The sequence below is a fragment of the Populus trichocarpa genome, chromosome 2 (assembly GCF_000002775.5).
Source record: "Populus trichocarpa isolate Nisqually-1 chromosome 2, P.trichocarpa_v4.1, whole genome shotgun sequence".
NCBI classification, from domain to species: domain Eukaryota; kingdom Viridiplantae; phylum Streptophyta; class Magnoliopsida; order Malpighiales; family Salicaceae; genus Populus; species Populus trichocarpa.
In genome coordinates this window covers 10,494,198-10,604,591 of record NC_037286.2, presented here as the reverse complement: position 1 = coordinate 10,604,591, position 110,394 = coordinate 10,494,198, and the positions used below count along the sequence as shown (strand labels likewise).

At 34.8% G+C, this 110,394-nt stretch overlaps 14 protein-coding genes across 18 annotated transcripts; 6 read left to right on the top strand and 8 right to left on the bottom strand.

Moving 5' to 3' along the window:
* Positions 1 to 5,946: 5,946 nt before the first annotated feature.
* LOC7453934 (ethylene-responsive transcription factor ERF038) lies at positions 5,947 to 7,235 on the bottom strand. Its single transcript, XM_002301213.4, has one exon. The coding sequence runs from the start codon at positions 7,122 to 7,124 to the stop codon at positions 6,306 to 6,308; it is 819 nt and encodes a 272-aa protein (XP_002301249.4). The 5' UTR covers positions 7,125 to 7,235; the 3' UTR covers positions 5,947 to 6,305.
* Positions 7,236 to 12,866: 5,631 nt separating this feature from the next.
* Positions 12,867 to 17,080, bottom strand: LOC7483814 (dnaJ protein homolog 2). 2 transcript variants are annotated; one of them, XM_006386492.3, is made up of 8 exons: positions 16,868 to 17,080; positions 15,977 to 16,147; positions 15,178 to 15,349; positions 14,945 to 15,086; positions 14,376 to 14,509; positions 14,156 to 14,298; positions 13,469 to 13,667; positions 12,867 to 13,389 (listed from the first exon to the last, which is right to left on the bottom strand). In XM_006386492.3, exons 2-8 carry the CDS (start codon positions 16,124 to 16,126, stop codon positions 13,055 to 13,057), a joined length of 1,275 nt encoding a protein of 424 aa, XP_006386554.3. In that variant the 5' UTR covers positions 16,127 to 16,147; positions 16,868 to 17,080; the 3' UTR covers positions 12,867 to 13,054. The 2 variants fall into 2 exon arrangements, with proteins under 2 accessions (XP_006386554.3, XP_024451873.2); XM_024596105.2 differs by lacking the exon at positions 16,868 to 17,080 and adding an exon at positions 15,781 to 15,887 and having other exon boundaries at positions 15,977 to 16,124.
* A 6,331-nt stretch (positions 17,081 to 23,411) lies between these two features.
* Positions 23,412 to 25,490, top strand: LOC7453933 (uncharacterized). The gene is made up of 4 exons (XM_002302473.4): positions 23,412 to 23,892; positions 24,443 to 24,601; positions 24,686 to 24,794; positions 24,978 to 25,490. The coding sequence occupies exons 1-4, from the start codon at positions 23,545 to 23,547 to the stop codon at positions 25,181 to 25,183; spliced, it is 822 nt and encodes a 273-aa protein (XP_002302509.1). The 5' UTR covers positions 23,412 to 23,544; the 3' UTR covers positions 25,184 to 25,490.
* Positions 25,491 to 25,755: 265 nt separating this feature from the next.
* On the bottom strand, positions 25,756 to 27,611 carry LOC7453932 (transcription factor DUO1). The gene is made up of 3 exons (XM_002301211.3): positions 27,321 to 27,611; positions 26,831 to 27,080; positions 25,756 to 26,619 (listed from the first exon to the last, which is right to left on the bottom strand). The coding sequence occupies exons 1-3, from the start codon at positions 27,527 to 27,529 to the stop codon at positions 26,152 to 26,154; spliced, it is 927 nt and encodes a 308-aa protein (XP_002301247.3). The 5' UTR covers positions 27,530 to 27,611; the 3' UTR covers positions 25,756 to 26,151.
* A 1,762-nt stretch (positions 27,612 to 29,373) lies between these two features.
* On the bottom strand, positions 29,374 to 34,360 carry LOC7483813 (uncharacterized). Its single transcript, XM_024594141.2, has 7 exons — positions 33,825 to 34,360; positions 33,455 to 33,726; positions 32,724 to 33,375; positions 32,407 to 32,606; positions 31,710 to 31,954; positions 31,035 to 31,445; positions 29,374 to 30,829 (listed from the first exon to the last, which is right to left on the bottom strand). Exons 2-7 carry the CDS (start codon positions 33,724 to 33,726, stop codon positions 30,606 to 30,608), a joined length of 2,004 nt encoding a protein of 667 aa, XP_024449909.1. The 5' UTR covers positions 33,825 to 34,360; the 3' UTR covers positions 29,374 to 30,605.
* A 25-nt stretch (positions 34,361 to 34,385) lies between these two features.
* On the top strand, positions 34,386 to 39,299 carry LOC7453931 (probable mitochondrial import inner membrane translocase subunit TIM21). Of its 2 annotated transcripts, XM_024594142.2 has the most exons (9): positions 34,386 to 34,887; positions 35,733 to 35,789; positions 35,876 to 35,894; positions 36,392 to 36,555; positions 37,019 to 37,197; positions 37,310 to 37,358; positions 37,908 to 38,027; positions 38,254 to 38,437; positions 39,030 to 39,299. In XM_024594142.2, the coding sequence occupies exons 1-8, from the start codon at positions 34,726 to 34,728 to the stop codon at positions 38,422 to 38,424; spliced, it is 921 nt and encodes a 306-aa protein (XP_024449910.1). In that variant the 5' UTR covers positions 34,386 to 34,725; the 3' UTR covers positions 38,425 to 38,437; positions 39,030 to 39,299. The 2 variants fall into 2 exon arrangements, with proteins under 2 accessions (XP_024449910.1, XP_052306839.1); XM_052450879.1 differs by lacking the exon at positions 39,030 to 39,299 and having other exon boundaries at positions 34,814 to 34,887; positions 35,876 to 36,064; positions 38,254 to 38,671.
* A 2,814-nt stretch (positions 39,300 to 42,113) lies between these two features.
* On the bottom strand, positions 42,114 to 43,923 carry LOC7453930 (E3 ubiquitin-protein ligase ATL4). Its single transcript, XM_002301209.4, has one exon. The coding sequence runs from the start codon at positions 43,411 to 43,413 to the stop codon at positions 42,358 to 42,360; it is 1,056 nt and encodes a 351-aa protein (XP_002301245.4). The 5' UTR covers positions 43,414 to 43,923; the 3' UTR covers positions 42,114 to 42,357.
* A 2,080-nt stretch (positions 43,924 to 46,003) lies between these two features.
* On the bottom strand, positions 46,004 to 49,675 carry LOC18096325 (uncharacterized RING finger protein P4H10.07). 2 transcript variants are annotated; one of them, XR_002980586.2, is made up of 7 exons: positions 49,462 to 49,675; positions 48,294 to 49,088; positions 47,872 to 48,042; positions 47,336 to 47,481; positions 46,403 to 46,513; positions 46,158 to 46,316; positions 46,004 to 46,051 (listed from the first exon to the last, which is right to left on the bottom strand). XR_002980586.2 is itself a non-coding variant. In XM_024596160.2 (6 exons), the coding sequence occupies exons 1-6, from the start codon at positions 49,582 to 49,584 to the stop codon at positions 46,235 to 46,237; spliced, it is 1,428 nt and encodes a 475-aa protein (XP_024451928.1). In that variant the 5' UTR covers positions 49,585 to 49,675; the 3' UTR covers positions 46,004 to 46,234. The 2 variants fall into 2 exon arrangements, 1 of the variants encoding a protein (XP_024451928.1); XM_024596160.2 differs by having other exon boundaries at positions 46,004 to 46,316.
* A 3,840-nt stretch (positions 49,676 to 53,515) lies between these two features.
* LOC7483812 (40S ribosomal protein S11) lies at positions 53,516 to 55,640 on the bottom strand. The gene is made up of 6 exons (XM_002301207.4): positions 55,515 to 55,640; positions 55,377 to 55,417; positions 55,204 to 55,304; positions 54,171 to 54,315; positions 53,937 to 54,026; positions 53,516 to 53,826 (listed from the first exon to the last, which is right to left on the bottom strand). The coding sequence occupies exons 1-6, from the start codon at positions 55,524 to 55,526 to the stop codon at positions 53,736 to 53,738; spliced, it is 480 nt and encodes a 159-aa protein (XP_002301243.1). The 5' UTR covers positions 55,527 to 55,640; the 3' UTR covers positions 53,516 to 53,735.
* Positions 55,641 to 58,351: 2,711 nt separating this feature from the next.
* On the top strand, positions 58,352 to 61,528 carry LOC127904945 (uncharacterized). Its single transcript, XM_052450157.1, has 3 exons — positions 58,352 to 59,011; positions 59,476 to 59,856; positions 61,457 to 61,528. Exons 1-3 carry the CDS (start codon positions 58,352 to 58,354, stop codon positions 61,526 to 61,528), a joined length of 1,113 nt encoding a protein of 370 aa, XP_052306117.1.
* Positions 61,529 to 66,830: 5,302 nt separating this feature from the next.
* LOC7483810 (FCS-Like Zinc finger 3) lies at positions 66,831 to 67,962 on the top strand. Its single transcript, XM_002302471.4, has 2 exons — positions 66,831 to 67,197; positions 67,438 to 67,962. The coding sequence occupies exons 1-2, from the start codon at positions 67,091 to 67,093 to the stop codon at positions 67,613 to 67,615; spliced, it is 285 nt and encodes a 94-aa protein (XP_002302507.1). The 5' UTR covers positions 66,831 to 67,090; the 3' UTR covers positions 67,616 to 67,962.
* Positions 67,963 to 72,928: 4,966 nt separating this feature from the next.
* On the top strand, positions 72,929 to 81,467 carry LOC7483809 (eukaryotic translation initiation factor 4G). Its single transcript, XM_002302470.4, has 10 exons — positions 72,929 to 73,105; positions 73,225 to 73,418; positions 73,531 to 73,685; positions 73,848 to 73,988; positions 74,159 to 74,232; positions 74,315 to 74,371; positions 74,688 to 76,076; positions 76,190 to 79,368; positions 80,467 to 80,661; positions 80,770 to 81,467. Exons 2-10 carry the CDS (start codon positions 73,249 to 73,251, stop codon positions 81,098 to 81,100), a joined length of 5,691 nt encoding a protein of 1,896 aa, XP_002302506.3. The 5' UTR covers positions 72,929 to 73,105; positions 73,225 to 73,248; the 3' UTR covers positions 81,101 to 81,467.
* Positions 81,468 to 90,554: 9,087 nt separating this feature from the next.
* Positions 90,555 to 92,192, top strand: LOC7453928 (60S ribosomal protein L37a). Its single transcript, XM_002302468.4, has 5 exons — positions 90,555 to 90,682; positions 91,179 to 91,218; positions 91,588 to 91,676; positions 91,812 to 91,894; positions 91,985 to 92,192. The coding sequence occupies exons 1-5, from the start codon at positions 90,680 to 90,682 to the stop codon at positions 92,046 to 92,048; spliced, it is 279 nt and encodes a 92-aa protein (XP_002302504.1). The 5' UTR covers positions 90,555 to 90,679; the 3' UTR covers positions 92,049 to 92,192.
* A 3,277-nt stretch (positions 92,193 to 95,469) lies between these two features.
* On the bottom strand, positions 95,470 to 100,195 carry LOC7453927 (uncharacterized). Of its 2 annotated transcripts, XR_008058510.1 has the most exons (4): positions 98,984 to 100,195; positions 96,439 to 96,700; positions 95,600 to 96,143; positions 95,470 to 95,510 (listed from the first exon to the last, which is right to left on the bottom strand). XR_008058510.1 is itself a non-coding variant. In XM_002301206.4 (3 exons), exons 1-3 carry the CDS (start codon positions 99,991 to 99,993, stop codon positions 95,964 to 95,966), a joined length of 1,452 nt encoding a protein of 483 aa, XP_002301242.3. In that variant the 5' UTR covers positions 99,994 to 100,195; the 3' UTR covers positions 95,541 to 95,963. The 2 variants fall into 2 exon arrangements, 1 of the variants encoding a protein (XP_002301242.3); XM_002301206.4 differs by lacking the exon at positions 95,470 to 95,510 and having other exon boundaries at positions 95,541 to 96,143.
* Positions 100,196 to 110,394: the final 10,199 nt, after the last annotated feature.

Below are 110,394 nucleotides of genomic sequence, written 5' to 3'. Positions count from 1 at the left end.
TGTTGTTGGGTTTTAGTCTGGAGTAAACTGAGAACTATGTTGTGTGGTCTCCAGGAACTTTTTGAATCTATATTTAATTATATAATAATAAAAATAGATATTCACGGTAAAAGATAATAAATTAATTATAGAGGAAAAACATTTTCTTTTTTTGTCAAAATTGTCTCTTCTAATTTATATAATTCTTTTTTTTAAAAAAATGATTCTTTTACAGCAGCATAAATCATTAAATAAAAATTAAAGGTAATCAAGAAAGTATTTGTAAAAACTTTAAACTAAAATTGAGAATATATATTTTTAGTTAAAAACTCAGTTTTTTATTCATAAATTTCTTTTTATTTTGACAAAAATATGCATTTTTTATGTGAGATGTATTGTTTTTTAAGTAAAAATTTATTATGATCATTAAAGCAAGTTTTAATTTAAAAACTTGAAAATAATATTTCGATATTTTATATGAAATTAAAGGAAAAATAAATTAATCTAAGAAAGTTTAAAAATTAAAAAAATTAAAAAATTATTTTCATCAAAAATTTATTATCACATTTTTTTTAAAAAAAATATTAGGTTTGTATATAAAAAAAACAACAAAATGGTTGCTAATATTACTAGAAAAAAATATTTTTATTTGAAAACTATGGAAAAAAAAACATTTTATCAAATAGTATTTTAAATATAATTTTTATTATTTTATTTAAAATCTAAGGGGAAAAATTACAAAAACTAAAGAGCAATACAAAGATCTAACTGGTTAAGATTTCAGTCATTAGAGATGGCCAGTAAATTGGGATATGAGTTTTAAGAATTCAAAAACCTATTTTTAACATTTTCACTACGCTATCAAACCCATTTTCAGCATCAAAACATCCTTTATACAGAAAAAGAAAAGAAAAGAAATTAAATTGAATAAAAAGAATCCCGATCTATATTCTTCGTGCTAGTTGCTAATGTATTACTGGTCTCCCAGGAAAGGAATTCCAAGCAAAGCAATGATGAACCCTTGTTGGGTACATCGAAATGGTCCCATTACCCTGTACTATATTTTATCTTATCGATTACGACAACCCTGTAATTAAAACTGTGAATTGATCACACGCGCACCCTGTTAAATAAGTCACCTGTCAATTTTCGGCTCGCTCAAGTAAACATTCACTTCTAACGACATTGGATCCCCCAATTTCTTGTTTCTTTACTGACAGAACAGTGTCTGTGTGTAGCTCCCTTGTTTGTTGAACATGCTGTCATGTCCAGGCATCTTTGAATGCGAGCAACACAGACATGCAGATAGTTTTGGAAACTTACAAGCATGTTTCCCCTCTTCCTCGTAAATTTCATTTTTGAACTGCAAAGAAAATACAAACCGTTGCCTCTATGTTCCAGCCTGTGCCCTCAGTCTAGGCACATGCAGTTCATTCGGGGTCCCTCTCTCTCCCTCCCTTGTTTTTCAAGGAAAAAAATAAAACAGTTTAACTCTCTCTTTTTATACCGCTTAAAGCCACGCGTATGCTATATATATGCGTTCTGTACCAAACAACCAGGCCCAGATAATTAAGGATGCATGGCAGCCAGTAATTACTGAGATCTGTTAAATAGCTAATTAGCTAGTAGTTCTCTCAAATTACCTCACTTGACATGAAGTTAATTAGCTAACATAGTAAGCCTATTGAGTTTCCATGATCTCAATAATTAGTTCTTCATATAAAACTGTCTTCCCCAGGTTTGTGAAAAGAAGTATTTTGCTACGAAATAGCACTGGGAATTCATTCATAATACCATATATAGTGGGTGATATTGTTTGATATTAGTTGGCTGTTTCCTTTCCTAAGATAGAATCTACATTAATTAATTTAGAGCAACATGGCCAATGAGATGTTGCAAGATCTTGAAATCGATCGATTGATTTTCAAATAATACCAGGAAAAACATTAGCACGAAGAGTTTATCAGAGAGTACAGTGATCATGGAGTATTATTGTTTCAAATTTCTCTTAATTAAGCTTGAATATACAAACAACACAAGAACAGCTCCAGTAACAGTTCCTTACTGTCCCATGAGCTTAAATGCTGACACCAATCGTGTTGCATGCGCGTATGAAGTTATTTACAAAGAGAATATATGTAGGTGACAAATAAATAGCACAATTAATTATGATGGTGATTTTTCCAAGTCAATTATTAAAAGAGTTTTTCCTGGTATTATTTGAAAATCAATCGATCGATTTCAAGATCTTGCAACATCTTATTGGCCTTGTTGCTCTAAATTAATGTAGATTCTACCTTAGGATATTAAGGAAACAACCACCTAATATTTATCAAACAATAATATCACCCACTAATGGCTCAGGCTGCGAATGCATATATCAGACAGAATTCTGGCTTATATTATAACTTAATTAAGTTTGCATGTGACTTGTTCCATAGATAGATGTCACAGATTTTCATGTTAAGCAGCATAATTTGTTCTTCAATGGCAATGATTTAAAGCTCACCTCTCTCTCTTAAATAGGGGAGAAAAAGAAGAGGAAAGATGTATCAAAAGCATACAAGTATCTTATGGTTTAGGCCAAAGCATTTGACGCTCCTCTTTCCAACCTGAAAGAACAAACAAGGTTTGGATTCTTCTCTCTTTTTTCTCTCACTAGTAACTCGGCCGTGGGTCATATTCATGGGCTTTGCTACTACAATAATCATGATTCATGACCACCGTCTACACTCCGTTAGATTCTTGCTAGTTTTTAATATTATTCACAGAAATAATATTGTTGGTAAATTACAATGATATTTATTGATATAATATTATCTTATCATTTTTTATAATATTTACTAATTAAAAATTTTTTCCGATAACTACTGAGAGAATTACAATTAAAAATAAAAAAATAAAAAAATAAAAAATAACATATCATTATTGCAAACAGAATTACCGAGAAAATATATATGTCACTAATAAAGATATATTTATATGTTCTACTCATATGATGGTTCTGCAATAGTAGAATCAATCAATCAATAGGACTAGCTACAAAAATGCTCTCCCAACATGTCAAGTATGGTCTCAACCGTGTTGAAGGACTCCCTATAATTGAACCTGAAGTATCACCTCTTGTACATGGCATCGTCTCAAAACAAACTTGTAAGATGTAAATATGTCCCAACTAATTGTCAATATTTCTAACAATATAATATAATATAGTAAGAAATAACATTAATATAAAATAATAACAAATAACATTAATGTACACCAGTAATAATGTTCACATATGTTATGTAATTCGGCAAGTTTTTTTATTTTTCCCTCTCTCACCACATATGTTACATTTGTTTTGGGAATGCTTCTCTTTTGCATTCATCTTGTTTTGCAACCAAGTGGATCTCTTTCAAACCCAACTACTTCTTCATCTTAAGGCTTTTGGTTTTATCTAAGACCTAGTATATTCATTCCATAATGGTTCGTAAAGTAAGATATGGAGAAGCATATGAGTTTTCATACATGTTAACATTGTATAATGGGTCAACAAATTGAGCATAGTTGGGTGGTTGAGGGAGAAAAGTGAAGCAAGGGAGAAATAGGGAAAAACATAGGGGACATTTTAAATAAAAAGTTTATATACTATTCAAAACAGCGTAAACCATATAGATTGCGTTGTTGAACAATACAATATATAGGTTGCGTTGTTTCAAACAAAGTAACCTTTATATTTAAAAAGAAAAAAAATTGAGCCATGTTATTGAAAACAATGTAACATATAAATTGTGCTTTCAAGAACAATGCAACCTATAGATTGTGCAATCTTATGAATTGCATTGTTCTTAATAGTACAACTAAGAAGTTATGCTAATGTTGTTAAAATCACAAGTTGATGTGTAAAATCATATAATTTTACCTGCAAACATATACTTATTGTGTAAAATCATGTAAAAAATAAAAATAATAAAATCAAACCGAAATCATGAAAACTCGATAAAATCATGATTTTACAATAATCCCAAATTCCAAGTTCTTATCTTCCTCATTGCACACTCTTGTGTTTACTCACCAATACATGAGCCCCGCAAGCACTTGTATCCAAGGATTCTTTCTTCAATCAATAGTGTAAGGAAGAAGGAAACATAATCATGCTTGAACCATTCCTAGCAAATAAAAAATTTTCTATTATGGGATAGGACTTTGAAAAATTGTTGAAATCCATGGTGTGTAACGTCAAACAATATCCGAAACTTATGAAAGAAAGTGATGTGTTATTCATAAGGGGAAAAAGCATAAGATAAGCTAAAACTAGTTATTACTATAGATGATCATGTATTTAGAGGGAGCATTTGAACTAGTGTTAGCCAACAAGGAAGCATAATTGTGAAGACATGATTACTTTCGATGTTTTTTCTAATTAGATGCAGAGTCTTACAAACCACTTCCAATTTTTTTTCTTGGACCTTGCATTGTAGGATTTTATCAAGCAAGAACAAGCACATCACATCTTTGTTGATGAAATTGCTTATTGTTTGTATGAATCATGTACGAAAAAATACTTACGCTCTTACGTTCTGAGTTTAGATTTTATTTTTTGTGTCGTGTCAAAAAAATATTTTTAACAACCTTGAATTGTGCTATTTCTTAAAATATTTTTTAGACCATACTAGTCTTAAAAAGTCCTAAAATCATCTGTACCATTTTTGGACTTGTTAGAAGAAGTAAGGTTCAAGTGAACCAAAACTGCTCTTAATTAGCTTTTATAATGTGACTGGACTAGTCAATATATATAGATCAGAAAAGGTCTCTGCATATAAACTAATTACGTACACTAGAGTGTCACAAACATTTAACATATATAGCTTGTTTCCATTTTCAAACACCATAATTTATCCACCGAGTTGTTATCCATAACTAGTTTTCAAAATCAAAATAATTAGGCCAGTGATTAGGTACGCAGGATTAGTTGTTAATTATATGTTCAAGATTTGTGAATGGAGGCAAGATATCATGTTTTTGTCCGTTCTGATTTTTAAGCCAGTGGCTAGATGGAGCGTAGCGAAAAAAGAATGGAGAGAATACGAAAGAAGAGAGGTATTCATGGGGGTGAGGTCAGTTATCACTAATACATAGATAGTGGATTCAATACATTTAATGGAATACATGGGGGCCCTTCGCTTTTTCTAAATAGAATATGACTCCTTCACTAACTTCAAAAAAAAAAAAAAAAAAGCCTTCAGATAGATGGTGTTGTCACCTTGTTCGGGTACCTATATGTATGTCCATACAGGTTGGGAATCTAAATGTAGAGGTTCTCTGGCATAATCATGGTAGGAAAGGAAGAAGAAAAAAAGACCTAGCGGCAAAAAACTATATATATATTCCTCCAGACCCCATTGATTATCCTAAGATGTATGGCACAATGTTTTCTTTTCTTTTCTTTTCTTTATATTGTCTTTTATTTTGAAAAGACAGTAAAGAAAAAGATAAAGGGCCGGGTTCTAAAGTCATCATTGCCTTGTATATGATGCGATTCAACCTATGAATCGTCTCCTAAGAAGAAAATATCAGTACGTAGATTTGTCATGGTGCATACCGTATATGTCAAAATGTTTGAAGTTTCACTATCAAGATACGGTATCAAATCTAGCAAAGGTTATTTTCATCCTCGTCAATTAATTGCACTGGTGACTAAGCCCATCACAGCACCGCCCCCGACAATTATGATAGTAGCGGTGACATCAATAATAATAGACAGGTAAATGATTTATAGTTACAGCCCCTGCTTAATCTAAGGATTAAATTCTCTCTGTGTAAAGATATGAACCGCGTGCATGTCTCTTCTCTTGGGAGAAGAAGGGAAAAAAAAAAAACGGGGCTGCAAGTTCATGTTGCAAAGAGAAAGAAGTACTGTAGAAACGAAGATGGATGGGATAAAAGTAAAACAAAATGTGAATAACATATACTGAAGAACAGAGCAGATTAAAAATAATTTTTATTGGGCTCTCATGTATTACAGTGCGGTCATGTTCAAGTCCCTTCTGTCAAGGGCCATTTAATCAATCAATCTACTTAGCAAGCAAGAAAGAAAGAGAAAGAAAGAAAACCTAACTTCTTTTCGTTCTGTGCTACTCCGTGGATGTGAACCCAATCTGGATGGCAGCAAATTAATTGCGAGCCTGTATATATCTCCTCGGACATATTTTGGGTTCGAGTCTCTTTTTGTGAGAATTTTGACAAATGGCCGGGCTTCTGCTCTCAGAGACTCCAATGAGTTTGGTCATGACAAGCGTGTTCAATTTTTGGGGTTTATTTACTTGTTGCCAAGAAAATACCTTCTAGTACTCCCATAAAAATGGCTCTCCAAGCCGGAAGCCAGTATCGGCTGCACATAATTGCCATGATGAAGAATAATAGCAAAATCCATCACTGTGATGAACGCCATCGATGAAGAGATCAGGAAGGTCAAATAACGTGTCATCAGAATCAGTAGAAGGAGAACTGCTTGATTCTTGTGTATTGTCCATGGCCAAACTATCTGATAAATTCGAAACGTTAAGCTCGGCTTCGCCCCCACCTTCACCTTCACAGTATCTTGTTTCAGTGAACGAAGCAGCCGCTGCCTTGGCGGCTGCAGCTTGAATGTCCTTAGGGGACTTGCTGAGTGGGGGAGGGAGTTCATGAGCGAATTCAGGAAAATTGAGATAAGCTGAGCCGCCTTTGATGGCTAACGCGGCTACATCATGTGCTCGAGCTGCCATTTCAGCTGTAGGGTATGTTCCAAGCCATATTCTCGACTTCTTCCTTGGCTCTCTGATTTCGGACACCCATTTGCCCCAACTTCTCATCCTCACTCCTCTATATGTCGGATGCTTCCCATTTTTCTCATTCTCGGCGGTCTTTCGCCTTTTACCACCCTCGTTGCCACTACTCTGTAATTCTTGAGCTTTTCTTGATACTCTTGGAGCAATAGAATTCTCTTCTTTCTTTGAGCCTTGGTGCTTTATGCATGAAATGGGCGTGGAGGAGGAAGAGATGTTCCCCTTGGTGGTGGAGGTGGTGGTGGAAGATGAGGCAAGGGGATTGTCTTGAGCATCAATCTCAAGGTTGATATGTTTTTCCATGATTGGGAGGTCTCTAGCTAGAGCAAGTGGCATAGTTGTGTGGAGCTAAAGAGAAATGTTGAGTGATTGTCACATAAAATAGGAAGCGTTTGTACCTTTTTATGACAATTCTTTCTTTCGTTGATTTATATTAAAATCAAGGAATTGAGTAGATTTATATATATATATGGGTGCATGTACATAGAAAAAAAATAAAAAAGGATATAAAGAAGCTTATGGGTACATGACACCGAGGGACTCCACTACAGTTCATCTAATTTGTTGCCCATGTGTGGCAATTCAAATAATAATAATGCATGCGTTAAGCCCTTCTTTTAATATATCCAGATTTTTTGTTACTTGCTCTGGCTTATTCGATCTCCATGTCAGTTTCTACCCTATACAGAATACAGATCGATCGTTCTTCAATTTCCATAGAAACGTGCACCACCACAGTACCACACTATGCCTCTTATTTATTTATTAATCTTCCCTTCTTTTTTCCTTGAGAGATCAACGGTAGGTCATATTGTGCGCTCATCCACAGCGTGAATTCAGCATAAATATTTGCCGATGGACCCATGGATGTTTTTCGCCCTAATTCTGGCTCGTAAGAATTTTTATTTGTTTTGCAAGAGTGTGTAGCAGAGAAATATGAATATCAGACTCGGATCTTGTGCTTTGTTGACATGTCTTCTTCAACTTGACCCAATAATGTCTGATCAACATGGTTGGCGTACGTCTGCTACGTACAACACTTGCCACACTGCTTCAATTTAATATACAGATTTCTTCTAGTTGCTGAAAACCATACGTTAATCACGTAAGGAATAGCCTCATGACTTGCAAAATACAGGGAGGAAGGTGCTGGAGAGTTGAAATAAAGTAATTTATTTTTATAAGCAATAATAGAGTGTCAAGATTGATTGATCGAGGAGTACCTTCAAGTGGGTTCTGTTAGAAGGGGATGGGGACAACTGATGCAACACACGAACACATGAATCAATAGTAACAAATTGGCATTTCCTGTGTATATTTTCTTTTTTTAAAAAAGAAATTAATTAATCTCCCCGTGCAAGCATAACCCACAAATAACAATTTATTGGGATTTTTTCGATTCGAAATTACTTAAAGAAACACACATCACAATCTTACACACGATGGCTCACATGGTAGTGGGTCCAATGCCAGGTTTTCGAGCCAATGATATATATAAATTGTGTGAGGAATTAATTGTTCCTCCCTTACCTTCTTTCAAGGGTTTAATCCTGAACACAGTTCACAACCTGTATATATTATGAGGGTGGTTGGAAGTCTGAAAATCATTCATTTTTCTTCTTCTTTTTCCCCACCATTTCACAGAACTGATGGTTTGTCTTAGCTCAAGAAATTAAGTATAACCCGTTTCCTTGTCATCGATATCTTTTGCTTTCGTTGCCATTTCTAATCTTATCCTTGTTACTTGTTTAATTACACGGATTTTGCAGAGAAATGCATCAAACTATTTTATAATTAATTAAAATTAACGAATGAATTATTAACATAATTAGAATATTTATTATTTTAACTAGATAAACGAACGTCGAGCATCATGTTATTGCAATATAAATGACAAGATGGAGAGATCATGTTAAGAAGATTATTTGAGTTAGAGAGAACATGGTCAATTCAAAAAAGTACTTGATTAGTTGATTGGAACACTAATAATTAATTTCTACTTCTGTTTTGATCCTCCAAAACTTGCCTTGTCAGTGCCTTCGTCCCTGCTTCCTATATATGTTTATATTGATTGCTATAATATGCCAGTTCGGATTTGTATTGGCGTCAGACAAAACAAATTAGAAAAATAAAACCAAAATGTTACGTTGGAAATTAAAAGGTTATTAAGATCATGTTCACACTCCGTTAAAATTGAAAAAAAAAAATTAAAAAGCATTCATGTTTCATTATAAGTTTTTTTTATTTTGGTTCCTTGATTTTTTTATCTAGTCCTTTAATATTGTATTGACTTGGGCTTGGTATTGGTAATTTTTATTTTATGTTGCTTGTGTATGGGGACCTCGCAGCGTAGGGGGGATATTTTATCGCTCGATTGATGCTCGGTTTATAAAAATAAAATTTAATTTCATTGGTTTGAAAGAATGAGAGCTTCGGGGACTGAATTTGAAGCTTAAACAAATGTTTAGTCCCTTTTGTTTGCTAATATAAGGGACTGGTTTGCACAGTCAATGGAAGATTTGTTTTCTCGGCCATTCAACTTTTTTTTTCTAATTTGATCATTTTACATTGATTTTATTTTGAATTTGACTTGTAATTTGTTTTGGTTGCATGGGGTTCTCATAATGTAGAGGGAAAATTATGACGCTTGGTTAATCCTTGGTTTGGCAAAATAAAATAAACTAATTTATATTGATATAAAACAATTAAGTGTTAAGGGATTAAAATTGAAAATTAGACAAATATGGTTGGCTAGGGTAAACAGGCAAAGAAACTTACTAGCGTGTGTGGTACACATACCAGCGTGTAAAGGATAGTTGTCGTGTTCTAGAGACGCGTGTGGCTGCTTTGGTAGTGGAGCGACGGAATATTCCCAATGTTGTAATGCATGTCACAGTTGAAGGCGCGTTAAGGCCCTCTTTTTTTTCTTCTCCTTTTTCTTTTCTCTCTCCTCTCATTGGGATTCATGCTATTTTGCCATTAAAAAAAGGCGTCCTGCCATTTTATTTTTGTTTTAAATTTTATCATTCATTGGGATTCATGTTATTTATTACTTTGCCATTAAACGTTGTATTTGTTGAAAATTAAACTTTGTGATTTTTTTTATTTTTATTTCCAAGGGGTTATCTCGATTTCATGATCTAGAGTGACTCGGGTCTTTTTACGGGTTGTTTTTTAAAGATTTAATATTTTTTAGTTTTTTCCTTTAGCATTAGATTAGTTTGATAAATGGGCTTCATAGTTTTTCTTGTTTTACCTTCTATTAGGTTATCTTGTTTGCATGATCCGACTCGCAGGGTTTAGCGTCCTTCCTCAGGTTTGCTGGATGTTTTTTGCTCCTTTTTATTAATTGATTTTTTTTTCAATTTTATCCTTCTACATCTAGATTCTTAGGAATTGAGCGTCGTAATCTTTTTAGATTTTTTTTTCTATAGGGTTATCCTAATCTCGCAACTCGGATTGTGGGTTTATGATGCTAACTCGAGTTAACTCTAGTCACTTTTTTTTTCTTTTTTTAATTTTCATCTTTCAGTGTTGGTGTTGGGTTTTCTAAAAATTAAACTTCATAAAAAATTTTCTATTCGACAAACATTCTTTTTGAGTAGGTTATGTTGTTCCCTTTTTATTTTTTAATTCAATCCATTTTATATTTTTTTTATCATATAATTAGATAAAATTATCTAATTAGATCCAGTCAGGCTTATTATTGACGTCATAATTTTTTTAAAAAAAAATTATATTAAAAGAATTGGTCTTACTCCATATGTATTACAGGCCATCTATCATTCAAATTATTGCTAGGAAGATCATGAAATCTAAACTAGATTTGAATCCGAGAGATAAACAGAAACGATGAACAAGCTCCATCGTATTATAATTCTTTACATACACAGTCACAGATAACTTGAACCCACGTTATTGAATATATTTTTTGTCCCTCTTTACCAAAATGACACTAAGAGCGCTATTTGGATAACTTAAACTTTTAGAAACACTTCCTGGAAACTGCCGCCGGAAGATTGCTGACAATAATGCAATGCACTTATCTTCAACAAAATCATATATATATATATATATATATATATAGAGAGAGAGAGAGAGAGAGAGAGAGAGACACACACACCCCTTCAGCTAGTACGATCCAAAACTAACTTGAAGGCTTTGCACTATTTTGAAAGGCGTTTTACAACAAGTATAAGAGAATTTACATAATTTATTTGGGAAACGTGGTCAAGTAGGTGAGATTCTGAAGTTCAACCTATCAAAAAGCTCTATATTTTGTGGGATTATTCTAATCTGATGTGCATTGCTTTAATATATTAGTGTTAGTGTACGTTGTATGGTTTATTACAGCAAATGTGTTTTTATATGTGGTTTCTATAATGTAACAAATGCATCTTATTTGATGTATTATTGATTTCAATAAATTTGTGTTTTTTTATGATATCATCACCTTTTATTCAAAATCAGTAAAAATATTCTTGTCGAGGCCCCAATAAAAACTACGTGCACATAACATATTCAATCTTGATTGAAATTTAATGTATAAAACTAGTATATAAAAGAAATAACACCATCGCCATGCCACCATATCAAGATCTCATTTTTGCGGCTTCTTGGTCAACGGTCAAATCAGCTCTATTGCTTAATTAGTCAATGCGCGTTAATTTAGTGATAATTGCTTGTAAAGTTTGTGCCTAAACTCAGCTAAAGTAATTACTGAGAAGTTATTCCTTAATTTAGTCATTGAGAGTTAATTAAGTAATGATTGCATGTAAAGTATTTGTCTAAGATGAACTACCCGGTTTAATTAGCTTAAGTATCGCACCTGCTTGGAGTCTAATAGAATATTTAAAGGCCCAATGGAAGGAATATTTCATTGTATAATCCAAGATTCAAAAAAAAAAAAACAGTAATTAAAGCAACAGGCAAAAGTGAAGGCCTGATAGCGGGAAAAAATAACAAAAAATGATCTCCTCATGGCACAATTATATCGTCAATTTTAACAAATTGCCACCCATGACATGACATGACATGACATGAGGCCGTCAAGATTCAATACATTGCGTGGTGCAAATCCTATCGTCTTTCCACTTGATTTTTGTTGAATGCGCACATGAACAAGAATCAGTCAAAGACTAGAATTTAGCTCAATATAATAATATACACATGCATCGTGAAATTTGCCACTTGCCAAACGAGGTGTGGGCAAGTTTCCCTAGTTTTTTCTACACCGTTTTCATGCTAATACTATGGTTTTTCACCTTGGATTTTAAATAAGTTATTTATATCGATCTAAATTGATGAATTCATTTAAGAAAAAAGATACACCGGCAAAAAGAATATCGACTTCTGTTGATTTTCTCTCACTCGTTAGCCAGACTTCAGCATTCATTGAACCGTTTTTTTTTAACTAGCCAGACTTCAACATACATACAACCTCGTCAACTTCCAACATCGGAAAAATCCCAGATCTTGTAGTATATTTTATAATTAATTGTGTACACATTGATTTGAAAAATATTTTTCAATTTTTCCATGTAAATATAAAAATTGGACACATCCTACTGCTTAAAACTAGTCATAGGAACTCCAGTTTTTATAGAAAAAATATTTTAGAAAATTTAATGCATTTATTAACTGACTTTTGAAATTTGTTTTTTTTAGAAATGTGTGTCGTCTAATTCTTCAATTTTCTAGGAAACGGGAAAATTTTCAGAAGAGTTTGTGCCCCTGAAGCACACGAATATCATGAACAATTTAATGAGCAGACATGCCATGGGAGGATGACATTTCCCTTAGAGGCAGGCTTTAGGCCATTTCAATGAACAGTGAAGATTAGTGACAAAAATCTATTTAAGCGACATTCGAATCAGGAAACGAGGACTACGTAAATCTGAAAAGAGCAGCTTGGACTACTTCCCTCTCTGCAAGCAAGCAAGCACATGATAAGCTTGGAAAACGAAATTTTCCGACAAGACCCCACCAGTTTTTAGCTAAAGGGCCTCCCAATTTCATTTATAGACACGAAAACATGTTATGATCGAGTGGCGAATGAATGATGATGATGGGAGAAAATTTTTGAGATGGTATATGGAATACAATATTATAGAATCCATGTGTATATATCAGCACATCTTAATTCAACTGTCAAAAAATTGACTAATCGGGGATAAATAACACAAACCATAGATCATCGCCATAAAGCAAGAGTATAGAATCCAGCTGGAAAAGATGTAAATTATAATAGAACTGTAATATCTGGCTTACTGCTGGGCACACTGCACTCGGGGCATAGGTGATTCTTCATCATCATCATCCTCATCATATGCCTCCTGCTGCTGGCGCTGCTGCTGTTTGCGCCTTTTCTCCTCCTCAATATTGACATCATGCATAATTGTCTCTTCGCAATTATCCAACTCCATCTCTGACAAGTTTTTGCTTTGCCTTGGGGGTAATATAGTCTCTAAAGTACGGCACTGCTCAGGGGATAGAGTCCCCGACTCGGGGAACTCCACATTAAAATGGATATAGAGCTTGCCCTTCATGAAGGGCCTATGATGATGTGGCATTCCTTCATCATTAATTGCTTTGTATTGACCTGAATTCAGAAAAATTACTAGTGATTAATAACGAGGAACTCCGAATGATATTCAAGGAAAAAAACTTACAAGCAATACCAGGTTTTACAATCTCCCCAGGATTTGATTTAATAAGAAGCTGCCGACCATCGAGATGGGTAAGGGCAAACTGATACCCGCAAAGAGCCTCTGTTAAACTGACAGAGTGTTCCACAAAGAGATCATCCATTTTCCGTTCAAACTTGGAGTGCTCTTTCAGTTGCAATACAAAAACAATATCCCCTGTAATTGTGTCAGGCTGCAAATGACATGACAAAAAATAAGATTTTGTTTAATGTAATTGCACAAGAGAATGTCTCAAGTCCTGTCAAACGATCAGTGTTCAACTGAAAATTATATTAACGTCCAACAGCAGGAAATAAATTGAAGAACAACCCACTCTCTTCATATGCATTTGTAAAATTGATAGTAAAGTGTTGCAACATATCAAAGTGGGCATTTCGAAAAATGATCATAAAAAGTGCCCATTCTTGCACTGGGTAGCAAGAACTGAAAACAAAACCTAAAACACACCGCTTCTTGGAAATTTTTCGAACTAAAATCTTGTCCAAGTACTACCTATTATTAAAAAAAATATATATATCCAAAAACCAGCCTATCTTTTGTTCCCATCTTTCATACTTTAAAATCAAATGTTGCCTTTCTGTTCAGTGAGAAGTTAGAAGTTCAAGACTAGATCAAGCTAATAAATGAAGCACTTCAAAAATGCAATTTGATTTTACTTACAGCTTCATCAGCTTGACCTTCAAAAACTATCTTCTGGCCATGTCGCATTCCCCTTTCAACATGCACTTCCAGCACCCTCTTTTCCTGCGTTACCTTATTCCCTCTGCAATGAGGGCATTTATCCTTCTCACTAATTAGCTCACCTGCACCAGTTATGAACGCATTTCAGAATGACAGTTAAGGCAAAAACAAAGGGAAAGAATCTGTTTCAGTTAACGACCTGAGCCTCTGCATTCAGGACACACATGTTGCATTTGTTGGACCATGCCCAATCCAATTTGTCGGATTGAAACTTTCATTCCAGTACCTTGGCAGCCACGACATGTCCCAGAGGCTCCACTCTTTGAGCCTTTCCTGAAAATGGCAGAAAATGGGGGGGATGAGGTGTGAAGAAAAATGCAGGCAATTTCATCAATGAAACTGCAACTGAAACTATTAAAGAGAACTGGTTCAAAAGACTAAATAAAAAATGATCCATAACACCCTGCAAATAATATAGGAGATGAGGTGAGAAGAAAACACAGCCAATCTCATCGATGAAAATGCAAAACTAGTGAGTTCAACAGACAAAATTCAAAATAAAAGATAATACAGAATAATATAGGGTGCGAAGAAAACACAGCCAATTTCATCGATGAAACTGCAAAACTAGTGAGTTCAACAGACTAAATTCAAAGTAAAAGATAATACAGACCCTCCAACATGCACACACACTACAAAAAAAAAGTGGCCATAGATGCACAAACACATTTTAAGAAAACTAATAAGTTATATGATAAAAGGACACACCCTTTACATTTGGCACACAAAATGTTTCTAGAAAGAGAGAGTTTCTTGGAAGTTCCATTGTACAAATCCTCCAAGGAAACCTTCAGAGGGTGCACTACATCTTCACCTTGCTTCTGCCTTCTTCCTCTTGAGCTGCCACCACCTGCAAAGTACAGATACTTGAGAACTTTTATCTAAGATAATTAGTCAATATTAATAATAGCAAGATGCATCAAGGAGTCTCTCTGTCTCACCACCAAAACCACCTCCACCAAAAAATGATTCAAATATATCATATGGATTATGACCACCACCACCACCACCAGGTCCCATCCCCTCCTTAAGTGCATCTTCCCCATATTGATCATAAATATCTCTTTTATCTGGATCACTAAGGACTTCATAAGCTTGAGACAACTCCTTGAACTGGTAAAAAAGACCAATAGACGAGTGTCAGAAGGCACACATAAACAGACTAGATCAATAACTCTGCTAGTGAACACCTTGACTTTCAAATTCTGCAATGATAACACTAGAAGTTGATATACAGGCTATCATAACAAAAAATAAATCATTGTCACTGTCGTGCTTTTATCTTGATGATGAAGGAAGTTCAACACCCAGATCTCTGCACGGTCTCCAACCAAATTTTTAATCTTTACATGTCAAGTGCATTTCTTGTGTACCGATCTTAAACGTTCAGACTCCAAAAATTAAACCAATATTTTTGCAACTTAGTTTGGTGTAATACAAAAATAAAAGTTCTCAGGACATCCTAGAGGTGTATAACATCAGCCACCATAGCAAACAAGCACCCATAAGATTAAAACGAAAGGAAATATAAACCATTGCAGCACCTATTCATTTAACCACCATGACGTAATTGACATGTCATGCCTCCAACACACCCATGCCTTGGCCAGTCAAATGCCCAGATGCAGATGTTAGAGCTTCTAGTATTTGGCTACCAAGCACAAATTGGATATGGTTCAGAGCTGAATAGGCATCAGATATACCTTACGCAACTAATATAAAGCAGTTTTGAGAAACTACCTTTTCAGGATCTCCACCTTTATCAGGATGATTCTTTATGGCAGCTTTCCTATAAGCCTTCTTCAGTTCATCTTGACTTGCACCCTTTGACACACCCAGAACCTCATAATACTTGGTGTTGTCACTCCTCCTTGGAGCACGCCCAAACATTATTACAACACTTCAACAAGGCTGCTCAAAGACCAGGTCAAGTCAATAAATCAAAAAACAATCATCTACACATAAGCTTGTCCAACTCTAACCTAACATCATAAACTCTTGTTTCAAAGAAAGTAAAAAAAAAAGGCCACCCCCTCAAAACATAAATAATTGGCAGTAGTTACTCATGCACACAGAAAATACACACATGCTGCCAAAAAAAAAATATTCCAGATCGGATAACAGTAACGGAATAACTATCCAGAAATTTTGTCAATTGACATAATAGAGTATCTCAGAATCAAGCGATAAGAAATTAGCGATAAAATTCCATCAAAATTCAACACATTCCAAAGACTTGCATTGCCAATATCCTCATCGCATTACAGCCAACAAATAATTTCAAATTAGCGATAAGACTTTGCTCATGCTTTAGCTATCTTGATTCAAATTTCTCTAACTAATAAACAAAACTAACCAAAATTGTTTTTAAAAAATCCCCCTTTTAGCTCAGTTTACACTGTACTGCATTCAAAATACCAATTTGTCACTGAATACAAACAATCTAACCTAAAATCAGCCAAACATAACCTCTACCAAAAAAATAACAGCTTTACAGCACCATTAATCCGAAATTTAGCCACAAAACGACATCAAAAGAATCGATTATCTGAAAAGAAGAAAAAAAAAACAAACAAACAAAGATCCAACTAGGACAGATCCAAATGATCAAAAAAGATAAAAATAAATTACCTGCTAAACGCGCGAACACGCTGTCGATTTGTCTTCTTTACAGAGAGAGGGAGGGAGGGATTTTATAAGGTCCCTCGCTCGGTCTTTTTTCTTCTTCTTATAGCCCTGACAAGCGCAGAGCTTCTTTTTATTTAACTCCTCTCTCTCCCTGACGATAAGGAAAAATATGGTTGTTGCCAGATTTTTTTTTCTTATAATAATTACACACGTGTACTGTCAACTGACAGCCTTAAGGGAAAGGAGTGGGGGAAGTAGTGATAAATTAATTGGAGATAGTGTTTCCTTCCTAGGATGGGAATGTTGGCACGTGAGAATATAATTTTTTGATGGTGGGTTCGGGTTTGTTTGGTCACGTGCGAGGAGGCACGCGGCTCGAGAGTGCGTTATGAGATTGTGTTAGATCGTATCCGTTGGTTGGTAAATATCGGACGGCTTCTGTTGAGTGCTTGGATTGGAAGGTTGCTTGCTTGTACTATGGGACAAGTTTTGTGTTTGTTGATCGTGGTTGACGGCTGGGAAGCAGCGGCGTCGTTTTGGTTTCATATTCGAGTCCTTCTTGGCTGCTGCTAGTCCATACATGGTGCATGTTTGTTTTTGCCGGCACAAACGGGGTTTTCTTAAAAACATTATTTTTTTATTTGAATTTTTTTTTATTTTTTTGATGTGTGATATTAAAAATAAATTTAAAAAATAAACAAAATATTACTTTAAAATATTTTTAAACAAAAAATATTTTAAAAAATAACTGCTATCATAATATCAAGCATGCAAATACTCTACTTTTCTTGCAAAGAAAGACTTGTATCATTACCAAATAAACTAAAACGCCTAGGAATTCACTATATCAATAGCATAAAAAACTATCATTTTGATCCTCAAATTCAATTAAAAATATTATAAATCCTTTAACCACAAGTTTGTTTAGAGAGTTTGTGTATAATTTATCGATGAGAATGGATTTAAAGTCTTAAAAGATGAAAGAGTATAATGATGATAATCATATCTAATTGATTGAAGATCCCAAGATTTAGGTTAAAATAAAAAAATTAAGTCATGTAACATTCTCAGTAACATTAGAAAAAAAAATCATTTCTTGCTTATTTATATGATGAAATAAGTGTTAACTACAGCGTGATAAAAATATGAGTTGTGCTCTTAATGATTTTCATATTTTGGTACACCAAGTGAAGTATAACATAATACTTTTAATGAAAGATCACACACACACACACACACACACATATATATATATGAGTTAAAAATGTAGGTGTTTTTTTTAGAATTTTGATAAAAGATTGAATTCTCTAAAGCATCCATGAATCTAAGAGTTGTTAAAGACAAAAAAAAACACAGCAGTGAGAACCAAAAGAAATCTCTTTGTATAGAACTATGAGAGTACTATTATATTGATTTACACAAAGACTAAATTGTTCAAGACATCGCGTTCACTATTTAGCAAGTAAATCCGATAGTATTTTACTAAGAAAGGTTCAAAGTCAAAAGCTACATATTCTGATTTAGTAATTTACCATATTAGTATTTCTCAACAAATCATCAAGTCATTTTCAAACTGATTAAAAGATTTTCATTCATGTGGGGGTGGTTGTTAAAAGAAGTTGTTAAGAACATGGTTGAAAAATTCTAGCCCTCAACAATATGTTTCATGTGATTGATATTAAGATGTATTTAATATCTATATCATTGTTGAGCTATAATGTTTTTAAATTAGTCTTTAAAGTGATAAATTTATACTCTCTAAAATTGAAATGTTCATAGGAGAGGTACTTAGTGATGGTCAATGGTTGTTTTAAAATATTAAGAATATTTTTGTAGTGTTACCTTTTAAATTTTTAGTGTTATATGGTACTTCGTGTCTATATGTGATTTTTCTTCAATAGTAATAACAGTTTTTTAAAATTTATTAATGATGATAATTATAATAATAGTAATTTTTAGTGTTACCTTTAAAATCAAATTTATGGTTGTTTTTCAATATTAAGAATATTTTTTTTCTAATTTAGTAATTATTTGATTAATAATAATAATTACAATAAAAATAATAATATTTATAACACAAAAGATAATATTTTTAATATTAATACTTTTGATTATAGTAAAAATAATAATATTTATAACACAAATAATAATATATTTTTATATTAAAAATTTGAATTCTTATAAAAATAATAATATTATAACACAAATAATAATATCTTTGATATGAATATGTTGAATTATAAGAAAAATAATAATATTTTGATATGAATGCTTTGAATAATAAGAAAAATAATAATATTTTTTATATGAATACTTTCTGTTACAAGAAAAATAATAATATTTACAACGCAAATTATAATATGTTTTATATTAATACCTGGAATTATTGAATATTTTAATAATACTACGCCACGGGCTCACTTTTTATTTATAGAAAAAATATCATAAAAATTTATAATATAAATAATAATATGTTTTCAATATTAATAATAATATTTTCTTTGAAATTTATTAATTTTTTATTATTAATAATAATATTTTTAAAACAAATAATAATATTTAAAATCCTAAAACCCATGAACCTTGGGTCTTGATGGAGGACCCAATAATAATTGGGTCCTGACGTGAGACCCATTGATCTTGGGTCCTGAAGCCACACCAATTTCTCTTGGGTCAGGTTGCACTACCCAAGCGTCAGGTGTCTCCAAGTGGGGCACGGGCATGAGTCACGCAAGCACAATGTGTGCGCTGCGTTGTGCCCAGCCCCAAGCAAATAGCCCAAACACCACGTGGGCGTAGTGGTATGGCCAGCACCGAGGCAGGACCCAAGCACCACGTGGCGCAGGGGTGTGTCCAGCACAGAAGCAGGACCCAAGCGCCACGTGTGCGCAGGAGTGTGGTCAGCACAGAGGCAAGACCCAAGCGCCACGTGGGCGCAAGGCGTGAGCACAGCCCTCAAGTATCAACCCAAGTGCCACGTGTCCATATGTGGTTTTTCTTCAATAGTAATAATAGTTTTTTAAAATTTATTAATGATGATAATAATAATAGTAATTTTTAGTATTACCTTCCAAATCAAATCTATGGTTGTTTTTCAATATTAAGAATATTTTTTTTCTAATTTAGTAACTATTTGATTAATAATATTAATTATTATAAAAATAATAATATTTATAACACAAAAGATAATATTTTTAGTATCAATACTTTTAATTATAGTAAAAATAATAATATTTATAACACAATTAATAATATATTTTTATATTAAAAATTTGAATTCTTATAAAAATAATAATATTATAACACAAATAATAATATCTTTGATATGAATATGTTGAATTATAAGAAAAATAATAATATTTTGAGATGAATACTTTGAATAATAAGAAAAATAATAATATGTTTTATATGAATACTTTCTGTTATAAGAAAAAAAATAATATTTACAACACAAATTATAATATTTTTTATATTAATACCTCGAATTGTTGAATATTTGTAATAATACTGCAGGCTCACTTTTTATTTTTATAAAAAATACTATACAAATTTATAATATAAATAATAATATGTTTTCAATATTAATACTAATATTTTCTTTGAAATTAATTAATTATTTTAATAATAATAATAATAATAATAATAATAATAATAATAATAATATTTTTAAAACAAATAATAATATTTAGAATCCTAAAATCCAATAATAATTGGGTCCTGATGCTAGACCCATTCATCGTGGGTCCTGACGCCAGACCCATTCCCCTTGGGTCCAGCATCATGACCCAAGCGTCAGGTGTCCCCAAGTGGGGCGCGGGCATGGGTCACGTCCAGAGCAGCCTAAGCACCACATGTGCGCAGGGGTGTGCCAAGCACTGAGGCAGGAGCCGAAGCGCCATATGTACGCTGGGGCGTCCCAGCACACAAGCAGGCAGCTGAAGCGCCCAAGGCTAGGCAGACCGAGCATTAGGTGGTTGCAGCCCGAGGTGCGGGCAGCAGGCGTGGCCTGTCTAGCTCCCGGGCCTAGCAGCCACGCATCAGGTGTCTGCAGCCCCCCTGGGCGCTCCTCCAATCTAACTCTTGGGTTCTGCAGGTTGCAACCTCCCCACATGCCCCCATCAACAGTCTAGTCCACGGTGCAAGCACTCACAACCTACAGTACCCGCGCTACAGTGCAAAACATTGCTATCCACAGTTAACAGTATTTCACGTTACAGTGAAACACTAATCAGTTTTAGTTATAGTTAGTTAGAACACATCAGAAAAATTCTCATAATATCTTAACTATCAAAACAAAAAAAAAATATTTTTAAAACCTAATATAATAGTTTATACTTTTAAAAATAGATTTTGATATAATATAAAATAATTCTTTAATTAAGTGGTTCAATAATCTTACCTTATATCAACCATTCTTTAAACTTGTATAATAAAAAAATTATTAACAAAACAAGACAAATTAGGGAAAAGAACAATCATTTCTAATTGTAATTATGTAGGCCAAAATTTCTCTGATTAAATAAATAAAAATTAACTACTATATTAGAAAAGTTAGGTTTCCTTATCTCTTAGACTATTCATACGAAGAAGATGATCTTGTACTCTCTTTTTTTTTTCTCTTTTTGTGAATGATATCTTTCAATTTTTTCTTCTATTGAATGATTTTTTTAAAAAAATTCATTTAATATTTTGTTGATTTTGAATTGTCATAATTTATTTTAATTTTCTTTTTATAAACTTATCACAATTCCAAACAAACATCCTGATATTTAATTAATGCTTAATTTTGCAAGCTTTTGTTTTTGTTATCATGTTATTGAATAAAAATAATTAATTTTTTTTTCAAACTCAATGAAATCCATGATCTGAGTTACGGGTTTGACGAGTCAAGTTATGAAGCCTAATTTGATCTAATATGTTATGGTCTTAATATTAAAGTAAAATATGTCATCTTTGATTTTTTAAAAAAGCCAAATCACTCTTTTACCTGTTACTCGGGTTGTTTTTAGACCCATGAAGTCGACTGGGTCATGCATAGGCATATTAATTTTAAACCCAAATTGGGTAAGGAGTCGAGTCAGGAAATTTCAAGGTTAACCTGTTAGATCTAGTTTAATAAAAATACCAAATACTTTATTATTTTAAAAATCCCATCTTCCAATTTTTTTATTTCTTTTGATTGAATCCCTTTTGACTTTTCTTCTTTCGATATTATCATTCAATATTTGATTAATTTTAAATTAATCTTCATAATTTATTTCAATTTGTTTTTTTTATCAAATAAACATCCTTGTATTTGGTTGACGCTTAATTTTACGAGCGTGTATTTTTGTTATCCTGTCATTAAATAAAAAATAACTTTAAAAAATAAAGTTATTAAACCTAGTGAAATCCATGATTTAGATTATGGATTTGACATATTAAATAGCGAAACCCAAGTCGATCTAATATGTCGTCATCTCAATTAAAAAAACATTATCTTGAAAATTTTAAAGCCAAACCATACCTTTTATGGGTCGTTTGGACTATCTTTAATATATCAAGTTGATTATATCACATTGAAATAACTCTCATAGTAGTTAATTTAAAACTCGTGCCAAGTAAAATGTCATATTAAAAGAATTCAAGATTGACATGTTGAGTAAGGTTTAATAACAATGCTAAATATTTTTTTTATTTAAATATATTTTTGATAGTAACACAAACCACTAACCAAGAAACTAGTTATATTTACATTAAAAGGAAATGGTCTTTTACAGTAGAAATAATACAATTAAATTTTTCTTTATTTAATTTTTACTGTAGCGATGATAAATATATAATTTTTAGGTTTTTTTAATATTTATAGAAAACAAGTTTTTCTTATATTTTTTTCTATTTATACTTGAAATTTTTATCATCATTTTTTTCTTATCTTTGTTTTTATAATATTTTTCTAGTTTTTCCTTTTTTTATTTACATTTTTTTGAAACAAAATATTATTTTTTATTTTTTACACCTTGAATATTTATCACTTGGTCTATTTATATAATTTATTTTATTCTTATCTTCATTATTTTGTAATTTTTTTTTATTTTTCTCTTTACACTTTCTTTTTTGAAAAAATATTATATAAAAACTAAGAAAATAATATTTTAATATAACAATTACAATATTATCTTATTTTTCTACTACATTCAAAATGAGCTTGGAATCTTACATATTTTTATCAATGCATACAATATTTATTATATTTTATTATATATAAACACTAACCGTTTAATTTACACTTTTATTTTTATCTTGCTATCAAAAAGCAAGTTAATAATCTACACATTAATTTATTTGTTTAAGAAAAAAATTATTGCAACTAGACGAGTCAAAGACATATTAATACTTTTTTTTGTATTTATTAATATAAATAATTATTGATTTATTTAATTAAATATATGTATAATTTTTTTTATAATTAAAATTTCTATTGAAAAAACACAATCTAATTTTTTTTTTTTATTAAAAAAACAATATTCTAGCCGCGGCAAAACACGGATCGTGAAAAGTAACAAGATGGGATCATGGAAGTGCTCTTCAGCTACTATATTCGTCAACGAAACACACCTGAAAAAACTCTCAAGTCCCTTCCTCTCCCTACATAATCACGGCACATTTCCTCTCAAAGCTGCACGTCCAAGCTCACAAACATGGACGCTCCCTTACCAGAAAATAACACCATCAACGATTCTATACACCTGCAAAACGTTGTCGTAATGAGACACGGTGACCGGATCGACAGCCTCGAACCGTTATGGGTCACAACAGCCACTAGACCGTGGGATCCACCACTCGTGGAAGCGGGTCGGATCAGAGCTTTTTGTACTGGTCGGAAACTTAAAACGGATCTTGGGTTCCCTATCCACCGGGTCTTTGTTTCTCCTTTCCTACGCTGTATCCAGACCGCCTCCGAGGTTGTCTCTGCCCTCTGCGCCGTCGACGATGGTCCTGACGTTGTTAGTAGTCTCGGTGTCACCATCGATTCCTCTAAACTCAAGGTGAGTGGTTTATTTTCCTTATTTCCTTTTCTATTTATAATAAGGCGTCGTTTTAAATTAGAGATTACAAAGTAATGATTGGGCATATAAGATTGATCTGCGGTGATCATGATTTTTAAGTATATTTGCTCAGATTTAATCGATATCAAGTATTTTTTATATATATAATTTTTAACGCGTTCAATTCGTATCCTCGGATCAGCTTTCTTGATTTGAAACTAATTCCGTGTCCAGTCGGGTTTTAGTTAAAATCAATGAAACAGTTACCAATGTATATGATACATACAATGAAACGAACTAAGATAAATTTATATAAAATGTTCATGGAATTGATGACGTCATGACGGCTTTGATTAAATTTTGTTGGGATTTTTATTTTTATTTTCTGGAAGTTCTTCTCAAATGAATATTTCCTCATTTGGAGTTCTATATCTTGTTAGTCAGTGTTATTGTATCATTGATTGTAGTTATTTTGGTGTTCTTGTTGTTTGAATGGATCTCTATTTGTTTGAAAGCTTTTTCGTTTTGACTGTTTATAGTGCATTTTCAGGTCTCTATTGAGTATGGTTTGTGTGAGATGTTGAATAGGGAAGCCATCAGAAGTGATTGTGCGCCCAAAGACGGCAACTTTGGGTTCAATATCTCTGAGCTTGAAGCTATGCTACCAACTGGGACAGTGGATCATGCTGTGAAACCAGTGTATGAAGAGGTTAGTATAGTGGAAGGGTTATAAGATCACGCCTACATGTCACTTCTAGTGTCTAATATTGGCTATTTTCTTGAGAAATTGTAGCTGCCGCAATGGGAAGAGACTGTGATGGGTGCAAGGACTCGATATGAACAAATCATTAAGGCGCTTACGGATAAATACCCTTCAGAAAACTTGCTGCTTGTCACACACGGTAAGATCAGTATTTGGTTGGACTAGTTTTAATTTTAATGCTCTTCTGATTTTATCAACTTAGTGTTTTGGATTATGATCATAACATGTCTCTGTATGGTAGGAAATGTATGAAATAAGGTTTTACACTCTCTATGTGCTTCATAAGCTGTTCTGATTTAAGTTTAACCGCTTGTAAATTCAGGGGAAGGAGTAGGAGTTTCAGTTTCTGCATTTTTGAAAGACATATCAGTTTATGAGGTAGATTACTGTGCATATTCACAACTAAGAAGATCTGTTGTCCACGAAAAGAAGTCATTTACTGCTGGAGAGTTTGAGGTGCTCACTCATAATGGTCAATCTGGCATCAGTTACTGTTCTGCGAACCCTATGGCCACTGGCGCCATGTAATTTTTTTTTTTAAATGCGAGAAACCATTTTAAACATTTCTTCTGTCAACTTTTGGGGGCTGCCTTAAGCGCACTTGCTTGTGTTTCTAGGAGAACTGCTATGATCAAAGGGATTCTTAAGTTAGGGCTAATTGATTGTAAAGGTCAATTAGATACCATTGTTCCATCAGAGAATTGAGCCGTTATTGCTTTCATTGCAAACAACATAAAAGAGGCAATTAGGGAAACTTTCTTTGGGTTTTGGTGTTGTTAAATGTTACCCTGAACGTTATAAATGAATCTTGATTGAACTCCCTTTCTGTAGAAAATGGTGAATTCCTTGTTTTGATGGTTTTCTTTTGTTTGAGAAATTACCATACGGTAGGATGGACTTGGACGTGTTCTTCTTCATGATATCTTTTAATGTACAGGTGATGTTAGGGGTTTATCCTGCGCAACTTTTCAAGAAAGATGGAGTTTGCATGGCTTGAAGCTGTTTAATCTCTTTGAAACCATTGCTTTCAATCGTCATAGGAAAAAAATGGGGTTATTCTACATGTCAAGATCAGCCCACAACACCACAAACTTGCCATCAGTCGGATGTTGATGCTGGTATAACTGAGTGAAAGCGAGTGAAAGAGACAAGGTGATGCTCTGCCCCGCGAGGCAACACCTGCACTTTACCTCAGGATCCGTGAATCAGTGAACAGCCAATAAATAAATAAAATAAATGAACAAGTAAAATGATCAAGATACTAAAACTAAGCACAGATGGGCTGGAATTTCATGATTAGCAGCCATTTTCATATCTGTATAAGTGTGTGTGTGTGAGAGAGAGAGATCACATGTATAGTTCTGAAGGTTAGTGCAAAGAATAGAAGTCAATTGAACAACAATCTCATGACAGACATGCCAAATTTTTCGCCCAGAGAAACTATTCAAGAGGTCATCCTTCTACACCCACATAAAAACAGCCTTGTGATCAATCCTTCACCACTCTGAAGGACTTGGAAGCGGTTCAATATGATCAAACATGTCTGATGGAAACTCATCGAAGAGGGTATCTGGGGTCACATGATTCTTCACATCCGTTGCACTATTCATACAACTTGATACTGGATCAAACAATGGAGGCCCAAGTGAAAATTGTGCTGCATCTCCAAGTTCAGGAGCATCTGCGGTTCCAAGCACATTGAGAAAGTAAGGGTCATCCAGCCTAGCCAGGAGCTCATGGCTTTCTGGTGAGAATAAAAGGCCTGGTTGGGGCTGTGGGATCTGAGGGAAGGGAATCGTTGACAGGGGCTCATACTGACCAAGATTTGCATAACCGTCTGGAAAATCAGTCTTAACCAGAGACGGTAATGGCATCATTCTTATATGTTCAGGGTTATCCAAGTAGGATGATGAACAAGCCTTCGAGGATGACTCTTCCTCCATTGAAGAACTGAACATTGGAGCCTTCACACAAGATAAACAAAGGGGAAACAGTAAATTATCCTTCCATAGCAGGTGAAAAACTTACAGACAAGACTCTTCGTAGAGTCAATCAATCAAATACTATCAAAAGTCCTCGACAAAGACCAGACAAGAACCTTTTTTTTTGTGCAGCAACTAAAAAATCCCAAAATTCTCTATGAAAGCAAGTGAGGACACAAAATTTTCCAATTACCTCCAAAGTGGGAACATCTTGAAAGACGGGAACTTCATATTTACTCTTCTGTGGCCTGGAATTAGAAGAGGAAGGTGTTCCTGAAGTCTGCAAAATCCTAGCCAGCCTCTTCTGTCTACTACTCCAGAAATTCTTCACGTCATTATCAGTCCTTCCAGGCAAATACGTGGCGATTCTAGCCCATTTGTTCCCAAATTCTGCCTGCAAATCTATCACCACCCTCTCTTCCTCGGCTGAAAACTTGCACCCGCTATAAAACCACACACACAGACACAAGACAGAAACACAAAAATCAAGGAAATAAAAATACCACCACTGCCCATTTCTGGACAATCAACCATTGCTACAATGTACTATCAACAAAGAGAATCTAAAACATCCCAGAATCAAAATCTTGATAATTCATCACTAACATGCATGTGATTAAAATTGCAAACAAGTTCAAAATGGAATTGATTAAAGTGTAGTTTAAAAAGTTGAAGTTACTTACTGTTTCAAGTTGGGTCTAAGCTTATTAACCCAACGAAGACGACAAGATTTGCCAGTTCGTTGTAAAAGGCCTTTGGACCGAATAGAGCTCCAATCTCTAGGACCATATTTTTTAACATGCATAATCAGCACTTCATCTTCTTCTGCTTTCCATGGCCCTTTTCTTATTTCTTCCTTCTTAAATCCTTCCATTTTCCGGATACTAGGCATTTGCTTCTCTTCTTCTTCCGTGTCTTTGTATTTTGATGTTGTTGTTGCTGCTTGTTCTCTGCGACAGAGAAGTTCTATGATGTTTATGAAGATGAGAAAGAAATGTTTTTTCTTTTCTTTATTTTTGTATGTTTTGGAGAAGTGGCAGTTAAGGCGGTTATGGCCACTACCCTCCAGGCCTCCACCAATACGCCCACATTCTCCAATTTTCTCTCTAGCTCAAATTGGTAATGAAGTTACCTTTATGTCCCTGCTTCTTTGTAACCTTTGGGTCCAGATTTAGTTTGGGTTTTAGGCCCTTTCTTGTAAACTGGGTTTTTTGCCCTTTTGTTCTGGGAATTTTGCAGCCTAATTAAAATTCCTTTTCATATATTAATTTAAATTGGGCAAATAAAGAGATTGGTAGAAACATGGCTCTTATATATATATATATATATATATATATATATATATATCAAACTTTTTAATCTTTTTAAGGTGATAGTTTAGATGGTAAATGGTTTTGCTCTCCACTTTATCATCTCAAATTCAAATGATGTTTGAAAGGAGATTTACGAGAGAGGTTCGCTGCAGGTGTAAATGGTTTCTTTAAAAACTTACCAGAAAGCATTAAATCTCAATTTGCTAAATGGGATTGACAAAACCCTGACCGATCGAATAGGTTTATCAGGTCAATTCATGTGTCGACACGTTAACTTGAGTTTATCTTAAAATAATATCATTTTAATTTAAAAAAATCACAAACAACATTACTTTGGACAAAATTAAAAAAATAAAATGAAATAACATCTTTTTATACTTTTTTTTTAAAAAATTTCTTTGAGTTAACCCGACCGAGTTTTATTTGGATTTGAATGGGTTAATTAGAACGTGGATTAATCACTGGGTCATCAAAATTTGACTGAATAAACTTTCAAAATGATTTAAATCTAAACTCAGTTGTGATCAAACACTAAGTCAACATGTCACTATGTTGATTTACTAAACCGGGTTAAATTTAATAGTCATCATCATCGTAACTTCAAAAGGTAGAAATAAGAAACTTTTTAAAGGACATGGAAAAGGAACAGACTCGAGTTCACTTGTCGACCAAAACTATACTGATGTTGGTAAAATTAAAGATATTTATATTATTTCATCATCTCTTCATCTAAATTTGATTTGGTTTATGATTTAATTAAAACTTAGGTTATAGATTGAGTGAGTTAATCTTTGATTAATTCATTTAAAATTTTTTAAAAGTAAAAAAAGAAATATTTTAAAGAAATTTTTTAAATCAAATTAAATTTTAACTAAATCAGTGATTAACATCATTATGTTAATTTCAAATTAATTTTTATTAAAACATAATCTAAACTAAGAAGACTGGATCTCAAGTCGACTAGTTAAGTGAGGTTTTATAATAATGCTATTCAAAAAGAAAGTGAAGGACCTCTCTGTATAACCTTTATCCATAGATCATCTCAATAAATCAAAGAATTATATATATATATATATATATATATATATATATATATAAAATTAAATTTATAATATAATATATTAAAACAATATAAAAATATATATATAAAAATTATCAAACACAATTCAATTCCAAACAACCCGAGACAAGGAAATTAAAGTTTCCAATATAACGAGGATAATAAGATTCTTGGATTTATACGGATGGAAAACTTACAGAAATTTTCACTTCTACTTGTTTTTCAAAAACATCACCTAGTGCACCATGTAAAGGCAGGCAACTAGTTGAGTTTCTTCTCACTTCCTCCTCATAAACTCTTTCAAGCATATACTCTACCTTCAGGTAATTGTTTGTTGCTAAAAACAAAATTTTACAATGACTATGAATCGAAGGTTGTTTCTCAAATTCTCTCACCAGGTAAATTATCATAATGTCACAAAGAATTGCCTTTCAGTATATGTACAAATACGAAGGAAAAAAATGCGAGAAAATTGATAACACAGACCAGCAAGTGCTTGCCATCACCAGCTGCAACACAAGCAGCTTCATGGCCTCCTTCATCAGAGACTGGACTTTCCACCAAGCCACCAGCAATCTGAGCCAGTTCCCTCAAAATTGATATCATTTACAGTAACCAACTGGCTGGTAGTGCCAATCTAATTATCACTTTTTCCATTTGCAACACACTTTTGATGTGTACGTCTAGTAAAAACCAATTTACCACTCAAGGATGGCTTCTTACAAGAACCAGCTCCTTCAATTTCGACCTTACCAGAAGGTTGTTCTTCAATGCGCACCCTGCTATTGATGAGGAACTCGGCAACAATTCTGAGTTCAAGCTGTCAACTGCTTTAGCATCATGACAAAGATTTGAATTACTTATTTTGTTGTCACAAACCCTATCTAATGGCTTGTCATCACAGAGGTGGCTCTCAGACCTGCTTAGTGCTTCCACCCTCACTTTTTGGTTTCATCACTTCATCATCTGTTGTTCCCGTCAAAGTTTGAATTCTATCAATCATTTGTGAGTCAGAAGCCTTGTCAGTACTTGCATCTGCTGTGTTACTAATTACTGACGGCTTAGGATCCTTGTTGCAAGCAATATTTTGGTTAGTCACTGCACATTGCTTCATGGACCCCTTCACTGATGGAGGGATATTGATGGATGATGGTTCCACATCCATTATACTATTGTGTTCATGTCTACCTTGATCAGTCAAAACATCAATTGAAGGTGGACTCTTACTCGTGCTAGAACCTGCATTATTTACAATCCTGTCTCCATTTTCTAAGCTTTCATCAGATGCAACTTCATTAGCACAACGTAATCCAGGTGGAGAGATACAGGCGGTTGGTAGGTCAATATCCATCTGAGCAAACCTGCTCTTCAATAGCATTGACGATATCACCTCTGTGACTGCCAGAAGCCTCATGTCTGCCCTGACAATCTTTCCTGTTGAGGGATGGCGCATTCATTAATTCTCTATCTTGATTTGACGAGTTTGTCACACTTATTTGCTGCTCAAGGGAGTTCAAAGCTTGTTTCTGAGTTGCATCATCAACAGATCGTATTCTGGGAAGAGAAGTGCAGTTGGACGATGGGTCAATATCCATCTAAGCATAAACCGATTCTTCTCTAACACCCTCAACAAAATCACCTGTAATACCACGAGAAAGCCCATGTCTGTCTCTTTCCTGATAATCATTCTCATTGGGAGATGACATATCTTTGTCAATATGATGATTCTCATTCACCAATTCTCTATCTTGATTTGAGGAATTGGTCCCCCGAACCACCAGCTGCTCAAGTGAGTTCACAGCTTTTCTCCAAGTGGTACCTGCATTTGTTTGGCAGCTATCTAAATTAACTAATCCATCTAATTTCCTCTGTACAGAAACTGCTAGGGAAACAGCTTGGTCACGGATCAAACAATCATAAGGTGGGCATATCGATCAGGGCCTGCTTATATTGAAATAGGCTAATAGATGACTTCCTACACCTTTTATCATGACACAATTTAATAACTTTAAAGACATGCTCACATAAGTTGCCCATTTCTGCCCATCTGCAGTCACAAATTGCAAATTGTGAACCAGGGTTCCAGACAACATAAACCCTATCTCGATAAAGCTGGTCAGTAACTTTTGCACATCTACCATCCATGACAACATCAGAGTCTGGAATCTTCAAAGCTTTGCGCCAAGATGTTAAACCACTGACCCACTCATCTTTCCAGTATCTTGCAAAATCATCCTTTTCTGAGTATTCATCAAGCCAGAAGTAAGAATGCACTTTTGTACCCAACTTATCAACCAACCAATCAGCACGCTGATAAACACCAGGTTTCTTCTCATTCAAAAGCCTGACTTTCAGTTGGTTGTGGTAAAATTCCATTGCTGCACATGTCCCTTGGCTTGCCAGTGGAAGAGTTTTTATTGCAGTAGTCCAACTCCCTGATACAAGGAAGTCTTATTTTTAGTTTTCTGAAATCAAGAGGTCCTGTGTGAAAAACCCAACCAACACCAAGATTCTAGGGCAATACTTCACATATTTTATAAAAATATGCAATCCCATGCAGCCCCGTCGATCTACATTCCAACTGAGATACCAAGCCCATTGCAAACCAACCAAGGAAAATTGAGAAGAAAAGAAAAAATGCGTGCAGTCTGTTTACACTATCTTAATTGCTATTGAAAAGAAAAGAAATTTTAACCAACGTATTCTAGGATACCAGGTTGCCTTGAAGTAATCCATAAAGCTAGAGCCATCAAGAAAATCTTCCATGAGAACTTCAAATAAACCTACAGTTGCTTGTCCTCTGCAAATATCATATACTGTCTGTCCAAGCCATTTCGATATCTGGACACGCAACTCTGTTTCCATGCACCGCTTTATTCGATTCTTAAGCCAAGCATGGCGAACTCGCCAAAAAGATGTCAAAACAGAGCACTGAAACACATCCCTGAGAACAACAAAGATAAACAAATAAGGTTTTTGTTTAGATATATTGTACAAAAAGGAGACAAGGAGGCTAAATTATTCTCTATTTGCCTGGACTGACACAACATGTCCGCCAAACACTCGATCTTAAAAACCAAGTCCCAGATCTTTACTCAAATTGAGAATCTGAAACTGCTCTCCAGATACCCCATCTTACAAATTCTTATGAGAAGTTCACCAAGTATTGCAGTTCAGCTATACAGACGTGTTAAAAAGCACATTATTAAAGTTTCTTTTAAGATCGCAATGGTAGACAAGAAGTGGTTCCTAGCACACAGAATTGCCAAATACCAAACCCATGCAAAACCTCATAGATATGGGATATCTGGTCCTTGGAATACCAAGTAAAACAAATAAAAATGACCAAGAGGTATATAATCACCAAATTCATATTAAAGAAAGTTGACTGCCTACCTAATTGTGAGGATGTCTGTCAAGGGATGATCCACTATAAACCCAGCCAACTTCCACGAAGGATCTTTAGTACGAACTCTGTTGTAAAGTGCCCTCATCCTTCTATGTGCATCAGCATTAGCGAATCTTGGTGTTATTATCCAAGCTACAGGGATGGCCTTATTGTCTGAGTTGAACACAACAAGACTGTGAACAGGATACTAAATAAAATCAAAGAAAAGAGCATAGTCAGTTTCTGAAACATAAAGAGCCATCCAGGCAGTGTAAATGATGTTTGGTTTCACAGGATTTTGACCATATAAACTGAAATGACAAACCTTCAATTTGTTTGTTCCAAACCTTGAATCAGAAGCCACAAGACTGCGATTGCCAAACCGAATCATTTGTTGCAACTGCCACTCTGTTTGTATTCCCAAAGTGAAAGGCTCAGAATCAGAAAAATCCTCAAAGAAAAATACCTGATTCAGATGGCTTTCAACCCACATGTTAATGCTAACTGCATCATCAGTGTCCAGTTCAAATGTAGAGCAGCGGATGCTTTTTTCCTGCCTCCGCACATACCTGTGAGTCAACAGGTCATCACGATTACATGGACCACCCTGCCTCTCTACTGATTCATTGTGTCTCTGCATTATGGTCTCCACAGAGACCCCAACATATAATAAAGATAAAACACGAAGCCGAAGATCCTCTGAGATATAAGGGGCAAACATAGCATGTGTTCCTTCAGCCTTCTTATCCTGAGGGCCATGGCACGGTAACCCTTTTTTATCCACGTGCTTGTCCTGATTATATATGATCAGTGCTACAGATGGTTCAGAAATTAAACGTTTCACAATAAAATGGCAGGTGTACCCCCTCTTGGTATTTGGTCTACCAGCATTTTTCTTTTTTGGAACATAAGTAGTTCTACTGGGCCGTACTATGCCACCTTTCCGGTGATCATCAGGGCCAAAAGAACACCAATATCTAAAATTCAAATGGATCACTTAAGTCACAGCATTAATTGCCGCTAAGTAGGAACTGCCAAAAGAAGGAAGAAACTTACAATATGTACTCAAGGATGCCATCAACCTTTTGCTTGTAAGATGTCTGAGGAGGCCGACGCCTTCTAGCTTCAACATGAAATCTTGTTGGACAGTCTTTATTAGCAGGCTCGCCTCTTACAAAATCATCGACTCTAGCAAAAGGGATAAGAGCAAGTCTATCTAAATTGTCGCGCCAGCCTCCAACCTTTGACCATACAATATCAGAAGCAGAAAATTCCAACGTTGGAGGATTCTGCACAGGAATGGACAGAATCTCATCCCATCTGGCCATCTAAAAATGCACATAACAGAAATTAGGTCAGTAAATAGTTGAAGGGTTATAACCTTCGTCAAAGTCATAGCTCATCAACCCAAGTTGGATGAACTTACCAAAATAAAGTTCCTTATTCTTTAGACTATTACCAAATCAGAACAAATCATAGCACCATCAGTATATTGCATCGTATCAAGTCCTTATCAGCATATCTTGGAATTATTGACTAGCAGTCTATCTTATCATATCAACTCCTATAATCAACTTATCTTGAAATTGTAAACACAGATAACAATCATAAAAAGTTTTGACTTTCTTGTAGAACGGTAATAGTTACTCATAAAATTGAAACATGTTGGCTAAGGAAACACGATTCATTCTTCAGATTTCCTGTCATAATCTTAGTTTCTAAACTTTTGGCAGACAACCCAGAATCTAAAAAATCCTCAAAAGTGCTTTGACACCTTGAAAAGTTCTCTTTGTACTAATCTTAATAAGACCAGCTGGTGCAAGGAAGTAGAGTTAAATAGACAAGGCAAGGAGCAAATTTTTTTCTTCTACAAATTCAAACTCTATCTTTCTTTCTTCTTTCTACCTCGCTGTCTCTGTGTTTTCCCTCTGGCAGCTGCTAGGTGGCACCTCCTCTCTGATTTTTGAGGGAACGAAAAAGAAAGGAAAACAATCCATTTGGTTCAAATTTGGGCTTTTTATATATGGGCCACGTTTTTGAAGAATGAGCCCAAAGAAAAATGGTTTCATGCCTTCTTAGGTTTCTTGCACGTGTCTGCAACAAAACCCCAATTTGCTTGCCATTGGGTTTTTGGGTTTCTCTCAGTATATCTCTAATACAGTGCTGTACTTGATGATATCTGGGTCTCAACTCTTATTTTCTCAAGTTCGTTTTTAGGCGAAGTAAGTCCTGTTTATACAAGGAGAAGATTGAGTTGTTTTTGTAATAAAGTTTTCATCTTTTTGTTGCCAAGAGAAGAAAAACAGAGATTTTTATAGTGTTAGAAAATGCAGCATATCAGGAGATGCAGTGGTCCTTTGAGATCTCAAAAAGGGTTGTCGTTATTTTTGGGGAGAAAAATTCTTAAGGAAGTATCTGATGTGGGTTTGGCGGCCTTTTCAACACCCATGGTTGCACAAAGAGGTGCACTTGGTAATTCAGTCACTAGGGTAAATATTTGTGTTTTTCCTTTTTTTCTTCTTTAGTTTCAGTTTTGTACCTTTGAGACACCGCGACTTGCCCTCGGAGTTGTAGTTGGTTATCTTACAGCTTTTCCTGTGGTTTTAATTCAAATTTAGCTTGTATATAATTATGGTTGTTTGAAGAAATTTGCTGTGGTTAAATATTGAATACAATAGGACTTGAATATGACTGTAGTGGTAATGTATGTTTCCTCCTTTGTATTATGACTTTGAGGTATGGAATGAGACCTGAATCCTATTGAAGTCCTTGTTATAAAGCATCGCCGTGAATGGATTAACCTCCTGGACAAAAAAATTATCATAGCTTCTTTTTCAGATATGCCGAACTCTTGGCCTAAATAATATAATGCAAAATGACATCCTGGAGTTGTAGATTTTTCCAGGTTCTGGCCTTTTAAAATGAATCGGTGATATTAGAAATATTCAGCTGGCACAAATGAGAGAGAAGCCACACAAATGCTCTTTCTGGTTATAATTTTCCTTTTCCCTTTGTGTTTTATTATAAAACTCACTCCTCCTCCTTCTTCCCCTCTCCCCATATGTGCGCTTTATATGGATCTACGAAGTCAACCAATTATTCATTTCTTGTCACAGCTGCCCTTTTTCTAATTGTTGGCTCCTTTTCTCAACTTGGTTATTCAATTACTTCTGGAAATGTCTTATCAATAAACCAAATGGTTAACAGTTGTTATGATAAACTTATATTTCCTAAGTCCAATTTGATATATATATATATATATATATATATAAGCCTATTAGTTAAATGTGATGTATTGGTATTTGATTGAAGTTATGTTTTGATGTTGACAAAGTCGCCAAAGTCAGATTACGTGAGACATTTTAGTGCCAATGCCAACCATTTGACTAAGGTGAGGTAGTTGGTTTTTTCCACTTTCATTTTCCCTCAGCTTGTAACTGCAGACTGATTTTTTTTCTACCTCTTTCTAATCTGCAGGACATACTTCGGCATAATGGTCAGTGAATGTTATGCTCCATGTTATTGAATCATTTTGTTTGTGTAATTCTTATACACCCAATCTGGCATACTCTTCTCTCTTGTTGGTGAGAATTGTCCCTCTGCCTCTTAGGTTGAAGTTTTAGTAAAACGCCATGCGCTGTTTTGAGATTTCTGCCTTGGTCTATGGTAATCATGGGAGTTTTTATTTTGCTAACTGCATTGCTAATCCTAGAGCTCATTTTTTATTTGCTTGGAAGAGAATTTATACAAGGACCAAAGATCTTCTAATACTGAACAGTTTTTATATTGTGTAACCAACTTAAAGGCAGGAAAAGACTTGTAGGCATACAAGTCATATAATACAGTGTTTGGTGCCATAATTTTTTTTTTCGCAAACAAAGTGCTACAACTTTACTGACATTTTAGTGTTCAACTTGTATATCCACCAGTTGTTGTTTTGCTTATTGATTATCTTCTTTGTGCAAATTAATTCTTGACAATAAGATTTGGCAGGTATCCCTGCTATCTATGGAGGTCAGCCTAATAGAGAATACTTGGTTAGCCTTAGGTCATCCTTTCAAATCATGGAAACCCATGGGGAAAGCACCATTAATATTTGCTTTGCTAGATCTTTCGCATCGAAAGCTTCAAAGAAAGAGACGCATAAACAATCTGAGGTTTGAATTCAAATCAAAGTTCAAGAGCTTTCATGTTTATGTTCTATCCACATCCTATTGGGTTGCCTGATTACCGTTGAATACCTGAATGAATATTGTGTTTGACAATGCTGTCAACCATTTATCTATAAAATATTAAACTGAAATATAGACTTATTTTTATGTGGATCCTATCGCTATCTGAGTGGTTCTAGATTTTCTTGTAGGAAATAAATATTTGTTTATACTTTACTTTTGAAACAAACTGTTTCTTTCCAGACAGAGTTTCTGAATTTATTTTGTTTGACTACTAGATTATGTACTCCAACTTAGCAGCATATGAACCAACTTGACTTCATAATTTTTTAGTTTTTCCCTTCTACTTTATATAATGGTGTCACTTTGTGTTCTTTTCAAAGAGTATGATGCTATTCTGGAAACTCGTGTTTTGACTCTATTAATTGTGTTCCGCCACTCCGGACAGACCAAAAAAGACGTATCTACTGTTGAGGATCCTTTTGATGCTCCAACATACAATATCCCAGAGAAGCCTGTGACGTTTACAGAAGGTGCTTCCTACAGCATTATAATTCTTGCAGGACTTGCTGTTGCAGCTGCTGCGGCTTATGCTGTTTTTAAGGAGCTGATATTTGAACCAAAAGAGTAAGAGTTGACTTTTGTAATTAAATTATATGAATATGGTTAGAAATAAACTATTCGAGTTTTGTCTCCTTTTCCCTTATTCCACTCTGATTTGCACCATGGTCTGTAATAGGTACAAGATCTTTAACAAGGCTCTGAAAAGGATTCAAGATGACAGTCAGGTTTGTGAAAATTAATGCATCTTTTTCTTGGGCTTGCAATTTTGAAGCACTTGTTCCTCTTCTATTTATGATGGTTGGTGGACCTGAAAATGAAACATTATGTTACAATGGGACAGTCAGTTGAGGTTGCCTGTTGTGGAAAACCCCCAAGTATGTAACAGGAAGTCCCAAAGCAGGAAGGTCAAGCCTAATATGAATAAACCATGATAAACAAATAACTTGAGTGACTGATTATGCATTTATTGCTATTATCAATAGTCATTTGAAAATAAGAAAGGCAGTGGATGCTTTGGTTCAAGCAGTCAGGCACAGTTTATTGGCAAAACTAATATAGCGAAATCAAATTCTTAAGTCGATAAAACTTGAAGGCAAGATGCGAAGTCACAAAACTGTGAAGGAGGTTGTGAATGTTATAGACAGAATCCAGAAGGATCTGGTGATAAATGTTCATAATGGTTCTCTCTGGCTACTAAGCTTTGCTGTTTTTCTGTGTTGATATCCTTATTGCAATTTTGTTGTTCACTTCAGATTATATTTGCTTTGAATCAGGTCAGAGTGAGAATTGGATCTCCTATTACGGGTTATGGTCAGGAAAGTAGAAATCGTGCTGCTCGCCAACGTATTCCCAATAGGATCTTTACTGATGAAGATGGTGTGGAGCATGTCCAGGTAAACTGTGAAGCATCGTAGTATCCAAGTGAAATTTTGTCTTTGTATCCAAGAAAATGCAAAAGGTTCAAGGAATGTGTATAACATGTGTGAATTATCCCCTCAGTCTCCTTCTCTTTTAAAGAAGAAATAAAGTGAAAAATCTACAAGAACAAATAAAATTAAGGATGATTTTGATTTTTTGTGTAATTTCATATCTGCTTACATGTTGCCATATTGAATGTAGATCAATTTCTATATTCGTGGGCCGCATGGTGCTGGGAAGGTTTCTGCTGAAATGTTCAAAGACAAAGTGGACAAGCAGTGGAAGTATACATATCTAATTGTGGAGGTCATGCAACCTTCGCGATCCCAATTGATTCTGGAGTCATATATGCCAGCGCCAGTGGCCACGTAAAACATGTACACAAGTATGTCATAGCTTAGATAAGGTTTCTTTTGTACCAATTTGATCTGGAGTGGAGTCCCTAACTCGTGTCAATAGATATGAATAATTTCTAGACATTCTGGCGAGATTGATTCTTAGTTTTCTTTAGAGTTCAAGTTGTCCTTCCTAGCTGATAAATTTTTTTGTTCACTGAGAAAGCGAAGATCTCTAAAATCTGATTGGTTGATCACCTGAACTGAAATGGTTTGTTTGGCTGCGTACGTTGTGTGTGTGTGTGTGTTTCACTTGTTTAGCTCTATTGCATTATTGTAGACGCTAGTGTGAATTATGCATGTGACCTTTAGCCCAGGTGACCGATTATTATCTGTTCGTTCACTAGTTGCAATATGTAATAAAAAAACTTTGGCAGGATATGATGTTCATATTATGAACAGAATGAAGAATTAACAAGATGAAATATCTCTCTCTCTCTCTCTCTCTGTCTTTCCTTCCTTCTCTTTTCTCTTTCACCATTGATGCTGCAACCCTCCTGTTGATTTCTGGAACTGGTTCAGAACCATTCCATCGCATTCCATTCCCCTTGATATATTGCTTGTTGGTGTTGTTCCCATCAGATTTGCACCAAAAACTTTCGGGTTTGAGGCAAAGGAGAAAAAAGAGTTAGCGAGACAGGAAAAGTAGAGACGCGGATAGCATTTAAATAGAGACAGCTAGAATTTGTCCGATAGTATTCTGGAAAAATAAATAAGAGATGGAAGCAGAGACGGTGGAGAGGACAAAAAAAGAGGAAGAGTCAACGCTTTTGTAGTGTATTGCAAAGCGCAAACCATAAAACAATTTTTCATTTATCTTAATTGAATATTTCTAGTCTCAGAAGCTCTCAATTAAGTTTAGTTTTTCCATTCGTTTTTTTATCAATATATTTTTTTCTTCTATTTTTATGAAACAATACCTTTTTTAGGAAACTTATTGTTTTATATTAAATTAAGTTGATATCCTTAAATAAGTTATCAATTCTTGTTTTTAGAACCTTTTAAGATATTTATTTGAATTCCAAATGTAATTCTTGAAATTCAAATCAACAAGCAAATCAAGGGAGATTCTCAAATTTGCTACAATAATATCAAATCAAAAATACTATTTCAAAAATACCCTCTTTTTTCTCTCTCAAAAACCCTACACCACTTCTCTTCCCTGTTTCTTTCTTTTCTTCAAGAATGAGACGTGGGGTTTATGTATTATGGTTGATTGAATCCAAATCTAGAATTTTATGGGTTACTAGTTATAGAAATTAGATTAAGTTTAGAAGATTTGTGTCGGCTTTGCTTGGTTTTTTTATTTTTCTTTGTTTAGAATATTTTTTTTATTTTTTTTATCCTTCAATATTTATTTAATTATAGATTAGGTTTTGTTTTTTTTTTTATTTCCTTTATGTAGAATTTTTTTGTTGTTCTTGAAAATAACTCTAGTTATTTCGAGTTTTTTTATTTGTTGTTCTTTCTTGAGTTTTTTTAACTAATTTTTTAAATTGATATTTTTTCTAACTCCATCCTTTAATATTTAGAGTAAAATTTTTAAAACAATGTATAAAATTATAATTTTTTTTAATTTTATAAATTTTATTTTTTTAATCTTTTAAATTTAGTCCTCATTTCTCGTAGATGCTAGGTCGTTTGGTTGAAGATTTTTTTTTATTTTTTTTATGATGTGTAGCCACTTAAAATTTGCACCACCCCTTGTGCAAGAAATGTTTTTTATGATGCACCCATGAATTATCTGGCTATGGATATTTCAGCCACAAACGAACCTCTCAACTCCCAATCAAATTAAGACTAATCTGAAGGTCCATATGACCTCATGTGAATGTGATGAATTTGAGCCCGAGAAGTATATAGTATTATGCTATGCAGATAAAATATATATATATGATTGTTCTCTATCTGCCACCAACCAATTAACATCAACATTGAATTCAACATCACAAAATTCAAATAATGACAACCCCCATTAAGTATTACATGTGGGGTTTTTTTACTATACAAGGCTACATTATTCATCATCACATACATTATTATATACATTATTATGGATGGGCCATAAAATTTTACATTTTTTTTTATTTGATTCTCAACTATTTTTTTTTTACTACCTAGGTGTAATTAAAAATCAATTAATTTTGATTTCTTATAAAAATATGAGATTGAAAGAAGAGGGACTGAAATGAAAAAGGTGTCAAACATGGATGACATACTATAAGTTCCGTAAAAGATACACTTTGTTCCTTTAACTTTAAAAATCACGCAAATCATACAATTCCATTACCTCAATATTTTTCCAATTCAATTTTGGTATAAAAATTTTATTTTTGTTATTTTTTTAGTTCCTAGTTGAGAGAGGAGAGAGAGAGGTCGCTGAATTCTAACGGTAAAGAGAAAAAAGTATCGTTAACACCGATTTAGACCACCAAAATGAACAATATTATGGTTCCACTTGATGAGGAGAGTTCATATTAGGTGTTTTTTTACCTTTAAAGTTCGTGAAAAAATAGATATAAGCCCGGGTTGATTTTTGAATGCGGGTTGGTTTTAGTTTATAGGACGGTTTTTTGAGGTCATTAATAGATTTATAACGATTCTTACAGTGTTTTTGGTCAAAATAGGTTGAAAAACAGGCTTTTGGATAAAAAAAAACTAGAGCCTTGATTTTTTAGCCACCATAGTGATCGGAATCTGAGCAAATAAGATAATGTGTCGTCTGCTTTTTTTTTCAAAAAAAATAGGGCAGAAGACAATTGCAAACAAAAAAAATTAAGGGCCTAATTACACGGGCCCTAACAAAAGCGAAGCCTAGTTGTGCCTAGCCATTGTTTTTTTTCTAATTTTTTAAAAAATAATGATTCTTTTTTCAGTTTTTTCTCTAAGTTTTATTAATTTAGATTTAAATTAATACCCCTTCTCTCTTTTATTTTTTTAGAGAGCCCTTTTTAAATGACAATTAATTTTTTAGTTATGCATTTGAATTTGAAGAGTTTTTATTATTCATCTATAATTTTTTTTTTTATCTTTGGTATGGATGAATTTTATTTTTGAAAATAAAAAAATATTTTCATATAATATTTTTAATATGTGCAGTTTTGCATAGTTTTTTTTTCTTATTTGATCAATTTAATTTGTGTCTCTATTTCTATTATCGTTTGCTTAAATAAAAAGGTTACTTTGATAAATAAATTTAGCAAACACAATTGGATAAATATCCCGTCTTTCAACATTAAATATCTTAATCTACATTTGTCTCTTGATTTTTCAAGTTCTATTTTTAGGTATTATTAATAATTTGTTTATTTATTCACATATATTATTCTTAATTTATTTGATTACATGTATGTATAAAAAAAATTATTTGAATTTAATTTTTTTAAAACTAAAAATATACATGAAAAAACCTGTATTGTTTTTTTTTTTTTGTAGAAAATAAAAATATTTCACTTGTGTCGAAGCGTGAGTTATATACATGGTATGTAATAAACTAAAATCTCATATTACTGTTTCATGATTTTTCTCCCTGGAATTTCTAATCGCACCCACATTTAAGGAAACAAAAAAAAACATCAAATTATTTCTAAAACGCAGCAAATCATCTATCAAAATGTATGTATGTAAGTCTTAGTGGGCCATCCATGAATCATCTATCAAAACTAATGCCTCCAAGACTGTCATTTTCTTAATACTTTAGTCTTTATCTGCAAGAAAAGGTTTGAAGACAAGAGGAAGGTACCGTTGATTCTACAGTTTCCACCCTCTCTTTTTCTTTATCCATCTCTCAGCCTTTCGTGTCACTTGGCACCTTATAGTGTGAACATGGCAAATCAACGGACCGGGCCAGGAAAAGTGCACGAACTTTTGAATTCCATAACTGCCCATGAACAGCTTATCTATTCACGAATCATACCCCTGAAAACCAACGAAACAGCTCACTAATTTCTTCTCCAGCACGACTCGCCCCCAAACCATAATCTCCGCCACCGGCAATCTCGCTCCGGCCACTGCTACCGGTAAATAACCTTCCAGAACCTCTAAAAGATGTCGTACGTGAAGAGAGAGAAGCAGACAGCCTATCAACATATTCTCTTAACAAACTTCCTCTCGCCGAAGCCACTTCTGCTGCCAGAATCGGCTCCTCGGACAATGTCAGACCACCCCCGCGACCACTCTCCTTCGACATACTCCTTCTGTGCGATTGACTGATAGTAACCTCCGATTCCTCCTCCACGACATAATCAAACGAACCAACCGAGTACGAGCTCCGATCCTCGTCTGCACCGGCGGAGGCTGTGGCTGTAGAGAGAGAGGACGCGGGGTTAGGAGCAGTATGTTCTCGACGGCTAATAGAGCCAATCTCAAGGCGGAAGCTATCACCACCACGAGCGTCACCTTCAAAGAGAGCTTTGGCGAGCTCTGATTCCGAAAAATGAATACGAGACCGGCAAAGAGGACACGATTGGTTAGAATTGAGCCATGTTTCAATGCAATGTGCATGGAAAGCATGACAGCAGAGCGGAAGCAATCGCAGGATATCCTCTGGTTCGAACGTCGATAAACAAACCGCGCAATCGCCGCTGGAGATTTCAGGGGAAGAGGATGGTCTGTGTTTGATGGAGGAGAAAGAGAAGAGAGGGAGTGAGTCAGAAACGGAAGACTCTAAATCTTCCGGTGAAACACGATGGTTGTTGTTACTGGAGAGGCGGTTAGAGGATAAGGTTGTTATTGTGGTAGCTATGGCGGTGGTTCTAGAGGGAGAAAGGTGGCGGAGGGAACGGCGGCTTAAGATACGGAGAAGGAAACAAAGAGAAACAGAGACTAACAGAGTTACGGAGAGGATTAAAATGATGATCAAAATGCTTGAGTTTAGGTTCTGAAAGGGCGACTTGGTGCCTCCGCTTGTATCGCTGGCCTCGTCGGTGTTGTTTAGAGGGATAAACGAATATGGAGGAGCGGACATTTTATAGTTTTTAGAGAGATATGAGGCTGATAAAATGGGCGGGTTTGGTTTTTACAAGTGCGGGTGTGTATAAGATAGTAATATGCACGCGAGATGGTAGGTGGTGGTGGTGGATAGGAACAAAAACAATAAAAAGAGCTAGGGGAGTGGAGTGGTGGTGGTGGTGGTGGTGGTGGTTTATGGCATGGGTTTCCCCTGCCGAGTCATTGAATGGAAATCTCTTGAGTAAATAAATGCTCGCAGTTCTTAAAGAGGAGGCGGGGGGGCTGTGTCGTCCAGCTCTGCCCTCCGTGATAAATGTAAGAAAAAAGAGGGCTCTATCCATTACAAAACTCCTACTTCCAAGTAAGTAAGTGATGAGTATTAAATAAGATAATGTTCTTTCCCAACTTAGAAATCTGACCATATAATATTATAAATAGTATTGTTTTTATAAGAAAAGAAAAGAAAAGAAGAAGCATGCAAATTAAGGTTTGTTGAGTGGGCAATCAGATTCCAATCCGATCAAACAGGATTTAGTCATCATCCTGTGTTGGAATGTAAGAGTAATCATCCTAAGAAAGTATTTATTTTTGTTTCCCCTTGCAAATGCAAGAGACTAGGTTAGGAGGAGTTGCTGAATGCATTAATTTACTTGGACATTGGAGATTAATGATGCAGGAGATGAGAGTGCATCATTCTATTGTATAGAATAATAGATGAATGTGTAAGTAAAAGTAGCCTGACTAAACCATCTTCTGTTTTCAATAATATAAAAAAAGAAAAGAAAAGGAGATTTATTTATTTATTTATTTATTGGGTGGGGGGGGGGGGGGGGGGATCTTTCTCTTTGTGCACGCCGCGTTGCTTCATTCACACTCTTGGCATGCTTCTGATAACAAAAACAAACTGAGCAGTGCTCCATCTGACAAAACATTCCCTCCCACCTTGTTGGTTGCAGACTTGCAGGTGTGGTCTTGTTACCATCAAATATAAATTAGTTCCACAAATCTGTTATGAAATGTTTTGTTTTTTTTGTCCCTTCGTCTCCCAGCCTAAAAACACGGAAGAAGACAAACCACATTAGGGTGCTTGAAGAAAAGGATCTGCATGTCAAACAAACTAGAGCTTTTGATTCAATTAGTTCACTATTAATGCTAAAATGATGGGTTCTAGCTCCTAACTAACTGGATTGATGGCCAGAGTTACGCCACGAACGAACTGGACCAATTTTTTTAATGAAAAAACTCGATATATTCAAGCATTACAAGCGTATTTTATAAAAGTAAGAAAATGTTTGTGTGTTTCTATCCATTAGGAATATGGATGTCGATTGGATAGTGTATCCTATCTAATAATTAATGGATAAATAAATTGTATTATTTAATATAAAATAAAATAGTAATTTACATAATTAAGATGTATGTATATATATTAAATAATAAAATTATAAATGTAATACGTGTATATGTGATATGTGAATAGGAATATATATATATATATATATATATATATATATATATATATATATATATATATAGTCTGACCAGATGTAAGGCTGTAACTTTTAAGTATCTGGGCGTTGTGCATTTACAGGCATACGCCATCAAGTTTCCACAGACCATTTTCTTGCATATCGACCATTTTAATCAACTCGAAGTCATTCAGAACCTCGGTGTCTTGCTGGTATTGACAATAAAGAACAAATTTTTTTCTTGCTAAAATAACATTCGATTACTATCTCATGGTTAAAAACAACAAAAATAACTAAAATAAATGGGATGAGACGGGTAAAAATAAAAAACAGGATTGTGGTTGGTAATAATATATAAAATAAAATTAATATCTCTGTATTTTATTTGATTAATGAAGAACGAGACATAACAAAATGCAGAAAAATTTGTTCAATTCTTGATATATATTATCATCAAACTTGCAATCTTTAAAACATCAATAAGGATCATTATTTTCACTTTAGTTTATAATAAGAATAATTTTTTTAAACTTAAAATGGTAATTTCTCCACACATTAAAATTAAGTTAAAAATATTTTGTAATCATCATTAAAAAAAATCATTACTATAAATAATATAATTAAATCATAATTTTCTTAAGTATTAAATCATTTCTCTAAATAAATTTTATAATAAAATAATTAATCAAACCAATCATTTATCAAGTGAAATATTTTCACCGACACAAAGTCGAAATATAACATAGTTTAAAATAAAAAATAATAATTTTATCCCAAATCCACATTTTTTTATCATCTAATTCTCACTCTTTCATTATTAAATCTAATTTCTTTGAGAAGATCAATTTTCATTTCACTATATCATGTATGTTCTAGTCTTTATATTGATTTTTTTTAATAATAATATTCATTAATCTTTATAATGTTAAACAACTCACTCGATGAGTAATAAATTTTTTTTTTATATAAATCACTCTTAGAATTAATTTCATTCAATTCATAAAAAAAAATCTAACCTAATTAATTTTTTTTTTATTGTTACAAACTATTAAATTGTAAGAATAGAGATTGAAATTACTAGGAAAAACAAAACTTAGGGGCTCAGACATACCAAAAATCCTATTGCATGCACCAAACTTTCCATAACCTTATTCAAGGCCCTTTGATAATATTAGATTTCCAGAACTGTTGACAGCATATGATTACACAGCAGGCTAAACTTTAGGTGAAAAGCATAAAGAGTAGGATATCAAAAAGAACAAAAAAGAAAATTCCTAACATATAAACTTGCCTTGTGTTCTTGAGGAAAGACTACAGAGCATTTCAGGAAAAAACCTTGCTTTATTTACAAGTCTTTATACACATGCATCAAAGTGATGTGATCTCTGGGTTTGAGGCTGGACTTTCAACATTTCCCTTGCAAACACCGTCTCTGCAGAGAGGGCATACACTGAAAGCCGACAAAAGAACAATGAGAACTCAACTTATAATCAGCCCAGGTCAACTAAAACAAGAAGGATGTTAGTGATAGCTTACCCATGTATTTCCTTGAGCCATTTGTCAACACATGACATGTGATATTCATGAGAACATGGGAGAACTCGAATTTTATCTCCTTCCTCGTAGTCAACCAAGCAAATGTGACACCTTCAAACAAAAGTAGAACATTGATGTAAGCAGTAGCATGCATGTTGATTATTCAGAATCATGACCGGTAGATAAATGATCTAAGTTCTTGATTTATGCATAAAATTTCATATAATTGATCTGCATAAAAAAAAAAAGTAAATAGAAGTATATTTACTACTAAGGGCTCCTGTGTAGATTCACACTCCTCTAGTCCTATTGAATGAAGTGCCGATCAAGAGAATGGAAGGGTTGACGAATTCAGAGATAAGAGAAGTGAAAATCAACCTAGAGGCACCAAATGCGATCCCAGAAGCGCAGTGATGTAGAGAGATATTGCAACAAAAGTTATGTGTAATAATTCTCCACAAAGCTCAAGTGTTATTCCATTCAGGAAAATTCGAGTTTGAAGGACAGCTGTTCAAACTGTAGCTTACTTGGCAACCATCAATATATATTTTTCTGTTCCATTTCCTTTTTATCTATACATTTTTTGCTCTCACATTTTGATCAAGTTCAAAAAAAATTAATTGTTAGCATGATCCTCGTAGCAGGAAGTGAGGGGTGCCAGAAAGGAGGAGAGTGAGAGAAGCTAGGAAATTAGTGTTAATGCAAGTAAGTCTTGGATTATTTCCTCGAACTCTTACTTTTTCTGCAGTGTGTCAGAGCTACAAACACCAATATTATTTAAATCCATGAATTGTTTTAGTTATGAAATCCTCTTAACTCAACGTCCTTGTTACAATACCCAAGCTACCTTTTTTCTCCATAAATCAAATCAAAGTACGATGGCAACACAAGTACATGCATATTCAAATGAAGAAAAAAAAAACTAGCACTTACTGTTGTTCATGCTGTGCCACATTTTCAGTTCCCTGGAACTTTTTATAATTCTTCAGAGGAAATGAATTTACAACAGCTTCCGGAGCAGGAAGTGAGAGCATGGAAGGTGATAGGGACAGGCGATGGTGATGGATTTCCTCTAAAACCTAGAAAATAAACGTAATAAGAAACTATGAAAAAGTATGAGTATAGGACGACTCTGCATAGGTGATGATATGAACATGCTTCGCATTAGACAAATGTTACAAGCCCATATCCATTCCATTTCACAAGTCTTTACATAATGTACCTGATAATTTAGTACAGCCAAAAAGGTTTATAGACAGTAGTTGCCATGGAGGAACCATTTGAGTTTATGTGTATCAATGCTTTCAGTAAAGGAAGACATGCAAGTTAAAAGATGTGATTTGCACTAAACATTCTCCTATGGAGAAAGAGAAGCTAATAAAGTCACACAATGCAAGCTGTTGACACTTCTCAAGGCATAGAACTAGCAGAGTACCTCAAAAATAGTAACCTTAAAAGAATGCATTTACCTCAAAAAGTGCATCTGCCAGCAGAATTATTTGTGAAATACTTGCATGGCTGCTGGACTCGACAGCCACAGAAGAGGATTCACATGAGCATGTACCATTAGGATGAAGCCCAGCTGGACACAAGGAAGTTTCCCAACCTAGCTCATCACGTACATCATGAAATGTTTCTCTCTGAAATAATTAATGGAAATGTAAAAAAAATAAAAATAAACAGGAAGTAGCAATCTATGAAGCATAGGCTGGTAAAAGTAATGATAGGAATTCTAAATCAAATGAATTGCATGCGTCAAAGAACCTCTAGTTTGATAAATTATTGATCATATGATCCAATGAGTTTTCTGTAGACAGAAAACTTTCAAGGGTCTATTGCCAATTTCGCCCATAAATAGCTTAAATAAGAAGGAAATGTATAAACAAATTACCCTTGATTGCCATCGTCGTTCACTCCTGTGATGACTTCTAGTGCCAGGATATCTAGATTCACGACCAACTCCATCCAAATGTAGATCGCCACCAAAATCAAGGAGCCATCTGTCGTGAGATCCTAGATCATCAGCATGACTAGATGTAAAAACTATGGTTGGGGAATCCCTATTCCTTCTCAAATTGCTTCTTGAGAAAGCATCCCAAAACATCCTTCTACTATTTCTTCTTGCCTCACGGTTACTAATTTCTTCAAAGCTAATTGACAAAATGTTGGAATGTATGTTCACCACATCAACAAGAAGCACTCTTGCAGCTCTTGCTTCTCGTTCCCTGTCAGATGAGAGAAATTCTGGACATGGTTGTGGAGATAAGGAAGCAGGAATAACAGAATTTGTATTAGACAAATCCATATTTGCATCTGAAATGGACTCCCCATTTGAATCCAGGTTCCCAGAATCCTGACCCACAACGCCTGCCACTGCTGTATCATCAGAGGCAGATGCTGTTGGTGTCTGTTCTTTTACAGAAGCATTCACTGCATGGGCTTCCATAGTACTGCCACTGATATTCACCTGCTGAGATTGTGACTCGCTATTTTTAAAAGCAGAAGTATCCTCAACATTACCATTACTACTTCCAGATAAGTCCCCACTTTCAGCACTGGAACTACTTAACCCAGTTTCCAAACCAAAGTTAGAAGATGAGGCCTGCTTGGAGCTTGCTGACACATCATGAAAAGTAGCTAAATTTTCAAGAGATCCTGCCAACGATTCATCCATATGATCACCCATCTGAAAGTCAAAATCAATCTCAGAATTACTCCATTACAAGATAGTTCAGTCAACTTTCGATTTCCAAGGTAGTAATTTTTTTTTAATTCAATATGAAAGAAAGAAAGGAAAAAGGAAAATATAACATCAGAGACCCACTTCAAGATTCTATATTTTGCTTCCGTTCATTTTTATATACTTTATTCTAACATTATTATTTTTTTGAGCAACCACTGAAAAATAGATAACTAAAGAGAACCATCAATACTAAATTATATTCATCAGTCAGAAACGAGAGAATCCTTTAGCACTAAACTTCAATTAAAGAACTTCAAATAGATTAAAAAAAAAAGGGAGAGCTAATGGAAAAGGAGAGAAATGATTGTTAAAGAACCTCAATAGGAGACTGAGAAGCAGAACCACCACAAAAGACAGAAGCAAGGGCTCTGCGCTTGAAACTGTTAGTCCCTGACCCAGATGGGGTTGACCCATTTAACCTGCTGCTGCTTGAACCCATATATATTTTATTATTATTATTATTTGAGCTGAAGAGAGAAAACACAAGCAAAGAGCGAGAGAAAGACTGAATATACAGAGACAGTGGAAGGAAATAACAGAGAAGAAAGCACAAGACTTTACCAAGAACCACATGTAAGCAACCGGGCCCGCTGATGTTGATATCAGACGGTCCAGTTCTACGAAGAGACATTTGAGAAAAACTTTAAGTGGGACCCATCATAGCTTGGATTTCTACGAAGCTTACTCTGGCTTGAATTTGAAGCGGCAAAGAATAAATTAAAGTGCCAGTACTTTAATGACTCGCTTTCGCTGTCATATTATCAACTACTGAGAAAATAACATGGAGATTTACAGCAAAATATTGTATCCTTGGAATGGTTTTCAGCAATTAAGTTTTATAATCCTACGAAGTTTTTAACGATGTTTTTATTTGTTGTATTTGCTTAGTTTTTTTTCACAAGAACAAGAGAATCATTTAACAACTTTTGTAAATTAAAATTGAGGTATTTTTAGTAGAAATTGAGAGAGACAGAGTCAACACTTTGTACGGCTAAACATTATTTTTTTTATGATGCTTTTATACAAATTATAACCTTGAGCCCTGTCATAAAGCTTGATATTGTTCTTCTTCCTTCCTGTGAGTGTTAAACAAATCAAATATAACTTCTTCTTCTTCTTTTTGACACAAAAAAAAATAGCGTTGAACTCCAATTGATCATTAACAAAGAAATGCTTAACAGTCAAATAGTTCTCTCAAACATTAATCAAGCTCTTATAGAAGAAGTATACTTCTTCTTGGTGATCTACTTAGACTTGTATAACCAGATAGTTTTCTGTTTGTTAATGAACTGTTATCCATAAGAATCTTTCTTGATTTTCTTCTTCTTTGATTTAGTCTCATTTTCCTCATCAACTTTCTCAACATCAGCCTCTATTTTTTTCTTCGATCCATCATCCATATCATTCTCAATTTTCTACACGTTCACGCTATAACTCCTAATCTTTTCATCAAACTCTCCATTTTTAGAAAATCCAGAAACCAATTCATAATAAACAACATTCTTTTTATTTAAAGAATCAAACTTTACTTTATTTTCTTCAAAACTCACTCCATATTTCTCTCCGAAACTAATCTCGTATTTAGCTAAAAAATTAGCATTTTACTTCCTTGAAAGTATTTTGATACATTATAGTAGGTTATTGATGTGATGAGAATTGAACAGACATTTTTTTTTTTTATGGTTAGCTGAATGTTTGTATGGTATTGGAGAACATTGATAACTGAATGAATATCTTACATTTGAAGAGAAAAGTCTAATTTTCAGCACGAAACATAACAAGTTTCATTATAATCCTGAATGGACGGAACAACTAAAACATGTCATTTTCAAAAATTTCATACCCCAAAATTATGAACATGGATAACTTTGGAAAGTTTAATCATTTTCAAGCAACCGTCCTTGAAAGAAGTTGTACTTGGATTGTCTTCACAATGGGCTTTTGCTTGGATTGCTTTTGTTTTTCAAAACACAACATTAATTTCTTGAAGTTCTTGACAAATGTTTCACATTGGTTTTCCAAATATTCTTCAATTATCTTGTTGTATTCTTTCAAAGCATTCGCCATGTTGTTTCCCACCTAGATCTGGTGATTTGTGCCAGGGATTTTTTACAAGGAGAATCATTTTTGAATGCTTTGATCATCCCAGGAATCGCTAAGAGGATGGTTTAGGATTGTTGGCTCTTATACCAATTGTTAAGGCTCTTGATTAACAAACAGCGAGTTTTAAGAAAATTTGAGGGAGAGAGTTGAAGAAATTGCGAGAGAGATAGAGCTAACAGTTTGTACCGCTAAATTGATCGATCTTATTGCCTAATGAGCATGTTATTCTTTACGATGCTTTTATGCAATTCATTCCAGTTGCAAACTGTTTCTAACTGCTTCTAGCTAACTACAATCACTAACTAAATCTGCCATGTGTTCAAGACTACTAACTAATTGTAACGAGCTTCAACTATCATCATTGCTACTGATTTGCAAGCTTCGACTACTGTGATACATCTCTGCCGCTCCAGCTTGTTTACTTGCTTGTTCTCTTAGTCCAGTAGTTTGAGCATTCGTAACAAAACCATCGACGTTGGCCATGTCAGAAGATTAATGTCTTCCTACAAATTGATGTTTATGTATTTATTCTGTCAAATATTACTGTAGATGCAGCCTTCATATGTTTTCGCTTACAAGTAGTATCAGTTCGGGTTTTACCACAACTCTAATGTCTCAAGGCTTGTATGATTGACAACAACCTAAAACAAGCGTACAAGGCAACGGCGGTGCGACACCAACTCTAATATCAGGGCATCGTGCTCATGTCAAGGCGTCAGTCATAATACCCCAAGTCAAGTCTTGCCATTTATGCTAGCCTTACGTAGCTTTGCTATGTGTTTGGTATGCGGTAGCTGTTGTGGTTATGGTTTGAAAAAAGTTGTTTTATAAAATATATTTTTAATTGAGATTGGTTTGAAAAAATAGATGTTTGGTTAAAACTGTGGTTGAAATTGAGGTTGAACAAAAAGTAGTTTAATGTGTTTGGTTAAAAATGCTTTTGAAATTGAGGTTATAAAATAATTTTAAAAAATATATGTTAATATTGATGATTTTTAATTTAAATATTGTAGATTTAACTACTGCTATTACATCATGAAATAAATAATACTTTATATAAAATATTTTTTATTGTTCCATTAAACCATCTACAATTCCATAACGTACGAAATTTATTCGATAAAGACTACAGTTTCCATGGTTTATCGGGCGTGCAATAACATCAGGTAAAATATTATCAGGAATAAAATTAAAATTACGATCAAATTCTGTAAATACTACGTCATTATACGATATCCTTCTAATTTATATAGTGTTATTGAATAATGTTAAACATTAGTTTTTTTGAATAAAACACAATTAAAAATAAAAAATATATATTTTTTTTTACATTTAGGTTTGTACCAACCTGATCCGGCCGAAACAGTGCTACACCGTTCTCCGCACAGTGGAAAAGCTCCAGGAAGTCATCTTTTACATGCTCTCTAATGTCTGGGGAAGACAAGCTACATCATATAGAATTTGCAATTCCAGAGACAAAAGATAAATAGTTGAGTCGGCTTTTTTTTCTTATCACAGTGGATCTTGAAAAATGAGGTTAGTTGCTGTTGGAAAGCATAATTTTCCAGCTTCTTATCAGCCACAGGTGCAGCCACAATTACTGTGGATCCCACCAAAATAAAATCTATATTTTTGCATAACCAAACACATAGAAACTGAGGTTTATTTGAACCTCCGGTACAGCAGCATTACCAAACAGCACTAAAACATTCTACTACAGTACAGGCTTAATTTTCCCTTGCTTTTGGTTTTAGCAACCTCTTTTAACTTCTCTACTCTCGCTCATTGCTATGTGTGTAAGAACCGCGCTGCGCCCAGAATTTGTATTTGAGGTGGAGGTTGGGTGTGGGACCCACTAAAAAAACCACAAAAAACAAGAAAAATTAACTTTTGTGGTTGAGTTTTATGCATAAATAGGTTGTACCCTACCACAACCTCAACCACAAAAGCTAAACCAAACACACAGTTAACAAGTCTGAACTTTGAAGTACACCTCTTGCCTGATCAAGCATGAAGCAAGTACCATAACAAGTCCAGTTATCAAACGGTAAGCAAGAGCTTGTGGGGCCCTTTAATTTTCACCCTGCAATGATGATGAGCACAACAATCATCCGGAACAAACGATAGTTGATAGCAAATGGCTACAGAATTATCGGCGCAACGGCAACTAGGAAAAGAAGATCACTGATTTGGTGGTGCTCTGCGTGGGAGAGATTAGAGAAGGATGGATATTACAGACGAAAAACACAAATGATAAAACACCTATCAGAACGAAACAATAAATATCCTCAAAATTGCAAATCTGGATCTTCCATCGATAGTAACAGTAACAGAACAAAATCTAGGATATCATAAAGAAGAGAACAGTAAAGAAAAGAACAGCATCCATACATTCAATTAAATCTAAAGACTGATAAAACAGCGAAGGTCATCGCCTATAGGTCTATTAAATTCCGGCACCATCACATCATTAGAGAAGCCAGCTTCTTACATTGCTGTAAAAGCCTTCTTTGCACCACCAGAAGATCCTGCTGGGATGACCTTCAACACATTGAACCTCACTGTCTTGGACAATGGCCTGCAATACAAAGAACAGAAGTACATATATAATGATTCTGCAGTGACTTTTGACCACTGCCAAAGAAAATTAATTGGATTAGATAGAGAGGAATGATGACGGGCGCAGACCTGCATTGACCAATGGTAACATGATCTCCTTCTCTGATCCGGAAACAGGGGGAGATGTGAGCTGGGATGTTTGAGTGCCTCTTCTCATATCTAAACGATAATCAGCAAGACAAAAAATATCACTTAGTACACGGTGGGGGGAATCAAGTAGGTGGCATTTTATTTAAAGGAACCAGAAGAAAAGGTAGCAGGACTAGGACTAAAGTAGAAAACAAAAAAAGAGCAAGTCCTTGCCTCTGGTATTTTTTGACCCAGTGAAGGTAGTTCCTCCTAACAATAATGGTTCTGTTCATTTTTGCGCTGTGGCAAGTACCAGCCAAGATACGTCCTCTGACAGAAACAGTGCCAGTGAATGGGCATTTCTTATCAATGTATGTTCCTGTGAACAAAATATACAACCTAGGTGAAAAAAACACAACTTTCATGGGATTTTAAAACAGAAGCCAGCAACGTGAAAAAAGCACTGCGGTACAAGAGCATCATTTTCCTTCTCAGGAAGTAGAGCATTGACTAACAATTCCATAATGTCTATAATGATCAATCATCTGGTGAACTAACTAGCAATGACATCAAGAATGCAAGTTAAAAATTAAAAAAGATGCATAAATGCCCCTGAGCTGTTCAAGGCCAGGTTATCTCAAACCATATCGAAGGATGCAAAGGAATCATCCTGTTGTTACAAGATCTAATGAAGTTTGAGCATACAATACATGAACCTGCCGGCAATTAGCAAAAACTGCAGCTCCGGCACTCCATTAGATAGTAAACAATCTGAACTCTAATTAAAGCAAGTAGACCGACCCCACAAGTTCACAGATAATGCTCGAGATACATCCCTGAATTCAGGACAACTTTTCATACCAACATTGATTCAATGAGCAAAAGGCTACCAATGAGTAAAATCTCCAGGTGAATAAAACTAGGAAACTCCAAACAAGATGATTGACAGATAGAGATTCTGCCAGCCATATTGCCTCGCATCCATGGGCAACTTAACCAAAGAAACGAAGAAGTGAAAATCCATGGTCACATAAAGGCTCTGAGCAGCCCTGTATGGCAACAAGACCAGCAGGATTCTAGTTATAATTTTTAAAAAAAAAACTGACTGCAGCATTGAGTTTTTATTGAATTTAACAAATTCTCTTTCCAAAAATATTCAACCTAAAAAAATATATATAGTACAATCTTGCAAAAGCGAAGCACGCTTCTCCATTTTCAAACAAGGGTAAAAGAGCCAGGATGAGAGTAAAATAATGAAGAAGCAAACCTTCAATAGCATCTCTGGGTGTTTTGAATCCCAGTCCAATGCTTTTCCAGAACCTATTTCCTCCCTTTCCGGGCCTCTTCCCCTTTCCAGACTTCTTCGAGCTAAAAAATAAAAACATTAACGCAAACACAGTAAACAACATGAAAAAACATAAACATGGCAGAATGCGTTACCTCAGGAAAACCCTGGGCTGCTTCAAAAATGCCTTCTCCGTCTACAGACGATAACAAAAACAAATCAGATCGAAAGTAGATTCAAACGACACAGCGCATGATCTCATAAGTAAGGGAAGACAGGAGCAGAGGGGCTACCTGCTCAGCCATGGTTGTGGTTGTTGATGTGCTGCTGCTGCTTTGCTGAGAGAGGAGTACAAGTTGAAAAACCCTAGGCGGCTAAATGAGGATGAGTGGTGTGTGCGTTTTATACTTGCTATGGGCTTCCTACTGGGTTTTGATTATGGGTTCAGAGATATAATGCAAGTCCAGCCCAGTAAAGCGTGGGATTTTAATTTTATTTTTTCATCAAGGAGTTTTGGGAAAACCTCAAGTACACCCCAACCCAACTATTGGAGTGGTATAAATTTTACCCCCGTTTGATTTTTTGTATTGCTTTCGGCCTACAACAAATTGGATTTCTCGATTAGGTCCTTTGATTAGAATTCATTAACAAACAATGTTAGGTTACCAACAATACGGTGCCATTTCTTATATGAAATAAGTACAATCTGGACATCGATTAAAAAACGGCATTAATAATTATCTAGGTGGTGGCCCAGTGGTAAGAGCTTGGGACTAAGAGGTTTGCTCCCTCTGTGGTCTCAGGTTCAAGCCTTGTTGTTGCTCATATGATGGCCACTGGAGGCTTACATGGTCGTTAACTTCAGGGCCCGTGGGATTAGTCGAGGTGCGCGCAAGCTGGCCCGGACACCCACGTTAAACTAAAAAAAAAAAAACAGCATTAAGAATTTTTAAAACTTAAGTGGCAAAATTGACAAAAAAAAAAAAACAAATCTGGGTGCAATATTAGATGAGCATTTATTTTAATTTTAGCGACAATATTGTAGTCAGTAGGGGTGATTATTTTTGGTTCGGTTCAGTTTTTATATAAAAAAAAAATCAAACCGAAATTTAAAAAAAAAAAATCAAAACCGGTTCAAACCGACCAGTTGCGGTTTGTTTTTTATGACAAAAACCAGTTCAAACCGGTTTGGCATGGTTTTTTAGTTTGGCTTGGTTTTTCGGTTCTGCTCGGTTTTTTTCCGGTTTGGCTTGGTTTTTTTCGGTTTCGGTTCGGTTCGGTTCGGTTCGGTTTTTTCAGTTATTTTTTTCTAGTTTTCTCTGTTTTTCAGTTTTTTTACTTACCTATAGTAGCTAGCATCCAAGAAAATTCATTAAATTCATTTAAATGCATTGAGATGATAATAGGGATGCACCTTTAAAATCCTCTAATGATAAAACTTGCAAGTCAGTCCAATGATGCTCCTTGCTATTAAATGAAAAAAAACAAAAAGACTGGCATGTTATTTCTTCTTCTTTTTTTATTCAGAATAGGTTGGGTGGTAGAGGTAAATTAAGAATCGATAATTATGTAAGTATTTCTCAAATGCATTTTTGCAATTGAATCGAGTTTTTTTGTAAATGTTTTATTTATCAAAATTATTTTTTATTGATGTTTCCTTTCTAGAATGGATTTTGACTCTTCTAGTAAAGTTGGATTGGTCAAAATTTCATGATAGGATGGAGGATTTTAATTAAAAAAAAATGTTATCAGAAACATGTCCAATTTATTTATTTTTTAATACGAGAAATTTTTATGGTGCTTGAAAAATAATTAGTTAGATCTTATTAATTATTTTAAATTTGTGTGTGTGTGTGTGGGTGTGTAGGGGTGGAATGAAGGGAGGCAAGCAGGGGTCCGGGCCCTGCAAGACATTTTTTTTATTTTGTAATTAAATATGAGGTGCTGTAATATTTTTTAAAAAGGTGCCTATGTGGAAAGACTTAGCCTTGATTAAATGGTACCTACGTGCCAACGTGAAAAGAAAAAAATATAAAGTTATCAATGTGCTTTGCTGAAAGATAAAAAATATAAATGCTTGTAACGCAGCCAGTCAAAAACAAAAACAGGAATAAAGATACAAATCACAGACAAAACTTTTATGCGGAAAGATTGAAGCAGAGCACTGATTAATTTATCTTTCATTAAACAAAACAAGGTAATTGGGCATCGATAACTCAAATTTAAATTTTTTTTTTTTTTTGAGATATTTATTAAGAATTTGATGAGATTTTTTTTATAATTTTATTTTTTTTCTTTTTTCTTTTCAAATTTGCTAGTTCTAACCATTGTTGTTTGAATTCTTGTTGTAGTGATTGTTTTTCTAATTAATTAGATATATTTTATTGGTTTGTTTTGATTATGTTTGGATTTTTTTTATGTTTTGTTTTTAGTAGAGCTACCAAAATTATCAATTTTTTCTCATGATATGTTTTGATTTTAGGTTGAACCATGAACAAAATAAGAAGAATTGATTCTTTTTTTGAAAAAGAAAAGGAAAAATATTGATAACTCACTGCCTAGTGAACCAACTCCAATGTGTAATGTTGAAGTTATGGTTGAGCAACCTCAATGTGCTTCAGTTTACAAAGAACCTGTGTTGATTAGTGAGCAGCCTCTTACTAGAATCGATATTGCTCATTTAATTAGAGATCCAAGCAATCGTCCTCAAATTTGGGAATACTCGGTTAATCAACAAGATGAAATTCAAAGGGCATACATTAATTTGGGACCATATCAACCTTTGATGTCTAAATATCCGCTGACTGGTAAAAAACATCCTCGTCGATTTCAGTCTCATTGGTTCAAAAGTTATCCGTGGCTTGAATATTGAAAGAAAAATACTGCATTTTGTTTCCTTTGCTATTTATTTCCAAGTAAACCATATGGAAAGCCAGGATCAGACACCTTTACTATTAAAGGATTTAATTGTTGGAAGAAAGTTAATGATGGGGAACGGTGTGCTTTTTTGACTCATATGGAAAAAGGTTCAGATTCAGCTCATAGATTTGCTACCAGGTGCTTGGAAAATTTGAAAAATTAGTCATGTCATATTGAGAAGGTAGTTAAGAGGCAAACTACTCAAGAAATTATGAATAATCAATTACGTATTAAAGCTTCAATAGATATTGTTCGTTGGGTCACATTTCAAGCATGTGCTTTTAGAGGGCATAATGAACGTTCAGAATCAAAAAACCGAGGTAATTTTCTTAAAATGATGAAACTTTTAGTATCATACAATGAACAAGTATGTGCTCTTCTTTTGGGTAATGCTCCACAAAATGCTAAATACACCTCACATCAAATTCAAAAAGAAATTTTGCATGTCTTTGCTAGAAATGTTCAGTCTTCAATTCGTCATGAGATTGGTGATGCAAGATTTTGTTTAATTGTAGATGAAGCTCGAGATGAATCTAGAAGAGAGCAAATGTCCATTGTTATTAGGTTTGTTGATAGAAGTGGATTTATACGAGAACGATTTTTGGATATAGTTATTAACATTGTTAGTGCTTCTTGTAAGCGTAATGATGTTCACACTTTCTGTTATAATTTGATTTTTGTTATTAACATTGTTAGTACTTATTGTAAGCGTAATGATGAATTACAGGCTTTTCAATCAGTTACAATTGAACATTTAGTTGATATTGGTGAGATTGAAATGGGTAAAGGAGTTAATCAAGTAGGTGGTTTGCAACGACCTGGAGATAGCAGATGGAGTTCACACTTCAAATCAATTTGCAGTTTGATAAAAATATATGGGGCAACTTGCTTGGTTCTTGAAAACATTGCTTTAGATGGATCTACTTATTCTCAATATGGTGATGCGGCCTTTTCATTTAAGTTGCTAATGTCATTTGATTTTGCATTCATCTTACATATAATGAAGGATGTTATGAGAATTGCTGATGTGCTTTGCCAAGCCCTACAACAAAAATCTCAAGACACTTTAAATGATATGCATTTGGTGACTACCACACAGATTTTAATTCAGAAGTTAAGAGATGATGGTTGGAAAACTCTTTTACAAAAAATGACATCATTTTGTAAGCATCAAGACATTGAAGTTCTTGATATGGATGCTTGTTTTTCTAGTGTGGGATGATCTCGATGTAAACAAAAATCAGTAAAACAGTTGAACATCACTACCGAGTTGATATATTTACAGCTATCATTGATCAACAATTGTAAGAGCTAAATAATAGATTCAATGAGCAGGCGATCGAGCTTCTTAAGTTGAGCACAGCTTTAGATCCTAGAAATAGCTATAAATTATTCAACGTTGAAGATATATGCTTACTTGTTGACAAGTTCTATCCTCAAGATTTTTCTAACCAAGAAAAAATTCATTTGAGACTTCATTTGCAACATTATGAGCTTGATGTATCCAATCATCCAAAGTTAAAGAGCATGTTATCGATTGCTGATTTATGTCAAGGATTGGTTGAAACAGAAAAATCAACAATTTATACACTAGTTGACAGGTTGATTCGGCTTATTTTGACTCTTCCTGTTTCGATAGCAACTACTGGACGAGCTTTCTCAGCGATGAAGATTATTAAAATAAGACTTCGTAATCAGATGGAGGATGATTTTCTTGCAAATTATTTGATTATCTATGTAGAAAAAGAAATTGCTGAAAGATTCACAATTGATATAATAATCAATGATTTCTATTCTATGAAAGAACGACGAGCACAATTAAAATAAATATGTAAGAATCATTCTTTATTATTTTTTACTTTATTTCAAAGTTTATTAAACATAAATAATGCTTCGCTTTAGCTATGTTTCTTATATGTTTATATTTGATAGGTATAAAGACCAACAACATTAAAGTGATGGATACATCATGAAGATGAAATTAACTTTATTGTTTTGACTCAATTTGGTATGCTCCAAACCTTTTACCTTGTACAAAGGTCATTAAATGTTTGTAATAAGTTATTTCAATAAACCTAAACCGTACAGGTTTTTTTTTTACAACTCATGTACAATAAATTAAAACAAATATTATATCTTGTTATATTATTTTTGGCCACCCCTAACAAATAATCCTAGCTCCGCCTCTCTCTCTCTCTCTCTCTCTCTATATATATATATATATATATATATATATATATATATGAGAGAAAAATTCTAGGTGCAACTAATTTTTTAATTAATTATCATTTATGGTGATGTGTAATTTTTTTACTAAATTCTAAAATTAATAAATTAGTCATGCTAAGATTAAACTTTTAGTTGTCCTCTTGTGTAGCATTTGAATTGAACAAATTATCCCCTCACTTATAATAGGTGAAAATTGAAAGTCATCTTCACAACACTTATAATTAGTCAACATTCCTCTCACCACCTCTCACCAGTCAGTTACCACCTCTCACCATATCAGCTGCTAAAACTGGTTCGAGTAACTTAGGTAATAACCACTTTCAATGTAAGCTTGAGCATTGTTTCGTAGTCTGTCTAAAAATTATGAATTAGGCTAAAAATTATTATACATTCCTCGATGATCATCTTACAGAAAAAAGAATTCCTTCATTTACTAGTTCAAAATCATCCTCGTTATTAACCTCTCTCTACATATGGCTTTTGGTTTTGGACTGTTCATGAACTCTTATAATGTTTTAAAATCCAATATGTTTAGGTATAACCCCTGAACCTTATCATGTTGGTTGAATTGAGGGGTTTGGGATGTCATTTCTTTATAGCGGTATTAATATGGAATAAATAACCTTTACACAATATTAAAGATGAATAAATATCTCGTACACAATATTAACGAGAGACAAATATCATTTACACAATATTAATGTTAATGAGAATATGGCAAGCCCTTAAAAAGACTTTTATACACCTATGGGTGTAGGGATATGAGCATTCTTGACCTTAATATTTTATATTAAAAATCATAAAAATAAACAAACGAAGTCTCTTGGCAAAATGTTGGCTTAGTATTGTACCAAATTCAAGTAAGCATAGGTTTGATGATCATATTAGGCCTAGTGTGTAGCTCAACCCAAGGATGTTGGGTCTGGTATCTTTTCAGACCCAAGTCTACTGGCTCAATACGTAGTTGAACCTAATGACGCTGGGTCCGCAAGCTTGTCAGACTTATGTCAACTTTGGCTCGGCACGTAGTTGAACCCAAGAACACGACATCCAGTAGCTTAGCAGACTTGTGCTCACCTGGGCTCAGTGCAAAGTTGAATCTAAGGACGTTGAGTCTGACAGCTTGCTAGACCCATATCCACTTGGACTCAACACATAACTGAATCCAAGGACACTAGTCCTGAAAGCTTCCCATATCCATGTTTATCCAAGCTTAGCACGTAGTTGAATCCAATGATATTGGATATGGAAGTAAGTCAAACTCATATCATATGGGTTTATCATTCTATTAAGCTTAGGCATGCTAGGTTATCACTTTACTTTTTACCCTTTTATATATGACTTAGGCTAAAAATTAAATTTAAAAATACATTGATGCTTTAACTCGTGTACATGTAATATTTTGGGAGGAAAGAAATATAAAAAGAAAGAGAAGGTCTCTTAAAGTTATTCAATAAATGGAGATAATGAGTTGATAATTTCTTTCACTACATTCTCCATTGTCCGCAAAACTAATTGAATTAATGGACTATTAAGGCATTTCATAAATAAATAAATAAATAATCATTATTCTCTAAAAAGAATTGCCCATAAAAACATAAAAAAAAAACCCAAATTAACTAATGCCCGCATGAAAAAATCAGATTTTTCCGGCCCTTGAAAAAATGTGGTACCATGTTTATTCTTCTCTTATAAACACCATTGTTCCTAGGTACCATGTACATTAAACCCTAGGGAAAAGAAAATAGAAAATCCATGAATTATGTAGAAAAAGACCCATCTAACTTATAAGATTGATTCTAATTGCTAGAATCATATAATCACAAAAATAAATAAATAAATCAGTCTTTCCTACAAGAATGCATAAGCCCACAGCCAATAGATTCAAAATTAATAGGAACAAAAGATGGATAAAAAAACATGGCAGGTGAATTTTCCAGGAAAATAAATAAGTAGAAGAATGAGAAAAGCTACTATTACCCATCCAGATAAGAGTACTGTTAGGGCACCCAGTGGCCTTTTCCTTGTATTCGTTAAAAATGTCCTTTTAACGTTTAAAAAAAATGTTTGTAAAGGCAACCAATAAAATAATAGCACAAACGTGTAACTTCAAACTTTATAAGTTGAGTATCTATTCAAGAGTATGGTATAAATTATATTTTAAAATATTTTTTATCTTAACACATCAAAACAATCCAGAACATATTAATAAAAATTTAAGATAAAAAAATAAAATAAACTTAAAAATATAATTGGATCGCAATACCAGACATCATCTCATGATATATACTTGAGATTTCAAAATCATACATATACTAGATTTGTTACCCATGCTTCGCTGCAAGCAGACAAATTTGTTTTTGGTGTAAAGAGATACTAGGGTAAAAAAAATCCAAGTCCCAAGTGTTCAAATGGTAATCTAAACAATACAAAAAAATGCAAGAACAATAAATACTGTAAAAAAAAAGGATAAAACAATAGACTTGAGTTTATTTAGATTACCAAACAACTTAATGTTAACCTAAGAGAAGGCAAACCGTAAAAAATAACAGAACAGATCTCATAAAAAGAAGAAAACACCAGCTTAAAAAAAAACAAAGCAAACTCAAGTTAACCTTCTAAACCTAGTCTAATCTCTAAAACTTGCAACTCGTTAAATCATAAACCCAACTTCAATCAATAAACTTAATTCTCGACCAATTTAGTTTTGAACAATGAAATCGTTGAAAACATGAATAAAAAATTACAAAAGCAAACAAAACAAAGATAAAATTTGAGATAAAAAAAATACAAGAAGGATGGAACTTGAATAAAAAATGATTTCAAACAAAATAAATAGCAATTAAAAGAATGATGACAAAATTTGAAAGGTTAAAAAATCATAGGGTGTTAAATTAAAAAAACATTTGAAATTTGATATATTATTTATAGATTAAAAAATAAAAGGAGGAGAAATTTGATAAAAGCTTATTGAAGGCTAACCCAATAGAATCAAACCAAAAAACACGAAAAAAAAAATAAGAAAAGATCAGCTTAAAAAGAGGGGGGAAACCAAGCAAACTCGGACAATCCTTCTAAACATGGTCTAGTATCTAAAACTTACAACTTTTGAAATCTTAGACATGAGTCCAATCAAGAAGCTTAACTCTCAACATATTTAATTTTAAATGATAAAATCGTGAAAAAAATATCAATAAAAAAAAACTTCTGAAAGAAAAAAAAACAATAAAAACAATGGAGATAAATTTTGATAGAAAAAAAACCTAAGGAGAATGAATTTTGTATACAAAAACTCAAAAAATGACCCCAAATAAAATAAATAACAATTAAAAAAAGATCAAATTTAAAAGATAAAAAAAATCACAGGAGAGTGAAATTGTAAAAAATTGTAATTTGATAGTTAATTTATAGATTAAAAAATGGTAGGTAGTGAAATTGAAAAAAAAATTGTAATTTGATAGATTATTTATAGATTGAAAAATAGGAGGGTGACATTAAAAAATATTTGTAATTTTATAGATTACCCATATATTTAAAAATACCAGGGGCAAAATTAAAAAAAAATGTAATTTGATAAATTATGTATAGATTAAGAAATAGTAGGGAGTGAAGTTGAAAAATATTTGTAATTTTATGGTTATTCTAAAATTAAAAAAAATAGTAATCAAAAGGATAAAGACCAAATGTGAAGAAAAAAGAAATTAAAGGGTTGTTATGAAATTTTGTGTGGGTGACACAATTTTTTGGGAGAAAGAAAAAAAGAAGGAAAACAATGGTATTCAACATCAAACCAGAGACGCTTCTGACACACACGCCACACCATTGTGTAGAGGATGTTGAGATTTTTCAAATGCCTTTCTGTAAGGTCATTTTTTGATGGCCGGACGACCCTGCATGCGTTGCGTAAATGACACAACAGTCGCTCACACATTGCCGTGTGTAAGATGGTTTTTCTTTTTTAAATAACGTTCAATATAGAACAATTACAACAATATTTTCGAGCAATCTCGAAATCTATAACAAAATTAATATGAAATAACCAAAATACTTTAACAAGAGTTATATTATTTTTGTCTCAAAAAACATTAAAGTAATCTCATTATTTCAAAAAGAATAAAAGGACAAAAACATCTCTAAGACAAAAGCATAAGAGTTTATTATTTCAGGACCAAAGTAGTAATTTAAATGTGAATAAAAGTATAGAAATAACAATTATAACCTTATATAATATGTTAAAGCTAGTTATGTTATGGCAAAAATAATCTTATTCCTATAGCTTAGTGCATTTTCTCTTGTTTTCAAACAATTAACAGTAATATGTGTTTTGATGCATAATAATTTTATTGGAGAATTTAGGTTTTTTTGTTGATGTATAATCCACGCCCATCTCACACTCACTTTGATAAGCAGGGCACCTCTTATCTATTTATATATTCCACACCCATCTCACTCACTCACCTTGATAAGCACCTCATGCCCAAGTGGAATTGATTCTTCCATTAATTTAACAAATTCAACCTGTGAATTATATTTATTATTATTATTAAAAGACAAAAAACAACCATCTCAGTAGCTGACAGCTAGTACAGCAACCACATAAAATGACCATTTGGAAATTACCATCTCTTTATATTTTTTTAAATATTTGATAATATTTTAAAAATTAATACTATAATTCTTTTTATATATTACTTTTTAAAAACTACAGCTTATAGCTTTTTGAAAAAAACTATGGTGAGAATTACAGCTAAAACTCCTGCTTGAAAGTATAGTAGAAAAATATTTTTTAAAGTGTTTTTTGTTTATAAATATATTAAAATTTTATATTTATTATTATTTTTTAAATTTATAATGTGTTTGTTTTTGTTTTTAAAAAGTATTTTTAAAATATTTTAATTTTTTTTATATATATAATTAAATTTGTTTAATGTGATAATTTTAAAAATAAAAAATATTATTTAATATATTCCCGTTCTCGCTCCAACTTGCAGGGAATCCCTATGTGGTCACCCTCAAATAATGGCACATTCTTCACCGTCGATTAAGATGACCTCGAGAACAGACATCTTTTTATTAATAACATGCCACGTATCTTGACGAATACTCTCGATGTGCTTCGCTGGATACACCAGCAGTTCGCACGTGTACATAGAAACGTCATGGGGGCAACTGCCCGTTGCACACGGGCAGTTGTTGTGGGCCCGATAGACATGGACCCTAGGAAGTCGAGCCAAGTAGATGTTGCGTCAAGGCGGGGCCCATTAACTTTTGTTGAGTTACTTGTGGGCCTCCGTCTACTCAGCTCCTAGTAGAACTTTATTGTTGTTTATTGGATTGTGGGGCCTGCTTATACTTGAGTCATTGGTCTGTCTAGAGAGATCATGAGAAGTGCACCCATAATGTATTATAATTTAATCATATACGATAACAATGGTATTATGCATTTACACCCAATAATTTACTTCCTTCTTAAGTCAATGGTCATAACATTCTCGAATAATCTTTTGCATGTCACGATTAAAACAAAATTATTATATCCTAGTTTCATATTATATTTATAATGTCTTATGATTTCATTTTAAATTTAAACTTTAAACGATGATAATGTGAATTATAAATTGTTTGTTATTTTGATTAAAATAACATTAATAACTTAAAATATTCATATTTAATAGGAAAGTCAGCTTAAATTAAATGACGATTATTCAAGGCCTCACTTATAATATATATATATATATATATATATATATATATATATATAAATTCTTAAATATTTTAAAAAACATCATTTATATTTTCACCTAAAGTTTTCGTTCATCTTAACTCGTCTTTATTTAATAGATTTAATATGAATCGTGATACTTATGGAAACAAACTCTAACTATAACTTATATATGACTTAAAATATTTATAGGAAAAAACAATGTATCCACAAATTTAATACAAGTATAGTTTACACATATTACTAATAAAATTTAATATAAGTATTATTTAGGTATATGTTATGTTTCTATGTCACGTATAGCATGAAATCATGATTAAAATGATTGATGCTAGTGATAATATAATTTTTTCCAGCACATAACCATTTTAACCCGGTTAGTCAGCGATGCCAACTATAAAATTTCAGCGCATCATAAAATGGTAATTACATTTCAAACGATAAAAAAATATATATCATGAAAAAAAATCATAGAAAAAACTTCTCACCAACAAAAAAATAAAATATAAAACTTATTTCGCGCCTGTTGTTGCCTTGACAGCCATACGATATTTCCACCACCAACCAATTGAATTTGAATTATTTCAAATAAATTAGTCTGATTCTCACAGAAAAATGAGCTTATGATATTGAAATTTATGTTTTACAGAGCCTTCGGCTCCCAATGTCTCCGATCTCCAATGACTCCTTTGAACGTTCATATGTTTACTTGGGAATTAATAAAATAAATACAGCACCACTGATTATTGTATTGAAAAATAGGCACCAGAAATAAAATAACACCATTACGAATAACAAAAGTAGCTTTCAAGAAACATGCATGCCCTGTAACCTCTCTCTTTATAAACCGCCCAGCTCCCCCATAGTTTTGCCCTCCTCGACCTGCTTAGTACGTGGAGCTTTCCTCCATTCTCCATTCTCGCTTCTTCTTCTACAATTACTGCTACCCTGTGGTTGAAAAGACTATTTGGGTTTCTTCTTTTAAGATAGAAATCAATCATGTCTCACTACAGTGGTTGCATGGATTCCCAGAAGCCTCACTTTCTTGAAGCTTGTTTTCTCTGCCGCAAACCCCTTGGTTATAACTCCGACATCTTCATGTACAGGTTAGTTCTTACAATTCTACTCCTTCTCTTTAATGGGCTCTTGAAACTGTAAAGAAGAAGAAGAAGAAGAAGAAGAAGAAAAGGTTGCATACAGAGCAACACAATCATCTAGTCTCTGAACTGTCTGTGTATGATATACGCGTGCCATGTACGAACAAGAAAGAGTTTCATTGTCTTTATGAGCAGGGTTTATGATTATTGTCCTTGTTTTACTGATGGGGATTGAAAATTGTTATGCAGAGGTAACACACCATTTTGCAGCAAGGAGTGCAGGCAAGAACAAATAGAGGTGGATGAGTCTACGAGGAAGAAGAGCTGGAAAATGTCATCTTCCTCTTCAAGATCTACCAGAAAATCAGATCCCAAGGATTCTACCTCTAAGAAGACTGTACGGACAGGCACAGTTGCTGTTGCTTGATAATTTAACAGAGGGCTTTGTCAGAAATTAAAGGATATAAATCATGAGCAAATTAAATTTCCGCTTCTGGGATCAAGACAAAAATATCAATTTTCATCTCCAAAAGAGTGGTGGGTATGACTGCAGTTTAGAGACGGGAGGAAGGAGAGTTGCGAGACCTGCCAGGGATGATTTTTGCTCTTGTTTTGTCCTTTTATTGGGCGAGTGTTTATACGGGTTAAAGAGGATTCATATGGGATGATCTGTAGAACCCTGAACGCTCGTCTCTCTTTCTATCTTCTTTTTTTCTCCCTTTCTGCGAACAAATTTCGAGGAAATTAATGGATCTAAAGAGATTTAAGATTTCATGTTTGTGCTTCTGTTTATTTATGTTATACTATGTATATTAAACAGTGATTTTCTAGATGCATCATTTGATTATTCATTTATTTATTTGAACTACATAGAAGAAATATAATAATTCCGAACAAGCAAATATCCATTTGAACCAGTTATTATAGTTTCTGAACCACGAGATGCAAATCTAAACGGCATGAACAAAAAAAAAAGGCAAAAGAGTTTTGATGGGAAAGCAGGAGCTGGTCGATTCAAAATATTCATTGAAGCAGGTCAAGGTGTTGAAACAGGTATGAATTATAGTAGTTTAAATTTCGCTCCACAAAAGAGTCATCTTATGGTATCCATCTGTTATTTGCCATTGAAGAAGTAAGTATTGCATTTGCAGATATTGCTGCTCTTTCCATTTGAGGGTTTGGTGTAGAATGAATACGTCTTGACACGTGGCACTTTCTTGTGAAAATCTAACAACATGAAAGAATCTTAACTTCAGTTGTTTAATCCCTAACCATATAAGGTATTTTTAGACACTAATTTAACTCAGTTTGTTCCCTAATCAATCAACTTGGTGGTCTAAGAAGATCAAATTAATTTACAAAGAAAAACCCTTCTTTACTAACAAGTTCGAGTTTAAAATTAAATTATATAAAAGTTATTTTGATATTAATTAGTCAACGTGACCAGTTTAAAGATAACTCAACAAAGAATAAAAAGAGTTCAAGAAGAAAATTGAAAGAAAATGAACTCTCCACTCGACTCTTTATCTAACTCCGGTTTAAAATTAAATCTTGTGAAAGTTGTTTTAATATGATCTAATCGACTTGATTAATTAGTGTTTTTAAACTTGTATGAAAGGTAAAAAAAATTTGAAACTGTGATTGAAAAAAACAAAAAAAAGAGGAAAAAAGAAAGGAGGGCTGAATTGAAAACAAGAAAAAAAAAAGAGTGAGGGAGAAAAGCTTCACTGTTGATATTATCATCTGAGTTTTTTTTGGCATAGAAGGTAACTAGTATAGAATTATTTGTATTGTTAAAAGTTTCTTATAATAAAACAATAAATGAAGTCGATTTTGCTATTTTTTTTTATTTTTGAATTTTAAACAATTCTCAGTCTTAGTTTACAATATTGGGGGAAAATCACGTTGGTCAATAACAAAAATTTAAATGGTTTAAATATAAAATAAATTCAAATTTAAAATTGAGGTAAAACTTTAATCCTTCATTGTAATGAAAGCGTTGAAACCAGGAAATGATTCATATGCGCAAAACGAGTTTTTTAAAAGTATTTACCAGCAATCTAATCTATAAACTATGCATGATTCAAGTGATATATAGTATTATCATCAGAGATTTTTCGAGATAAAAAAACATGTAAAAAGTTTTTATATACAGGGTGGAAAAGAAGAAGAAGAAAACTCCAATGATCCGCAGAGGATGCTAGACTCTGTTAACTGCAGAAGGGGACACACATGTTTTGGTTGGAAATCCATGTAGTCTTCTACCAAAAGAGAACAAGGAAGAACAAGATTAACAAGCTCATCAACTAACAAAAACTCAACATGACAGGAGAAAATTAACAATCAGAAGCGGATATATTTTGAACTATGAATGCCTGTGATGTCTAGACAGCTGGTTTAATTTTTACTCCTTTTGAGGCTAGTGCCTGGCCATGCATTCAAGTAGCAAGCATTGTGTCTTTTTTGCCAGTAAATCCTAACTTGTTCTTCCTGGAATAGACCTTACATTGCTTCACTTTGAACCTTTCATGCTTCCAAGCATCCATGATAACATCACAAAGGAAAAAATAAAAATCCAAACCCAAACAAGTCACCACTATCTTCCATTGCATAAAAATTTTCCTCTGATTTCTTGTTTGCATGTAAAATTATTGACTATATTACTAACTATGTATGATTTTTTGAACTTACTCGTAATTATTTTCATCAATTTTTTTTTCCAGTTCCAAGTCTTTCTCAAAACTCGCATCGAAATCATTAGCATCAATACACCAAAATCATTCAAGAAAACAAACTTGAGCAAGGCCCAACTTTTGCAAAAAAAAAAAAAACAAAGAATCTACAAGTAAAACTAAGCAACTCACAAATATTATAGAATCCAATGAACTTCATGTCAACTTTAATACAATAAATTACCTCTTTTTTGGGTTTACTCTGTTGTTTTTTTTTTTTCCAACGAGCTATAAGACCAATTTGAACCTCTTATACAAGAAAGCATCCCTGATAACAAATTGCAAATTAATTACAACTAGTCTCCACTATTTTTTGTTCTGAAATGTCCATAAATATAAATAGAAGGTTCTTGTACTACAGAAAACTTGTTTTTGTAGAAAAACTCATGATTAATTATCCAGCTACTTCTTCAATCTAAAATCACAGTTATGGAAAGCCCAGTCATGTCTTAAGTTTTTCATGACTTCATCAAAAAAATACATGAGCCTTATTTTACTATTACCACCATTTTTTCCTCCCATGGAAGGGCTAAAACTTGCAACCTCAACCTTATCACTCCTCACTTCTCTCTTGCTTATCAAATATATGAATGTTAATGACTCGAATTGAGTCGAATTTATACTTATTTATATTGATTAGATATTCTTACAAAGTTTGCGTATTTTTTCACGGAAATCACTATTAATCTAGAAATTATGAGAGCATACTTGTACATAAACATTATGTATTATTTTATGATACTTTTATGCCTATTTATGATCAATCCATATATATTTTTTTAATTTTAATATACTTTAAGCCCATTTATGGTTCATCCATATTATTTTTTAATCTTAATATACTTTATGAATGGCTCTTTTATATTATTTTAATCTCAAGTTAACATATTGTCATTTTTAACTTATTAAGTAGAATCATTTATTTAATACAAGTATTTTATTATCTTAGGCTCCTTAATACCACCAACCATTTTAAAAACTACTAGTAAATTCAATTTAAGTGCCAGCTTGATTCTTTTAGGAATTATAGCCTTCACTACTCGTGCAGTAAGCTTGTTTTGTTTTAATCAATAGTACTGCTCATATGGTCGACTTGTATCATTTTAATTAATACCCCCGCTCATGCAATATGTTTTTTTTTTTAGTTTAACGTGGGTGTCCGGGCCAGCTTGCGCGTACCTCGACTAATCCTACGGGCCCTGAAGTTAACGACCATGTAAGCCTCCAGTGGTCATCATATGAGCAAGAGCTCGAACCTGAGACCATAGAGGGAGCAAATCTCTTGGTCCCAAGCTCTTATCACCGGACCACCACCTAGATGGTTAAATCATACTATATGTTTTAAATCATACTATAAAGTCCACCGTGGTGTTTTATTTAAAATTGACTTATTAAATTCTGTCATTGCAATTGATTACCAATTACACATTGATTTCTGCCATTACAGTGGATTACAATACACATATTAGTTGTTGCCGTTGGAATTGATTATGATACACACATTAATTACCGTTGTTGCAGTTGATTAGAATTCACATATTGCTTTTCTGCTCCGTAGGCATAATTTCTTATGATGAAAAATTTTACGCAGTACATATAATTTTCATTGAATTTTAACATTGTTATAGCTTAATTTTGGATCACCAAAAATTCATGTTGTAAAAAATATATTTCTTTAAGAAAATATTTAAATATGTAAAAAAAATAATAAAAAATTTAAAGTTCAAAAATATTATTGGGTCACAAATAAATGAGTTTTTGAATAACATTAGGTCAAAACGCTAGATGAATAGTTATATTGGAGTATTGTTGATAAAAATAGACTAAAGAGGGATTTAATCACGTAAATTAAAAGTTGGAGAACTAAATTGGACCAAAAAGCAAAGATTGAAAACTCAATTACAGCAACGGAACTCCTAATTTAAGAAAACAACGAGAATTTAAGATAAAAAATACTGAAGATCTGGGCTGACTTGTAAAATAATTAAATCCAATGATTTAATCGGGCTTTGAATGGACCTAGTTAATTTTAATCAAGGATTTAATTAAAAACAAAAATTAATTTGATAAAAATTATAAAAAGCAATTAAGTTCAATATATCTTCTCAAGTAAGATTATAAAGATCTTTTCAAAATCTTTACAAGTGTTTTTTTTGGCATGTCATTGTATGTTTCTTTTATCATATAATTAAATAAAATAAGCTTATTGAATCTAGTTGGGTCACCTCATGTTAGAAAATTTTAATAATTCTTTAAAACATCATGCATTGCAATGCATGTTTATTTTTTTTATATATATATTTTTAATTCAAGCAGTGATATAAGGTGAGATACCAATGAAAACAAATAAAAAAATATAAATACTAGTAAACCTATATATTTAGGTGTTATTTGAAATTATGTTCTAAACAGTGTTCCATGAAAATTCTATTTTTTATTTAAAATTAATTATATTTTTATATTTTTAAATCGTTTTGATGTACTAATATTAAAAATAATTTTTAAAAAATAAAAAATATTATTCTCATATATTAAAAAAACACTTAAAAAAAAAATCAGCACAATATTCACCTAAAACTTTTTCAATGTCATCTTCCCCCCATATTTGCAATACACTAGTTCAGGTTTATGTAACATGTAATTTTAATACAAGCAGAGAATCCCTGGAGCACTCAACATCCAACAACCGCACTCCATGTAAAACTTTACAAAACTTTCCCCCGAAAGCAAACACCTTCGCAACACTCCAAACACCACAAACTTTCCCCCCTTTCACAACCGCCCTCCAACCCCACAACCACCATGGCGGCGCGTGAATCAAACTTAAAGTAAAAGGAAAGGTCGGCGACACAGTAAAAAAAAAAAAGGTAAAAAAGGAAAGGAAGAAGAAGTAAGTGATTGACTGACCTATTCGATATTGGATTTGGATCTCCTAAAAAACCTAAACATTTGACCATCACCTTGCCTTTAGTTAGTTTGTTACCATTCCCATCTATCCTTCTCTCTCCAGGATTTTTTTTTAATCTTAAAAAATTATAAATTTATAACTCATACGTGCTTTGCTTCACTTATTTTTTTTTCTTTTTTTTTATCCCTTCCCCCCCTCTCCCGTCATGACCGTCCAGTAAAACCCTAATTTCCGTCTCTTTGTTCCCCACTCCCTCTCTTCTTCCTCACTTCACCGGGTACGATATCAATCAACTTTCTAATCAGAAACCCTAATCAATTATTAACGGCTACTGACTTTTGATGTTGAATTGTCTGGTGGATCTGATTTTTTTTTTTTAATTTTAAATCTTTGCAGATAATTTATTGAAAATAAGAATATATGTCCTACAATCAATCAAGGGGTGGCAGTGATAAGAGCGATTTACAATATAGGAAACCAGGACGATCCGTTAGCTCTAGTCAGCAACGGACTTCCTCTGTTTCTCACGGTAAGGGCGGTGGCCCCCCCGTCCCTTCACCGTCTTCTTCTTCTCTTTCTTCCAATCGCAGGTACCCGCTCTCTTTCCCTTTGTTTTGTCAAAAACTCAGGGTTTTTATTTATCTAAGAGGAGGATGAGTTAAGGTTTACTCTTTTTTGATTGTTTTTTTGGATGTTGGGCAGTTTTAATAAGAAGCCTAGTAATCTTACGCAAGGAGGAGGGCAATCTAGTAGGGTAAATTTGCCTTCTGGTGTGAATTCTTCTGATTCCGGTAATAATGCTGCTTCTACAATCCGTAATGTGCAGAATGGTGTCCTGACGCAACACCAATCACATGGTATGTTTGATGATTTTTACCTCCTTGTAGGGAAAGAATTGCGCTTTTGGTGGAAGGAATGGGACAATTGAATGCAAAGTTTGGAGTTTTGATGCCTTTTTGCTCGGAAAGTTATTTTTTTTCCTTATAATTTTTCGATTGTTTTGATGTTTTCTTTTGTAGGAACATCTGATGCAAGCAGTGTTGCCAAGCCGACAGAAGCATCGGCTGCTCAGAGAAGCACCCGAGATGTTCCAAAGGCTCCAACTTCTCAACCTGCCGCCATAAGTTCGGAGAGTGGAGCTCACATGACACCTGCCAAGGGTAAGTTTGCCCCTTTTTTATGTGAACATGCTACTATGGGTACACACGACTTTAATGCTTTTTGTGTGTGTCTGGTATAGTGATCTTCAGCGTCTGTTTCTCATGATATTGTTTTGTAGTCCTGGATTGGAATATTAAGTCATTCATTTACATTTTCTTCTGATGCACAGCCCCCTTAGATTCATCTAAGGCATTTGCTTTTCAATTTGGGTCCATTAGTCCTGGATTTATGAATGGGATGCAGGTAATTGTTACTCTTTTAAGCTTTTAGTGCAACTTGAAACTTGCAATATTTAGTTTTTGATCGCTGAAGGATTGTGCTCTAGGTTCCTGCTCGAACAAGCTCTGCGCCCCCTAATTTGGACGAGCAGAAACGTGACCAGGTATGTATGTTCTCCCCCAACTAGCCACTCTTTTCTCTCAAGCGCTTTCTTTTTCTTGGAATATCCTTTGAAGCAGTTTTCGACACTGCAAAATAATAGCAATCGAGAAAGAAAGATGTTCCATGTTTTCTTTATCTATTTAATGGTATTCACTTGAATTCCGCTACAGTCGTTGGTTTTGAGTGTATTATAGTATGTGTTTTAGTTATTGAATCTTGATAGTTGTATATTGTTTTGATATTTGGCTGGAGATGTATATAGTCATTATGTCTATAAATAAATATCAAAGCAGTTATGCCATATCTTCAACTTGCAGGCACATCATGATACATTTAGGCCTGCTCCTTCATTACCGACTCCTGCTCCTAAGCAGCAATTGCCCAGGAAGGAAGTTAGTTCATCAGTCCAAACTAGCACTGGAGAGGTTCATTTAGTTCCCAAGGCCAGCAAGGAGACACAACTCCCACCTGCACCATCTGTGAGCCAGACACAGAAGCCTTCTGTTCTTCCGATTCCTATGAATTCTTTGCAGATGAAATATCAGCAGCCACCAGTCTCGGTTCAGTTTCGTGGTCCAAGCCCACAAATCCAGTCTCAGGGTGTCCCAGCAAATTCACTTCATGTTCCAATACAATTACCTATGGGGAATGCTCCTCAAGTGCAACAGTCGGTGTTTATTCAAGGTCTCCAACACCATCCTATGCAGCCTCAAGGAATGATGCATCAGAGCCAAACCATGAGTTTTACGAATCCAATGGGTCCTCAGATACCTCAGTTAGGCAGCTTAGCATACGGCATGACCTCCCAATATTCCGCACAGCAGGGTGGTAAATTTGGCAGTCCACATAAAACGCCTGTCAAGATTACTGATCCAAAGACACATGAAGAGCTGAGGCTTGATAAGCGAACAGATGCATATCCAGATGCTGGATCATCAGGACTGAGGTCTCATCTCAATGTTCCCCAGACCCAGCCAATTCCATCATTTGCACCTTCTCGTCCAATTAACTATTATCCTAGTTCCTACAATGCCAGTAATTTATTTTTCCCAGCTCCAAGCTCTCTACCATTAACTGGTAGTCAAATAGCTCCTAATTCTCAGCTACCACCTAGGTTTAACTATCCAGTTAGCCAGCCCCCCCAAAATGCACCATATATGAATGCATCTGCTCTTAATTCGCTTCCACTTAGTAAGTCTGGGACAGTATCTCATGGTGTTGCAGAACCACAGAACTCAGAACATGCTCGTGATGCTCGTAATGCAATCTCCTTGACTCCATCTGGGGCGGTGCAAGTGACTGTTAAACCAGCTGTTGGCTCTCATGGAGAGAAAGTTGTGGAGCCATCTTTTCCAAAGATCTCCTCTATTGTTGAAAAGGGTGGATTCTTCAAATCCTCAAGGTCATCTGGGGAAGCTAGCCCATCTCACTCTCAAAGGGATTCAGAGGCTTCTTCAGAAAGCTCTTTACAGCGGATAAAATCTGGTGGTGAATCATTGGTGAAGCCACTGCCAGTGGCAGCTAAACAGCCTGCAGCAGTTGCTGTTGACGGTGCAGCTTCTGCTTCACTAGCTCAGTGTGAGGAGGCAATACCAAGTGTATCTAATGCTGAGGGCCGAAAAAAGGAAGCTCTGAGTGGGTCAAACTTTATCAAGGAACATCAGAAGAAACCAGGCAAGAAAGGAAATATCCAGCCTCAGCATCAGGTACTAATATGCTGATTTCAAGATCACACATTCCTTTAATTATCACTCTATTTTATTTTATTTTTGTTAAAGTGGTTCTATCTCTTCATTTGCTTTTTTTTTTCCTTTTACAGATTGGTGGACAGACAACCTTGTCTTCTCACACTTTGGAACATGGTGTATCTTCTGGCACTGGGGTTTCTGAAACTGCAGAAAATGAGAAAAGTCCTCCATCATTAGCAAACAGTGAAGTTTTGACAAAATCAATCAAGGAACCAGTGTCAACGATTGCTGCCTGGAATCCTGATGTTTCTGAAACCAAGGTTGACAATGCTGGAGATGCTTTCGACAGTGTTTCATCTCAAGTTCCTGTTGCTGGTATTGCTCATACCACACACATTTCTCCTCATGCTAAGCTGGATGATTCTTCACAGCTGGAAAAACTAAAATGTGAAATTCCAGCAACAGAAGACGAAATAGAGAAATCTCTGTCTGAATGTCCTAAACAAGATTACAACATTTCTTCAGCATCAATTAACTCAAAATCTGCAGACCAGGTCAAGCAAGATAAAGAGGTATCTGATTCAGTGGTCACATCTGTTGGCAATGAGGTTCCAGCCTCAGAAACTGCCCAGGAGGGGCTGGTAGAACCCGTGACTTGCCACACTGCAAATGACCACATATCAGATAATGCGGGTGCTTCCACATCCAGAAAGTTCAATTCTGCAGATGACATAAAGCCTTTGGATGCATCTTTGAGTCACAGTGATAACATAGGTAATAAAGAAGCTTCTGTTACCAAATCTGGTATTTCTGGTCATCAGGGTTCTCCACCAGTGCCTGATCTCTCCGAGGCAACTGCAAAACATGAAGGGGAAGGTGCAGAAAATGCTGGTAGTGGAACAGTCCCCCTTGAAGTTTCTGGTTACAAAGAAAAGCCTTCTGAATTGACTAGATCAAAGAGTACCGCTAATAGAATGAAGAAGAAGAAAAAAGAATTTCTTCTGAAAGCAGATCTTGCTGGGACGACTTCTGATCTTTATGGGGCATACAAAGGCCCTGAGGAGAAGAAAGAAAATGTCATCTCTTCAGAAGTCATAGAAAGCACTAGCCCTAATCTGAAGCAGGCACCTGCTGATGCCCTTCAGGTTCAGACTGTAGCGAGTGAGAAAAGCATGCAGAATAAAGCTGAGCCAGATGATTGGGAAGATGCCACAGACATGTCTACACTGAAATTGGAAAGTTTAATTGATGGGGAACTATCACTTGGAGGATTGGGACAACATGATACAGATGGGAATGCCAACAAATTAAAAAAATATTCCAGAGATTTCCTCCTTAAATTTTCTGAGCAATGTACTGATCTTCCTGGAGGTTTTCAAATTCCATCTGATATAGCAGGCTCCTTGATGGGTGTCGGTGTTTCTCATCTTGCTGATCGTGATCCATGCCCCAGTCCTGCAAGGGTTATGGACAGGTCTAATAGTGGATCTCGAATAGACCGCCGTGGGAGTGGTATAGTTGATGATGGCCGATGGAGTAAACAGCCTGGTCCATCCGGTCCTGGAAGGGATTTACACTTGGATATCAGTTATGGAGCTAATGTAGGTTTTCGACCTGTTGCAGGAGGCAACTATGGTGCTCTGAGGAATCCACGAGCACAGAGTCCTGTACATTATGGAGGAGGGATTTTATCCGGACCCATGCAATCAATGGGTCCACAGGGAGGGCTGCAAAGAGGTGGCTTAGATGCTGACAGATGGCAGCGTGCTGCTATTTTTGTCCATAAAGGATCATTTTCTTCTCCTCAGACTCCATTACAGACTATGCACAAAGCTGAGAAAAAGTATGAAGTGGGTAAAGTGACAGATGAAGAAGCAGCCAAGCAAAGACAACTGAAAGGCATATTGAACAAGCTAACACCTCAGAATTTTGAGAAGCTTTTTGAGCAAGTAAAAGCTGTTAACATTGACAATGTTGTCACACTTAATGGCGTTATCTCACAGATCTTTGACAAAGCCTTAATGGAGCCTACTTTCTGTGAAATGTATGCTAATTTTTGCTTTCATCTAGCAGCAGAGTTGCCCGAACTCACTGAAGATAATGAAAAGGTAACTTTCAAGAGGATACTTCTGAACAAGTGTCAGGAAGAATTTGAGAGAGGGGAGCGAGAGCAAGAAGAAGCTAATAAAGCTGATGAAGAGGGTGAGATTAAACAGTCTGAAGAAGAAAGAGAAGAAAAGAGAATCAAGGCTCGTAGACGAATGCTTGGTAACATAAGACTTATTGGAGAGCTGTATAAAAAAAGAATGTTGACTGAAAGAATAATGCACGAGTGCATCAAAAAGTTGCTGGGTCAGTATCAGAATCCCGATGAGGAAGATCTTGAGGCTCTTTGCAAACTAATGAGCACGATTGGAGAGATGATTGACCATCCCAAAGCCAAGGAGCATATGGATGTATATTTTGACATGATGGCAAAATTATCGAACAACATGAAACTCTCATCTAGGGTTAGGTTTATGTTGAAGGATTCTATTGATCTGAGGAAAAACAAATGGCAGCAGAGGAGGAAGGTTGAGGGGCCGAAAAAGATTGAGGAAGTGCATAGAGATGCTGCTCAAGAACGACAGCTGCAAACTAGTAGGCTGGCTCGCAATCCTGGCATCAATCCTTCTCCAAGAAGGGGGCCTATGGATTTTGGTCCAAGAGGGTCAACAATGTTGCCTTCTCTGAATGCACAGATGGGGGGTTTTCGAGGGTTTCCCACTCAAGTTCGTGGGCATGGCACTCAGGATGTTCGGTTTGAGGAAAAACAGTCTTACGAGGCTAGGACTATGTCTGTTCCCTTACCTCAAAGACCCCTTGGTGATGATTCTATTACTTTGGGTCCCCAAGGTGGACTTGCAAGAGGAATGTCCATTAGAGGACAACCTGCCAGTATGGGTACTCTTGTAGCTGATATTTCTCCAAGCCCAGGTGACCCAAGAAGAATGGCAGCTGGTTTGAATGGTTCTAGTGCCATTTCAGGACGGTCAAATTACAGCCCAAGGGAAGATATCATTCCAAGATATACTCCAGACAGATTTGCAGTTCCACCTGCTTGTGATCAAATGAATGGTCAGGAACGAAATATGAATTATGTTAACAGGGATCTGAGGAATCTAGATCATGGTTTTGATAGGCCTCTTGGATCATCACCACCAACAAGAGCACAAGGACCACCTTTTTCCCAGACCACTCCAACAGGAAAGCTGTGGCCTGAAGAACGACTGCGAGATATGTCCACGGCTGCAATAAAAGAGTTTTACAGGTACCATTTCCTCTCATGCATGCATTTTGCCCAGTCATCTCTCTATTATTGGTTTTGATTATTTCTAAGCAGAATCATAATCAATTGGTATTGAAGTTAATTATTGGTTTCACCCAGGTTTAACATGTTTCACCCAAATTTAACATGTTTCACAAACTTCAGTACCGTGTTTCGCAATGTCTTTTGTACTCAGATGTATCGCATTATGCTATCATACAAAAATAGGCATAGCTACATGCAAGTCTGCTGGTTGCTACTGTTGAACACAATCTTGTTTCCTAGGGATTGACAGTATTTTCATGTAGGAAAGGGAGACTATTGTCCTTGTGATTCTTTGTACTTGGTTTCTCCATACACGTGTAAGCTCATCATTCTGGGAATAAGACAACCTTTGGTTCAGGTGTTATCAACAGGGTTAAAAATAGACTGCTTATTACCAAACTGGGTGATGGTAATAGTAGCTTGTGGTAGAAATGGATGGATCGTGAAAAATGATGCATTGTTTATTATATAACAAGTCCATTCAGGAGTTATTTTTGGTTTGTATTACATTAACAAGATAGGACATGAGAAAAATGAAACGTTTGGAAACCCAAAGACGCTGTGTTTAACTGACAGTTACACAGTTTTAGGGAAATCACAATCAATGCTCGGGCATGAAATCCCAATCTGAGACGTGATATGAGTGTGGTAAGCATTAAATAATATGAGTGTGGTAAGCATTAAATGATATGAGTGCACTCCAGGGTAAACCTTTACTCAGTTTAGCTTCCATTTGTCCTTCTTGACAAGCTGAATGTCATGTTGCTACTGAAAAGGCTGGATGGGATATGATAGTTTGTGTTTTAATTTGAGGAAATCTGTATCTGGCAGATTTCTTCCAAACTATCGTAAAATTTGTAATCAACCTTAACTATCCCCTTTTGTCCACCTCTCGCCCTTTTTATTTGGCTCTTTTTTTTTTCTTCTAGTTCTACCATAATGGTCATAATATTTGTGTTATGGCAGAAGAAGCTGATTTCATGAGGGTTGAGTGTAATATATCATAAGGCTCAGCATGTAGATTTTCTCACATCGGTTGAAATGTTCTCTTTTCAGTGCCAGAGACGAGAAAGAAGTTTCTCTATGCATTAAAGAATTGAATTCCCCAAGTTTCCATCCTTCAATGATCTCTATCTGGGTTACAGACTCATTTGAGAGGAAGGACTTGGAGAGAGATCTTTTGGCCAAGCTTCTTGTCAGCCTTGCAAGATCTCAAAATGGCATATTGGATTCAAACCAGCTCATCAAAGGGTAGGAACAATTTACCTTGTCTTTGTGCTTCATTGAGTTTAATATCTCGCTTATCCACAATGTGTAATATCTACAATGTGATTGCTTTTTTATACTTTGTTTGACCAGGTTTGAATCCATCCTGACTACTTTGGAGGATGCTGTAAATGATGCCCCCAAAGCACCAGAATTTCTCGGACGCATCATTGGCAGGGTTGTTGTAGAAAATGTTGTCCCTCTATCAGAGATTGGGCCGTTATTACATGAAGGCGGAGAGGAACCGGGCAGCCTTCTCAAGTTGGGGCTTGCAGGGGATGTTCTTGGCAGTATTTTGGAGATGATCAAAGTGGAGAAAGGAGAAGCTGTCTTAAATGAGATTCGTGGTGCCTCCAATTTGCGTTTGGAAGATTTCCGGCCTCCAGACCCTAACAGATCAAGGATACTAGAAAAGTTTATTTAGATGATAGTGATGCTCATTGTATCTTTTTAGAAAAAAAAATCATGTCTTGTGCTTCTAGGTTTACTTATTAATTTTCAAAAAATATTTTTCCATATGGGTGGGGCGGGGGATTTATACATGGGATTTCCATCTACATGTTTTAATATATTCAAATGATCACCGCGAATATAGAAAGGTTCAATTGAGCGTCCTAATTTTCAGGTCTCGAGTCTTTGGCAGGCATCTAGTGTTAGTTGCATGGTTTTCGCCATGCTTTCCATTGTGAACTTTTTATTTTCATGTTCTTATGATTGATTTTTCATGAGTGTGTTATTGGAAGTGTACAGTTTCCGTAAATGTTGATTTCAACATGCAAGCATTTCATAAATATTTGTTCTTTAATTATGTTTTAAATGTATATTTTGTAAATATTAATGAGATTGAAGATGGTTCTGATGATTAAGTTATAAGAAGCATGATGATGTTTTATTAGATGTTGATGATGTTGTATCAATTTGATTGATATTTGATTCGAATTTTGCTCCTATAGATACCAAAGAACTTAATCAGTTTATTCAATAAAAGTGAATGTGTTTTTTTTTAATGATTATTGGTTTAGAATTTATGTTTTTTATGCTTTGTTTTAAATATTCTAGAATTTATATTTGATTTGTATTTTGGGCATTGAATTAAATTTATGTTGCTGGTTTAAAATTTAAATTTTGTTTATATATAAGTGTTGCATTGGAATTTTCTTTTAGGATGACCCGACCCGGGTCAACCCAGTTGATCGATGACTCGATCATTGTACCTGGTCAATCATCAGGTCAAGTTTAAAAACTATGATATATACTAGCCATATTTCTATTTATTTACAAATATGGAACTTCTCTTTATTTGGGTAAGTTGTTTGCTTTCAGGTATATTATCGTGACCAATTTTCTTATATTATATTCAACAGTCATTGTTTCCCAAAACTTTTCTTCATATTTTTTTGATAATATTTTTATTTTGTTTATAATTAATTTTATTAAAATTATTTAACCCATTTTACCCCAAGTTAAATTTAAATTCTTGCTAATATTAAAAAATTTTAGTTAAGGTTTACCCTTCCTTTCTGAATTTACTTGTCGATAAGAGTAAGAATACCTTGATTACCTTCTTACCACCAATTATGATCTCAAGTGGAGAACAATTTGTATTGTATCAACCAAAACTTTACCTTCGAATTTAGTTTTTCATTTAAAAAATATGTTTGGTGTGTAATCTTTTAAAATGAATCTTATATATGTGAATCACATTACAAGAAGCCTTAATTGTACCCTAACTTTTTTCTCTACCAGTATATTTTATAGGACTTGATAACAAAGAGATAATTGGTTTGGGCAAACAACAAGGTGGGCATTATTACTTGGTTGTATTAGCATCAATCAAACCAAAACATAGACCCTTCATGACCATTGCTAATCGTCCATCATGTTTTCAAGTTATCTCCTTTAGTTACCTTTAACATTGTATATTAGGTCACATGTCTTCCTCTAAATTAAGTTTTATGACCAAATATTCATTAAGTTTTCCTTTCAAGACACATAATCCTTATGAAGTGTGCATTTGCAAAACGAAGTAGACTTCCTTTCTTTACTAGCTCTACTTCGCCTGTTCAACATTATAAATTAATTCATTATGATATTTGAGACCCTTATTTAGAACCTCTCTTTCCAGTACTAGATATCTTTTTTTACTATTATGAATGACTACTCTAGATTCACACGGTTCTTCTTCATGTAATAAAAAAGTGAAACATAACAATTACTTGTCAAATTTCTTTTTCCAAAACACAACTTTTAGGGTTGTAGAGCGTAAACATTGTTACATTCTTAAGTATGCTCAAGCCTTTCATGTTTAAACTTATCTTCTTTTATATATTTAGTTAAATGTGTTATTATTTTTTCCCATCTTATTATTCGTCTATCCACACCATTTCTCTCGTAGAACATTCTTTTTAAGAGATTTTATGACAAGGGCTCATCTTGTTCTTATCTTCAAGTCCTTGGATTTCTTGCATATACTATTGTTATGTATATTCCATATAAATTCGCTCCTTATGTCAAGTTGTCAACCATTGTATTTTTCTTGGTAACTTGATTGGCCAGAAAGCTTACAACCCATCAAATATTTATTATTCGAAGCTTTGTTTTTCATTAAAATATTTTTTTTTGTATCCACTCCATCCATGTGGAAATTTAAAATATAAAATAATATCATCGATAATTTTCATGAATTACTTTAAACTCATTTAGAGTTTATCTAGCCGTATGACTAAACACATAAGGAAATATAATAAAATAAATTATCCATACTTGATCATCTTTTTTATTAGATGATTGAAATAATTTTCTTGTCTTGAGTTATTCAATTCCTTGATTTTTTATTTTTATTGACTAGGAAATAATTAATAATATGACATTGATTACTTTGTTAACATGCCTCCTTAAACTAATGATAATTTTAATTTTCACGAGTTTGATATGTATTAACACCACCTCTATCATCTTTGTAGCCCCATCTACTTATCAAAGTGATCACCATCAATAAACAATCTTAATCTATCAATAAATAAATTTTTGGTTGAGTTTATCACATGCTTACAACCATAAAAATATTACAAGTGAACATTAACGCACCATGAATCAAAACTCCAAGTTAAACTTTCATGGTTTGCTATTTAAATGTAACAACAAATAAGAAGTGATACTCTAAATAGAAAATGAATACCATAAAAGGAACAATAATGGTTTTTATAATAATAACAATGAGAGTATTCAAGATATTTTAAATAATAGATGTTCAAAGGAAGACGAATCAATAAATAATGAGTTGATGTACCATTGAGAAAAATAATAGTAAACAAAATATTAGGTAGACAATGAAGAGGTTTTAAAACAAAGTCCTTTAAATTAGCTAGACGGGTGGTTTAAAGTCGCCCATCAATAATGTCGCACGTGTGCGGCGTCGCGGTGATCGCCCACCACCTATCATCAGGTGTTGTCTATCTATCTGGAAAATATGGGGAGACAAGGAATTCTTGTCTTTTATTAGTGGAAAAAAATGGAATGAGAGTTGTCACCTAGTATTTTGGTCACTAGGAACCCTAACTGGTCTCAGAGATGGGGTACGGAGACTGGTTGCGTAAAGGGAAGGTATTAGTACCCCACATACGACATACCTAAGGTAAGCTGCATTGTTTAATTGTCTGATAAATGCTAAGGTTTCATTGTATTTCTAATTGTTGGTCTGTCTACAGTTTAAGAAAATTCCTCCTCGGTAAGGAGGTCCTTATCTTATCGGGTAAAGCCTAACCATTCTAATGTCTATAAAAGAACTATCCTTTGAATATCGGGAATACGTTTTACGTATAAATTCGCAATCCTGGACATTAAAACAAAACAGAATATATTTTTTTTGGATTTTTTTGAAATATTGGCCAAGTTCTCGTGACTTTAATAAACTGGTTATTAAAGCCAAAATGCATGCTAAAACACATTTTTTTTTGAAGTTTTCTTTGTTGTATGAAAATACAATATGAGTTTTTTTAGCTTTGAGAGACTTGACCGTATGCATGAAAACAAAAACATGTTTTTTTATTTAATTTTTCAATGTTTTGATGAAAATCGGGTATTTTAATATCGGATTGTATCTTTATGGTATAAAAATACAGACCAGTATTAATCAAATTTCTGTAACAAAATACGCGGGAAAATCACAAATTTTTCTGAAAATATTTTTTTTAATTTTTTTTGAATCTGGGCTAGACCCGGCCAAAAAACTCTTGGCCGCATCCCACTGCTGCATGAATAGTGGACGTGAATTAATTCATTTCAGACTTTACTTGCTCTTGCCGATGTGATCTCCTTTTGTTCACTGGCAGTGGCAGTGCTGCATGGTGGCGGTGCTACTGTGGTGGCGACTGGAGACTAGTTCCAGGCGGTGGTCCTTCTTTTTCTTCTCTGCGTTATTCTTCTGCCCCATTCTTCCTCCTGCTCCCTGTTTTATTCCTTCTTCCACTCTCTGGTCGTTCTTTTGTTTTTGTGGTGGAAGTTGTTGTTGACGGCGCTGTAGGTGGCGGAGGGGTTGTTGTCGCGGCAATGAGGCAGGTAGGGGGTGTTTGCTGCAGTTTGTTTTCTTCTCCCCCGTGCAGAGGCGCAAGCCTCTGTTTCTCTGTATTTTTCTTCCTCTCACTTCTCTGTCTCTTCTTCTATTTTTGGATGATGATGGTGCTGTCAGGGGTGACTGGGAGGAACAATGGAGGCGATGGTGGCAGCTATGTGAACCGCAGCCGGTGGTTTTTCCTCTCCTCTCCTCTGTTTCTCTGTGGGTTTCGGCTTTTTTATGTTCTTTCACTCTCCTTACACCCTCAAAATTCCTCGGTTCGTTCCTCTTTTTCACACCAAAACTTCCCCCTTGTTCTTATCTTTCTCTCTGCCCAAAACCCCCCCTGAATCTGTCATTTGCTTCTCTTCTTCTCCAAAATTTTGCCATCATTCATTGTTGGTTCCTCCTTTGGTATTTATAAGCAGAGGAGGAGAGGGTCACTTTACCCCTACCATGGCGCAGGGTAAGGTGGATGATGTGAGCTGCTGGCAGGGCATGGTTTCCTATTTTCTTCATCATGGCGGCATGGGTTTATAGGTATGGGTTTTGTGCAAGTGGGAGGGGAAAGAGAGGGGAAGAATAGCGAAAAAAATTTCAAAAATATTCTTCTCCCTTGTCTCTGAGGGGAGAAGAATATGCACAGTGCCGTTTAAAATGGCACCGTGTCTTTTTTTTATTTTTTTTGAAAGAAAAGGAAATGGATTTGGAAGTGACCCAAAAATGGGTTATGACAGTTGCCCCCCTCCTTACAATGTTTACGAAGCAAAACTCCTCAATGTTTTGCGTAGTAAGCTTTATAAAGAAAACAAAAAAGGAAACGGTCTCATCATCTTGGACGACCTGCCCCCTTTGAAGAAAATTGGTCTATTTTCATGGGTGACCTACCCAAGTGGAAAAAAGAAAGAGTGGTCTCATTGTAATGGGTGACCTACCCAGGTGGAAGGATGGCCTCATTGTAATGGGTGACCTACCCAGAAAAATAATGGTCTCATTGTAATGGGTGACCTACCCAAGGAAAAAGGAAAGAGTGGTCTCATTGTAATGGGTGACTTACCCAGATAAAAAAAACATAGAGAATTGATCGCGTTGTAATGGGTGACCTACCCAGAAAAATGTTGGTCTCATTGTAATGGGTGACCTACCCAAGGAAAAAGGAAAGAGTTGTCTCATTGTAATGGCGACCTACCCAAGTGGAAGAATGGCCTCATTGTAATGGGTGACCTACCCAGATAAAAAAAACATGGAGAATTGGTCGCGTTGTAATGGGTGACTTACCCACAAAAATGTTGGTGAGGGCTCAAAGGCTCACTCGAAAGGAGGTAGGGTTAGAAAACGCACTACCCAAGAAATGGTAGCTCGAAGGCGCACTTGAAAGGAGGTAGGGTTAGAAAACGCACTACCCAAGAGATGGTGGCTCAAAGGCGAACTTGAAATGAGGTAAGGTTAGAAAACGCACTACCTGAGACATGGTGGCTCAAAGGCGCGCACAAAAGGAAGTGAGGGCACAAAGGCGCACTTGAAAGAAGGTGTAACACCGATATGTCAATGATGAAAGCAATGCATTATGATCGATATGCATGTATACTTACTTGAGAAATATAGGCCCCCATTTCTTCATGATGTCTTTCCTTTCTCAAAAGTTAGAGTGTTGGTAGTGAACTTTGATTGCTTACTTCTTTGTCCTCCGCCCCTTTATCATTAGGGTTGCCAATTTTGCCTGACATTTTTCTTAGGAAGGGAATCATGGAGCTAGCTCTACCATGTATTTTTTGATGCTCCCCAGCTTGATCATGCCCCCAAGTATTCAAATCGGGTTTAGGGATGAGGCTATGTGAAGGAAGGTTTGACAAGGAGTTGTTTTCATGCAGAACTTTTGGAATTTCAAAGCTATTCCAGACACAAAAATCATTTTGACATCGATTCAAAGCAAACTTATTCTGAAGAAATTCAAGTGATTCCTGTAGAGAGGTTTTCAGAAGTGATGAAAACGTTTTGTTTTGATTTTGGTGAAAAATATGAAGTGACATTTGGTTGGTCAAAAAATTGTTCAAAATTCAATTTGAAAGTTACAGAGAACCGATTTTTAAAGCATTTATTTTATTTGCATGAATAATGATTTGGTTCGCATGAGAAAGCACTGCCTACCGATCTAGATTGTTTGCCTTTGATCAGAAAGGGCTTGATTAGGCACGTAATATAGGCTCAGGCTCTTGGTTATGAAGAAAAGGATATTTTGTAGGCTCAAAAGGTGTTTAAGGGATTTCAAGACTAAGGATCACTTGTGCTTATTTCCTGACCTTTTGTATTTTGAAATGTATTTCCAAAATGGTCTATCGTGCCCCCCCAGTGTTGGGCTTGGGCTCTTTCTCTTTGTTTTTGTTTTCTTTATTTTGTTTTGAGCATCATTGTATTGGTTTTTATTTTTTTTTTGCTCAAAATTTTTTTGGATCCTTTGGATTTTTCTTCATGCCCCCAAGCTTTGTTTGGGCACCTTTGATGATTGAGAATTTTCTTTTATGCCCCCAAGTATTGTTTGGGCATTTTCAATCGTTGAGGTTTTTTCTGTCTCTCGCACTTGCCTCCTAGTGTGGGGTGTGGTCCTAGTCAAGGTTATTTCTAAAAAACATTACCAGGCTCAAAAGGTGATTGCAAATGATATATTTCAGCCTCGTGAAAGGATTATCAAAGATGGCCTTTCCTCATCTCAAATGCATGCATTTAGGAGCGGTAAGTCTTGCTTTCATGTGAGTATACAAAGTGATTGCTCATTATTCATTCAAATAAAACTCAGCTTTTGAGTCACCTCATAGTGTTTTTGTTTTTGTTTTTTTGTTTTTTTTTCAGGTTTTTTAGGTGTATGGTTACCTTTCTAAGGAATCACTTGAATTTTCAGTACTCGTTTGTTTTGAACAAACACCAAAATGATTTTTGTTTTTGTACTAAACTTTGAATTCCTAAAAATTCTTTGGAAGAAAAGGGAAACATATCGAAGGATTCTTGGTGCAGTGGTTTTGTGAGTAAATATTGTGCTCAGAGTGTTATTTACATGAAACAATAACAAAAATAAATACATGTCATGAACACAGGAAAACACATGATCTTATTAACAAAAAGGCTCTTTTGACAAAGAAAGTCTTGTTGCATTATGAGCCAAGTTACCAACAAGACTGAAACAAGTTAAAACAGACATGATCAAACAAAAGGAAATAATAGGGTCGGCTTCATTCTTCTATTTTGGTAAATCTTCTCTTAGGCTAGCTTCCCCACAACGGCTTTTGTAGACATCTCATTGACGATGGGGACAAAAGAACTGTGGTGGAAATTCAAGTCCTTCAAAATTTATGCTACCTTTTTCGCACCCTACCTTAACCATCGGTGCTTTCTGAGCATTCTGCCTCTAGTGCCTTTACTGATCCACCGCTTCAAGCATGATTAGGTAGAGGGTTCGTGTTCACATTAGGAGTGTCTTCCAATGCTATCCACCCTGCCTTGATTAATTGCAAAAGCTTTCTCTTGAAGGCGTTGCAAGTATGAATGTTATGTCCAGCAACACCAGCATGATATTCGCAAGTGAGCTCTGGCTTATACCAGCTAGGGTAAGGTGGCTGCACAGGCATCAGAGGTTCGAGAGCTACCTGCCCGATGCTTAATAGCTTCTGGTACATCTCATTCAAGGGTAGCGGTAACGAAGGTAGTTGTTCTTGGACCTTTTAGTAATTTTCAATTTGGCTTTTGGCTTGAAAGTTTTGGGGCTCAAGTTCTTTTATGTCGGCAACTTGGGATGGAGTATGGTAGTTTTGGGATGAGTTTTTCCTACCCCTGCAGTCGTCTCCAACATGGTTGACCTCTTTCCTTTCGAAGCCTCTTTTCTTGGTGGGTGCAGAAATTCTACCACTCTTGAAGCCTTGCTCTATACGTTCACACACTACCACAACGTCAGTGAATTGCTGGGCCGAACTACCCATCACATGCTCATAATATGGTGCTTTGAGTGTGTTGGCAAATAAAGTGACCATCTCCTTGTCAAAAAGTAGAGGATGGACTTGAGCAGCTGATTCTCGCTATCTTTGAGCATATTCCCTTATGCTTTCTTTATCTCTTTTCTCTAGATTGGACAAGCTGGTTCTGTCGGGAGCAATGTCCATGTTGTACTTGTACTGCTTGATAAAAGCATGCACCAGGTCTTTCCATCTCCGGATCTTTGTGTTATCTAATCTCATGTACCAGCTCAATGTTACCCCACTTAAGCTATCTTGAAAAAAGTGCATCAATAGTTTTTCATCATGTACTACTTCTGCCATTTTATTGCAATAAGATTTGATATGAGTCATGGAGCCTTGTGTTCCACTATATTTGATGAACTCAAGAACACGAAACCTTTTTGGAACAACCACATTTGGGACAAGATAAATTGTTGCTTTTCATGATATTAAGGACAAAAGGAGAGATGTGTTATTTTTTATACACTGTTGGGCTAGAAAACCAAAAATAAAATGAAAAAAATTACACGGACCATTATACAAAGTGCAATTTATAGAGTATGGAATTGAAGGAAGTATTTTGACGCTCCAAACATGAAAACCATAATATTTGTTGATCAATTATTGGATGATTATTTCTTATGAATGTGTTGGTCAACACATTTTCCTTCATGTCCTATAGACTTGTGTGAACTTTTCTACGAAAGTGTGGAGAAGGTTGCCCCTAAAAAATCTTTTATGGCGACTTTCTCGACATTTTGGTAGAAAAGTTCACTCACGTCTATAAATCATCTGAATTTTGTGCAAAACATTAAAAAAAATGCTTTGACTTCATCCCTAATTCTCTTTTCATTATATTTTTATTTCCATAAGGTTTGTTGTTATATTGGTAGATTGTCTCTTTGAGTTTATTTGAATATAATGCTAGGAATTCAATTCAGATCTCATTGCTCCGATACATTTAGCTGATTCCAAGCAAATAAAGAATGATCTTCATGACAATCATAATCAATGTACTCCAAAACTTGCAAATCATAACGGGAAATTATCAAACATATAACTATAAAATGTTGGTTTAGCGGTTAAAACACTATTATATTTCTGCAAGGGTGAGAATACAAGTTCGATATCTAGAAAACGCACTTATTGAAAGGGACAGTTACAAACCTCAAATGGGACTAGTCTCATCCTTTAAAAGGGTAAAGGGTACGAAGATACCCAAGAACAAAAAAAAAAAATAGAGGCCCTTGCTGTGGGAGAGAGAGATACAGTAGGCCATTAGGCCCAATAAAGCCCATACAACCAATAACCGTAAGAGCCCATTAAAGCAAAACTATCAGGCCTAGGGCATCCCTCAAAACGCGAAAGCGCTGTCGCTATATATAAACCAAGTAAAGAGGAGAGCGTTGTTTCTCTTGGCCGCTAATCAAGAGATTTCTAGGGTTTCTGTTATACGAAGCCATCCAGAATGGTACTCTCTCTTCATGCCTCTCCTTTACTCTTCATGGATTATTTTTATAATCATGCATGAGCTCAAATTCTACGAGATTACCGCTTTATATTTCGTTTATGTGATGTTTTTATTTATAAATCTCAGTATTATTGTTAGCTCAGCCTGTATTTACTTGGAGTGTATTTGTCACCAAAACTTGCGTCCTAATCCTAAGTAAGGATTGCCGCAGCTGCTGGAGTTGCCGACCTTAGCCTGTCTGATTCACCCGGACGGCTAGGATATTCAATTCGGTGCAGCTGCGGCTGTCCTTAGAATTTATCCATTTATCACATGATTGATTGTTAGTTTTACATCTTCGGCCGACAGTTGCTGTTGCAGTTTGTTTTCCGCAGGTTTTTATTTGGAGTAACATTTTGTTACTCTGCTGTTAATTTTTTAATTTATCCTCTGGAATGAAATTACAGATAGTCTGGTGCCTGATTTTTATGTTTTGAATTTCTTTTCTGATATGTAGACCAAGAGAACCAAGAAGGCTGGTATTGTCGGGAAATATGGTATGCTTTTCTTAACATAGTTTTTTGTCTTGTGTGTTTTTATGTGCTAAGGGTAAAATGAATTGGAAAAGAAGACATGAAAACACAAATAATTGCTTCCATGATTATATTAGCTTACCGTGCATACAAGCGAATTTAGAAAAGAAGTTGAATAGATAAGATATGTCCTTTCCTTTCCCATGAAGATGACTCTGATTGTTTTACAAATCGTTTGTCTATTTGGTCTCTGTATGGTGGATTAGTTTTTCTCAATCTCCCTTTAATCTTAATACAGCTTACTTGTTTTTGTGCACATAAACAATGTGTGCTCATATGTGCAAATATAGTTATTGATATAAAACCAGTGCTCATAAAATGTACATGGTGCAGGCACCCGATATGGTGCGAGTTTGAGAAAACAGATTAAGAAAATGGAGGTCAGTCAGCACAGCAAGTTCTTCTGCGAGTTTTGCGGCAAGGTAATCGATCCACCATAATCACTCTCTGTGTTCTTTTAAAGTACTGCTGATCTTTGCCTAGTCATCATGTTTCTCAACATAACCTGCTGGTTTCATGAACATGTTATTGATTTTGTAAAATGTTCATAATTGTAGTATGCTGTTAAGAGGAAGGCTGTTGGTATTTGGAGTTGCAAGGATTGTGGCAAAGTGAAAGCTGGAGGTGCTTACACTTTGAAGTAAGATTTCCTTCACCTTTTGAATCTTAATTATTTCTGTATCGACTTGTACAGTGGGTTCTAATTGCTTGCTTTGCAAATTCATAACAGTACTGCTAGTGCCGTAACAGTCAGGAGTACCATCCGTAGGCTGAGGGAACAGACGGAGAGTTGATTGTATTGAAGAACATGTTATGTATCTTTTGACTTTTGGATTTTGGAGTCATTTTGATTGACGTTTTATTGAATTTCCCAATTTCATTTCCGGAGACTTTGTTAGTAGTTAAGAAATTAATGAAAACAGATTATGTTTGAGAAATTTTGTATGGTTTTGTCTGCCCTTTCCAATTTAATATATAGCATGCTTTGCCTTGCATGGTCAATCCTGTGTTGCCCATCACTCATGGTTGGAAAATGGATACAATAGCTCCGTGATTAACAAATATATCTTTGTTGAACATTGATGTATGATATGATGGTGTGGTTCAACCTGCCCACAGTTCAATGAATCAAACGACCATTATGTGATCAAGCTGGAAACTTGTATGGGAGAAGCCCTTGTTGACCGAGAATCCCATGATGCATTTCATTTCCCGACGTGTGCAAGGATCAAATTGTACCAGTGGATTCTCATAATTGTCGTCTGAAAGGGGGCAGAACACAAGCATCAAAATGTACTCCTAAACTTCATTTTGGCCATTTCTTAAATCTTTAGGTTGTGTTTGATTTGAGGGTAAAAATTTAACGTCAGGTGAGGAATGAAGAGTTAAAGAAGTAAAATCTATAGGGGGATCAAGTTTTTTTTTTTTTTGGTTATCTAGATCTCTTTACTCAAGGGTTCGGTAGTTTCACCTAGTTAACTTTGTTAATTTTTTGTTTTTTTAACCAAGTAATTTTTAATTAGATTTTATGATTTTTTTATTTGATTTTTATGAAGTTATTTTGATTTCATATTGAGTTGGGTTGACTTAATTTATTATTTTGGATCTATTTGTAATTGAATTTTTTTTTAATTGTTTTTTAAATAATTTATTTATTTTTTTTGTTAAATTTTATACTTCGATATTAAATTATTTAAGAATTGAGTTTCATAATTTGTTTCAAGTTGTTTTATATAAAATTATAATAGTCTCATGGATTTAGTTTTTTTTAATTGATTTTAACATTTAATATTAGATCTATGGAAATGGAGTTTTGTAATTTTTTTATTTGCTTTTTATAAAGACATCTTAATCTCATGACTCAGGTTCCAAGTTGAACAAGTTAACTCGAATTGACCTGAGTTGTTGTTTTTGATATTTTTTTATTTTATCTTTCAATATTGAGTTGGTTGGAAAATTGTGCTTCATAATTTTTTTTTTATTTGCTTTCCATGGGGTTATTCGAATCTCATAACCCGGGTTGTAGGTTTGACATATTAATTTGGATTGACTCGGGTAGTTATTTTTATTCTTTTTTTAATTTTATATTTTTTTAATTTTATATTTCAATATTAGATTGATTAGGAATTAACTTTTATAATTTATTTTGATTTATTTTTTATACAGTTGTCATGGTCTCGTGTTCTATGTCGCAGATTTGACAAGTTAACTCCAGAAAATCAAATATCATTGTCTCAATATTTGAAAAACAAATGTCATCCAATATGTCGCTATATCAATATTTTAAAAAAAATATTGTTCAATATGTTATTATTTCAATATTAAAAATAATATCATCTTAAATTTTTTTAAAAATCAAACTATACCTTTACCTTTTGTTTTGATTGTCTTTGGACTTGATTTAGAGTCAACTCTCATTGGGATAAATTTAAAACTCGGAAGAGGTAAGGAGTTGGGTTGGAAGATTTCAAGATTGTCTCGCTAGGTCGAGTTTAATAATAACACCAAATAGTTTTTTTTTTAAAAAGAATTTCATCTCTTTTTTTTTTCTTTCCATTGAATTTTTTTGTATCAACTTTATTCTTTAATATTTGGTTGATTTTGAATCGGTTTTTATAATATATTTCAGTTTGTTTTCTATGAAATTATTACAGCCCAAACAAACATTCCAACATTTAGTTGGCGTTCAATTTTGCGAGTATTTATTTTTGTTATGATATCATTAAGTCAAGAATAGTTTTAAAAAAATAAAGTTGTTAAATCCAGTGGAGTTCATTATCTGGATCATAGGTTTGACGAGTTAAGACACGAAACCCGAGTCAATGTAATATGATTCCGTCTTAGTATTAAAAAAAAATGATGTTATATTGATTTTTTTTAAGTTATTATTTTTCTAGTCATCCTCGGAGTTGTTTTTTGAACCTATTATATCAAATGAGTCACATCAAGACAATTCTCAGATGGTTTAATTTGAAACTCGAATTAAATTAAGAGAATTAAATTGTTAGTTTTTAAGATTGTCTTCCTAGATGACATTTGATAACAATACCAATGTTTTTAGAATTGAATATTATTTTTAGGTTCAAAATTTGTTTTATACAACCATCAAAGTATATCTGGACAGAAAACTAGTATTTACCAGTAAAATAATATAAGGTCTGCCAGTTTGTCAACTTCTCTAGAATCCATTACGCGCCTCCAAAGAAAGTAGAGGGCCCGTCACTTTTGTCCACAACTTCTCCAAAATCTATGAGACCTCTAGGTAAAACCAAAAAGAAATACTGATAAAAGAACCATTATGCATAGCCAACAAGCACCGCATGCACAAATGCATATTTCTCCTCATCATCCTTCAGGCTATATATAAAACACTGCAAGATCATCATCTGGACATTTTCCTCATAAGGGCCATAAAAAAATGAAATCTGATATATTTTCAATAAAAAATGTATGCTAAATGGACAAAAAAAGATTTTATAGAGGGAAGAACAAAGGGTAAAGCTATTTTAGCTTATAAACCACACTGTTAACCCAGAAATTGTCCAATTCTAGGAAGTTTCAGTTTAACAAAAAAAAAAAATTGATGACTTACCCGATCAAATCAATGAAAGAAGGAAAAATCGTATCTACGGAGAATTTAACCCACCATTCTTTTAACCAATAATGGGTTAACTTAAAGAAAATAAAATGGAATAATATTTCATTAGATACAATTTTTTTTTTTCAATTCCTAGGTAATTGAAGGAATGATGGCTTACCTGATTAATGGAAGGAGATGAGTAATGTTGCTCGAATGGTAAATCTAGAGGCTTTCTTGGTTTCTAAACCCACAGACTGAAAGAAAATATCTGGAAAAAGTTGTCTGCCTCCTCTAGAGAGAGAAAAGAAAATGTTAACTTGATCCCTAGAAGGGTAACTTTTGACCTCCTTTTTGAGGGATAAACACCAATCCGGGAACCCTTGCTCTCCTGTTTCAGATTCACACAAACATGTTGAAAAGAGGGTAAAAATTACAAGAGTAGCATTTACTGCTTTTAAGCTAAAACCAAATTCAACTTAATGGTTGAAATTTCAGCAAGTGAAAAATATCTGTGAAGAAATATTCAGCAAAATTAACGGTACTCTTTGTAGCGTCACTTACTGGATGCCCCTGAATGTAAAGGTCGAAATCGAAATCCATATGCAAAGAGCTCAATTACAACTAAAGCATGAAGGTTGAACTCGAAAGTAATCACATCGATTTCCATCTGTGCCTTCTGTCGAATTTTACAAGTCAAAAGAAAGAATATTTAACATGCGAAAGGAGCATGATTATATCTCATTGATGATACTCAAGTTCACTTACAGCATTGAGATGGGCTGAGGTTTCACCTGGGCACCACCAGCTCCCTTATACTACAATACATCTAACTCATCTATACAAATCTACAAGCAAAAAAAAGCCTCGAATAGACAGCCCCCCCACTCCTGCTTGCTAGCAGTATCGTCTATGTATACATGATGTCAAAGCAAACAAGACTCCACACTAGCTCCCTCTGTTCAAACATGGACTCCAAGTTTGAATCTTAGGTTACAGCCTCTTAAAGAAAGAATAGGCTGCAGAGAAGATGGTTGTCCAAGCTATGAAGTTTTTGAAAAGGAACCGCAAAGCCATATCCTCTTGTCACGGTCTTGGTAGATTGCCTAATTAATGATCAAGTATGGAAGTCTCACACAAATGGAATCGGAATGTTATCATTGTTACTGTTATGATGCATTTGTTTCTGAACAGCTTTAACTGCTGCCACTCTAGCTGCATTAGCTGCTCTGTTAGCTGCTGCTACTGCCCTATTCACTCTTTCATCAACTTTTGCAACATCATAAGCCTTTTCCGCTGCCCGTCTTGCTTCCTAATTGCATGCAAGAACAAGTAGTTAGTAGAAAAGAAAACCAGTATGATCACACAATGCTTATTTCTCCATTCCAAGTTGAAAGACAAGTGGGCTCTGTGTCATTCGTGTCCCATTTGCACATCACAATTACTGACTGAAAGTTTGGATGGTTAAAATAAATAAAAAGGATCTTTGAAAGCAAAATGGCAGCAATGTAAAGGTGGCATCAACTAACAGTGAAAAATGCAAAATCTTTCCATATGAATACAATTGCAAGCACTATGCAAGGAGTCAAGTTTAAAAGTGTGCACACCTGCACTGCATTGAGTACTTTGGAATGATAAACAGCAACCGGAGATACAGGATGAGAGGTGTTCTGCGTGCTTGGGACATCAAGAATTCCATTTTGCCAGTGACCAGACTGAGTCTCCCCATTTCTGAATGTGTACATTCCCAGGCCTTGCCTTCTACCCTCATGCCAGGCTCCCTCATACCGATGCCCATTTGCAAAACGATAGACACCAAAGCCATGCATCTTGTCGGCAAAATATTCTCCAGCATATGTATCCCCATTTCTGAATAATTAGAAACCAGATGAGTAGGCATGGGAGCAAAAACACCAGTTTTAGATGATTGATACAGCAATATGGATATTTGGAGCAGCTAATAAGGCTGTAAAACTTGCTAACATAAAATGATAAGTTTATTGATATACACATGCACGGGGCACGCCACAATCTACAGATAAAGAGATCTAAAGATGACAAAAAAACCATGTTTAATCAATAATCCATAACCCGGAACTGATTGGGATAGGCCATTCGATTTCCTACAATCCATTTCATCCTATCTAAATAGAAGTGAAGAAAGTGAGAAAGAGAACTAGCACAAGCTGAAAACTATGAACAACTTATCCCATTATATAAACTCCAGAACTGAATGAGTTAAATGAACAGACCGATCAGAAGCACCTTAAAATTTTCGCTGTGTTAAAAAAGCCAGATTCTTGTTAGGTGATTAAAGCAGTATCAAGTTCTCTTAAGTATAATGACATCAAATCCTCCTCGAGCACTGTAATATCAACCACAGTAAGTCAAAATCAGCAAAACAACCCCAGATAGTGCAGTTGCGACCGGAGCTAAGTTAAAAAGATGATCAATGACAATTCTATAGCCATTACCTATACATTATTTTTTTCATTCTTCAACAAATTTCCTTTTCCCTTATCGTTCACTTATCAACTGCTTTGCCATCTCAGCTTTCAGTTGAAGAAAGGATGAAAAACATTCTCTATTTTGGTTAGTCATGTTAACTAAAGCCAACTAAAGTGTGACAATAGAACGGGAGATGAAATTAAAACTGACATCTAATAGTTATCCCTGTGACCCCAAATAATATCTATGAATGCTTTAAAGAGCATTGGTAATTGCCAAATAATGATGAACATTGTTGAAGTAAAATACAAATACACGTAGATAATTTCATACTTGAGATAGTCCAAAAAATCAGCTGGAAAGGACATCAGAGTAACAAGCATCGTTATTATTTAATTCGTACAGGAATTATTATCCTTACCACTGAATATAAGACAGCTCAAAGAAACATCACTCCCAAAGAAAAAGATTTTCCATCCTATTACACGTGATAGATTAACAATCCATAGAGAGTACGATACATGAAAAACAATAACACGGTTTTCCAAAAATTTTCTAACCTAAGAGACCTCTCTAAGATCTTGTCTGACAAGTCCATGAACCTTTGACAGGCTCCATGGGTTATAAGAGATACAAAGATATTAAAAAAATAATAATAATAATAATAAGCAAGAAAACTACAATAATATGTTGCTAGATATAAAAATAAAGATTAAAAATTAAGGAGGCGTCTATCATCCTATCTGTCCAGACTTAACATTTTTATAAGTTTTGTAGTCCGAGTACTAAGAAAAGAACAGCACACAATTTGCAACTCGCAGAGTTTTGCAATTACAAAGGAAGTCAAGAGTAGTAAAGTAACAAAATTCAACCCAACTTCCTTATAAATCAAGCAAGTTTGAGCCAACCTTTTCAAGTTTACCCGTACACGCGTCCCTGGTTGAACACTCGGGACTAAACATATGAGTACACATTGTTAAACTGTGTGCAAGCTTAGGAGAATTTATGCTACAAGTGATCATCCACTCATTGCTTCGTGATGGGAGAACCTATTTGAATTATGTTTTTTAAAGGACACAATTTTCCTACTGAACTAGTCCAGAAATCTTGTCTTTAAGAGATCCAATTCTAGAATCCAGTTTGGATGACTAAAATTACACAAATTCACAACAACAAGAACAAGAAAAACAATAATGATAATAATTAAAATGACTCAGCCAAATGACAATGAACGAAGAGGAGTATTTCTCACATTTACAATTGACTTCTCAATAACAGATTTAGAACAATCCATTATGATTTGCTGTATCTAGAATTTGTCAATTCCATCTGCAATATGTTCTTTAAATAGTACTATAAGCACTTGCATTTCCATAAATTATTTGAGGTAGATTGGTTGCATGTTTGCAATCCGTTAAGTTGCATTTTTTATGCCCAGCTTCCCGATTCCTTTCATCAAATCAAAATTTATTCAAGGGAAAACCACTATTCAAATAGCTTCCACAATAATATTTCCAAACATATCCAGCTAATGCCATCTTTTAAAAAATTCCACGATCCTGAAACTAGAAAATCAAATGCGATACCAAAATCCACGTGCATTTTCTCAAATTCAATCCCAAAAGGCCAGTAGCATCAAATGGCAAAAATTTTAACAGCATAAAAAAAGTATAAATTCCAAATAGCAAAATTCATCAAATTTACCTGAAATGGTAATGCCCGAGTCCGTGCTTGACACCCCACTTGAATTCACCAACATACCGACTCCCGTCCTCACAAGTATGAACTCCACAACCATGACTTTGTCCATTAGACCATTCACCGGCATAAACATCTCCTGTATAAAACCTATACACCCCAAATCCATGTCTAAGTCCTTGCCTATATTGCCCTCGATACCGACTCCCTCTAGCCCAAGTTTCCACTCCATAGCCATCGTATTTCCCATCAATCCAATCACCTTCATATCTTCCACTCATATAATAATAATAAACCCCACTTCCTGAACACTTTCCCTTATGAAATTCACCTTCATAAACGTCTCCGTTACTATAATCCTGAACAAAACAACCCGAAGTCGCCCTTTTCTCCGGTTTTGGCTTCGATCCAATTGACCAAAACACCGGTAAAGGATGTCTGGATGCTGAGTTCCTAAGCTTATTAATGGCAAATGACCGCGATAAAAACAGTCGAATTGAAGGCAATCTAGGCAAAGCTAAATTAAGAGACAATAACAAAGCAGCAGAAAATGCAAAAGCAGATAAAAAATCAAGCAAAAACGAATGACTCGGATGCGAAACCAGGAAATAAAAGAAGGGAAGCGAGAGCAAGAGAATCAAGCGGAGGTGCACTTTCAGGCGAGCCAAACGGGGGCAGAGAAATCGAAAGGCGGCAGCTTTAACGGCAGTGGAGACGGAAAAGAGAGACTGGGGTTGATGGGTCGTGGAAAAATGGTAAATAGTAGGGGATTTAGAGAGTGAATTGGAACGATGAGGGGTTTGGCTATGAGGGGTTGTGGTCGTGGTCGTGGTCGTTAAGAGAGGTCTTTTGTAAGGAGTTGGGGAAGAACAGGGAGGAGAAGGAGGGGTAATTGGGTCATTTTGTTGTTGGAAGTGGTGGAGGATGAGAAATTGCGGGTTTAACGTAGTTGAGAAATCGGAAGAGATGCCGGTGCTTTCTTTTCCGATTTGGATTTCTGATTTCTTCTGATGCATTACATATGGAAAAAAATGAAATAGAAATTGACAAGGAAAAGGAAAAGGAAAGGATAGAAATCGAATTCTTTGGTTTTCGGATTCAGAGATTGGAATTGGATACGACTGGATTTGTGTTTTTTTCAGTCTTATTTTAGGGGGTGAGAGAGGGAGAGTGAATTGAGGAGGTGTGTGCGCACAGGAGAGAGATATTAGCCTTTTTGAAAGAACAGCTTAATTTATTTTTTTATTTTCCTTTCCCTTTTTTTACTGGATTTATTTTAAATATATTTTTGTTTGTTTTGTTTTTATGATTTTTAATTTTTAATAATGGTTAAAACAGAAAGGTCCCCGTGGCAGCTTTGACTTTTAAGTAGGCACGATAATTTCATCCGAACCTATCCGAACCTAGTAGATGTTAATTCGAAATAACTGCAATGGGTAGAAAGTTTTTTCATATTCAGGGTAGGTTCAAGTAATACTCGAATTCAAAATATCAGGTTCAGATGGGATATGAATATTGCTCTATCCAGCACGAAACTCAACCCAGATACAAATTATATAAATAGCCTTAATATTCGATTAAAATGTGGTTGTTTCAGGGTTGCTACGAGTTTAATTTGTGATGTTTGTGGGTTAGGGCTGCTGGATTTTTGGTGGTGAAGATGTGGGGGAGAGGGGTTGTGTTGGTGTTTGGAAAAGATGGAAGAAGGGGCTGATTTCTGTCGAGTTTTTTTTATGGTAGTTTGTGACCGTTGGAAAGAGAGATCGGGTCTGTTGGAGGAGGAGAGATTCAAATTTGTGATTTACAAAGTAAAATTACTTGATTTAATCGTGTGTTCGAGTCAAGTGGAATGCTATGATAGTATTTAATTATTGCTTATTTTGATACCTAGAGCCCTATTCATTCACAAATCACAAAATACAATATCTATAAGTAATAGTTAGGTGGCCATGTTACGCTATAGATTCACCTTTTACTTTTATTAAAAATTTGGGTTCTGATATTGACAAGATCTATTGCTATTTTGAGTCCTCCATATTGCAAGACCCAAGATTAGGTTATTTGGGTCTTGCACTCGCAGTACTCAAGTTTATTTTGGGTCTTGCATGGTCAATGATCCAAGGTTATAGAGGGATTGTGCTATAGCCACATGTTCCTATCAAATAGTGCAGTTCAGTGAAAGCATTCTCAGTCTATAGTACTCGTGTTAGGACCCAAGCTTATTTAGGTCCTACAGCCAGGACCCAAGCCTATTTGGGTCATGCACCGGCAGGATCCAAGGGTATTTAGGTCCTTCCGTGGCCAGGATCCAATATTTTTTTAGGTCCTGCATACGAATGAACCCAAAGTTATTTTGGATCCTGTAGCTTGCAGAACCCAAGGTAATTTAGGCCCTGCCTTGGCAAGGACTCAATGCTATTTTAGGTCCTGCACCTGGCAGAACCCAAGGTTAGCTTGGGTGTTGCCCAACCTGGACGCAAGGCTATTTAGGTCTTGTCCTGGGCAGGACTCAAGACTATTTTAGGTCCTATTTTTAATCATTCTTCAAAAAATGTATGGTTGCTCTTTGATGGTGTTAATAATTTTAATACTTTTAATTATAATACAAATAATAATATTTCTAACACAAATAATAATAATTTTTAGATGAATATTTAGAATTATAATAAAAATAATAATAGTTGGCACTCGCCAGCGTGCAACGTGTGCGTTTGGACAGCTCGGCACACAGGCAACCAGCCTAAATGCCACGTGTGTGCTTGGTCTGCACAGCATTCAAGCAGGCAGCTCAAGCACCACGTGTCCCCACGTAGTAATTTTTAATTTTACCTTCAATTCAAATCTATGGTTGTTTTTCAATATTAATAATATTTTTTTCTAATCTAGTAATTATTTTATTAATAATATTAATTATTATAAAAATAATAACATGAAGTTGGCCTCGGTCGTGTCCAGGCCCAACATGGCGGTGGACGCGGTCACGTCCAGACTCAATGTGGGGTTGGGCGTAGAGGCGTCTAGGTCCAACATGGTGGTGGACACGGTCGCGTCTAGACCCAACATAGGGTTGGGCGAGGACGTGTCCAGGTCCAACATGGCATTGGACGCAGTCGCGTCCAGACCCAACGTTGGGTTAAGCATGGATGCGTCCAGGCCCAACCTAGCATTGGGCCCGGTCGCTTCCAGACCCAACATGGAGTTGGTCGTTGTGGCGTCCAGACCCAACATGGGATTGGGCGTGGACGCGTCCAAGCCCAACATAGAGTTGGACGCAGTCGCGTCCAAACCCAATGTGGGGTTGGCCGTGGACGTGTCCCGGTCCAACATGTTATTACCACCAAAGAAAAATCATATAGTTGATTTGAAGGATAAAATTATTATTATTATTATTATTATTATTATTTGAACCATAAATATTATCATTTTTATTATAATTGAAGGTATTAATATTAAAAATACTATTATTTGTATTATAAATTTTACTATTACTATTTCTATTATAGTTCAAAGCATTAATATCAAAAATATTATTATTTGCAGTACAAATATTTTTATTTTATTATAATTGAAAGTAATAATATTTATTTGTATTGTAGTTAAAAGTATTAATATCAAAAATATTATTATTTGTGGTACAAAGATTATTATTTTTATTATCATTGAAAGTATTAATACTAAAAAATATTATTATTTGTGGTACAAAGATTATTATTTTTATTATCATTGAAAGTATTAATACTAAAAAATATTATTATTTGTGGCCACAGCGTCACGTCGAGTCTGACTCAGCGCATAGGTAGATCAGCCCAAACACCATGTGTCGTCACATGGGGGCTCGGATCTGGCTAATATCCAGGACAGCCCTATCAAAACTTGAAGTGATCATTTTCTCTCCAACTATTCATTCAATAACAAATATATCCCAGTGAGAAGACAACCTCACTACTCTCGTTGACCTTGTAACTTTTTATGGTAAGTACTAGATTGTTATTATATTGCTTTAATTCACAATATTTTAAATCTGAGTAAACAGTAAGAGGAACTATGAGTACTTTTAATATATTGTATAATGTTGCAAGCTACCACCAGTTGAAACTGTCTCAAAATCATTCACAGCCTAATCCCCCAGAGGGCTTGAAGAGAACACGCCAGGAAGGATCTTGGAAATACATTATTAATAAATTAAAGAGTCGAACACTATTATACTGTTAGTAAACATAAACCCCAATGAGATTTTTACATCTATTCTCTATTTATTTGATTCTAGAACACATTTCTTAAATCATAACGCGAGATATTGATTTAACTGACCGGATTGATTAGTGTATTTTAATTGTGTGTTCCGCGTTGTGATAATTTTTATAGTTGTGGTTTAAAAATATTAAATTTAAAAAATATTTTTAATTGTGGTTAAAAAGTAAATTTAAAATATATATATATATGTTTGATTAAAATTAATGTAATATGAATTTTTTCATGGAAAATAATTGAAAAGAAAGTTTCTATAAATAAAAAATATATTATTTTAATTTTTATAAAATTAAAATTTGAAACTCAGTAAAAAAAACAAAAATTACCTGACTAACCAAAAAAGCAGAAATTACCGAGGTGAAAATTGTTTTCCACGGATGCAATTCGATGGTCAGTTTTCAATTTTATTTATTTTTATTTTGATAAAAATAAAGAACACTGAACAGATTTTACCGTGGCTTTTCTGTATTTTTCATCATGGAAGAGGAAGAATTATCCAACTTATGTCAATATGTACGTAATTCTTTACCACACTATGTAATTCTTGTAGATATTTTTCAAAAATAAATATTTTGAAAAATACCATGAACCCCATTTTAGCTCGTAAAACACCACCATCGTTTTTTCTTCAAAGCTGTTGAGTGTTGACAAACACAAAATCTCTCGATCTCTGCAAATTCAACAGAATATTCCCATTAATGCTCCCTTTGAATCCAATCCATTGTCACGATAGATATCACACCACCACTTTTCATGGTTTTGTCGAGTAATTCTACGATAAGATACTTAATTATCAACCATATACTGATATAAAAAAACAAAAGTAGTAGTGGATCTAGCTAGAGAATTCCCACCATCACACATCACATCATCTGATCTTGAAGCCGCAGGAAGAAGGGTGCTTTATGAATTACGAGACTCTACCAGCAGCTCCTCTAAAACTTCATAAATACCTGAAGAATAACATGAACCCCATCTCCATTTATCCAGCCTTCTATCCTCTCGTTGCGTTACAGTCTTCTTCTATTTATACGTACACGATGCATACCTCTGGTTATATTATACCTGACAAGAATCCTATATTGATAAAATTAGTTAATGATAAGTGTTGCAAATAAATCTCCTGCTATCAAGGAGAAGATTGCATTTTCTGTTTCCTGACTTAGTCTACTCCACGATACTAGGACATGTAAATCGTGGGTTGTTATTTCCCTTTCTCTTCTTCATTTGTAAGGCTATTTAAGAGCCACATCAGCTACAGAATAATAGAGCATTCAAGTCCAGTTTTCTTGTGTGATCAGCCTTGAAACATTTGTGAGATTCTGTGATTGGAACATTTGGTATCAGAGCCTCTTCACACAACCTAAACACAGCCCCACCAAAACCTGCACAAAGAAAACCGAAAACACAAAAACCATGTCATCTGAAAACAGTTTTGTTCAACCTGCCATTCCAAGGTTTGATGGTCACTATGATCACTGGAGTATGCTGATGGAGAATTTTCTACGTTCCAAGGAGTACTGGAACCTGGTGGAGACAGGGATCACTGCAGCAGCAGAAGGAGTTGATCCTAGTGAGGCACAGATAAAGTTGCTCGATGAACAGAAGTTGAAAGACCTGAAATGTAAGAACTATTTATTTCAGTCTCTTGATCGTTCAATTTTAGAGACTATCTTGAAGAAAGACACAGCAAAAGACATATGGGACTCCTTGAAACAAAAATATCAAGGATCCACACGTGTCAAGAGAGCTCAATTACAGGCTCTACGAAAGGAATTTGAGACATTGCACATGAAGGCTGGAGAATCAGTCAATGATTACTTTGCAAGAACTCTCATTATTGCCAATAAAATGAGAATTCATGGAGAATACATGAAGGATGTGGTGATCATTGAAAAGATCCTGAGGTCAATGACTCCTAAATATGACTATGTTGTATGTTCAATTGAGGAGTCCAATGATCTGGACATCCTATCCATTGATGAACTACAAAGTAGTTTGTTAGTTCATGAACAAAGAGTCCATCGCCATGTTGTAGTGGAAGAACAAGCACTGCAAATTTCATATGGCGTTCAACAAGGAGGAAGAGATGGTGGGCGGAGCACCTACCGAGGCCGAGGAAGAGGACGGGGAAGAGGCAGATTTGTTTTTGACAAATCAAACATTGAATGTTACAACTGTGGAGAATTAGGACATTACCAATGGGAATGTTCAAAGCGAGCAAGGGATCAGAAGGCAAACTATGCAGAAACCAAAGAAGAAATGTTGTTGATGGCACATACCAATTCACTAGATGTTGCTGCTGAACACATCTGGTACCTTGATTCTGGGTGCAGCAACCACATGTGTGGCAAGAGGGAGTTTTTCTTTGAATTCGACAACAACTTCAAAGACAATGTGAAGATGGGAAATAATTCATGTCTCAGTGTACATGGTCGAGGGAGAATTCGCATAGAAATGAATGGGATCATTCATGTCATTACAGATGTGTTCTTCGTACCAGAACTGAAGAACAATTTGCTCAGTCTCGGTCAATTGATGGAAAAAGGTCTTGCTGTGATGATTAAGCAAGGCAAATGCAAAATTTTCCATCCGGAGAGGGGTTTGATTATGGAAACCCAGATGACCCATAATCGATTATTTGTGATAATTGTAACAGCTGGGAATTCTAGTGTGGCTACTGGGATCAGGCCAATTCATCAACAATGTTTCTCATCCGCAATCACTGATCAGGCCACTCTGTGGCACCATCGCTACGGTCATCTCAGCTGGAATGGGATCAACACACTTCAACATAAGAAGATGGTAGCTGGATTACCACACTTTAAATCCATACAACAGATTTGTGAAGTATGTCTGGCAGGGAGACAACACCGGGATTCTTTTCCAAGGGAAAGCATGTGGAGGGCATCCCGAATTCTTCAATTGGTGCATGCGGATATATGTGGTCCAATTAGTCCAAGTTCACACAGCAACAAGAGGTATTTAATTACATTTATTGACGATTTCAGCAGGAAAATCTGGGTTTATTTCTTAACAGAAAAATCAGAGGCCTTCACCACATTCAAACTGTATAAAGCCAAGGTAGAAAAGGGAACTGGTGCCTTCATTCAAAATTTACGAACTGATCGGGGAGGTGAATTCACGTCAACAGAATTCACAAACTTCTGCAATGAAAATGGGATACACAAGCAATTGACAGCCCCGTACACTCCCCAACAAAACGGCGTCGCGGAGAGGAAGAACAGGACCATTATGAATATGGTGAGGAGCCTGTTGACAGAGAAGCAAATTCCTAGGAATTTTTGGCCTGAAGCTGTCAATTGGGCGGTGCATATTCTCAATCGTAGTCCCACCCTTGCTGTACGCAACAAGACACCCGAAGAGGCTTGGGATGGTGTTAAACCATCTGTGTCCCATTTTCGAATTTTCGGCTGTATTGGGCATGTTCACGTCCCGGATCACAAGAGAACCAAGCTTGATGCCAAAAGTATTAAATGCATTTTTCTAGGGGTGAGTGATTCCTCAAAAGCCTATCGCATGTTTGACCCAATTTTGCAGCGGATTATTGTCAGCAGGGACGTGATTTTTGAAGAAAATCAACAGTGGGTATGGGGTGATAACAATGAGGAAAACCCAGTGGCTGATTTGGCATGGGAACACGCTGACAATCCCACAGAAGCAGAGACAGAGCAGGAGACCGATCCAGCGACAGATGGATCACCCACCACCAATCTTGGGTTGCCCAGCACATCTCTTGATCACGATGAGGATGGTCCAGAAATTGATGAGGATGAGGTTGCAGAACAGCCGGCCCACGGGTCACCCATAGATTGTGCGACTGGAGAGCAGGAGGCACACGGGTCACAGGCACACGGGTCACCCCATCGCCCATTACCTTTAATTCCAGAGGCAAGGATACGTAGACGACCTGAATGGCTCAAAGATTATGAGTTGGGTACTGATTTATTTGATGTAGGAGGGATGAATTTTGCTGATGCAGGGAGGATGAATTTGGCAGGAGAAGGAGGGATGGATTTTGATAATATGGCTGGTAACAGAGGGATGACTTTTGATGGTGTGAATTTTGCTAAATTAGCTTTATTCAACACAAATGACCCATCGACTTTTGAGGAAGCCGTGCAATTTGACAACTGGAGAGCAGCCATGAATCAAGAAATCGAAGCCATTGAACGGAATAATACATGGGAGCTGATTGATCTGCCACCTGGAGGGAAAACTGTCGGGGTTAAGTGGATATTTAAAACAAAACTCAATGAGTTTGGGGAGGTAGATAAATATAAAGCACGCCTAGTTGCTAAGGGGTATAGCCAACAATACGGAGTGGACTACGCAGAAGTTTTTGCTCCGGTTGCTCGTCTAGATACAATCCGCATGGTTATCTCTCTTGCAGCACAAAGAGGATGGTTGATTTTTCAGTTTGATGTCAAATCCGCTTTCCTGCATGGTGAAATTGATGAAGAAGTATTTGTTGATCAACCCGCGGGATTTGAGAAGAAAGGGGAAGAATCAAAAGTTTATCGACTCAAGAAGGCATTGTATGGACTCAAACAAGCTCCCCGGGCATGGTATAGTCGTATTGAGTCATACTTTGCTAAAGAAGGCTTCAACAAATGTCCGCATGAACATACATTGTTCATCAAAACAGCAGATGGAGGTAAAATCTTGATCAGTTGTCTTTATGTTGATGACCTCATATTTACCGGAAACGACGAAAGTATGTTTGAAAAATTCAAGAAGTCCATGATGGCTGAATTTGATATGACTGATCTCGGGAAAATGAGATATTTTCTGGGCATCGAAGTATTGCAAACGAATGATGGCATATTTATTAGCCAACGAAAATATGCTCATGAAATTCTGGAAAGATTTCATATGGGTGAATGCAACTCAGTGAAAAATCCAATTGTTCCTGGATTTAAACTAACAAGAGATGAAGGTGGGATACAAGTTGATAGTACCATTTATAAGCAAATGGTGGGGAGCCTCATGTATCTAACTGCCACACGTCCTGACTTGATGTTTGCTGTAAGTCTAATTAGCAGGTACATGGAGCATCCTACAGAAAATCATTTGATGGCAGCAAAAAGAATTCTACGGTATATAAAGGGCACGGCCAGCTTTGGAATATTCTACAAGAAGGGAGGAGATGGTGAACTATTTGGCTACACAGATAGTGATTATGCGGGAGATCAAAATGATAGAAAGAGCACTTCAGGCTATGTCTTTATGGTGAATTCAAGCGCAATATCCTGGTCTTCAAAGAAACAACCTGTGGTTACTCTTTCCACTACAGAAGCCGAGTTCATTGCTGCAGCATCAAGTGCCTGTCAAGTTGTTTGGTTGAGGAGAATTTTGAAGAGTCTAAATCATGTTCAGTCCGGACCTACAGTGGTATATTGTGATAATATCTCGGCTATCAAACTTTCAAAAAATCCGATTATGCATGGTCGTAGCAAGCATATAGACATTCGGTTTCATTTTCTTCGTGATCTAGTCAAAGATGGAGTGATAGAACTAACACAATGTTCTACTCATGAACAAATCGCGGATATCATGACTAAACCATTGAAGATCGAAGTTTTCTCAAAATTACGAGAATCAATGGGTGTTTGTGAGTTTTCTGAATAAACTGTTATGAATATACAGTTTAAGGGAGGATGATAAAATTAGTTAATGATAAGTGTTGCAAATAAATCTCCTGCTATCAAGGAGAAGATTGCATTTTCTGTTTCCTGACTTAGTCTACTCCACGATACTAGGACATGTAAATCGTGGGTTGTTATTTCCCTTTCTCTTCTTCATTTGTAAGGCTATTTAAGAGCCACATCAGCTACAGAATAATAGAGCATTCAAGTCCAGTTTTCTTGTGTGATCAGCCTTGAAACATTTGTGAGATTCTGTGATTGGAACATATATAATCTACCGATTAATCAAATAAAATGGTGACGTTAAGAATCTGATCGATCCAAAAAGCTACTATCAGATGAAGTATTTATTATGTTTGACAATATATGATGTAGTTGAAGCGTCTCAACTTGGAAAAGCTTTCCTTGCCGCAGCTTCTAAAACCAGAAGAGGTAGCAACACATGGAGCTTAGTAGCTTACTATTCCATTTGTATTGTATATCAAGAGTGATTGTAACTTGAAATTGTTCTTCAAAATACGTTTAGATTCAAAAAAACACTAAATTGATGTATTTTAAAGGGTTTTTTTTAATGACTTTGATACGCATGAAAATTATGAATAAATTTCCTTAAAAAATATTAATGTGACATATTTTTAAAAAAAACAAGACACCACAAAAAACAAATAAGAACTACCTATCAAAACACACACGCACACTTGCATATATTCATGTTACAACTTCTACCTGGTGATCTTAATGTCCAAGTGGGAATATGGCCAACCCCATCCACTACAACATTCAAAAGTTTTACCAACGGTTTTTTTCTGTCGGCATGAGATTACTATTCCATCGGTGAAAATTTTACCGACAGAATACGTTCGTCGGAATAACATTCATCGGTAATTCCATCATCTGTCGTTAATTATATCGGTAAAAAAAATAAAAAACTTATGGTTTTACATACGGCAAAATGCGCGCCAAAAAAAAGTTTCTGCTTCATTCCATCGATATTTTCCTTAGAAAAATTGTCATATAACTAAAAAAATACCATATGCAATTCCATCGGTGATTATTTAAAAATATTTTAAAAAAAATCTATTTAACAAAACTAGAAAATAATTAAATTAATATAAATCAACACTCCATAATACTTAGAATTGAGTTGCTTGGAAAAAAGAAGAAGAAAAACAACTCAAAAAATTTGCAACAAATATATAACATAAAAAAATAAAACAACAACAACATTGATCTCATATGAAAAAAAAATCCTACAACAACATTCATACAATTATTAAGAACAAAAAAAAAACAAATATAATGAAAAAAACACAGAAAAAAAAATCTTACCTTAATGTAGTTGTGAGTGAAGCTGAGAAGAGAAAAAAAATAAATTCATAAAGTATGTTAATTAAACAAAATTTGAAAAGAGAGAAGAAAAAAAAGAGAGAAAAAGACAAACGAGAGTGGAGGAGTTGAGGAGAGAAGAGAGGAGAAAGAAAAAAGAAAATGGATGTT

What these genes read in the sequence shown, in the direction of transcription:
- LOC7453934 (XM_002301213.4), bottom strand. Translation starts at nt 7,124, where the DNA reads ATGCCACTTGCTCTAGCTAGAGACCTCCCAATCATGGAAAAACATATC.
- LOC7483814 (XM_006386492.3), bottom strand. Translation starts at nt 16,126, where the DNA reads ATGTTTGGGCGTGCTCCAAGGAGGAGTGACAACACCAAGTATTATGAG. An exon ending in TGGTGGAGGTGGTTTTGGTG is followed by an intron (nt 15,087 to 15,177) that starts GTGAGACAGAGA and finishes TGTACTTTGCAG; the next exon opens with GTGGTGGCAGCTCAAGAGGA. An exon ending in TCCTGAATGCAGAGGCTCAG is followed by an intron (nt 14,299 to 14,375) that starts GTCGTTAACTGA and finishes TAACTGGTGCAG; the next exon opens with GTGAGCTAATTAGTGAGAAG.
- LOC7453933 (XM_002302473.4), top strand. Translation starts at nt 23,545, where the DNA reads ATGGACGCTCCCTTACCAGAAAATAACACCATCAACGATTCTATACAC. An exon ending in TCGATTCCTCTAAACTCAAG is followed by an intron (nt 23,893 to 24,442) that starts GTGAGTGGTTTA and finishes GTGCATTTTCAG; the next exon opens with GTCTCTATTGAGTATGGTTT. An exon ending in TGAAACCAGTGTATGAAGAG is followed by an intron (nt 24,602 to 24,685) that starts GTTAGTATAGTG and finishes GAGAAATTGTAG; the next exon opens with CTGCCGCAATGGGAAGAGAC.
- LOC7453932 (XM_002301211.3), bottom strand. Translation starts at nt 27,529, where the DNA reads ATGCCTAGTATCCGGAAAATGGAAGGATTTAAGAAGGAAGAAATAAGA. An exon ending in CTTAGACCCAACTTGAAACA is followed by an intron (nt 27,081 to 27,320) that starts GTAAGTAACTTC and finishes GTGGTTTTATAG; the next exon opens with CGGGTGCAAGTTTTCAGCCG. An exon ending in AAGATGTTCCCACTTTGGAG is followed by an intron (nt 26,620 to 26,830) that starts GTAATTGGAAAA and finishes TCTTGTGTGAAG; the next exon opens with GCTCCAATGTTCAGTTCTTC.
- LOC7483813 (XM_024594141.2), bottom strand. Translation starts at nt 33,726, where the DNA reads ATGGCCAGATGGGATGAGATTCTGTCCATTCCTGTGCAGAATCCTCCA. An exon ending in ACAGACATCCTCACAATTAG is followed by an intron (nt 31,955 to 32,406) that starts GTAGGCAGTCAA and finishes TGTTGTTCTCAG; the next exon opens with GGATGTGTTTCAGTGCTCTG. An exon ending in GGCAGAAATGGGCAACTTAT is followed by an intron (nt 30,830 to 31,034) that starts GTGAGCATGTCT and finishes AAACAAATGCAG; the next exon opens with GTACCACTTGGAGAAAAGCT.
- LOC7453931 (XM_024594142.2), top strand. Translation starts at nt 34,726, where the DNA reads ATGCAGCATATCAGGAGATGCAGTGGTCCTTTGAGATCTCAAAAAGGG. An exon ending in CTGATATTTGAACCAAAAGA is followed by an intron (nt 37,198 to 37,309) that starts GTAAGAGTTGAC and finishes GGTCTGTAATAG; the next exon opens with GTACAAGATCTTTAACAAGG. An exon ending in ATGGTGTGGAGCATGTCCAG is followed by an intron (nt 38,028 to 38,253) that starts GTAAACTGTGAA and finishes TATTGAATGTAG; the next exon opens with ATCAATTTCTATATTCGTGG.
- LOC7453930 (XM_002301209.4), bottom strand. Translation starts at nt 43,413, where the DNA reads ATGTCCGCTCCTCCATATTCGTTTATCCCTCTAAACAACACCGACGAG.
- LOC18096325 (XM_024596160.2), bottom strand. Translation starts at nt 49,584, where the DNA reads ATGGGTTCAAGCAGCAGCAGGTTAAATGGGTCAACCCCATCTGGGTCA. An exon ending in GTGGCACAGCATGAACAACA is followed by an intron (nt 46,514 to 47,335) that starts GTAAGTGCTAGT and finishes TTTTGTTTGAAG; the next exon opens with GTGTCACATTTGCTTGGTTG. An exon ending in TGGCTCAAGGAAATACATGG is followed by an intron (nt 46,317 to 46,402) that starts GTAAGCTATCAC and finishes GTCGGCTTTCAG; the next exon opens with TGTATGCCCTCTCTGCAGAG.
- LOC7483812 (XM_002301207.4), bottom strand. An exon ending in ACCCAGAGATGCTATTGAAG is followed by an intron (nt 54,316 to 55,203) that starts GTTTGCTTCTTC and finishes TTTTGTTCACAG; the next exon opens with GAACATACATTGATAAGAAA. An exon ending in GTTACCATTGGTCAATGCAG is followed by an intron (nt 53,827 to 53,936) that starts GTCTGCGCCCGT and finishes TTTGTATTGCAG; the next exon opens with GCCATTGTCCAAGACAGTGA.
- LOC127904945 (XM_052450157.1), top strand. Translation starts at nt 58,352, where the DNA reads ATGAATAATCAATTACGTATTAAAGCTTCAATAGATATTGTTCGTTGG. An exon ending in CAATTTGCAGTTTGATAAAA is followed by an intron (nt 59,012 to 59,475) that starts ATATATGGGGCA and finishes TTCAATGAGCAG; the next exon opens with GCGATCGAGCTTCTTAAGTT. An exon ending in AGATGGAGGATGATTTTCTT is followed by an intron (nt 59,857 to 61,456) that starts GCAAATTATTTG and finishes ACCTGGGCTCAG; the next exon opens with TGCAAAGTTGAATCTAAGGA.
- LOC7483810 (XM_002302471.4), top strand. Translation starts at nt 67,091, where the DNA reads ATGTCTCACTACAGTGGTTGCATGGATTCCCAGAAGCCTCACTTTCTT. An exon ending in TCCGACATCTTCATGTACAG is followed by an intron (nt 67,198 to 67,437) that starts GTTAGTTCTTAC and finishes ATTGTTATGCAG; the next exon opens with AGGTAACACACCATTTTGCA.
- LOC7483809 (XM_002302470.4), top strand. Translation starts at nt 73,249, where the DNA reads ATGTCCTACAATCAATCAAGGGGTGGCAGTGATAAGAGCGATTTACAA. An exon ending in ATATCCAGCCTCAGCATCAG is followed by an intron (nt 76,077 to 76,189) that starts GTACTAATATGC and finishes TTCCTTTTACAG; the next exon opens with ATTGGTGGACAGACAACCTT. An exon ending in TCAAACCAGCTCATCAAAGG is followed by an intron (nt 80,662 to 80,769) that starts GTAGGAACAATT and finishes TTGTTTGACCAG; the next exon opens with GTTTGAATCCATCCTGACTA.
- LOC7453928 (XM_002302468.4), top strand. An exon ending in TGGTATTGTCGGGAAATATG is followed by an intron (nt 91,219 to 91,587) that starts GTATGCTTTTCT and finishes TACATGGTGCAG; the next exon opens with GCACCCGATATGGTGCGAGT. An exon ending in GGAGGTGCTTACACTTTGAA is followed by an intron (nt 91,895 to 91,984) that starts GTAAGATTTCCT and finishes AATTCATAACAG; the next exon opens with TACTGCTAGTGCCGTAACAG.
- LOC7453927 (XM_002301206.4), bottom strand. Translation starts at nt 99,993, where the DNA reads ATGCATCAGAAGAAATCAGAAATCCAAATCGGAAAAGAAAGCACCGGC. An exon ending in CTCGGGCATTACCATTTCAG is followed by an intron (nt 96,701 to 98,983) that starts GTAAATTTGATG and finishes CTAATTATTCAG; the next exon opens with AAATGGGGATACATATGCTG. An exon ending in AAGTACTCAATGCAGTGCAG is followed by an intron (nt 96,144 to 96,438) that starts GTGTGCACACTT and finishes GCATGCAATTAG; the next exon opens with GAAGCAAGACGGGCAGCGGA.